At 39.0% G+C, this 127,815-nt stretch overlaps 1 protein-coding gene across 1 annotated transcript; it reads left to right on the top strand.

Moving 5' to 3' along the window:
- Positions 1 to 20,369: 20,369 nt before the first annotated feature.
- On the top strand, positions 20,370 to 123,226 carry LOC129548372 (glycerophosphodiester phosphodiesterase 6-like). Its single transcript, XM_055414899.2, has 16 exons — positions 20,370 to 20,555; positions 26,216 to 26,319; positions 33,567 to 33,660; positions 36,843 to 36,902; positions 44,991 to 45,089; positions 45,161 to 45,254; positions 46,080 to 46,157; positions 48,683 to 48,828; positions 49,208 to 49,290; positions 64,431 to 64,587; positions 81,513 to 81,734; positions 82,750 to 82,904; positions 102,159 to 102,306; positions 110,639 to 110,721; positions 111,480 to 111,532; positions 122,916 to 123,226. Exons 1-16 carry the CDS (start codon positions 20,370 to 20,372, stop codon positions 123,224 to 123,226), a joined length of 2,073 nt encoding a protein of 690 aa, XP_055270874.2.
- The last annotated feature ends 4,589 nt before the right edge of the window (positions 123,227 to 127,815 follow it).

Below are 127,815 nucleotides of genomic sequence, written 5' to 3'. Positions count from 1 at the left end.
TTTCCCTAAGTATCTCCAGAAAGAGGAAGGTACGTTAACACTCTTAGGTTGGCGGGCTTACTTGAGTGAGGCACTGTATCCTGTCAGCTCACCACGGGAGAAGTCGGAGCTGCCGTTATAGCCCTGCTGCCGGGAGGTCGCTTGAGAACCGAGGGCTTCCACCTAAGTGGGTCCCAGAAACCCCACGAAGCCCCACAACCCCTGGGCGGGTTTCGTGCCTCGGCTTCCCTGGAAGTCCCTGCAGATGTGAAGGGTGCTCTAGATATTCTGTCTCGTTTTCTAGTTTTATTTTTATGGCAGGACGTGTTTCCGTTTCTCAATCCTGAGCGGCATGCCCTGGATTTTACCTCAGGCAACTCTGTGAACAGTGGTGCCCTGTACTAAGTTGGGGCTGAACACAAGAGCAGTAGCTTTAGGCGGAAAGCTCAGGAGTTCAGTTTAATAAGATTGAGATGCCTGTAAGAAGTCCAGGTGGACATTTCAGTACAGTTTGGATTGTATGGGTTTGGAAACCAGAGAAAAGTTGTTGGAGCGAAATCATGTTGATTAGCCTTTCCCTGTGCTCAGTCAGTCATGTCGGACTCCTTGCGACCCCGTAACTGTAGCCTGCAGGATCTTCTGTCGGTGGGATTTTCCAGGCAAGAATACTGGAGTGGGTTACCATTTCCTTCTCCAGGGAAACAGAATCTTAGTCTTTTCCTAAATACTACTTAATTTTCATGTGAATTTGGCTACTCTGACTGTTGGAAGTAAATGTAAAGGATCTGTAGATATGTGGGAGATGGTTATGGTAATGGTAATGATTCTGGTTAAAATGCTGACTTTTATTTAGTATTCATGCAGTTTACATTCCTCCCAGTCACAAAACTTTTGTTCACAACACCTTTTTTTGACAGGCCAACATTTGCAACACCAGTTAGCGAAATTTCATTACCAGCCAGTTAAAAAATTTTTTTTGATTTTAATTGTGTTTATTTTCCTTTGACCCATAATACTTTTTTTTATAAATACAGTGTTTTTTTCCTGAAATATGGAGTTTTCTGATTATCATATTATGATTGATTTCTTTTTTATTTATTTATTTATTTTAATTGGAGGCTAATTGCTTTACATTATTGTATTGATTTTGCCATACACTGACGTGAATCTGCCCCGGGTGTACATGTGTTCCCCATCTTGAACCCCCCTCCCACCTCCCTCCCCATTCCATCCCTCTGGTTCATCCCAATACACCAGTCCTGAGCATCCTGTATCATGCATTGAACCTGGACTGGCAATTCGTTTCACATATGGTAATATACATGTTTCAATGCCATTCTCCCAAATCATCCCACCCTCATCCTCTCCCACAGAGTCCAAAAGACTGTTCTATACATCTGTGTCTCTTTTGCTGTCTTGTATTAACTTGACTGCACTGCAGTCAGAAAATATACCGTTAAATTTCTGTTACTTAACTAGGTTTGTTTTTTCAAGGGGCTTTATGGTTCTATAAGCCCACTTTATTTCCTTAAAGCTGTTGGATCATATTTGATTATGTATTCTTCAAATAGGACATTTCAGTCAAAACCATGGTAATATCAGCAATATTTTCAACTGTATCCTGTTGTAAGGAGAACAAATTCTTATTTAACTCATTCAAATAACTGTATTTCCATGAAAATAAAAATAGTAAAAGAGTTTCCCAATTCTGGAGGGATGGGATAGAAAAGAGAAAGGCTTCAACTTTACTTAAAAAGGTATAATTTACCAGATTACCTCAAATGATAATTAGCTTAAGGGTAAAGTTTCCCCTACATCTGGAAAGCATAGATTAAAAGCCAGTAATATTTCAGATAAAAACGATAAAAGTTATAACCATATTCATCAGATCACTCCACCCTATATGTCTAATCATTGATCTTAATATTTTGTTAACATTTTTATGAAACCATCAGGGTTTCCATTAGAATTTTTAAATTTCTTCTGTTCAGTGGTGTGATCTGAAAATTATCTAAAACCTGTATTAGTCCTTTCTTTGAGTCTTCTTGAAGATGAAGCATTTTTGAAAAAGCATAAGATGTACTCTGCAAATAAAATAAGCAGGGTGACAATATACAACCTTGTTGTACTCCTTCCCAATTTTGAACCCTTCAGTTGTTCCATGTCTAGTTCTAACTGCAGCTTCTTGACCTGCATACAGGTTTCTCAGGAGACAGGTAAGGTGGTCTGGTATTTCCATTTTTAAAAAGAATTTTCCACAGTTTGCTATGATCCACACAAAGCCTTTAGCATAGTCAATGAATGAGAAATAGATGTTTTTCTGGAATTTTCTTGCTTTTTCTGTGTTCCATCGAAATGTTGGCAGTTTGATTTCTCTGCCTTTTCAAAACCCAGCTTGTACATCTGAAAGTTCTTAGATCACGTACTGCTGAAGCCTAGCTTAAAGGATTTGGAGCATTGCTTTTCTAGTATGTGAAATGACCACAATTGTACGGTAGTTTGAGCATTCTTTGGTACTGCCCTTCTTTGGGCTTAGAATGAAAAGTGACCTTTCCCAGTCCTGTGGCCACTGCTGAATTTTCCAAATATGCTGGTATATTGAGTTCAGAACTTTAATAGCATCATATTTTGGGATTTTAAATTGCTAAGCTGGAATTTCATCAACTTTCAGTAGCTTTTTCCTGTAATGCTTCCTAAAGCCCACTTGACTTCACACTCCAGAATGTCTGGCTCTAGGTGAGTGACCACAACATTGTGGTTATCCAGGTCATTAAGACTTTTTTTTTGTATAGTTCTTCTGTGTTCTTGCCACCCCTTCCTAATACCTTCGTCTTCTGTTAGGTCCTTACCATTTCTGTCTTTTATCATGCCCGTTTAATTAAATATCTCTTAAAAATATTAGTCTTTAGTGAAATCAAAGTATCAAGCAGTTGTGAACATAGCATTTCCTGATTGGCTAACTTATGAACATATGCTACACCTCTAGCAACATATATTTTCTCATAGCATAGTTTCTTTCCTCAATGTGGTACAAGACATACATCTGATGAACCCAAGTATCTTTAATTTTTCTCTCATAAGATGATAAAAGTAGGTAGACTTGTTTAGCAATTAAATTTGCCGTATTTTATCTTATTTAGAAGTGATCTGGATATTTAATGCCTTCCTATCCCTGAACATAATTTAGCAAAACTCTAAACTTTCAAATTATCAGATATCTTGAGAGAGTATTTTTAAATAGATAGGCCTAAAATGTAATTAGGCTGCCCAAATGGTGCACTAGAAAAGAACCATCTTGCCAATGCAGGGGACGTAAGAGATGCAGGTTTGATCCCTGGGCTGGAAAGATCCGTGAAGTGGAAAATGGAGACCCACTCCTGTATTCTTGCCCGGAAAATTCCATGGACAGAGGAGACTGACTGGGATTCATGGGGTCACCAGGAGTCAGATATGACTGAGCACTTGAGCAGCAGAGCAGCAAACTGTCATTATTCACAAAGATTTTACCAAGAAGTTTCTTATGTCATTTACATTTAATTAAAACAACTTATCAGAGTTGATTTACTATGATGTGTTAATTTCAGATGTACAGCAATGTCAATCATTCATACATATATATACACACATATACATACACACACACACACATATAACATTCTTTTTCAGATTCTTTTCCCATATAAGTTATTGAAGAATATTGAATAGAATTCTTTGTGCTATACAGTCCTTATTAGTTATCTACTTTATATACAGTAGTGTGTATATGTTAATGCTAATTTCCTAATTTATCACTGCCCTCCATGTTCCCTTTTGGTAACCATCAGTTTGATTTTGAGGTCTGTGAGTCATTTACATTTAATTTTCTTAAAAGTTTTATCATATCAACGTTTTCTTGCAGAAACATTTTGCAACAGAAAGAATTTAACTTTAACTTTAGATACAATAAAGTATTAGACTTAATGTGATGATATTAAAGATTGCCTATATTAATTAAATCAATCTTAAACTAATATTAATACCAGATATGAATTGGATACTGAATATTTACCAGCTGTCATGAACCTTCAGGTTAGGTTTTTTCCCCCCATATTTCTGAGAATTTATATAAGCAATTGATTTCCTTTAAGCTAGTTAAGTGGAGCTCACTTATAAATTCATTTTGGTCAAGGCATTCAGAGGTAAAGATATGTCACACTTATAAAGTACACACATACATACCTAGATATCTCAAACCTTCATTTAAAAACTTAGTCATGAATTAGGTATTACAGTGTAAAGCAGTTTGTAAAACAATGACAGGAACAAAAAAGTTGGAATAAGTTCTCTTTCCTCCGTTGAGTTTAAAAGACCTCTTCATTCCCCCACCCCTCTTTCTTTATCCAGATTTCAGTTCAGTTCAGTTCAGTCGCTCAGTCGTGTCCGACTCTCCGCGACCCCATGAATCACAGAACGCCAGGCCTCCCTGTCCATCACCAACTCCTGGAGCTCACTGAAACTCATGTCCACAGAGTCGGTGATGCAATCCAGCCATCTCATTCTCGGTCGTCCCCTTCTCCTCCCGCCCCCAACCTTTCCCAGCATCAGAGTCTTTTCCAGTGAGTCAACTCGTTGCATGAGGTGGCCAAAGTATTGCAGTTTCAGCTTCAGCATCAGTCCCTCCAATGAACACCCAGGATCGATCTCCCTTAGAATGGACTGGTTGGATCTCCTTGCGGTACAAGGGACTCTCAAGAGCCTTAGCTTTTACTAATTAATCTAATGCCAAAGAATGCTCAAACTACTGCACAATTGCACTCATCTCACACGCTAGTAAAGTCATGCTCAAAATTCTCCAAGCCAGGCTTCAGCAATACATGAACCATAAAATTCCAGATGTTCAAGCTGGTTTTGGAAAAGGCAGAGGAACCAGAGATCAAATTGCCAACATCTGCTGGATCATCGAAAAAGCAAGAGAGTTCCAGGAAAACATCTATTTCTGCTTCATTGACTATGCCAAAGCCTTTGACTGTGTGGATCACCACAAACTGTGGAAAATTCTGAAAGAGATGGGTATACCAGACCACCTGAGCTGCCTCTTGAGAAACCTATATGCAGGTCAGGAAGCAACAGTTAGGACTGGACATGGAACAACAGACTGGTTCCAAATAGGAAAAGGAGTACGTCAAGGTTGTATATTGTCACCTTGCTTATTTAACTTATATGCAGAGTACATCATGAGGAACCCTGGGCTGGAAGAAGCACAAGCTGGAATCGAGATTGCCGGGAGAAATATCAATAACCTCAGATATGCAGATGACACCACCCTTATGGCAGAAAGTGAAGAGGAACTCAAAAGCCTCTTGATGAAAGTGAAAGAGGAGAGTGAAAAGGTTGGCTTGAAGCTCAACATTCAGAAAATGAAGATCATGGCATCTGGTCCTATCACTTCATGGGAAATAGATGGGGAAACAGTGGAAACAGTGTCAGACTTTATTTTTTTGGTCTCCAAAATCACTGCAGATGGTGATTGCAGACATGAAATTAAAAGACACTTACTCCTTGGAAGGAAAGTTATGACCAACCTTGATAGCATATTAAAAAGCATAGACATTACTTTACCAACAAAGGTCCGTCTAATCAAGGCTATGGTTTTTCCTGTGTTCGTGTATGGATGTGAGAATTGGACTGATCGCTGAAGAATTGATGCTTTTGAACTGTGGTGTTGAAAAGACTCTTGAGAGTCCCTTGGACTGCGAGGAGATTAAACCAGTCCATTCTAAAGGAGATCAGATCTGGGTGTTCATTGGAAGGACTGATGTTGAAGCTGAAACTGCAATACTTTGGCCACCTATGTGAAGAGTTGACTCAGGAAAAGACTCTGATGCTGGGAGGGATTGAGGAGAAGGGGATGACAGAGAATGAGAATGAGATGGCTGGATGGCATCGCTGACTCGATGGACATGAGTTTGAGTGACCTCCGGGAGTTGGTGATGGACAGGGAGGCCTGGTGTGCTGTGATTCATGGGGTCGCTAAGAGTCGGACATAACTGAGCGACTGAACTGAACTGAAAGGTTGTAATCTCTGGCTTTCTTATCTCTCCTTGCTATTCTTTGGAACTCAGCATTCAAATGGGTATAACTTTCCTTTTCTCCTTTGCCTTTCACTTCTCTTCTTTTCACAGCTATTTGTAAGGCCTCCTCAGACAACCATTTTGCCTTTTTGCATTTCATTTTCTTGGTAATGGTCTTGATCACTCTATCCTGTATAATGTCATGCACCTCTGTCCATATATCTTCAGGCACTCTGTTTATCAGGTCTAATCCCTTGAATCTATTTATGCTTTCACTGTATAATCATAAGTGATTTGATTTAGGTCATATCTGAATGGTCTACTGGTCTTCCCTACTTTCTTCAGTTTAAGTCTGAATTTGGCAATAGGGCGTTCATGATCTGAGGCACAGTCAGCTCCCAGTCTTGTTTTTGCTGACCGTATAGAGCTTCTGCGTCTCTGGCTGCAAAGAATATAATGAATATGATTTTGGTATTGACCATCTGGTGATGTTCATGTGTAGACTTTTCTTTTGTGTTGTTAGAAGAGGGTGTTTGCTATGACAGTGTGTTCTCTTGGTGAAACTTTATTAACCTTTGCCCTGCTTCATTCTGTACTCCAAGGCCAAATTTGCCTGTCACTCTAGTATTTCTTTATTCCTACTTTTGCATTCCAGTCCCTTATAATGAAAGTGACATCTTTTTTGGGTGTTAGTTTTAGAGGGTCTTGTAGATATTCATAGAACCATTCAACTTCAACTTCTTAAGCATTACTGGTCAGGTCATAGACTTGGATTACTGTGATATTGAATGGTTTGTCTTGGAAATGAACAGAGATCATTTTGTTGTTTTTGAGATTGCATCCAAATACTGCATTTCGGACTCTTTTGTTGACTATGATGGCTACTCCATTTCTTCTAAGAAATTCTTGCCCACAGTGTGGATACAATGGTCATCTGAGTTAAATTCACCCATTCCAGTCCATTTTAGTTTGCCGATTCCTAAAATGTCAATGTTCACTCTTGTCATCTCTTATTTGACCACTTCCAATTTGCCTTGATTCATGGACCTAACATTCCAGGTTCCCATGCAGTATTACTCTTTACAGCATCAGACTTTACTTCCATCACCCATCACATCCACAACTGGGTGTTGTTTTTTCTTTGGTTCTGTCTTTTCATCCTTTCTGGAGTTATTTCTCTACTCTTCTCCAGTAGCATATGGGGGCACCTACTGACCTGGGGAGTTTATCTTTCAGTGTCATACCTTTTTTCCTTTTCATACTGTTCATGGGGGGTTCTCAAGGCAAGAATACTGAAGTGGTTTGCCATTCCCTCTCCAGTGGACCACATTTTGTCAGAACTCTCAGCCATGACTCATCTGTCTTTGTTGGCCCTACAAGGCATAGCTCATAGTTTCATTGAGCTAGACAAGGCTGTGGTCCATGTGATCAGATTGGTTAGTTTTCTGTGACTGTGGTTTTCATTCTGTCTATCCTCTGATGGATAAGGACAGATGAGTTTAAAGCTGAGTTCCTTTTTTTTTTTTTTCAAGCTGAAATACAGTTGACATCGAATATTATGTTAGTTTTAGGTATGCTGAATAGTTATTTGACATTTTCATACATTATGAAATTATCACCATAATAAGTCTAGTAACCATCTTTCCTCATACAGTATTATTGACCATATTCCTTATCCCCCTGGCTTGTACACTTTATAAATGGACCTCTTATTCCCCTTTACCTATTTCTTCCACCAAGTACCAAAGCATCCAAATACTGCTTTTCAGATTCTTTTGTTGACTATGATGGCTACTCCATTTCTTCTAAGCGATTCTTGCCCACAATAGTAGATATAATGGTCATCTGAGTTAAATCCATGTATTCCAGTTCAAGAAAATTAGAGATACCAAGGGAACATTCATGCAAAGATGGGCACAATAAAGACGAGAAATGGTATGGAGCAAACAGAAGCAGAAGATGTTAAGAAGAGGTGGCAAGAATACAAAAAAGATCTTTAGGACCCAGATAATCAGGATGGTGTGATCACTCATCTAGAGCCAGATATCCTGGAATGTGAAGTCAAGTTGACCTTAGAAAGCATCACTATGAACAAAGCTAGGGAGGTGATGGAATTCCAGTTGAGCTTTTCCAAATCCTAAAAGATGATGCTGTGAAAGTGCTGCACTCAATATGCCAGCAAATTTGGAAAACTCAGCAGTAGCCATAGGACTAGAAAAGGTCAGATTTCAATCCGATCCCAAAGAAAGGCAATGCCAAAGAATGCTCAAACTACCACACAATTGCACTCATCTCACACGCTAGTAAAGTCATGCTCAAAATTCTCCAAGCCAGTCTTCAACAGTATGTGAATCGTGAACTTGCAGACGTTCAAGCTGGATTTAGAAAAGGCAGAGGAACCAGAGATCAAATTGCTAACATCTGTTGGATCATCGAAAAGCAAGAGAGTTCCAGAAGAACATCTCAGTTCAGTTCAGTCGCTCAGTCGTGTCTGACTCTGCAACCCCATGAACTGCAGCACACCAGGCTTCCCTGTCCATCACCAACTTCCAGAGTTTACTCAAACTCATGTCCATTGAGTTGGTGATGCCATCCAACCATCTCATCCTCTGTCGTCCCCTTCTCCTCCTGCCTTCAATCTTTTCAGCATCAGCGTCTTTTCAGATGAATGGAAAGTGGCCAAAGTATTGGAGTTTCAGCTTCAACATCAGTGGCCAAAGTATTGGAGCTTCAGCTTCAACATCAGTCCTTCCAGTGAATATTCAGGACTGATTTCCTTTAGGATGGACTGGTTGGATCTCCTTGCAGTCCAAGGGACTCTCAAGAGTCTTCTCCAACACCACAGTTCAAAATCATCAATTCTTCGGCACTCAGCTTTCTTTATAGTCCAACACTCACATCCATACATGACTACTGGAAAAACCATAGCCTTGACTAGATGGACCTTTGTTGGCAGAGTAATGTCTCTGCCTTTTAATATGCTATCTAGGTTGGTCATAACTTTTCTTCCAAGGAGCAAGCATCTTTTAATTTCAAGGTTGCAGTCACCATCTGCAGTGATTTTGGAGCCCCCCAAAATCAAATCTGTCACTGTTTCCATTGTTTCCCCATCTATTTGCCTTGAAGTGATGGGACTGGATGACTTGATCTTAGTTTTCTGAATGTTGAACTTTAAACCAACTTTTTCACTCTTCTCTTTCACTTTCATCAAGAGGCTCTTTAGAAGAAAATCATCTACTTCTGCTTTATTGACTATGCCAAAGCCTTTGACTGTGTGGGTCACAACAAACTGTGGAGAATTCTTCAAGTGATGGGAATACCAGACCACCTGACTGGCCTCCTGAGAAATCTGTGTGCAGGTCAAGAAGCAACAGTTAGACCTGGACATGGAAACAACAGACTGGTTGCATATTGGGAAAGGAGTATATCAAAGTGTGTATTGTCACTCTGCTTATTTAACTTGTATGAGTGTACATCATGAGAAATGCTGTACTGGATGAAGCGCAAGTTGGAATCAAGATTTCTGGGAGGAATATCAGTAACTTCAGATATGCAGATGACACCACCCTTATGGCAGAAAGTGAAGAACTGAAGAGAATCTTGTTGAAAGTGAAAGAGGAGAGTGAAAAAATTGGCTTAAAACTCAACATTCAGAAAACTAAAATCATAGCATCTGGTCCCATCACTTCATGAGAATAGATGGGGAAACAGTGGAAACCGTGAAAGACTTTATTTTTGGGGGCTCCAAAATCACTGCAGATGGTGACTGCAGCCTTGAAATTAAAAGATGCTTGCTCCTTGGAAGAAAAGTTATGACCAACCTAGATAGCATATTAAAAAGCAGAGACATTACTCTGCCAACAAAGGTCCGTCTAGTCAAGGCTATGGTTTTTCCAGTAGTCATGTATGGATGTGAGTGTTGGGCTATAAAGAAACCTGAGCGCTGAAGAATGATGATTTTGAACTGTGGTGTTGGAGAAGACTCTTGAGAGTCCCTTGGAAAGCAAAGAGATCCAACCAGTTCATCCTAAAGGAAATCAGTCCTGCATATTCATTGGAAGGACTGAGGCTGAAGATTTGGCCATCTGATGGGAAGAACTGTCTCATTAGAAAAGACCCTGATTCTGGGGAAGAAAGAAGGCAAGTGGAGAAGGGAACAACAGAGGATGAGATGTTTGGGTGGCATTACAGACTCAATGGACCTGAATTTGAGTAAACTCCAGGAATTGATGATGGACATGGAGGCCTGGTGTGCTGCAGACCATGGAGTTGCAAAGAGTCAGACAAGACTGAGCAACTGAACTAAATGAATCTCTGGCTTTGTGGACTGTGTTTACATTTCAAGAACATGATAGGGTGATAACTTTAAGCCTTTTCCTAGGAATGTTTATGTTCTTTCAGGATCAGAATTTTGAAAAGATATTTTATCAAGGCAGCTTCTTTAATATTATATGCAAAAAATCCAAGTATTTAAATGTCAAAAGATCCCCTCCCATCTTGGCCATTTTAGGGTAAGATTTCCTTCAGTTCTCAATTAAATAAGTACTTGCAAATATTGGCTCCATACCAATTGGCCCCATGTTCATGAATCAACTGGAATTCCAGTAGGTCACTGCCTATCTGAGAAATGGTCGGCTATAGAAGCTGAATTTCCCATTTTCTTTTGGCTTTATTTTAGCATACAATGCAAATCTTTCCAATTTCTTAGCCCCTATATAACCAATTATTAACAAATAAGGTGATCAGACATAGACAGGACAAATAGGGCCAAAAATAAAATTAGAAGCCAGAACCCCAGGATATTAACCAAGGTTTAGATTATCTCAGTACCTAAAACATTTTGTATCGTATCTATTAGTGTGGGCCTCTATACCGTGATTCTACTGAATTCCCACCAGCAGGACCTCTAACCTGTGATTTAGACAATTTCAGTTCAGTTCATTTCAGTCGCTCAGTCATGTCCGACTCTCCGCGACCCCATGAATCACAGCACGCCAGGCCTCCCTGTCCATTACCAACTCCCGGAGTTCACTCAAACTCATGTCCACAGAGTCGGTGATGCCAATTTAGGCATAGGTAATTTTTAATGGGGCTTCCCTAGTAATTTTTAGTGAGCTTACTCATCCAAAATATCTTCCAGACTCAGAAACTACTTCTTAGCTGCAAAGCAAAATTATGTGCCTCCATGTCCTGGCTATTATAAACAGTGCTGCAATGAACATTGGAGTACATGTGTCTCTTTCAATTCTGGTTTTCTCGGTGTGTATGCCCAGGAGTGCGATTGCTGGATCATATGGCAGTTCTATTTCCAATTTTTTGAGGAATCTCCACACTGTTCTCCGTAGTGGCTGTACTAGTTTGCATTCCCACCAAAAGTGTGAGAGGGTTCCCTTCTCCCCACACCCTCTCCAGCATTTATTGCATGTAGACTTTTGGATAGCAGCCATTCTGACTGGTGTGAAATGGTATCTAATTGTGGTTTTGATTTGCATTTCTCTGATTATGAGTGATGTTGAGCATTTTTTCATGTGTTTGTTAGCCATCTTTATGTCTTCTTTGGAGAAATGTCTGTTTAGTTCTTTGGCCCATTTTTTGATTGGGTGACTTATTTTTCTGGAATTGAGCTGCAGGAGCTGCTTGTATATTTTGGAGATTAATCCTTTATCAGTTGCTTCATTTGTTATTATTTTCTCCCATTCTGAAGGCTGTCTTTTCACCTTGCTTATAGTTTCCTTTGCTGTGCAGAAGCTTTTGATTTTAATTAGGTCCCATTTGTTTATTTTTGCTTTTATTTCCAATATTCTGGGAGGTGGGTCATGGAGGATCCTGCTGTGATTTATGTCAGAGAGTGTTTTGCCTACGTTCTCCTCTAGGAGTTTTATAGACTCTGATCTTACATTTAGCTCTATAATCCATTTTGAGTTTATTTTGGAAGCAACCTAGATGTCCATCTGCAGATGAATGGATAAGAAAGCTTTGGTACATATACACAATGGAGTATTTTTCAGCCATCAAAAAGAATGCATTTGAATCAGTTTTAAGGAGGTGGATGAAATTGGAGCCTATTATACAGAGTGAAGTAAGCCAGAAAGAAAAACATCAATACAGTATACTAACTCATATATATGGAATTTAGAAAGATGGTAACCTTAACCCTGTATACGAGACTGCAAAAGAGACATAGGTATATAGAACAGTCTTTGGGACTCTGTGGGAGAGGGTGAAGGTGGGATGATTGGGGAGAACGGCATTGTAGCATGTATATTATCATATGTGACCAGTCCAGGTTCGACGCATGATACAGGATGCTTGGGGCTGGTGCACGGGGATGACCTGTAGGGAGGATATGGGGAAGAGGGAGGTGGGAGGGGGGTTCAAGAAAGGGAACACATGTACACCCGGGGCGGATTTGTGTCAATGTATGGCAAAACCAACCAATATATTAATGTAAGGTAATTTGCCTCCAATAAAATAAATTAAAAAAAAATTATGTGCCAAAGGTCAATGGCCCCATTCCTGGGAAAATCCAGGGAGTGGTCCCTAGACTCAATGGACCAGGCAGCTGCTTGGGCTTATCCAGCTGTTGGGCTCATTGAGCTTGCTTGCTCAATACCAGAAAGCCACTAATAAACCATGGGAAAAAAAGTTCATCTGTCCTTACTTCTTGACTAACTACCAAATTTGTTACAGAATTAGATTCTTTTGCCTGATAAATAGGAAACCAAACAGATGCTGAGGTTTGCAACAGAGACTAAATCCTCAGAGCTGTGAAAATAAATCTCAAATCCAGCTTCCTGAAAGTGTGGGGCTTCAGATGTTTATGGGATAAAGAAGTAGGGTGGACTTGTATGGGAAAAGGTGATCAGAGGTATGGAAAAGGTGAGGTAACTTGTATTCTGTGTAGATGTATCTGAGTTACATTCTTCTTCATGGATTACATGTTCATATACGGAGGCAGTTTAGCATGATGATATGGTTAAGTTTGTGGCCTTTTGAAGTCAAAAGGACACTTTTGAAGTCACCCACTGGACACTTGTACATGCACAGTTTTAGGGTTGGTGGACCTAAATAGTCAAGCTGGCTCAAGTTGGACAAAAGCTGACTCTTAAGTTCCTAAGCTATGTGAAGCTTGAAGAGTATTCATTCTGCAAGAAATAATTAAGGAAACTTTCTCATTGAAGGCAGGCTATAAGCAGAGAATTTTTAAAAACAAAATGTTCCCTTATCTGCTGATCTGTAAGAAAAGCTTAAGAATTTCTGTTACTCACCAGTTTCTGATAATCTTATGGTGCACAGTTTCAGGGTGGCTTTTTTTTTTTTTTTAACCCTATGGGACATGGTTTCAATTTCAATTCTTAGATGTTTAACACAATCAGTTGTGTGGCTCAATATGTGATCCCTGTTGATAAATGCTCCCTGTTGATAAATGCTCCATTTTCATTGGAAAAGAATATACATACTGCAAATATTGAGTACAGTTCAGTTCAGTTCAGTCGCTCAGTCATGTCCGACTCTTTGAGACCCCATGAATCACAGCACGCCAGGCCTCCCTGTCCATCACCAACTCCCGGAGTTCACTCAAACTCATGTCCATCGAGTCGGTGATGCCATCCAGCCATCTCATTCTCTATCATCCCCTTCTCCTCCCACCCCCAATCCCTCCCAGCATCAGACTCTTTTCCAGTGAGTCAACTCGTCGCATGAGGTGGCCAAAGTATTGGAGTTTCAGCTTTAGCATCAGTACAGTATTCTATAAATGGTAAAACACGTTTATTTGTAGAGTTGCTAAATCTTCAGAATTCTTACAGATTTTTTGTCTGCTTATTATTGAGAGAAGTGTGCTAAATCTCCCAGTATTATTGTGAACTTGTGTATATTTCCTCTAGAGGCTGGGTGATTGGATGCATATATATGAAAAATTATTTTTTAAGAAATCATTTTTCATCATTATGTCCGTATTTGTCTCTACTATTGTTTCTTTCCCTCAAGGTTTTTTGATATGCTGGTAAACCAGTGAGATACATGATGTCATTTGTCCCCAATTCTCACCCTTCCTTTAGTTACAGCCTTTTCTTCATACCCTTTGCCATTCAAGTTTACATTTGCTTTCTACCACAAGTTGATATGCTTTGCTTTTGACTTTGACATGAAGTTATCCCTTAGAGCAAAAGATTCAATTTGGCTTGTACCTTGGGACTTGTTCTCTTGGACACGTTCCATCACTATTAGAATATACTCAGGCCACCTGGAGCAGAGTTGTCTGGTTATATTAGCTGAGGCCAGTCTAGACAAGCAGGATTAATAGTCAGTCAACTCAAATGTATGAGCAATAAGTTCTTACGGTTGTATATGACTAGGGTTTTTTCCTTGATTGGTACATGACATTATCCTGGTGATGAAGCACTGATACATACACAAGTTTTATGTTGTTATTTTAACCTCCTATCTCAACAAACCAAGATCTTCTAAAGTGTATATGATTATTGTTCTTTTAATCCAGTTAGACAGTTGTTGTTATTTGGAGCTTTTAATTCATTACATTAAATGGCATTACTGATAACATTTAGGTTTAAATCTGGCATTTATTATTTTTAGGTTTAAATTTGGCATTTGTTTTGTTTATGACTTAATTTTATCTCCTTTGCTGGATTATTATATTATGTCAGTTCAGTTCAGTCATTCAGTCATGTCTGACTCTCTGCGACCTTAAGGACTGCAGCACGCCAGGCTTCCCTGTCCACCACCATCTCTCAAAGCTTGCTTGGACTCATGTCCATTGAGTCGGTATGCCATCCAACCATCTCATCTTCCATCGTCCCCTTCTCCTCCTGCCTTCAGTCTCTCCCAGCGTAAGGGTCTTTTCCAGTGAGTCAGTTCTTCGCATCAGGTGGCCGGATTTTTTTGACATTTATAGTGTACATCTTTAATTTATCCAAGTCTACCTTCAAGTAACATTATATCACTTCATATGTGGTAGAGAACTGTACAACAAACAGTGCACTTTCATTTCCTTATTTCTGGCCTTTGAAGTATTACTGTCATACATTTTACTTCTACAGTTGTTTTAAGCTGCTGGATTCATTGTTTATACTTTTTCCTTCAAACATTGTTATCTTCTAAATAGATTTTATAAATAAGAAAATCATTTTTGTCTACTACTTATATATTTAATATTTCTAGTGCACCCCCATTCCTTTCTTTAAATGTGCATTTCCATCTGGTATCTTTTTCATTCTTACTGAAAGGCTTTCTTTAACTCCTGGAAGTCTTTTTAAGACTTTCTATTTCTTTTAATAGAAGTTACCTGTTTTTCTACTTTTGAATAGCTGATAAGATCTTTATTTCACTTTCTTTTTTAGAACTCTTTTTGCAGAGTGCTATATTCTGTTTTAGCATTTTATAAAATAATTTCTTCAGTTCCTTAAAGACATTACTCTACTGTTTTCTGGCTTCACTATTTTTTAAAAGATAACTCATTTTTTTGGAAAGAATGTACAAGAGTCATTCTTTGAGATTTTCTTTTTATCAGTATTTTTAAGTATCTTGATTAGGATGTGTTTTATTTTTTGTATGTGCCTTTTCTATGGGGTTTGTGGTGCTTCTTGGTCTGTGGGTTTATAATTTTCTTCAACTTTGGAAGATAGTAATTTGTTCTTCAAATTTTTTTGTCCCTTACTTTGTCCCTCCTCTCTTTCAGCAACTCCAGTCATGTTCATCTTAGAATGCTTAAAGTTATTCTGCAAGTCACAGTTTCTCTTCTTTTTTTAAAATTCTCAAGTTTTTAATCTTTTTTTCTAGTCTTCTCTTAATCTTAGCAGTGTATTTTTTATCTTACATGTTATATCTTTCATTTCTAGAAGTTCAGTCTACATCTTTTTAAAGAATTATTTTTCAAAGAATAAGTATTATAAATATCAGTGAAATAAATAACACTTGATGTTTGCAAAAAAAAAAAATCATGTATTTCCTTCAAATATACACCTTCTTCTGCTGTCTTGAACGTGGGATACATTGTAATGACATTTTAATGTCCTTGCCTACTAAGTCTGTCATTTGAGATGTTTCTGAGTTGTTGTTGATTGATTTTTTTCTTATTTATGGATTGTGAATTTGCTTTTTTATTTTTTAAATTATTTACTTATTTTTGGCTCTACTGGGTCGTTGTTGCTGCCTTGGATTTTCTATAGTTGTAGCAAGCAGGGGCTACTCTCTAGCTGCAGTGTGCAGGTTTCTCATTGTGGTGGTTTCTCTCTCTGTCTCTTTTTTTTTTTTTTGTGGTGGCCTCTCTTGTTGCAAAAAATGGACTGTAGATAGCGTGGGCTTCAGTGCTGTGGCTTCTGGGTTCTAGAGTACTGGTTCAATAGTTGTGGCACACAGGCTTAGTTGCTGAATAGCAAGTGGGATCTTCCTGGTTTAGGGATCAAACGCATATCTTCTGCAATAGCAGGTGGATTCTTAACACTGAGCCAGAGTGGAGGCCTCTATCAGGAAAAATCCTGATAAGTTTTCATTGGGTGCTAGGCATTGGAGAAGGAAATGGTAACCCACTCCAGTGTTCTAACTGGAGAATCCCAGGGACGGGGGAGTCTGATGGGCTGCTGTCTATGGGGTCTCACAGAGTCAGACACGACTGAAGTGACTTAGCAGCAGCAGGCATTGTGAATTTTGCTTTGCTGTCTGCATTTTATATTAAAAAAGTATTCTTGATCTTGTTCCATAACTTATGTAACCTGGAAATATTTTCATTATTTTGAAACTTACCTTTAAGTTTGTCTGGTTAGACCATAGCAGCCTTTAATGTAGGCTTAATTTTTTTTCCCACCACCCATTCAATACCCATCTGAGTATGCTACATGGTGCTGTAGGTATTACAAGGTTTTGCTTCTTTGGTGGAATTATCAACTCTTCTCAGAGTTTGTACTGTGACCCTTTGGAGATTGTCTCATCACCTCCTTTTATGCAGTTCTCTCCCTGTCCTTAGGTAATTTCTTTGCAAGTGTGTATTGATTAGTATACAGTCAGAGACTCTGGAGAGACCCAGGAGGTACCCTTATTTCCCCCAGTTCCCATTTCTTTCTGCTCATTTCTGGAATATTGCCAGGTTTCACTATATTCTCACACCCTGTGCTTGAGATTATAAATGGAGCATTAAAACACTCACTCCCTGTTTCCCCTTTCAAGGATTGCTGTCCTTCACTATCTACTATAGGTCCGTCTAGTCAAGGCAATGGTTTTTCCCGTGGTCATGTATGGATGTGAGAGTTGGACTGTGAAGAAGGCTGATCACCGAAGAATCGATGCTTTTGAACTGTGGTGTTGGAGAAGACTCTTGAGAGTCCCTTATACTGCAAGGAGATCCAACCAGTCCATTCTAAAGGAGATCAGTCCTGGATGTTCATTGGAGGGACTGATGCTAAAGCTGAAACTGCAATACTTTGGCCACCTCATGCGACGAGTTGACTCACTGGAAAAGACTCTGATGCTGGGAAAGGTTGGGGGCGGGAGGAGAAGGGGACGACGGAGAATGAGAAGGCTGGATGGCATCACCGACTCTGTGGACATGAGTTTGAGTGAACTCCGGGAGTTGGTGATGGACAGGGAGGCCTGGCGTGCTGTGATTCATGGGGTCGCGGAGAGTCGAATATGACTGAGTGACTGATCTGATCTGATCTGATATACTATGTGAAACCTTTTGTTACATATTTTGCCTAGTTTTTAAATCACTTAATGTGAGAGTATTATCCTAGGCCCTCTTACGTCATTTTAACCTGAAGTGGACATTCAGATTATTTGCTTTTTGCTACAACACTGGAGTGCCTTTCCAAAAAAACAAAATGGAACACAGCAGAAAGATTCCAGGGGCAGAGATAATTGCCTGGGATAAGATCTCTAAGACTATTTTTGTTTCATTAAAAGAAAGTGAAAGTGAAGTTGCTCAGTTGTGCCCAGCTCTTTGCAACCACATAGACTGTAACCTAACCAGGCTCCTCTGTCCCTGGAATTATCCAGGCAAGAGTATTGGAGTGGGTTGCCATTTTCTTCTCCAGGCGGTCTTCCCGACCCAGGGATCAAACCCGGATCTCCCACATTGCAGGCAGACACTTTATCATATGAGCTACCAGGGAAGCCACTTTTCATTAAAATTTTTCCCCAAATCCATACATTCTATGAAAGTTCGTATGTCTGAGAGCCTTATCTGAGCACAGAAGGATGAAAAAATGCAGTACTGATGTCTCAGTTCAGTTCAGTCGCTCAGTCGTGACCGACTCTTTGCGACCCCATGAATCACAGCACACCAGGCCTCCCTGTCCATCGCCAACTGATGTCTAGATGTCCTTAATATCTGGTTATTGTTGTTTTGCTGGTAAGAAAGCCCTTGTTAGTGAAATGTGATCTCCAACTTCTTGAAACATCCTTAAAATAAGGGGAAGCACCCTTCTTTGTTCTTTTCTTCTTCTTGTTAGTTGGAATTTGGTAGATACACCTTTAGCAGCCATTTTGTACCCCGAGGAGCCATGTGTTGTAGTGGAAGAGCAAACTGAAAGATGTCTGGGTTCTAATGACATTGTAAAGCAACATACCACGTAATTTCTTCTTTAAACCTTTGCAATTTTTTTGTTGGCAAAAGCGAAAATAAGCTTATTTCAGCCATTGCTGTTCTGAATATTCCATAATTCTTAATTGAAGCTCACTCTAGAAAAGCCACATGTGGGAGGAAAAAGAAGGAGCAGACACTTGTGTCTGAGTAACTCATTAGTCAAGGATGGTATTTTTTCATATACTTCAACCATGTCTCTAAAATCTCAGGTTATATCAAGATCATTGCTGTTGTTTTTCAGGTGCTAGGTCGTGTCCAACTCTTTGTGACCCCATGAACTGCAGGATGCCAGGCTTCTCTGTCCTTCACTAATTCCTGGAGTTGGCTCAACTCATGTCCTTTGAGTCGGTGATGCCATCCAACCATCTTGTCCTCTGTTGCCCAGTTCTCCTCCTGCCCTCAATCTTTACCAACATCAGGGTCTATTCCAATGACTCGGCTTTTTGCATCAGGTGGCCAAAATATTGGAGCTCCAGCTTTAGGATCAGTCCTTCCAATGAATAGTCAGGGTTGGTTTCATTTAGGATTGGCTGGTTTGATCTCCTTTCAATCAAGGGACTCTCAAGAGTCTTCTCCAGCACCACGGTTTGAAAGCATTGATTCTTCTTTGCTCAGCCTTCTTTATGGTCCAGCTGTCACATCCAAACGTGACTACTGGAAAAACCATAGCTTGGACTGTATGGACCTTTGTCAGCAATGTGATGTCTATGCTTTTTAATAGACTGTCTAAGTTGGTCATAGTTTTCTTTCCAAGGTGGAAGTGTGTTAATTTTCATGGCTGCAGTTACTGTCCACAGTGATTTTGAAGCCCAAGAAAATAAAATCTGTCACTGTTTCCACTTTTCCCCCTTCTATTTGCCATGAAGTGATGGGACTGGGTGCCATGATTTTAGTTTTCTGACTGTTGAGTTTTAAGCCAGCGTTTTCACTCTCTTCTTTCACCCTCATCAAGAGGCTTTTTAGTTCCTCTTAACTTTCTGTCATTAGAGTATCATCTGCATATCTGAGGTTGTTGATATTTCTTCTGGCAATCTTGATTCCAGCTTGTATTTCATCCAGCCTGGCATTTCTCATGGTGCAATGGCGAGCCACTCCAGTATTCTTGCCTAGAAAATCCCATGGATGGAGGAGCCTGGTAGGCTGCAGTCCGTGGGGTCACTAAGGGTCGGACATGACTGAGCAACTTCACTTTCACTTTTCACTTTCACACATTGGAGAAGGAAATGGCAACCCACTCCAGTGTTCTTGCCTGGAGAATCCCGGGGACGGGGGACCCTGGTGGGCTTCTGTCTATGGGGTCACGCAGGGTCGGACACGACTGAAGTGATGCAGCAGCAGCAGCACTCTGCACATAAACTAAACAGGGTGACAATATGTAGCCTTATTGTATTCCTTTCAAGAGCATACTACTGTTTTAATAACACATTCATATATATTATCTAGTATGAATTTTTTCAGCATCTATTAGTTAGCTAAGGTAGAGAACATGGTACCATTTTAGCAGTGAAAAAGCTAAACTTTGAATGGTGCAATATCTGCAATAAAAACTCACCTAGTTAATAGGAAAGATAGGATGAAGCTCTGCTCTTCTACATCATATTAATTCATCTTCCTAGATTATGATCTTTTGAAAGATCTGTCCATTATCGACAGAATTTTCTGTAGAATAGTGGGGGTAGGAAACATGAAGAAGCTACTGGATTCTGATTGTTTTATTTACCATTTCAGCAAAAGGGTGAACCATGGATGATGTTAACAGGACTGAGACTGGAAATGAAGAGACAGGAAGATGGGAAAACTTTAATTCTTGGATTAAATACTACTTCAACTATGAATGCTATATGACTTACCTTAATGGCTGCTACAGTTGCGAATGGGAAGCCCAACAGAAGAAAAAAGCTAGACGTCCACTCTGCTGCTGCTCTTTGGTATATGAGTTGGGAGGGAGATGGACCACACTTCCTTAGATATGGGAAAGTGTGTATTCTCTCCTTGAGAGAAGTGCTATATAGTATGCATGTCTGGGTGTGTATGTCTACATACACAGTCATGCATCATTTTTAATGGGTCAAAAATAACTTTATTTAGAAGGTGTAAAGTGATCAGAATTAGATAGGGAAAGAATGGAGGATGGCAAAAGAAATTATATTGGAGGAGTCAAAGGGCTTAGTATATTTTAGGTGGAGTGGAGGATATGAATGGAGAAGTGATGGGAAGTGAATATAGAGAGAGAATGGGACAGATGTTGTGTGGTTTTAAGAATTTGACGTCTGCCATGTAGGAAATAGTCCCTAAATTAAGATCGGGGTAAAAAAGAATCCCTAAAGATTTTAAGCCACGGTGTGTTTTGGAATGGTTTCATATGGAAGATGCAATAAAAGGTACAAGAGTAATGCAGGGAGATGTCTTTGCCTTCAAAGAGAAAGCAACAGCAATATTCAAGGTAAAGCTGATGGTGTCCTGGATTAGCGTAGTAATGGCAAAAGTGGAGAAGAGCAAATTGATTCAACAGATATTTATTACTTAAGGTTGGAGAAGACTCTTGAGAGTCCCTTGTACTACAAGGAGATCCAACCAGTCCATTCTAAAGGAGATCAATCCTGGGTGTTCATTGGAAGGATTGATGCTAAAGCTGAAACTGCAATACTTTGGCCACCTCATGAGACGAGTTGACTCACTGGAAAAGACTCTGATGCTGGGCAAAGTTGGGGGCGGGAGGAGAAGGGGACGACCGAGAATGAGATGGCTGGATGGCATCACCGACTCTGTGGACATGAGTTTGAGTGAACTCCGGGATTTGGTGATGGACAGGGAGGCCTGGCGTGCTGTCATTCATGGGGTCGCGGAGAGTCGGACATGACTGAGCGACTGAACTGAACTGAACTGAACTAAGTCATAAGAGAGTTATACAGAAGGACATAGAGTGAAAGAAGGGAGGCTTCCTGGGAAAGATGCCATTGGAAGAGGCAGTGTGGTATAATGGAAAAAATCCCTGAACCAGCTCCTGAGACAATGTTTTAGTCCTTGTTCCATCTCTGCTCTTGGGCTGGTTTTGTGCTATCTCTGAGCCCCTCTACAGATAGGGAATTATACTACATAATTCTCAAAGTCCTTAGATAATTCTCAAAGCTCTATTTCTTCTCAGGAGAAGGAGTCTAGCATATAACAAAAGAGTAAATTCCTTGTGTTCTAGGGAAAGACTGCCTGGATTAAATTTATGGCTTCATCACTGACTATCTCCAAACTAGAGCTTAACTACTGTGGGACCTTGGGCCAGTTGCCTAACATTCCAGTGACTGGTTCTTCATTAGAATAATAGAGATGGTAGCAACAGTAACCACCAATTGGGTTTGTTGTGAGGAGAGAAGCGTTATGTGGAAACTTAAAACTGGGCTCAGCACACAATTAGCACTTAAATGTTAGCTATCGTTTTGCTGTTCCTGTGAAGTCATCTTCCACTTATAGGAATGATGGTGTAGGGGATTCTGGGTGGAGGAATTCAGATGGTCAGAAGTCCAGAGATAGAAAAGTATAGTGGTGTTTAGGGAAAAATGAATTACCAGTGTTGAATTTATGAGCAGGTATGGTTTTTCCAGTGGTCATGTATGGATGTGAGAGTTGGACTGTGAAGAAAGCTGATCACCAAAGAATTGATGCTTTTTTTTAATTTTTTTAATTTTTTTTATTTTACAATATTATATTGGTTGGTTTTGCCATACATTGACATGAATTCGCCCCGGGTTTACGTAAGTTCCCCCTCCTGAACCCCCCTCCCCCCTCCCTCTTCCCTTTATCCTCCCTCTGGGTCATCCCCGCATGCCAGCCTCGAGCATCCTATAATATGCACTGACCCTGAACTAGTGATTCATTTCACATATGACAACATACATGTTTCAATGCCATTCTCCCAAATCATCCCACCCTCACCCTCTCCCTCAGAGTCCCAAAGACTGATCTATACATCTGTGTCTCTTTTGCTGTCTCGTATACAGGGTTATCATTTGCATCTTTCTAAATTCCATATACATGCATTAGTATGCTGTATTGGTGTTTTTCTTTCTGGCTTACTTCACTCTGTATAATAGGCTCCAGTTTCATCCACCTCATTAGAACTGATTCAAATGTATTCTTTTTAATGGCTGAATAATACTCCATTGTGTATATGTACCAAAGATTTCTTATCCATTCGTCTGCAGATGGACATCTAGGTTGCTTCCATGTCCTGGCTATTATAAACAGTGCTGCAGTGAATTACATTTAGCTCTCTAATCCATTTTGAGTTTATTTTGGTGTATGGTGTTAGGAAGTGTTCTAGTTTCATTCTTTTACAAGTGGCTGACCAGTTTTCCCAGCACCACTTGTTAAAGAGACTGTCTTTTCTCCATTTTATATTCTTGCCTCCTTTGTCAAAGATGAGGTGTCCATAGGTGCATGGATTTATCTCTGGGCTTTCTATTTTGTTCCATTGATCTATATTTCTGTCTTTATGCCAGTACCATACTGTCTTGATGACTGTGGCTTTGTAGTAGAGCCTGAAGTCTGGCAGGTTAATTCCCCCAGTTCCATTTTTCTTTCTCAAGATTGCTTTGGCTATTCGAGGTTTTTTGTATTTCCATACAAATTGTGAGATTATTTGTTCTAGTTCTGTGAAAAATATCCTTGGTAGCTTGATAGGGATTGCATTGAATGTATAAATTACTTTGGGTAGTATACTCATTTTTACAATATTTATTCTTCCAATCCATGGAATTGATGCTTTTGAACTGTCGTGTTGGAGAAGACTCTTGAGAGTCCCTTGTACTGCAAGGAGATCCAACCAGTCCATTCTAACAGAGATCAATCCTGGGTGTTCATTGGAAGGACTGATGCTAAAGCTGAAACTGCAATACTTTGGCCACCTCATGCGACGAGTTGACTCACTGGAAAAGACTCTGATGCTGGGAAAGGTTGGGGGTGGGAGGAGAAGGGGATGGCAGAGAATGAGATGGCTGGATGGCATCACCGACTCTGTGGACATGAGTTTGAGTGAGCTCCGGGAGTTGGTGATGGACAGGGAGGCCTGGCCTGCTGTGATTCATGGGGTCGTGGAGAGTTGGACATGACTCAGCGACTGAACTGAACTGAACTGAAGATGATAAATGGTAAGTGATCAGGTCAGAAAGGGATGTTTTAATCAAATTTTGAGGCATCTTTATGTCAAGTTAAAATGTTTGAACTTTGTTCTGTAAACAGTGGGGAGCCTTTGAACATTTTTGAGCAAGTATGGCAGCAGTGAGAATCAAAATAAGGAAATTTGTTTATGCAACAAGTTCATTGAATGTGCTCCACAGTGAGTAAGACCACTAAGGCTTCTGGCCTTCCTGTGGCTTGTATTGTAGTGGGATGAGTTAGGTAATAAACAGTAATGAAGAAAGATGGTTTCATATAGTGATAAGAGCTTTGAAGATAATAGTAAAATGGGAGCATGGTTAGAGATGACTGGTTTGAAGCAATGTCATGTGAACAATCTCTTAAATGTAAAAATCAAATCAGCCTGTATACACGTGGGGTCAGAAATATTCCAGGCAGGAGAACCAGGAAGTGTGAAACTCTTAGGAATTAAAGAGCCTCCTGATGAGGGTGAAAGAAGAGAGTGAAAAAGCTGGCTTAAAACTCAACATTCAAAAAACGAAGATTATGGCATGTGGTCCCATCACTTCATGGCAAATAGATGAGGGAAAAATGGAAACAGTGACAGACTTTATTTTCTTGGGCTCCAAAATCACTGCAGACAGTGACTGTAACCTTGAAATTAAAAGGCACCTGCTCCTTGGAAAGAAAGCTATGACAAACCTACACAGTGTATTAAAAAAGCAGAGATATCTCTTTGCCGACAAAGGTCTATATAGTCAAAACTGTTTTTCCAGTAGTCATGTATGGATGTGAGAGTTGGACCATAAAGATGGATGGGCACCGAAGAATTGATACTTTTGAACTGTGGTACTGGAGAAGACTCTTGAGAGTCCCTTGGACAGCAGGGAAATCAAACCAGTCAATCCTGAAGGAAATCAACCCTGACTATTCATTAGAAGGATTTATGCTGATGCTCCAATACTTGGTCACCTGATGCAAAAACCCGAGTCGATGCAAAAACCCGAGTCAATGCAAAAGACCCTGGTGGTGGGAAAGATTGAGGGCAGGAAGAGAAGGGAACAACAGAGGATGAGATGGTTGGATGGTATCATCAACTTGATGGACCTGAGTTTGAGCAAACTCCAGGAGATAGTGAAGGACAGGGAAGCCTGGTGTACTGCAGTCCAAGGAGTCACAAAGGGTAGGACATGACTGAGCAACTGAACAACAAAGGAACGATCTGATCATGTTCTAGAAGCATAAAGAAGAGTGGAGTTAGTATGTATGTAGAATGGGATGAGGTCAGGGATGGGCAAGACTTGATCATGTAGGACCTTTGGGCCATGGCAGGCAGTTGGGATGATATTCTTGTACAGCGGGCTGCTCTGGGAGGGTTGTAAGTAGGGGAGTGACTATGTGATACATATTTTTAAAAGTCCACACATGATTTGTGTAAAGAGTGAGTATAAATCTAAGTCAAAACCTGTTATCTTCATATTCCTACTCCAGAAGTGGTGGTTTAGTGCCTTGTTACCTATAATGTCTCTCACCATTTTGGAGTACTCTGTTTTCCATTTTGTTTCCTTATTCTTAGAGCTCACAATAATTTGTTCAGGGCAGGGATTATTCTATGCATTTTTAATAGTTTGGATGCAGTGTCCCAACGAGGCAAAATTTCTCATTCTTGTGATACAGTCATAGTCCTGGGAAGAGTTTGACAGTGTATTGTTTGGCTAGTTTGTGATACAATTTTCAGTGCAGGGGTTGTCTTCAAGGTTCAGTTTGTACACGTTTCCAGAAAGATCATTTCCATCTTGGTTTTGAGCTCACAGATCCAGGCTGTTTCCCTGCTTGGTTGTGTGATCTTGAGTCATTTAACCTAATCTCTCTGAGTTTTAACTCTTTCTTCTACAGAATGAGATTAACAATACCTAACTCGTATAACTCGTACATGAGAATTAAAGTAAATGTAAGTAATTTATGAGGTCCCTAGCATTATAGCTACTGGTATAAAATGGCTACTGGAAAAAAAAAAGATTTATTCCTTAATCTAATGCTCTTCTCCCCCAAATATGGGTAGATAAGTGACTATGCATTAGTGAACTGGTGAATAATGATAGAATGAATGACTCAGTGAATGAACATACATTTGGTACATGGAGAGGTAGATGAATTCGACAGATGATTGTTGAGAGACCATGATTGGCAATACATAGAAGTGTAACAAAAGTTCCTTTTCCTCAAAGAAGAAACTGTGACATCAGATATAAATATATAAACACACAACTCTAGTTCAGGGTAATGTTATAAATAAAGTTTTGCAGAATTCCATAGGGTTAAAAGAATACAGTGGTCTCTCCAGTCAGAGGGTAATGCTGCACTGTAACTATGTAGACCTTTGGGGAATATAAACAGATGTTGCAGAAGTACCATAAATAAATGGAGTTAAATGAGATTTCCTTCTGTCTCTTCCCAGAGAGAGCGATTATTTTACCCATGGCTGATTATGTCATTTTGCTTGTCTGTGCTTTTACTTTTCACTTGGATAGAAACTTCAAATGAATTCAATGGCTTTGACTGGTAAGTTTCACTTTTTGTATTTTCATTTGTGTAAGGGCTCTTTGGTATAATTACCACATGGATCTTACTCCAGGCTGAAAAGATCTGGTTACATAAGAGGGAGGGTGGACAAAGTTGGATTTTCTGCATCTGGTGGATGGGAGGCCTGACTCTGGGGAAGCGTAAGCATGCTCAGCACCCTCGGCTACTATATTTCCCTTCCACCTGTGCTCACTGTCACTCTTTGACCAAATCTGGCTCAGGGGGAAGCTTTCTCTGTGCTTCCAGTGCCCCCAGGCCTTCTGTTCAGATGACTCCCTGATACCTTGTTCCTCAACTTCTTGATCTGGGTTACTGTTGCCTACACCTGTTGCTGTTCATGATCTCTGTCCATGAACCCTGATATCTGTCTCACCTCCAACCTCTTACTCTTTCTCTGTCCTTATGGGGCTTCCTGAAACTCTAAAGACAGGTATGATGTGTGATCTGAGCACCCTTCTGGCCAACCTCTTACTCCAAGACAACTCGCAGTTCTTCCAGCTTCTCTAGCCTTGATTGTTATATGTCTTACCCATTATTTGGTGTTTGATGGGGAAAGGGGTCTGTTTAAGTATGAGGCTTTTTAAAAATGTAATTTATTTTTGCTTTTATTTCCAATATTCTGGGAGGTGGATCATGGAGGTTCCTGCTGTGATTTATGTCGGAGAGTGTTTTGCCTATGTTCTCCTCTAGGAGTTTTATAGTTTCTGGTCTTACATTTAGATCTTTAATCCATTTTGAGTTTATTTTTGTGTGTGGTGTTAGAAAGTGTTCTAGTTTCATTCTTTTACAAGTGGTTGACCAGTTTTCCCAGCACCACTTGTTAAAGAGATTATCTTTTCTCCATTGAATATTCTTGCCTCCTTTGTCAAAGATAAGGTGTCCATAGGTGCGTGGATTTATCTCTGGGCTTTCTATTTTGTTCCATTGATCTTTATTTCTGTCTTTATGCCAGTACCATACTGTCTTGATGACTGTGGCTTTGTAGTAGAGCCTGAAGTCTGGCAGGTTGATTCCCCCAGTTCCATTATTCTTTCTCAAGATTGCTTTGGCTATTCGAGGTTTTTTGTATTTCCATACAAATTTTGAAATTATTTGTTCTAGTTCTGTGAAAAATACCGATAACCCTGTATACGAGACAGCAAAAGAGACACAGATGTATAGAATAGTCTTTTGGACTCTGTGGGAGAGGGTGAGGGTGGGATGACTTGGGAGAATGGCATTGAAATATGTGTATTATCATATGTGAAATGAATCGCCAGTCCAGGTTTGATGCATGATACAGGATGCTCGGGGCTGGTGCACTGGGATGAACCAGAGGGATGGGATGGGGAGGGAGGTGGGTTCAAGATGGGGAACACATGTACACCTGGGGCAGATTCATGTCAATGTGTGGCAAAACCAATAGAATAATGTAAAATAATTAGCCTCCAAAAATAAATAGGGGGACAGCAATAAAATAAAATAAAAATGTAATTTATTGCTTTTGTTCAGTCGCTAAGTCATGTCTGATTCTTTGTGACCCCATGGACTGCAGCATTCCAGGATTCCTTGTCCTTCACTATGTCTCAGAATTTGCTCAAACTCATGTCCATTGAGTCAGTGATACCATCCAACCATCTCATCCCCTGTCACCCAGTACTCCTCCTACCCTCAACCTTTCCCAGTATCAGAGTCTTTTCCAATAAGTTGGTTCTTCGCATCAGGTCGCCAAAGTATTGGAGCTTCAGCATAAATCCTTCCAATGAATATTCAGGGTTGATTTCCTTTAGGATATCTGGTTTGAACTCCTTGTTTTCCAGGGGGCTCTCAAGATTCTTCTCCAACACCACAGTTCAAAAGCATCAGTTCTTCGGTGCTCAGCCTTCTTTATTGTCCAACTCTCATATCCATACATGACTGCTGGAAAAACCCTAGCTTTGACTATATGATCCTTTGTCAGTGAAGTGATGTCTCTGCTTTTTAATATACTGTCTAGGTTTGTCATGGCAATTTTTCTAAGAAGCTAGCGTCTTTTAATTTCATGGCTGCATTCACCATCCACATTGATTTTAGAACCCAAGAAAATGAAATCTGACACTAATTTCCACATTTTCCCCATCTGTTTGCCAAGAAGTGATAAGACCAGATGCTATGATCTTCATTTTTTGAATGTTGAGTTTTAAGCCAGTTTTTTCACTCTCCTCTTTTGCCTTCATTAAGAGACTCTTTAGTTCCTTTTTGCTTTTTGCCATTAAAGTGGTGTCATTTGCATATCTGAGGTTGTTGATATTTTTCCCAGCAATCTTGATTCTTGGGTCTGTTTAGGGCTGTTTTGTTGCTGTTGTTGTTGTTTTGGGCGTTTCTTGGTTAATCTTGTTAAAGGTTTGTCATTTTGCTTATCTTTTTGAAAAACTAAATTTTAATTTTGTTGATTTTGTCATTGTTTTCCTGTTCTTTATTTCACTTATTTACCAAGTAAATTGGCCCTTGACTGGAGCAAAGGCATTGACAAGATGAAAGACATTGCTACGCAGCCAGAACTGTATGCTATCAATCTTACTCCTAGTTTTCTCCTAGAAGAACTTTTAATAATTTACCAGATTTCTTGTCATTGGGAAGAAGAAATACTTTTATGGGATTCCTGGACACTGACTGTGAACTTTCTGAAATGTATAACTGGAGATATAAAATGCTGCTATGATTCCTTAGTAAGTGTAGGAACTTCTGAGTATTAGGTAGTCAATGGAATTCTGGTTCAGACCCATATCTTCATTGGGAAAGTGGGTCCCTAGACCACCCTGTGGTTATTTCTCTAGTTCTGGAATGCATACTCCAATAAACATACTCAAAATCATTCAGAATCCCCACAGCAATACTCCATCATCAAATAGAAGGTGTAAATATAAGAGTGAGCGCCCCCTGATCCTAAAGCCACAGTAGGTTTCGTAGGCAGTTCCATGGCTGCCATGGCAAATTACCACAAATTGAGTGACACCAAAGAATACCATTTCTTATCTCACAATTTTGTTGGTCAGAAGTGAGGTATGACCTGGGTACTCAAGGTGCTTAGCTGGCCTGTGCTTTTAACTGGGGCTCTGAGTGAGACTCACTTCCAGGTTTATTTTGGCAGAATCCAGTTCCTTCTAGTTGTTGAAATGAAGTGCTCATTCATTAGTGATTGTCAGATGGGAGTTGTTCTCAGCTTCTAGCTTGTGACCTCTATCTTCAAATCTAACAGTGGTGTGTCAACTCCTTCTCATGCTTCACATTTCTCTGATTTCTCTTTTCTCATGTCTCTGACTTCCTTTTCTGCCTTCTTTACTTATTTTAAGAGTTCATGTGACTACATTGGATTCAATCTGATAATCCAGAATAATCTCCCTACTTTAAAGGCAGCTGAATAGTAACCTTAACTGAAAATTTTCCTCTTATAGTCTAACATAACATAATCACTAGTGACACTAGAGGACAAAGGTATGTATTATGTATGATATATATACATATATAGATAGATAGAAGGATAGATATATTTCCCAGACCCTGATGCAGGGAAAGATTGAAGGCAGAAGAAGAGGGCGACAAGAGGATGAGATGGTTGGATGGCATCACCAACTCAATGGACATGAACTTGGACAAACTCCAGGAGACAGTGAAGGAAAGAGAGGCCTGGTATGTTGAAGTCTGCGGGGTCGCAAAGAGTTGGACATGACTTAGAGACTGAACAACAACATACAGACATATGTGTGTATATAAACACACATATTTATGTGTTTAAATGATATATATATATGAATAAAATGTATATTTATAATATATATGATATGTTAGGATATATATATATATGAATTTTTGCTTACCCCATTTCTCTGTCATTGAAAATAAGATGTGTGACTAGTAGTTAACCTTATGTACTAGTACTTAAATTAGAGGCATAAACATCATCCAGTGATCAACTGTCAGAGCAGATGTAACAGCCTTCTCTAGCATTTTCTGTGATAGCATAAGGTCTAATCCCAACAGTGAATACTTCTCTGAATCATCCCAGACAAATCCAATATTTTTAATAATTTTGAAAATTCTTAGACTTTATCTTTCATTTTTCTTTTTAAACTATTTTTAAAGTATCTGCTTATTTATTTTTGGCTTTGTTGAGTCTTTGTTGCTGCATGTGTGCTTTTTTCTAGTTGCGATGAGCAGGGGCTACTCTCTAGTTTCAGTGCACGGACTTCTCATTGCGGTGGCTTCTCTTATTGTGGAACATAGACTCTAGGATGTGTTGCAGCATGTGGGCTTAGTAGTGTGACTCACAGGCTTAGCTGCTCCATAGCCTGTGAGATCTTCCCGGATAAAGGGTTGAACCAGTGTCTTCTGCACTGGCAAGTGGATCTTTACCACTGAGCTACCAGCAAAGCCTTCATTCCATTTTCTACTGCCTCTCCTTTTGAAACTTTAGTTTCATGCATGTTAGGCTTTTCTCTTCTTTCCATAAGTGTCATATCCTTTCTTCTGTAGTTTTCATGTTTTTTGTGTGTCTGTTTCCTTCTTGATATTTGTCTCCTGACTTGTTTTTTTTGCTAAACAGATTATTTTGGCTGTGTTTTCAGTTCAGTTCAGTTCAGTCGCTCAGTCGTGTCCGACTCTCCGCGACCCCATGAATCACAGCACACCAGGCCTCCCTGTCCATCACCAACTCCCAGAGTTCACTCAAACTCATGTCCACAGAGTCGGTGATGCCATCCAGCCATCTCATTCTCAGTCGTCCCCTTCTCCTCCCCCCCCCCATCCAACCTTTCCCAGCATCAGAGTCTTTTCCAGTGAGTCAACTCGTCGCATGAGGTGGCCAAAGTATTGCAGTTTCAGCTTTAGCATCAGTCCTTTCAATGAACACCCAGGATCAATCTCCCTTAGAATGGACTGGTTGGATCTCCTTGCAGTACAAGGGACTCTTGAGAGTCTTCTCCAACACCACAGTTCAAAAGCATCAATTCTTCGGCGATCAGCTTTCTTCACAGTCCAACTCTCACATCCATACATGACCACGGGAAAAACCATAGCCTTGACTAGATGGACCTTTGTTGGCAAAGTAATGTCTCTGCTTTTTAATATACTATCAAGGTTGGTCATAACTTTCCTTCCAAGGAGTAAGCGTCTTTTAATTTCATGGCTGCAATCAGCATCCGCAGTGATTTTGGAGCCCAAAAAAAATAAAGTCTGACACTGTTTCCACTGTTTTTCCATCTATTTCCCATGAAGTGATGGGACCAGATGCCATGATCTTTGTTTTCTGAATGTTGAGCTTCAAGCCAACCTTTTCACTCTCCTCTTTCACATTCATCAAGAGGCTTTTGAGTTCCTCTTCACTTTCTTCCATAAGGGTAGTGTCATCAGCATATCTGAGATTGTTGATATTTCTCCCAGCAATCTTGATTCCAGCTTGTGCTTCTTCCAGCCCAGCGTTCCTCATGATGTACTCTGCATATAAGTTAAATAAGCAAGGTGACAATATACAACCTTGACGTACTCCTTTTCCTATTTGGAACCAGTCTGTTGTTCCATGTACAGTTCTGACTGTTGCCTCCTGACCTGTATACAGGTTTCTCAAGAGGCAGGTCAGGTGGTCTGGTATTCCCATCTCTTTCAGAGTTTTCCACAGTTTATTGTGTTTTACCTGCTATTAAATTTGTTCACTGCATTCTTAATTTTTGTTGCAGTATTTTCCTTTGTAGAATTCTTAATTGGTTCTCTTTTTAATAGGTCTCTGTTCTTTGTCGCTCAGTCCAACTCTTTGTGACCCCATGGACTCTAGCCCACCAGGCTCCTCTGTCCATGGGATCCTGCAGGCAAGACTGTTGGAGTGGGTTGCCATGCTCTCCTCCAGGGGATCTTCTCAACCCAGGGATCAAACCCAGGTCTCCCACATTGCAGGTCTCCCACAATTTTTCCTTTGCCAGCAGTACTCAGCAGGTAGATGAGACCTTCACCTGTTTGGTGGGAGAATTTGGAAATGACCTAATATTAAATATTTACATGTGAGTGAAAATAGGCAAGAAGGCCAGTATGTTGATGAGGGGAAAAAATAATGTAGCTAGAGAAATTATTAGAAAAATAGAGGTACCATTAAAGGCAAAACCAAACTTTTCTTTCTCATTTGGAATATAAAGTCAATATTGCTGCTGGATAAGTCATGTAATTAATTCTTTGGCTGTCTTTAGACTGCTTTATGTCTATCCTATGTGTTTTTTTGCCCAGTATTTCATTTTTTGATCATTACTCTGCTTGCATATAAACATTCTATTCTTGTTATACGGATATGAGTCCTTTATCTCTCTGAAGATCTTGAATATATTTTTTATTGTTCTTTTCTTATTGTTATCTTAATTATATTTTTGTGCAAGTTATTGTATTAGTTGGCATTATTAGGTTAATCTGTTAACATCACTTACACATTTTCTGATTCCTGGCTGTGAGATCATGTTTTACAGGATATTCTTCCCAGTGTTTTGATCTGGGATCAGCCTTGCTAGGTTGACTGCTTGTCTAACTTTTTCTCTTGGCATGTCTTCTCACCCCTGACCAAAGAGAATTTTTTTTTATATTTCATGTAGAAGTATTTTCAATAATCTTTATTTTGTATCATTAAAACATAATTTCTCTAGGTCTCATAAGGAGAGGAAATAATTTCTGTTATCTTGAAGAGTCTAAATTCTATTACATATAATATTTAGAGTATTTATAACATTGTTTAACTTAAATCAGTTTATTAGCAGTTTTAACTTATCAACTACTTTAGGAACAGGGAGGACTACAAATCTCTTACACAGGATATAGATGTTAATATAGTGGCTTGCTATTATGTAAGAGAACATATTCATAAGGACAAGGAATCTGCCAAATTGGCATGTATTAGCTATATGAAGACAGTGAACTTATGGATGACTTTTTCTCTTTTAACATTCCATAATTTATGCATTTTATTGTTTTTTAAAGAGTATATTTTTTTTGAGTCTTTATTCTAAATAACTTTAAAAAGCATACAAGTTGTACAGAATCCTGTTAATGTACCTGATTGTCTGTAGAGCAAAATTAAAACTTTTCAGCTAAATACCTGCAAAGGGTAACTGTTCCCAAATTGCTCCTCTTCTTATTCCTCTGTTTTGTTATGCCTCATCTAGTCCAGTCTTATACCCTATCCTTGACAGAGATACTACTAACTTCTTTATTTTAGAAATTGAAACACATTTTTGCAGGGTTATTTTCCTAGGTACAGGAATCTGGTTCTTTTGGTCCATTGTCTTGCTGAGTTTCCTTGGGATCCTGGCTGCCTACACAACATTGCTACTGGTGAGTAATGTTTCCCATTTCTCCCACTCCCTTCCTGAGTAGTCTGTGGTATGGTTCCCAATTGGTGCTGGGAGCCCTCAGATCACTCTTAGCAGAGTCTGGGTTTTCATCAGCCACTTAAATATTAGGCAGGAGGGATAGAAGGGTAAAAAGGCTTGTGCTGTTAGAGGGAGAGTCTTTTCACTTTGATCCTTTGAAAGGGTGGCAGAACATCCTTTTTCTCTTCCTGTGTTTCATGGCTTATTTTCTGATTCATTCAGTGTTGTCATTTCAGACACCTGCATCTTCACATGGCAATACACTTACTCATTGAACTACATATTTCATAGACCATCTCTTGAGGATCAGTCTTTCTGGGCTTTACAAATTATCTAGTGAGTTAAACCTGTTCTGCTGTGCAAATGCTAATCCCCTAATCCAGGTGCAAATTACATTTTAGCAAATGTATTTAGGTAATAGAGACCCTGCCTGTTTCCTGACATAGTAGTGTTGTGTAGTGTGGAAAATTCACACCAGACAGAGTAGTGTCATGTGGTGTGAGAAATGTAGGCCAGGCAGCAGAGGAGTCTTCAGAACTGGAAAGCTTATAGGAGACTAACTTCTAGGTAACTAGAGTTTTTCAGTGCCCACTTACACATTGGACATGTATATCTTTCTCTGGTTTCATAATTTCTTGTCTCCACTGATTTCCTCTCTGATACTAAAGAACCCAACTCCCACGTCAGTTGACATTTGCATTAATTTTTCTTTCAGCAAAATATATGAGTGATAAGTACTTAGGTTACAGAGATCAAAGACGTTTGGTTTCTGTTTTCATACAGGGCACTTCAGAGATAAGTATGAGAAATAAAGTTACAGTTGTCCTTAATTCAGTGAGTGTAGAATCTAGTAGGAAACTAGGACACAGACAAAAGTAAAGAACACAGAGAATTATAATTGTCATTAGAGGGTCCTAAATAAAGTTCTACCTGGGTACTGAGAAGGAAGAGTTAACTTCCAGCCAGGAAGATTAAGTGAGGCTTCTTGGAAGAGGTGGCACAGGAGGGGGATCTTGAAGGGATGTTACATTTAGATGTGCTTATGGGGATGGAGGAAAAAAGTTCCAGAAAATGGGAGTATCATGACAAAGTCAGCAAGACAGACATACATAGCGTTTGACTAGATAAGATGGAAGAATCAGTGATGGTGGTGGTTTAGTCGATAAGTTGTATTTAACTCTTGCAACCCCATGGACTGTAGCCTGCCAGACTCCTTTGTCCATGGGATTCTCCAGGCAAGAATACTGGAGTGGGTTGCCATTTCCTTCTCCAGAAGAATCAGTACTGTTAACATAGAAGGTATAATGAAGAATAATGTGGAATATGGATAAAGCAATAGGATTTTCAAAGATTTTGGAAAGCCTGAAAAATAGGCCAAGACATTTAGTATAAATCAGATTTCTAGTTAGGATAATCATTCTGGAAGTCACTGCATGTAGAGTGTATGTAGACAGAGATTAGTTAGAAACTTTTTAATAAGGAAGATGCAGTTGAATGATGTGCTTGGGGCAAGAATGTGTCCACCAAACCGTACTTCACTCATACACAATAAACAAAATGGTGTAGATAACTTCTAAGATGGACTTGCAGTGTCTAATACGCCATGTATTTTAACAAGCTTCTAAAGCTGAAACTGCAATACTTTGGCCACCTCATGCGACGAGTTGACTCACTGGAAAGGACTCTGATGCTGGGAAAGGTTGGGGGCGGGAGGAGAAGGGGACGACCGAGAATGAGATGGCTGGATGGTATCACCGACTCTGTGGACATGAGTTTGAGTGAACTCAGGGAGTTGGTGATGGATAGGGAGGCCTGGCGTGCTGTGATTCATGGGGTCGCTCAGAGTCGGACACGACTGAGCGACTGAGCTGAACTGAACTGAACTGAACTCTGTCCTACCTCTTTTTAGATATAATGGCAGCAACAGAGGAGACCAGGTTTCTATTTCTTTATCTTTCAGTTATTTGTAACCTTAACCAAGTCACATAACTCTTATAATTCTGTTTCTTTTCTTTCGATTGAAAGTGATAATGATATTTAATAAAGTGGTATTTTATAGGGCCTAAAAGTGGAAGTGTTAGTTGTTTAGTCACGTCTAACTTTTTGCAACCCCATGGACTGTAGCCCTCCAGGCACCTCTGTCCAATGGGATTCTCCAGGCAAGAATACTGGAGTGTATTGCCTCGCTTCTCCAGGGCCTCTTCTCAACCCAGGGATTGAACCCAGGTCTCCCACATTGCAGGCAGGTTCTTTACTGTCTGAGCCACTAGGGAAGCCCAAGGTCTTGTCTGGGACCTGAATTCAGGACCTCTCATGCCGGAGGCAAGAACCATACTCCATAGACCAACCAGCTTGCCTGTATTGTACATTGGTAAAGTGCAAATAAAATCATATCCATAAAATTATTTTGATAAAAAGGTGAGGGCCTTATGCACTCAAACTCTCTTTAATATCCTTAGCATCTAAAGACTCCAGTTTTCAGTCTCCATCTCCACACTGACTTGATGATTGCGTAGACTTGAATTCAAATCTAATTAAGATTTATTGACTAATACCAGTGTTAACAACAGTGGTTAACAATTGTAACAATGGCACTGGTTCCTCAAAGAAGAACTTTTTTTTTTTTTTTTTTTTTACCATTTCAGTATTATTATTATTTTATTGTTGGCATGTTTATAGGAGAAACTTGATTAGATGAGAAGAGGAAGCAAAATTTAAGGAAATTCAGTGAGACTCTCAAAGAGCTGGCCTGTCACTCCTGATCTTTTATTGCTAGCTCTGCATGATACTAGGAATAAGCTCTATCACAGGGAAAAGAAGTTGGTAGGAACTCTGGAAGAATATCAGTGTGGTGACTGTTACAAATTTGCAGAGAAGATAATAAACTCTCCTTGGGTTGCTGGTGAAAGTTACAAGTAGGAGGTGACGTGGAGCACTGTTTGAAGGGTTGGTGGCATGGAAAGGGAGAGCTTTTTAGGCAGAGGAATAGTGTGACAAACCCTTGATGCTGAAAAGGGCAGGTGTAGCAAGAAGTGAATGTAATGCTGGACTGAAAGGAATGTTGAGTTGACAACAGTGTTTTGGGTAGCATTGTGGTGATTTCATTTCAAATTATTCTCCTCTTTTTTTTTTTTTTTGTTTCAGGTACTTGGATTTTTGTTGTGTTGGGAAAAACAGCAACTATACTTGCACTGGTATCATAAGGTAGGATATCTGAATCTTCAAATAGGAGACCTGAGACCAGGACTGAATGTGCCTCTTTGGCACTAAGTATTAAATACAGAGCTTCCCTTTCTTTGTCTCCCTTAGAAAAAAGAAATCTGCTTACACTATTTCAACTGAAATGATTCAGTTTCTAACAGGTGGAACTGGCTTACTGACCATGCTGAACCCAAAGTTTATTTTTTCTCACTACACTGTGTTAAACTTACTATGTGCGTCTGTTATTCCTATCCCCATAAAATCTTGAGCTGCTGCTGATGCTAAGTCACTTCAGTCGTATCCGACTCTGTGTGACCCCATAGACGGAAGCCCACCAGGCTCCCCCGTCCCTGGGATTCTCCAGGCAAGAACACTGGAATGGGTTGCCATTTCCTTCTCCAATGTGTGAAAGTGAAAAGCGAAGTGAAGTCGCTCAGTCGTGTCCGACCCATAGCGACCCCACGGACTGCAGCCTACCAGGCTCCTCCATCCATGGGATTTTCTAGGCAAGAGTACTGGAGTGACTTGCCATTGCCTTCTCCGAAAATCTTGAGCAAGCTCCATTAATTTCCCAGTCCTTCATACTTACAAGGGCATTCCATTTCAATTATTAAATATTTCAGTTTATTGTAATGAATTCCAACTTTATGAGGCATTTCCTTTACCCTATTTCACATGACCCAGGCCTGGAAATCAACAGTGGTGAAGAGAACATGATTGTCCTTTTACCTTTCTCCCAGAGTAAGGCTCAGGGGAAGGAGAGATAAAGTAGTGTAAGGAACACAGTCCCACAGGGAGGGTTTGGTTCCATTAGAACCAAGAAATTGCAATTTTTGGCTCTTTACTGCATGGATTTTCCCATGTGTGTTTTCAGAGACCCTTCTGCTGAGATCTTGCCTGCAACTCTTGGTGGATTCAATGCCTGTCTTCCTGTACCCTCTAAAATTTCTCTTCTGATGTCCTTTTTATTCTCCCTGAGTTTGGAGCCCTTTAAAAATACACAAGAGGATCTGTTTTTGTTCTGAGGAGACAGGCATTACTGACCCAGCATCTGAAGACATGCAGCTCATTTCCATCATTGCCTCCCTTGTCTTGTTTTGCTATGGGCTTGAGCATCTCCAGCACAGTCTCTTGGTATTTATAGACTTTTTCAGGCATGGTTTTCCTTGTATTTCCTCAAATCCAGAAACATGTCAAACTCCCTGAGTGGTCCCCTTAAATTTCCTCTTACTCCGAAGGGAAGTATGAATTGAAAGTATACATTTAAAAGTTAGAAAGAATGGAAATTGAAGTAATAAGATCATGTAGGTAAAGAAGAAATTGAAGCATGAACACATAGGTGTTACTGAGATATCCATAGGTTTTGAAGTTTGGATACAGTGAGCAATTTGTCACTACCAAGAGTCCCTGTGGGTTAAACCATTCTGATTACCATTCCAGGCTTGTGTCTATAACAGAAACCATCCTTAACTTGCCTCTGGCAGTGAGCGCTGCTACTTGGCCTTTGCTGAGCAGAATCTCATCATGACCTTTGAACTCAGGAAGCCAGTTTCTGTGGCAGCACCTCTCACCTTTATCCAGGCATAAAGCATGACCACTACAGTGCTTTTCAAGGATGCTGACACTCTCCTCACAAATGTGTTTCTCAGTGTCCTCTGAGACTGCCTGTAGGGCACAATATAGAGTGGGTTAGCTGACGATAGGTGATAGCATTCCAACAACATTTTCTCTTTAAGAATTATTCTCAGTTTGTTGTAATCCACACAGTCAAAGGCTGTGGCATAGTCGATGAAGTGGAAGAGATGGGAATACTAGACTATCTTATCTGCCCCCTGAGAAACCTGAATGCAGGTTAAGAAGCAACAGTTATAACTGGAGGTGGAACAACAGACTGGTTCAAAATTGGGAAAGGAGTACATCAAGACTGTATATTGTCACCTTGCTTATTTAACTTGTATGCAGAGTACCTCATGCAAAATGCTGGGCTGGATGAATCAAGCTGAAATCAAGATTGCTGGGAGAAATATCAACAACCTCAGATATGCAGATGATAACACTTCAAAGATAAAAAGTGAAGAGAAACTAAAGAGCCTCTTGATAAAAGCGAAAGAGGAGAGTGAAAAACCTGGCTTAAAACTCAACATTCAAAAAATGAAGAACATGGCTTCTGGTTCCATCACTTCATGGCAAATAGATGGGGAAACAGTGGAGGCAGGCAGATTTTATTTTCCTGGGCTCCAAAATCACTGTGGATGGTGACTGCAGCCACAAAATTAAAAGACGCTTGCTCCTTGGAAGGAAAGCTGTGACAAACCAAGACAGCATGTTAAAAAGCAGTGGCATCACTTTGCTGACTAAGGTCCATGTAGTCAAAGCTGTGGTTTTTCCAGTAGTCATATATGGATGTGAGAGTTGGACCATAAACAAGGCTGAACTCTGAAGAATTGATGCCTTTGAATTGTGGTATTGGAGAAGACGGGAGTCTCTTGGACATCACGGAGATCAAACCAGTCAATCCCAAGGAAATCAACCCTGAATATTCTTTGGAAGGACTGATAGTTAACCTGAAGTTCCATACTTTGGCCACCTGATGTGAACAGCTGACTCTTTGGAAATGACCTTTATACTGGGAACTATTGAAGGCTGACAGAGAGGGTGGCAGCAGAGGATGAGATGGTTGGATGGCATCACCGACTCAATGGACATGAGTTTGAGCAAACTCTTCGAGATAGAGAAGGATAGAGAAATCTGGTGTGCTGCATTCCATGGGGTTGCAAAGTTTTGGTCACACGACTTAGTGACTGAATAACATCAATAGCAATAACCTTTTGTCAATAAATTATTGGATTTTTTCTTCCATACTTTTTTAAAAGGGAACAATGTTTAAATTTTTTAAAAAAATTTATACCACATTAACAACTTGAAAGATAAAAACCATATGATTACCTCAATAGATGCAGAGAAAGCCTTTGACAAAATTCAACATCCATTTATGATAAAAACCCTCCACAAAGCAGGAATAGAAGGAACATTCCTCAACATAATAAAAGCTATATATGACAAACCCACAGCAAACATTGTCCTCAGTGGTGAAAAACTGAAAGCATTTCCCCTAAAGTCAGGAACAAGACAAGGATGCCCACTCTCACCACTACTATTCAACATAGTTTTGGAAGTTTTGGCCACAGCAATCAGAGCAGAAAAAGACATAAAAGGAATCTAATTTGGAAAAGAAGAAGTAAAACTCTCACTGTTTGCTGATGACATGATCCTCTACATAGAAAACCCTGAAGACTCCACCAGAAAATTACTAGAGCTAATCAATGAATATAGTAAAGTTGCAGGATATAAAATCAATACACAGAAATCCTTTGCATTCTTATACATTAACAATGAGAAAACAGAGAAATTAAGGAAACAATTCCATTCACCATTGCAAAGGAAAGAATAAAATACTTAGGAATATATCTACCTAAAGAAACAAAAGACTTATATATAGAAAACTATAAAACACTGGTGAAAGAAATCAAAGAGGACACAAATAGAGAAATATACCATGTTCATGGATTGGAAGAATCAATATAGTGAAAATGAGTATAGCAATCTATAGATTTAATACAATCCCTATCAAGCTACCAAGGGGATTTTTCAGAGAACTAGAACAAATAATTTCACAATTTGTATGGAAATAAAAAAAACCTTGAATAGCCAAAGCAATCTTGAGAAAGAAGAATGGAACTGGAGGAATCAAACTGCCTGACTTCAGGCTCTACTACAAAGCCACAGTCATCAAGACAGTATGGTACTGGCACAAAGACAGAAATAAATTTAATTTTCTTTATTTGTTATTTTTGGCTCCACTGAGTCTTCTTTGCTGTACACTGGCTTTATCTAGTTGTGGCAAGCAGGAGCTACTCTTCATTGTTGTACACAGACTTCTCATTGCAGGTGGCTTCTGTTTTTGTGGAGCACAGACTGTAGGCACGTAGGCTTAAGTAGTTGCACCACATAGACTCAGAACTTGTGGCTTATGGGCTATAGAGCATTGGTTAGTAGTTGTGGCTCACTGGCTCTAGAGCACTGACTCATTAGTTGTGGCACATGAACTTAGTTGCTCTGAGGCATGTGGAATCTTTCTGGATGAGGGGTTGAGCCTGTGTCCCCTATATTGGTAGGCAGATTCTCATCTACTGTGCTGCATGAAGTCTTCTTTCTTTCATACAATACAAAGAAATTGCTGGCAGTTTTCAAATAAACAATTAGAGATGAATAATACCTGGATACTTATATATTGAACTTATATATAACTATATATATATATATATACACTTTATATATTGAACTTAGAATTGCTGGTTAGTGCACAGTGAGTCGGAGAAGGCAATGGCAAGCCACTCCAGTAGTATTGCCTAGAAAATCCCATGGATGGAGGAGCCTGGTAGGCTGCAGTCCGTGGGGTGGGCTAAGGGTCGGACACGACTGAGCAACTTCACTTTCACTTTTCACTTTCACACATTGGAGAAGGAAATGGCAACCCACTCCAGTGTTCTTGCCTGGAGAACCCCAGGGACGGGGGAGCCTGGTGGGCTTCCGTCTATGGGTTCACACAGAGTCGGACACGACTGAAGTGACTTAGCAGCAGCACCAGCAGCAGCAGCACAGTGAGTGATTTTCACTCAGTCATGTCCAACTCTTTGCGACCCCATGGACTGTATATGTATAGCCCATGGAATTTTCTAGGCCAGAATACTGGAGTGGGTAGCCTTTCCCTTCTCCAGGGGATCTTCCCAACCCAGGGATCAAACCCAGGTCTCCTGAATAGCAGGTTGATTCTATACCAGCTGAGCCACAAGGGAAGCCCATATCAATAAGTTCAGTCTGATTTAATATTATGTTCCTTTCTCCTTGTATAGTGAGCACACAGAGTTTTTTTGGTCAATATATTTAATGAAGCCTTCATTTCTCAAGGTATTCTGTGATCTAATTCCAGTTATGAATCCATAGCCAATGAGAAGTGGTGGAGCTGGGTATTAGAAGAGTTGGAATACCCTTGGAAGATGACTAACTTGGTTGGGCCTCTAAACCCTTGGCTTTCAAATCTCCCTGGCAAGGGAATTTCTTTAGGGCTTGGAGTTTCAATGTGCAAAGAACAAACCTAGATGGAAAGAACACCAGGCCTATAGTGCATTCTCTTCCACCTAGGCATGCTCAGAGAGCAATGAATGACCTCAATCAAAACTTTTTAAATAGCTAATAACCCAATCTTCTTATAAATGTACTAAAGATTTTAATTAGCCAAATGATAATGGTGAGTCCTTATCTATGAAAATTTCTAGCAGCTTCTAACATGTATATCTAAGTTGCTTATAATAAATAAACCTTGAAGTTATAGATTTATAGGGTGGGAGACATGGCTGGCTGGAGTTGTATAGTTAATGGAATATATAAGAAAAGGATGCACCATAAATGCAAAAGACTTCTGTAGAAAAATGTTTTCTCATACTTTGCTCAAAACACACCTCACACTTTAAGTCCCAGACCAGAGCATGTATCCTAATACAGGAAAGGAAAGACCTTTTTATGAATAGCTGCATTTGACAGTCAGATTTATCCAAAGGAAACTGTTTGTACCTTGTAATTGTCAGTTGCCTTAAATCATTAGTAAATCTTGGTGTTGAGTAAGATCACTGAATCACATGAGATTCATGTGAGTCTAATTTGTCTATTAAATACTTGTGTTATGAGGCATTTGGTCTGCTAACAGTTTTTTTTTTTTCAGATTTTCACATCTATTTGTGTCTATGTATAGAAGAGATTGGACTGTAGGTTTTGTTTGTTGTAATTGTCTTGTTCAGTTTGAGTATCAATGTTTTTGTTGGCTTCAAAAAACAAGTTAGAGAGAATTCCCTCTTTATTCTCAGGAAGAGTTGGTTAAAATTGAAATATTTCTTCCTTTGTTGTTGTTCAGTTGCAACCCTATGGACTGCCACACACCAGGCTTCCCTGTCTTTTACTATCTCCTAGAGTTTGGTCAAACTCATCTTGATTGAGTCAGTTATGCCATCCAACAATCTCATCCTCCTTGGCCAAATTCTCCTTCTGTCCTCAGTCTTTCCCAGCATCAGAGTCTTTTCCAGTGAGTTGACTCTTTGCATCAGGTAACCAAAGTATCGGAGCTTCAGCTTCAGCATCAGTCCTTCCAAAGAATATTCAGGGTTGATTTCCTTGAGGATTGACTGGTTTGATTTCCTTGTTCTTCAAGGGACTCTCAGGAGTCCTTTCCAGCACCATAGTTGAAAAACATCAATACTTGGTGCTCAGCCTTGTTTATGGTCCAACTCTCACATCCGTATATGACTACTGGAAAAACCATAGCTTTAGCTAGACGGACCTTTGTCAACAAAGTGATGCCTCTGCTTTTTAAAGGTTTGTCATAGCTTTCCTTCCAAGGAGCAAGTGTCTTTTAATTTTGTGGCTGCAGTCACCATCTACAGTAATTTTGGAGCCCAAGAAAATAAAGTCTGTCACTGTTTCCTTTTTGTCCCCATCTATTTGACATGAAACGATGGGATCAGATGCCAAAGGTTAGTTTTTTGAATGCTGAGTTTTAAGCCTACTTTTTCAGTCTCATCTTTCACTCTCGTCAAGAGGCTCTATAGTTTGTCTTGGCTTTCTTCTATTAGAGTTGTGTCATCTGTGTATCTGAGGTTGTTGATATTTCTCCCTGCAACCTTGACTCCAGCTTGAGCTTCATCAAGCCTGGCATTTTGCACTATGTACTCTGCATATAAGTTAAATAAGCAGGGTGACAATATACAGTGTTTATGTACTCCTTTCCCAGTTTGGAACCAGTCTGTTGTTCCATGTAAGGTTATAACTGTTGCTGTTTGACCTGTATACAGGTTTCTCAGGAGACAGGTAAGGTGGTCTGGTATTCCCATTTCTTTAAAAATTTTCCACAGTTTGTTGTGATCCACACAGTCAAAGGCTTTAGCATAGTCAATAAAGCAGAAGTAGATGTTTTTCTGGAACTCACTTGCTTTTTCTGTGATCCAACAGATGTTGGCAGTTTGATCTCTGGTTCCTCTGCCTTTTCTCAATCCAGCTTGTATATCTGGAAGTTCTCGGGTCACATACTGTTGAAGCCTAGCTAAAAGGATTTTGAGCTTTACCTTGCTAGCATGTGAAATGAGTGCAGTTGTGCGGTAGTTTGAATATTTGTTTGCATTGCCCTTTTTTGAGATTGAAATGAAAACTTGACTTTTTCCAGTCCTGTGCCACTACTGCATTTTCCAAATTTGCTGGCATATTGAGTGTAGCACTTTAACAATATCATCTTTTAGGAGCTGAAATAGCTCAGCTGGAATTTCAAAAATTAACCATTGAAGGCAGCAAGGCCTGGAATTCTTTTGTGAGGTTTGATCATGGATTCAGTTGCTTTCATTGATACAGAAGTCTCTAGAGGGCACCACAGATGTAGGAAAACTACATTTGAAGGGGAACAAGATAAAATTGTGTCTTCTTGGTTTCAGTGTTCTTTCGATATAAAATGAATAGTAGATTTAAAAAATCTGTCCAACAGATATTTGCTGAATGATTACTATGTGTCAGGCAGTGAGACACTGCCTCTTAAAGGCAGTGAGAATATGATCTTACCCAAATATTGTCCCTGACCTCATAAACTTATAGTCTATTTGGGAAAAAACATATGTTGAAAATTCAATTACAAATACTGTTGACTTATGATTATACTGAGTCACATAAAGTGGTATTGAACATTTAAAATGGCCATTGTTGAAACTTGGTGAGATATGCCAAGCAGTATTGAAGATGCAGCCGAGGTGGAAATAATTAATTAGTAAAGACATCAGACCATATAGCTGTATAATTTTTCTTCCAGCCATGCTACATAACTTAGACTTGGCAGCAATAAGATGAAATCCAAGTAGTACTGGGAGTCTGAGGGGTGGTTAGATTAAGGAGATGAGGAATAAGATCACTGAAACTGTGAGAACAAATATACATTTCTCAAGGACAGTTATGATCAAAGCCTATTGCATGGAAGTCAGAACATTCTTTTTGTTTCCCCAGATCCTGGTTCTGGTGATGATTCCATTTTTCTCACTTTTGTTATGGATTTTATTAACTTACTGGAAAGACAGGTGGCTTACCATTGGGCTGTCACTTCAGGTAGGCACCATACTTAGTTGTAGCCCTGTCTGTCCAGATATGTTCAGGCTGACTTTTCAATTTCCTCACAGGTCTTTGCTCCCTACATACACCTGAGCAGCATATCTATGATGGTTTTGCTTTCGTGGCCTGTGGCCTTCTACTTGATCCATTTGGAAGGAGAAGGTATATACTGTGGGTGGAACCTTCCCTGATTCTTCCAGTTCTGGCTTTAACTTCTGTACTTTACTCAGCAGAACAAGCAAAGCACCACTGTATCTTTTTGAAACTCATTTATCTTGTTACTCAAGCATGCTCCTTGTGATCAAACTTACAACCCTACATGACCTATCTTAACATCCTGTCATAGCATTTCCCAGGCTAAGCAGTCCATCTTCTAAAGAGACATTCTCCTTCTAGAAAAATAAGTATTTTCTCTCATTAACTTTCGGGGAATAGATTGGAGTAGTTTTAGGGAGGGTAGAGGGCATTTTATTTTTATTTGGCCAGTGATGGTACACGTCATGGTTCTTTTAGTTTGTATTCAAATATTACTATCTCAACTCAAGAACCAGGTGCAGATATCCCCTGGATACATCTTAGTCCTTCAGAGCAGTCCCTGATGAGTCTCTGTCACGTCTGAGGACTTCCACAGAAGCAGAAATATCTGCCCCTGACACTGCTTTCCTCTTCATTCTTTGTCCTAATATCATGGAAGCAAATAAGAATCAGAGCTGTACATGAAGCTGTTTTGAGATGGAGTTAACTCTCAGCACCCTTACTGAGAAACCAGGAGAACCTTCTTCTGTCTATGTCTCTTTTTATTATTACTAGTTAAACAAGGAGTGCTTGCTTCCTGACTTGTCCAAGGGTTCAGGAAGGAGAAAACAGGATTGGTAGTGTTGTCATTATGTGTGTATGTGGCTGGTGAATTTTAGGAAATGTTTCTGAGGGCAGGAACTTAAAGGGGACAATAATGAACTCTTTTCTTTTTTATTTCCTGAATTTTAGCTAGAATGAGACGTTACCAGATTACAAGTAATGAAAGAAGAAGAAATACGTGCTGTAGTATGCTCACGAAATTGAGAGGTTAGAGCTGGAGAGCTAGGTTTGAAAGTGACATGGATGGTAATTTTAAAATATACAAATAGGTTAAATCCTCTAAAGTATAAAATAGTAAATATTGGGGTATTGCCAGTGATAACAGGTATTGTGATTAGTCTGTGTGTTTGTGTATGTGTGTGTGTTTAAGAGAGGAGTAGGGGAGAGAGAGAAATACAACTATTTATTGAGGGTCTATGTGGACATGAGTTTGAGTGAACTCCGGGAGTTGGTGATGGACAGGGAGGCGTGGCGTGCTATGATTCATGGGGTCGCGGAGAGTCGGACACAACTGAGTGACTGAACTGAACTGATGATGAGTCAATAAGGTCATATCAATTACATGAGGTAATAATACTAGCAGAATAGCTCCATTTTTCAGAATGAAGAAAATGAATACCCAGAGAGGTTAAACAATAAGTCTGAGTCACAAAATTAGAAAATAGTAAAGTCTGCTTTGTATTTGGATTTCTTTCAACTAGTATCCCTTCCATTATTCCTCTCTGCCATCAATACCCGGGCATTCTAGGCTGACCTTTAAGGGCTTGAGAGCTTTCTCAAACCAATCAAACTCCTCCTCCTTCTGAGAAGCTACTCCTTAACATTCCCTCTCCTTCCTGCCTCCTGTACAGTTTATTCCCTTGTTAATTTGTATTTATAATTTTTGTTGTTGTTCAGTTGCCAAGTCATGTCTGACTTTTTGTGGCCTCATGGACTGTAGCACGCCAGGCCTCCCTGTCCCTCACCATCTCCTGGTGTTTACCCAAGTTCATGTCCATTGAATTGGTGATGCCATCCAACCATCTCATCCTTGGTCACCCCATCTCTTCCTGTCCTCATTCTTTCCCAATAACAAGGTCTTTTCCAGTGAGTTGGCTCTTTGCATCAGGTGGCCAAAGTATTGGAGCTTCAGCCTAAGTCCTTCCAATGAATATTCAGGGTTGATTTCCTTTAGGATTGATTGTTTTGATATCCTTACTGTCCAAAGGACTCTCAGGAGTCTTCTTTAGCACCACAATTTGAAAACAAATTCTTCAGTGTTCAGCCTTCTTTATTGTCCAACTCTCACATCTTTACTCGACTACTGGAAAGACCATATTTTTGACTATACGGACCTTTGTCAGCAAAGTGATGTCTTTGCTTTTTAATACATTGTCTAGGTTTGTTATAGCATTCCTTCCAAGAAGAAAGTGTCTTCTAATTTCATGGCTGTAGTCAATGGCAACCCACTCCAGTGTTCTTGCCTGGAGAATCCCAGGGACGGCAGAGCCTGGTGGGCTGCCGTCTACGGGGTTGCACAGAGTCGGACACGACTGAAGCAACTTAGCAGCAGCCGCAGGCAGCATCGCAGTGATTTTGGAGCTCAAGAAGAGAAAATATGTCACAACTTTCACTTTTCCTCATAAAGTGATGTGACTGGATGCCATGATCTTAGTTTTTTTAATGTTGAGTTTTAAGCCAGCTTTTTCGCTCTTCTCTTTCACCCTTATCAAGAAGCTGTTTAGTTTGTCTTCACATTTTCCCATTAGAGTGGTATCATCTAAATATTTGAGATTGTTAATATTACTCCCAACAGTCTTGATTCCAGTTTGTAACTCATCCAGCTTGGCATTTTGCATGATATACTCCGCATATAAGTTAAATAAACAAGGTGACAGTATATAACTTTGTTGTACTCCTTTCCCAATTTGGAACCAGTCCATTGTTCAATGTAAGATTCTAACTGTTGCTTCTTGACTTGCATACAGATTTCATAGGAGATAAGAAAGATGGTCTGGTATTCCTATCTTTTTAAGAATTTTCAAGAGTTGTTTCTATCCACACAGTCAAAGGCTTTCTTGTAGTCAATGAGGCAGCAGTGGATGTTTTTCTGGAATTCCCTTGATATCTCTATGATTCAACGGACATTGGCAATTTGATCTCTGGTTCCACTGCTTTTTTGAAACCCTGCTTGTTCATCTGGATGTTCTTGATTCAGGTACTACTGAAACCTAGCTTGAAGGATTTTGAACATAACCTTACTAGCATGGAAAGAGAGCATAATTGTCCAGTAGTTTGAACATCCTTTAGCACGATCCTTCTTTGGAATTTGGATGAAAACTTACCTTTTCTAGTCCTGTGGCCATTGCTGGGTTTTCTAAATTTGCTGACATATTGAGTGCAACACTTTAACACCATCATCTTTCAGTATTTTAATTAGCTCAGCTGGAAGTCCATCACTTCAACTAGCTTTATTGGTAGTAATGCTTCCTGAGGCCCACTTGACTTCACACTCCAAGATGCATTTGCAATAATTTTAACTTAATAATCATGCTTGTATTTGGGTAGCCTTTTGCTTTCAAATAATTGAGATGTGGAGGACCTGAGAGAAATAGTAAATCTGTGAGTTCACAGAGTCAATGATCCCATGGATTAGATATTTACTATAACTATTTTGGGGGGATCTTATTTGCTTGGGATGGTTCTCCATTCCTCTTTTCTTTTTCATCACTTTTTCATTCCAATTTTTTCAGCTCTACAAGTGGCTATTGGATTGCCCTTTTTTCTTATCCTTTTATGTCTCTATGTGGTGCCATTTGGGACTTACTCTGCCTGCCTTCAGGAGAAGGAGAAATTGGCACCCAAGCCAAACTTCTTTGGACATAGAGGTGCACCCATGGTAAGTCTGAGCTTGATGGATGTGGGTGTTCATGGGTGTGGATGAGACAAGGGCACATCGGATCCTCAGAAACCCCTGGAGAAATAAAGAGGTTGGCTTGAGATGACAAGATAAGTAATTAATTGTAGAGGTTGGACTTAATTCTCCTAATTCTCAGTCCATTTCTCTTTATTATGTCCAGTGACATTGTCTCAGATGAGCAGAATTCCCAAACCCAGATTCAGGAGAGGAGAATGTAGGCAGGTTCTTAGAACAGAGAGCCAAGAGAACCAAACTCTGCTTCCTAAAGTCCTTCCTAAAGTGCCCCCTTCCTATGCTAAAATGGATGTTGGCAGAAAAGACTGTGAGATTAAAGGCCTGATGTCCTTTTCTTCCACAGCTGGGGCCTGAGAATACCATAATGTCCTTTGAGAAAGCTGTTGAATATGGGGCCCATGGACTGGAGAGTGATGTACAAATAAGGTAGGAAAGAAGGGACCAGGGTGGGAGGAGAAAAGACCAGTGGATGACTCCAGACTGGCCCAAGCTGTAGAGAGGGCAAGCCCTGGGAGTTTCTCCCTTATTTACCTGGCACATCTGCACATAACACAATACATGAATCACTTCTCCTTTACAAACCACATATCTGCATCTCTACATTCTCAATCACAGGCTTATAAATCACACACTCTATATAGTCTCCACACATAGCTCAAATTTGTCCTCCCTGCAAACATGCTTGCACCTTACCTCTGTGTCCTACTGTAGCAATCTATTTAGCTAACATTTCCTAGGCATCGCCTGTATTCCTACTATATCCTTCTTCTGAGTGCTAGTGAGAGGCAGAGGAGTGAGACAGAATTGTGCCTAAGAGCTGTTTGCAGCCAGTGAAGGAGACATGGCATGTTTACAAATAAACACAGTATAGGACCATTTGTGGTGAGTGCCTTCCAGAGAAGAGTAAGGCAGATGCAGTGGAACCTCAGTGGAGGAGCAAGAGGCCACCTCTTTTGTGCCAAATGATCTGTTTTCTCAGAACAGTGTTTGGGTTGAAACTTGAAGGAAAAATAGTATTTTCCCAAGCAGAGATGGAGAACGAGAATATTCTGGGCAGAGGCAACAGCTTAGTCAAAGGCATCCAAAGGAGAATTAGCAAGTTTGTAGATCCGTGAGCTGGTCTGTATGGATGCCAAGAGTAGTCCACTTTGGGGACATGAGGGGCCTATGTGAGGGGGAAGGTATGGCTGCAAGGCTTACTGAGACTGGATCCCAGAGATCCCTAAATGTGTACTGAGCAGCCATGGTAGGTTTTAGGGAACAGGTTAGCTTATTGTTATAGAAGGACTTATCTGAGAATCTGATAAGATATAGAGAGAATCATCATGGATTTGGGCAGTAGGCTCTAGCAATGTCCAAGGGACAACAAAGGAAGACTTGGATCCTAGCAGGGACGAGGACAATCCCATGCTTTTCTGTAGAATGTGTGTACTTGGGCAGCCGAACATAGAGACGAATTGTCGGATGGTTATATTAGAGAATGTGGCATATACTACTCCCTTCCCAGCCTTCTGTGAGGCAAACAGAAAAGAAATGAACATCCTATTTCACAGTGAAGAACAGTGGTTTGAACCTGAATTCAAAGAAGAAAAATGTATTGCTGAGGATGTAAGGCTAGAATATACATGATAAAGCCAGAATTAGAACTAGATTTCCTGACCCCAGACTAGGGTTCTTGTCAATGGTGACAACTATTCCATGCAGAATATTTGAATCAGGATTGAAACTGGATGCTCTTTCAGAGCTTTCATTTCATTGTGCAAGTTCCTCATGGTAATGGCCTAATGTGGTCATGGTGCTGAGACAGTGAGCTCCTGGCACATTGTCCTTTTCTCTTCTGTGACTTCAACTTCATTGTAGATGATCTTCCCAACTGCTCAGTTTCTCTGTTGACATCTTCATTTCCCATGACCACCTCCTCTAAATATCCCCACCATCCACATTGATGGCTATAGTCTGTACTCATCATTAATAAATATCAGTCATGGTCTTGTCAGGATATGAATACCACAAAAGTAAATAGAGCAGGAAAAATCATATTATAATTACTAAGTAGTAAAAATGGCTAACTACTGAAAGTGGGACATAGGACTCTGGGGAACGTGCAAATTGCAACTACTACTGTGTATTCCACTGTATTCTCTCCATTAATTACCAAAAAAGTTTAAAAAATAAGATACTGGGCAAAATTCACCAAGCAACTAACAGAAGACTGAATGGTGAAGAATAGAATGTGGACTGGCTTGGTTCATAAGACCAAAGGAACTTCATAATAGGGAGTGAGTTTCCACTTGCTAATTTCTGTTTCTCCTCATGTATCCTGACATAAGCTCTGAAGAGAGCTGACCTGGAAACACTTCTAGCGGCAGACAGAAAAAAGCTCCACAGAAATCTGTTATTTCTAGCCCAATAACTGGTAGAAGCGTCATCCAATATAATATAAATGTTTGGATCATACCAGTCCTACTCAGGGGAACACCACACAGAAACCACTCCCCACCCTGTCACAGCTTGCGGCTGTGGCTCTGGAGACTATGAGCAGATCCCTGTAATGATTTCTGTCCTGATGTAAGTGGTGGTACCCATTTCTTTTCTTCTTCAGTTAGAGAGTGAGCAGAGAATTACTGAGAAAAGTTTTCCAGAAAAAAAGATTTTTTTATTGTAAAATATTCTTAACATAAAATTTACCATTTAAACCATTTTTTAGGGTACAGTTTAATGGCATTAAGCACCTCCACCTTCTTTTAAGCATCACCACATAGATCTCTAGCACTTTTCATCTTCTCAGACTAAAACTATTTATTAGATGTTAATAATAACTCCACCCAAGCCTTTGCAACCATCATTCTTTTTTCTCTGTCTGTGTATTTGACTGTTCTGTGAAATCATACAATATTTGTTATTTTGTGTTAAGCTCATTTCACATCAGCATGATGTCAGTATAGCTCATTTCACTTTAGCATGTCAAGACTCATCTATACTGAAGGATCTGTCAGAATTTCCTTCCTTTTAAAAGTTCTTTTAAAAAGCACATAACAAAATTTGCCATCATAACTATCTTCTAAGTGTACAATTTAGTAGTATCAGATATATTCACATTGTTTTGAAACAAATCTATAGAACTTGTTCATCTTGCAAATCTGAAAACTTGATACCTATTAAATAGCAATTCCACCTTTCCTTCTGCCCTCAGCCCCTGCTTACTACCATTCTACTTTTTGCTCCTATGAATCTGACTACTTAAATAACACCCATAAGTGGAATCATACGGTATTTGTATGTATTTGTATTTGTCTTTTTGTGAGTATCTTCTTTGATTTAGCATAATGTCCTCAGATTTCATCCACGTTGTGGCCTGTGACAGGATTTACTTCCCTTTTTAGGTTGAATGATATTCCACTGTGTATATATATCACATTTTGCTTCTTCATTTATCCTCTGATGGACATTTGGCTGGTTTCTGCCTCTTGGCTGTTTTGTAAAATGCTGCTATGAACATTAGATAGAGTACAAGTATATTTTCGCGAACTTGTTTTCAGTGCTTTTAAGTGTGTACTGCAAAGTGGAATTACTGGACCACGTGGTAAATCTATGTTTAGTTTTCTGAGGAATTGCCATGCTAGAGAAAGGGAATTTAAAAACCTGTTCATAGAATCCTCGGCAGACCTTTATATAACCTATGCATGAAACCACACAGACACCACACAGCAGAAGGTTTGAGAATTGATTGGAACACTATCTGTGTTGTAGATTGACTTCTGCAGAGCCTTTGAAAATTAAGTTGGCATTAAAACCGTATCTTACAAATGTGGTCCAGGACATGTTTTCTGAACCTAGACATGTTGAATCTCTGTTAAAATAGATTTTAATGAGATTTCAAATCTCCAAATACTCAAAATTTTCAGGATACAATCCAGAGTTTTCTACATCAAGATCTAGAAAAAACTCAGCTTCAGTTAGAAAAGGTAATCAATAGATGTCAACAGCAGGAGAAACAGATGTTGGAATTATTTCTAAGAATTTTAAAGCATCTATCATAAAATGTCTCCAACAAACAATTATGAACACTTGTTAATTGAAAAAGTAGAAGGTGTTAGCAGAGAAAGAGAAGTAAAGAAGACTCAAATGGAAATGAAAAATTCTTTAGACAAAAGATAATGATGTTAAATTCACTCCTATGCATATATAAAATCATTATGTAACCTAAAAACAATACAATGCTATATGTCAGTTATATCTCAATAAAACAAGGGAAAGGAAAACAACTTGGAACACGAGGAATAAAAAAGCAAAGGAAAGGGTAAAAATTACAGAGGTGGGGACTACTCTGGTGGTCCAGTGGTTAAGGAGCCACTTGCCACTTCAGGGGACACAGTTCGGACTATGGTCAGGGAAGATCACAGAAGCTGTGGAAAATTAAGCCTGTGCACCACAACTGTTGAGGCCGCATGCTGCAACTAATGAACTATACATGCCTAGAGCTTGTGCTCTGGAACATCAGAATCCACCACAGTAAGAAGCATGCCCACCACAAAGAAAGTAAGCCCACTCCTGAAACTAGAGAAAGCCCATGTGAAGGAGCTGAGACCCAGCCCAGACAAAAATAATAAATGTCTTTTTAAAAAGATAAATATTAATAGGTGATTCTTCATTCCAGAGTTTAAAAATTTTGTTCAGTGATTAAAGACAAAAGTGATAATATTGTTTGATATATGGGTCTCAATATATTTTGAGATATTTAAGACTTGTATATCATAACGGAAGGAGGTTGGGTAAAGGAACCTAAAACGTATTCAGTTTTCTACATGATATTTGAAGTGGTAGATGGTTGAAACTAGTAGAATGTGATCTATTGGGATGTATTTGGAATCTCTGGGGCAAAAGCAAAATTTTACAAAGAGATACAAAGTTGACCCTTGAACAATAGGAAATTGAAGAGCCCTTCAGTTAATTTCATTCACTCAGTCATGTCCGACTCTTTGGAACCCATGGACTGCAGCACACCAGGCTTCCCTGTCCATCACCAAATCCAGGAGCTTGCTCAAACTCATTTCCATCAAATCCAACTTATCCTCTGTTGTCCCCTTCTCCTCCTGCCTTCAATCTTTCTCAGCATCAGGGTTTTTTCCAGTGAGTCAGTTCTTCCCATCAGGTGACTAAAGTATTGGAGTTTCAGCTTCAGCATCAGTCCTTCCAATGAATATTCAGGACTGATTTCATTTAGGATTGACTAGCTTGATCTCCTTGCAGTCCAAGGGACTCTCAAGAGTCTTCTACACTACCGTTCAAACATAGGTTCCTTGGTGGTCAACTTTCTTTATGGTCCAACTCTCACATCCGTAGATGACTACTGGAAAAACCATAGCTTTGACTGGATGGACCTTTATTGGCAAAGTGATGTCTCTGCTTTTTAATATGCTGTCTAGGTTTGTCACAGCTTCTTTTCCAATGAGCAAGCATCTTTTAATATCCTGGATTCAGTCACATTCCACAGTGATTTTGAGCCCAAGAAAATAAAGTCTCTCACTGTTTCCATTGTTTCCCCATCTGTTTGCCATGGAGTGATGGGACCAGATGCCATGACCTTCGTTTTTTGAATGTTGAGTTTTAAGCCAACTTTTTCACTCTCCTCTTCCACTTTCATCAAGAGGCTCTTTAGTTCTTCTTCACTTTCTTCCACAAGGTTGGTGTCATCTGCATATCTGAGATTATTGATATTTCTCCCGGCAATCGTGATTCCAGCTTGTGATTCATCCAGCTTGGCATTTTGCATGATGTCCTCTGTGTATAAGTTAACTAATCAGGGTGATAATATATAGCCTTCATGTAGCACTTCCTCAACTCTAACCAGTTTGTTGTTCCATGTCTGTTTCTAACTTGCTTCTTGACCTGCTTACAGATTTCTCAGGCAGGTAAGGTGGTACAAAATGAAGCAGGGCAAAGGCTAACAGAGCTTTGTCAAGAGAATGCACTGGTCATAGCAAACACCCTCTTCCAACAACACAAGAGAAGATTCTACACATGGAAATCACCAGATGGTCAATACTGAAGTCAGATTGATTATCTTTGCAGCCAAAGATGGAGAAGCTCTATACAGTCAGCAAAAACAAGACTGGGAGCTGACTGTGGCTCAGATAATGAACTCTTTATTGCCAAATTCAGACTTGAATTGAAGAAAGTAGGGAGAACCACTAGACCATTCAGATATGACCTAAATCAAATCACTTATGATTATACAGTGGAATTGAGAAAAAGATTCAAGGGATTAGATCTGATAGACAGAGTGCCTGAAGAACTATGGATGGAGGATTGTGACATTGCACAGGAGGCACTGATCAAGATCACCACCAAGAAAAAGAAATGCAAAAAGGCAAAATGGTTGTCTGAGGAAGCCTTACAAATAGTTGAGAAAAGAAGAGAAGCTAAAAGCAAAGAAAAGGAAAGATATACCCATTTGAATGCAGACTTCCAAAGAATAGCAAGGAGAGAGATAAGAAAGCCTTCCTCAGTGATCAATGCAAAGAAATAGAGGAAAACAACAGAATAGGAAAGACGAGAGACCTCTTCAAGAAGTTTGGAGATACCATGGGAACATTTCATGCAAAGATGGGCACAATAAAGGGCAGAAATGGTATGGACCTAACAGAAGCATAAGATATTAAGAAAATGTGGCAAGAATACACAGAAGAACTATACAGAAAACATCTTCATGACCCAGATAACCACGGTAATATGGTCACTCACCTAGAGCCAAACATCCTGGAATGTGAAGTCAAGTGGGCCTTAGGAAACATCATTATGAACAAAGCTAGTGGAGGTGATGGAATTCCAGTTGAGCTATTTCAAATCCTAAAAGATGATGCTGTTGGGAGAGGAACAAGATGGCGGAGGAATAGGACGGCGAGACCACTCTCTCCTCCACAAATTCATCAAAAGAACTTTTGAACGCGAGTAAAGTCCACAAAACAACTTCTGAATGCTGGCAGAGGACGTCAGGCACCCAGAAAAGCAGCCCATTGTCTTCGAAAGGAGGTAGGAAAAAACATAAAAGATAAAAAGAGAAACAAAAGAAGTAAGGACGGAGCTCCGTCCCGGGAAGGGAGGCTTTAAAAAGAGAGAAGTTTCCAAACACCAGGAAACATTCTCACTGGCGATTCTGTGGCGAGCCTTGGAAGCTCAGAGGGCCACATAACCCTCTTTTTTTTTTTAAGATTTTTTTAAAACCCACAGATTACCCGCCAAACGGTAACTCCCAGCGGAGAAGCAGCGCAAACGCCTGCATACGCCATTAGCAAGCGGGGGCTGGGCAGGGAGGAGCTGGCTGAACTGCTTAGAGAGAGGACTGGGCTTGAATGCCGCGAGAACAATTTGAGAGAACTGGGGGGAGCAAAGCAGACTGTGGGATAGCTTCCCCACGAAAAGACGGAAAGCTCTAACCTATGACTCGGCCAACCCCGCTCACAGAATAAAGGACTGAGCAGAGCGAGCCGGCTGCGGTCGGCCCATCCCCCATTCCCCGCCGAGACAGGCAGGGAGCTCAGCCAGAGCCGGAGCAGGCAACCGCAGCCCCAGAAAGGCATCCGATACAAACTGCAGGCAGGCTTGTTGCTATTCAGGACTTCTTGGGCTCGGGCCGGTCGATATCCCCCTGAGAAGGTGCGCCGGTTGTACACCCAGAAAACTGAGTGGCGGGGACTGGGGAGGCGATAAGTCGCAGAGACCGCGCTCGCCAAACACCTGGTCCCCTGAGCTGCTCGGACTGGGGAAGGCACAAAACTCAGGCCCAACCAAGTCTGCGCCTTTGTGGAGTACCTGAGAACCTGAACTTGAGCCGCTCAGACCTGGGAAGTGCATACAACCTGGTGCCGGCCTCGGACAGTTCCCGGCAGAGCAACCTAGAGCCTGTGCAGTGTAGACTGAGACAGCATACGTGCTGTGAGCGGGGACAAACCCAGTGTGGCCGAGACGCTGCGAGCACTCCCCACAGACGCCAGAGATAATCGACTGCAGCGTTCCTCCCTTCCCAGAACAAGACTGAACAACTGAGCCTTAAAAAGTGTCCACCCACCCCCTAGTATCAGGGCGGAAATTAGACACTGAAGAGACCAGCAGACAGAAGCTAAAACAGAGGGAACCACCTTGGAAATGACAGATAGAGACATCTAGAGACTACTCCAAGAATAAGACCAAAAACCAGAGGCAAGAGGCTTAAGCCCGAATCCTGAGAACACCAGAGAAGTCCTGACTCCAGGGAACATTAATCAATAGGAGCTGATCAAACGTCTCCATACCTACGCTAAACCCAAGGGTCAACAAGTTCCAGAGCAAGACATACCACGCAAAATTTCCAGTAACACAGGAAACTAGCCCTGAGCTTCAATATACAGGCTGCCCAAAGTCACTCCAAACCCACTGACATCTCATAACTCATTACTGGACACTTCATTGCACTCCAGAGAGAAGAAATCCAGCTCCACCCACCAGAACACCGACACAGGCTTCCATAACCAGGGAACCTTGACAAGTCACCTGTCCAACCCCACACACAGCAAGGAAACTACATAATAAAGAGAACTCCACAAACGGCCAGCAGAGGGAAAGGCCACCCCAAGCAAAGCATTATAAGCAAGATGAAGAAGCAGAGAAATACCCAGCAAGTAAAGGAACAAGATAAATGCCCACCAACACAAGCAAAAGAGGAAGATATAGGGAATCTACATGAAAAAGAATTTCGAATTTGGTGGTGAAAATGATTCAAAATCTTGAAAGCAAAATGGAGTTACAGATAAATAACCTGGAGAAAAGGATTGAGAAGATGGAAGAAAGGTTTAATAAGGACTTAGAGGAAATAAAAAAGAGTCAATATACAATGAATAATACAATAGATGAGATCAGAAACACTCTGGAGGGAACAAACAGTAGAATAACAGAGGCAGAAGACAGGATAAGCGAGTTAGAAGATAGAATTGTAGAAATAAATGAAACAGAGAGGAAAAAAGAAAAACAAATTAAAAGAAATGAGAACAATATTAGAGACCTCTGGGACAATGTTAAACGCTCCAACATTCGAATCATAGGAATCCCAGAAAAAGAAGACAAAAAGAAAGACCATGAAAGAATACTTGAGGAGATAATAGTTGAAAACTTCCCTAAAATAGGGAAAGAAATAATCACCCAAGTCCAAGAAACCCAGAGAGTCCCCAACAGGATAAACCCAAGGCGAAATACTCCTAGACACATATTAATCAAATTAACAAAGATCAAACACAAAGAACAAATATTAAAAGCAGCAAGGGAAAAACAGCAAATAACACACAAGGGGATTCCCATAAGGATAACAGCTGATCTTTCAACAGAAACTCTTCAGGCCAGGAGGGAATGGCAAGACATACTTAAAGTGATGAAAGAAAATAACCTACAGCCCAGACTACTGTACCCAGCAAGGATCTCATTCAAATATGAAGGAGAAATCAAAAGCTTTACAGACAAGCAAAAGCTGAGAGAATTCAACATTACCAAACCAGCTCTCCAACAAATGCTAAAGGATCTTTTCTAGACAGGAAACACAGAAAGGGTGTATAAACTCGCACACAAAGCAATAAAGAAAATGGCTACGGGATCGTACTTATCAATAATCACCTTAAACGTAAGTGGGTTGAATGCCCCAACCAAAAGACACAGGCTGGCTGAATGGATACAAAAACAAAACCCCCATATACGTTGTCTACAAGAGACCCACCTCGAAACGAGGGACACATACAGACTGAAAGTGAAGGGCTGGAAAAAGATATTCCATGCAAATAGAGACCAAAAGAAAGCAGGAGTAGCAATACTCATATCAGATAAAATAGACTTTAAAACAAAGGCTGTGAAAAGAGACAAAGAAGGAAACTACATAATGATCAAAGGATCAATCCAAGATGAAGATATAACAATTATAAATATTTATGCACCCAACACAGGAGCACCGCAATATGTAAGACAATTACTAACAAGTATGAAAGGGGAAATTAACAATAATGCAATAATAGTGGGAGATTTTAATACCCCACTTACATCTATGGATAGATCAACTAAACAGAAAATTAACAAGGAAACACAATCTTTAAATGATACAATAGACCGGTTAGACCTAATTGATATCTATAGGACATTTCACCCCAAAACAATGAATTTCACCTTTTTCTCAAGTGCACATGGAACCTTTTACAGGATAGATCACATCCTGGGCCATAAATCTAGCCTTGGTAAATTCAAAAAAGTTGAAATCATTCCATGCATCTTTTCTGACCACAATGCAGTAAAATTAGATCTCAATTATGGGAGAAAAACTATTAAACATGCCAACATATGGAGGCTGAACAACACGCTGCTGAACAACGAACAAATCATAGAAGAAATCAAAAGAGAAATCAAAATATGCATAGAAATGAATGAAAATGAAAACACAACAACCCAAAACCTCTGGGACACTGTAAAAACAGTGCTAAAGGGGGAAGTTCATAGCAATACAGGCACACCTCAAGAAACAAGAAAAAAGTCAACTAAATAACCTAACTCTACATCTAAAGCAACTAGAAAAGGAAGAAATGAAGAACCCCAGGGTCAGTAGAAGGAAAGAAATTGTAAAAATTAGGGCAGAGATAAATGCAAAAGAAACAAAAGAGACTATAGCAAAAATCAACAAAGCCAAAAGCTGGTTCTTTGAGAAGGTAAATAAAATTGACAAACCACTAGCCAGACTTATCAAGAAACAAAGGGAGAAGAACCAAATCAATAAAATTAGAAATGAAAATGGAGAGATCACAACTGACAACACAGAAATACAAAGGATTATTAGAGAATACTATCAGCAATTATACGGCAATAAAATGAATAACCTGGAAGAAATGGACAAATTCCTAGAAAAATACAACTTTCCAAAACTGAACCAGGAAGAAATAGAAAATCTGAACAGACCCATCACAAGCACGGAAATTGAAACTGTAATCAAAAATCTCCCAGCAAACAAAAGCCCAGGTCCAGATGGCTTCACAGCTGAATTCTACCAAAAATTTAGAGAAGAGCTAACACCTATTCTACTCAAACTCTTCCAGAAAGTTGCTGAGGAAGGGAAACTTCCAAACTCATTCTATGAGGCCACCATCACCCTAATCCCAAAACCTGGTAAAGACCCCACAAAAAAGAAAACTACAGGCCAATATCACTGATGAACATAGATGCAAAAATCCTTAACAAAATTCTAGCAATCAAAATCCAACAGCATATTAAGAAGATCATACATCATGACCAAGTGGGCTTTATCCCAGGAATGCAAGGATTCTTCAATATCCGCAAATCAGTCAACGTAATACACCACATTAACAAACTGAAAAATAAAAATCATATGATTATCTCAATAGATGCAGAGAAAGCCTTCGACAAAATTCAACATCCATTTATGATAAAAACCCTCCAGAAACTGGGAATAGAAGGGACATAGCTCAACATAATAAAAGCTATATATGACAAACCCACAGCAAACATTATCCTCAATGGTGAAAAACTGAAAGCATTTCCCCTAAAGTCAGGAACAAGACAAGGGTGCCCACTCTCACCACTACTATTCAACATAGTTCTGGAAGTTTTGGCTACAGCAATCAGAGCAGAAAAAGACATAAAAGGAATACAAATTGGAAAAGAAGAAGTAAAACTTTCACTGTTCACTGATGACATGATCCTCTACACAGAAAACCCTAGAGACTCTACCAGAAAACTACTAGAGCTAATCAATGATTACAGTAACGTTGCAGGATATAAAATCAACACACAGAAATCCCTTGCATTCCTGTACACTAATAATGAGAAAATAGAAAGAGAAATTAAGGAAACTATTCCATTCACTGTTGCAAGGAAAAGAATTAAATACTTAGGAATATATCTACCTAAGGAAACAAAAGACTTGTACATAGAAAACTATAAAACACTACTGAAAGCAATCAAAGAGGACACTAATAGATGGAGAAATATACCATATTCATGGATTGGAAGAATAAATATTGTAAAAATGAGTATACTACCCAAAATAATTTATACATTCAATGCAATCCCTATCAAGCTACCATCGATATTTTTCACAGAACTAGAACAAGTAATCTCACAATTTGTATGGAAATACAAAAAACCTCGAATAGCCAAAGCAATCTTGAGGAAGAAAAATGGAACTGGGGGAATTAACCTGCCGGACTTCAGGCTCTACTACAAAGCCACAGTCATCAAGACAGTATGGTACTGGCATAAAGACAGAAATATAGATCAATGGAACAAAATAGAAAGCCCAGAGATAAATCCACGCATCTATGGACACCTCATCTTTGACAAAGGAGGCAAGAATATAAAATGGAGAAAAGACAGTCTTTTTAACAAGTGGTGCTGGGAAAACTGGTCAGCCACTTGTAAAAGAATGAAACTAGAACACTTCCTAACACCATACACCAAAATAAACTCAAAATGGATTAGAGAGCTAAATGTAAGACCAGAAACTATAAAACTCCTAGAGGAGAACGTAGGCAAAACACTCTCCGACATAAATCACAGCAGGATCCTCCATGACCCACCTCCCAGAATATTGGAAATAAAAGCAAAAATAAACAAATGGGACCTAATTAAAATCAAAAGCTTCTGCACAGCAAAGGAAACTATAAGTAAGGTGAAAAGACAGCCTTCAGAATGGGAGAAAATAATAGCAAATGAAGCAACTGATAAAGGATTAATCTCCAAACTATACAAACAGCTCCTGCAGCTCAATTCCAGAAAAATAAATGATCCAATCAAAAAATGGGCCAAAGAACTAAACAGAAATTTCTCCAAAGAAGACATAAAGATGGCTAACAAACACATGAAAAAATGCTCAACATCCCTCATAATCAGAGAGATGCAAATCAAAACCACAATGAGATACCATTTCACATCAGTCAGAATGGCTGCTATCCAAAAGTCTACATGCAATAAATGCTGGAGAGGATGTGGAGAGAAAGGAACCCTCTTACACTGTTGGTGGGAATGCAAACTAGTACAGCCACTATGGAGAACAGTGTGGAGATTCCTCAAAAAATTGGAAATAGAACTGCCATATGATCCAGCAATCGCACTCCTGGGCATATACACTGAGGAAACCAGAATTGAAAGAGACACGTGTACTCCAATGTTCATTGCAGCACTGTTTATAATAGCCAGGACATGGAAGCAACCTAGATGTCCATCTGCAGACGAATGGATAAGAAAGCTTTGGTACATATACACAGTGGAGTATTATTCAGCCATTAAAAAAATACATTTGAATCAGTTCTAATGAGGTGGATGAAACTGGAGCCTATTATACAGAGTGAAGTAAGCCAGAAAGAAAAACACCAATACAGTATACTAACACATATATATGGAATTTAGAAAGATGCAAATGATAACCCTGTATACGAGACAGCAAAAGAGACACAGATGTATAGAACAGTCTTTGGGAATCTATGGGAGAGGGTGAGGGTGGGATGATTTGGGAGAATGACATTGAAACACCTATGTTGTCATATGTGAAACAAATCATTAGTTCAGGGTCAATGCATGTTATAGGATGCTCGGGGCTGGCATGCGGGGATGACCCAGAGGGAGGATAAAGGGAGGAGGGAGGTGGGAGGGGGGTTCAGGAGGGGGAACTTATGTAAACCCGGGGCAAATTCACATCAATGTATGGCAAAACCAACCAATATAATATTGTAAAATAATTTGCCTCCAATAAAAAATAAATTAACTACAATAAAAAAAAATAAAAACACTAAAGAGAAAAAAAAAAGATGATGCTGTTGAAGTGCTGTACTCAATATGCTAGCAAATTTGGAAAACTCAGCAGTGGCCACAGGACTGATAAGGGTCAGTTTTCATTTCAATCCCAAAGAAAGGCTATGCCAAAGAATGTTCAAACTACTGCACAGTTGCACTCATCTCATGCTAGCTGGGTAATGCTCAAAATTCTCCAAGCGAGGCTTCAACAGTACCTGAACCGAGAACTTCCAGATGTTCAAGCTGGATTTAGAAAAGTCAGAGGAACCAGAGATCAAATTGCCAACATCCATTGGTTCACTGAAAAAGCAAGAGAGTTCCAGAAAAACATCTACTTCTGCTTTATTGATTATGCCAAAGCCTTTGTATGGATCACAACAAACTGTTGAAAATTCTTCAAGACATAGGAATACCAGGCCACCTTACTTGCCTCCTGAGAAATCTATATGCAAGCCAAGAAGCAGCAGTTAGAACTGGACATGGAACAACAGATTGGTTCCAAATAGGGAAAGGAGTAAATCAAGGCTGTATATTGTCACCCTGCTCATTTAACGTATATGCAGAGTACATCATGCAAAATGCTGAGCTGGATGAGGCACAAGCTGGAATCAAGATTGCCAGGAAAAATATCAATAACCTCAGATACACAGATGACACCACCCTTATGGCAGAAAGCAAAGAACTACAGAGCCTTTTGATGAAAGTGAAAGAGGACAGTGAAAAAGTTGGCTTTAAACTCAACATTCAGAAGAATAAGGTCATGGCATCCGGTCCCATCACTTCATTGCAAATAGATGGGGAAACAATGGAAACTGTGACAGACTTTATTTTGGGGGGCTCCAAAATTGCTGCAGATGGTGACTGCAGCTATGAAATTAAAAGATGCTTGCTCCTTGGAAGAAAAGCTATGACCATCCTAGAGAGCATATTAAAAAGCAGAGACGTTACTTTGCCAACAAAGGTCCATCTAGTCAAAGCTATGGTGTTTCCAGTAGTTGTGTATGGATGTGAGAGTTGAACTATAAAGAAAGCGAGTGCCGAAGAATTGATGCTTTTGAACTGTGGTGTTGGAGAAGACTCTTGAGAGTCCCTTGGACTGCAAGGAGAGCCAACCAATCCATCCTACAGGAAATCAGTCCTGAATATTCATTGGAAGGACTTATGCTGAAGCTGAAACTCTAATACTTTGGCCACCTGATGTGAAGAAGTGACTCACTGAAAAAGACCCTGATGCTGGGAAAGATTGAAGGCGGGAGGAGAAGGGGGCGATGGAGGATGAGATTGTTGGATGACATCACTGACTGGATGGATGTGAGTTTGAGTTAACACAGGGAGTTTGTCATGGACAGGGAGGCCTGGCATGCTGCAGTCCACGGGGTTGCAAAGAGTTCGACAGGACTGAACGACTGAACTGAACTGGTTCATGTGGCTCTGGGGAGCACTGGGCCTTACCTCATGTCTACCCTACTTACCTTACTCTCAGGTCATTACCTTTTTTTTCATTCTAAAACATCCCTGGATTGGGAAGCTATACTTTCACCATAAATAATATGATATTTAGAAACCCCAAAAAGAGATCCCTAGGGTGGAAAAATACTGATATCATGTAAATTTTGACACTTAGTCCTTTTTTGTGATATGGGAGGGAATAAGGAACCTTAGACTTCTGAACTTGATGGGCTTTCTGAGAACCCTGTCTGCCAAGTTGACTGTATTCTGCCATTTCTCCCATTTTCCTTTTCTTCCCATGCCTACAGTTTTGATGGGGTGCCTTTTCTCATGCATGACTATGACTTGAGGAGAACAACCAATATAAGGGAGGTCCTGCCAAATGCCTCCAGTAGACACCCTTCCTTGTTTAACTGGAGATTCCTGTCGACTCTGAATGCAGGCAAATGGTTTTCAGATGCATGGGTAAGATGCATTTCCCAGGTCAAAAAACGGAATCCTTTTGTTATACATGGTCACACACTCTCCTAGAAAAAAATACACTGTATACAGTATAATTTTGATGCCCTCGTGAGGTGGTACTACCTGAGAGAATTGGAGAACTTCATGCAAAGCTATCATTTAATCTGAAAGAAGATTATTGCTGAGGGGAACCATGGACAATAATGGTGGTTTGTTTCATATATTATAGTAGACTGGCGCAAGAAGATATGTAGTGTATGTGTGTGTATGTATGTGTGTGTTTATGAAAGAAAGAGGACAGGAAGGGTGAAGGGAAGGAGAGAGAGAAAAGGAGAGGTACAGAGGAGATGGGATATACACTGAGAAAAGAATCAGAAAAACGTTATGAGGAGAAGATAGCAGTGTGTAAATAAGACGGTTTGGAATTATTCTGAATATTGTAAAGTGGGTAAAAAAGTCAAGCCTGTCTTCAAGATAGTTTAAGAAAAAACAACTGACATTTTCCAGGTTATCATATGTGTACAGGGACTCCATGCAACCTAGGTTTTATCAATCAGATGTACTCATTTTGAGTCTTTGATTTTGACAACAAATATCTGAGCAGGCCAAACAGCAGACATTCATATTGCTAGCACCTATGGCAGCAGAGCTACAATACTTGGGGGTCAGCTGTGGTAATAGCTCTTTTATTAGATACTTGTGTAATTAGGAAAATAAATCTTCAGGTAATTTTGTATATGTTATAGGTGGAATGGAATTTTATTTATATTACATGTTAATCTTGAAGACTGACTTGATCCTTTTTCATGTTAAAAAGGTGACAAGTTAAGACTTAGGTAAAGAGAGAATTATATACCTCAAATTCATTCTGTTAACAAGTATTACTATAAGGGACAGCTAAATGTTGGTTTATAGTGACTGTATCACCTCAGAATACTTATTCTCATATGAGTATATAGCCCACAAATGCTGTTTCCATGTATGAAATAGTGGTATCCATCTGATATTCCAGGTTTCTGTGTGTGTGTGTAGGCTCTGTATATAAATCTCATCATACATGAATAAATAGAAACATAAAGACTCGAGAGGCTTCTTTAGTATGTATAATGTATATAGGCTTAGTTTGCCATATCAAAGTCTTCTCTTGTAACTCAGCTGGTAAAGAATCCACCCACAATGTGGGAGACCTGAGTTCAATCCCTGGGTTAGGAAGATTCCCTGGAGAAGGGAAAGGCTACCCCTGGAGAATTCCATGGACTGTATAGACCATGGTTCTCAAAGAGTCGGACATGACTGAGCAACTTTCACTTTCACTAGTTTACCATAGGTAATGTTTTAAGAAACATGTATTCCAAATGAAAAGGCTGCTATTAATCTGATGTGTAATGTGTGGTTTGTGAAAGTCTTATTGTAAGTGATGGAATTGGATTTGTTGTTATAACGGTTTGTTTATTTTATAGGATTAATAGTTTCATTTTAGCTTGTTTAGGTGGTAAGTTTACAGTGTTTAGTTTTTTGATTATTCTGGTTACTGAAGGGTATCTGAAAGCTTGACTTCAAATATGATTATCTAGGAGGCTTTTTTTCTGGAACTCTCTTGCTTTCTCCATGATCCAGCGGATGTTGGCAATTTGATCTCTGGTGCCTCCGCCTTTTCTAAAACCTACTTGAACATCCAGGAGTTCACGGTTCACATATTGCTGAAGCCTGGCTTGGAGAATTTGGAGCATGACTTTACCAGCGTGCGAGTCGGACACGACTGAGCGACTGAACTGAACTGAACTGAACTGAAGGAGGCTTTATTTTTAGGTTTAATAGTAGAGCTTTCTTTGATTCCATGTTGTGCAGGCAGGAAGTCAAGGTGGTATTGGCACAGGATTTAAAAGATTTGGATGTTTGGATAATTTTTTGTAGTAAAGAAATTGGTTTTGTTTGTGAAGGTTTTTCTGGGTGCTCTTTATTGGTTGGGTATAGTTATGGATTGATGGTGGTGATGAGTTGATTATTATTTGTCAGTATAATTACTGTTCTTGAGATTACTTGTGAAAATTAAATACCTAATCTGATCTATAATGAAATAAAAATAGATACTAAAGTTCTGGGAGTTGTCCCTGGAAGCTCAGCTGAGTTCCTATTTTTTAGTAAAACCAACCTTTGTGTGGAACATTTTTATATACTTTTGTGAGAGAATAAATCTCAAGATTACAGAAGAATTACTTGAGAAATTTATCTCATGCATAAAGATAATGAACTAGGTACAAGTTTTATTTAGCACATTAATATGGGAACAAACAGGATGATGAAACCCAGTCAAGAGAAAAGTGAGAAACCAACATGCAATTTCTCAGTGCAACAAAGAAATACTAAGAATTGCATTGCTAAGTTGGATACAGTTATTTCAGTTAATACACTCTGTGATAATAAAACTTAATTTTAGAGTTGTCTTCTCTATGAAAACTCATTTGTATCTCTACTAGGAGTTTTCTAGAAGTCAACATCTAACTTTACATTGTAAATCAGTTCAGTTCAGTCACTCAGTCCTGTCCGACTCTTTGCAACTCCATGAACTGCAGCACGCCAGGCCTGCCTCTCCATCACCAACTCCCAGAGCTTACTCAAAGTCATGTCCATTGAGTCAATGATGCCATCCAACCATCTCATCCTCTGTTGTCCCCTTCTCCTCCCGCCGTCAATCTTTCCTAGCATCAGGGTCTTTTCCAATGAGTCAGTTCTTTGCATCAGGTGGCCAAAGTATTGGACACAGCAATTCAAAGAAAGGTACATTCCCATCAGAGTCAGATGATCTTTAGGTGTGCTTGTTAAACAGTGTGCTACAATGATACTGGAGGATTCAATGATGAACTTATGCTTCATTTCTGAGTTTTAAATAATTTAGGTTCCCTCTTGTGGCAACCCACTCCAGTGTTCTTGCCTGGAGAATCCCAGGGACGGGGGAGCCTGGTGGGCTGCCGTCTATGGGGTCGCAGAGAGTCGGACATGACTGAAGCGACTTAGCAGCAGCAGCAGCTTGTGCTCTAAATAACCTCTGTAGATTATTTAGAGGAAGGTCTTATTGTGATTTTGTGTTATTTAACCTTATTAATTTGCATCCAGTGCAGTTTAAAGGGTTAGTTAATGCACATAAGGTTTGTTGTTGTATAATCAGCAAATCTTGATTCATATTGTGTTAAATAACTATTTAAGCTTAATAAACGAGGTTCTGTCTAGAGCATGTATAGGGAATCTAGAATTTCATTTTAAATAGTGGCTACTGTTCCAGACTCTTATTCTTCCTACGACTTGAGAAGTTCACTTGAATCAGGTTTCACAGATATACCTACAAATGTGGGCAAATTTCTCTCTCCTGTTCCTGGTAATCAGTGATCTTTCTTGCTACTGTAATACTGGGATAGAGTACAACAAGGGACACCAAATGTTTGCCTAGGAAAGCTGTAGGCTTTGATTCCAAATACCAATGATGCATGTGTCCTTTGTGGGGACTGGTGGCTTGTTCTTTCGGATTGAATGACATGTATTCTAAAATATGATCCTTCAGTTATGACCTTGATGACACAATCAATTTTTCCAATTATATCCCAGTGTAAAGGAGTACATATTTTCAGCTTTTGCAAAAGGCTGCATTGCCATGAAACATAGTGGCTCAGTAAAAAGCATTTTACCTGAATTCAGAGGGGTGTTGAGAACAAGTTACTAAATAAAAGAATGTTTTGCACAAGTGTAACAGAAAAAAAATCAAAAGAGAATGGGTTTTCTCATACACCCATGAGGAAGTAGAATGTTTAAAAGAGTAGTAACAGGGAATCCCACCTGGTGGTACAGTGGTTAGGACTCAGCACTTTCACTGCTGAGGGCCTGGGTTCAATCCCTAGTCAGGGAACGAAGATCCCACAAGTCACATGATGTGGCCAAATAAGAAGAAAGGAGTACCAACAATTTCCAAAAAGAAAAGATGAATATGCATGATTAGATTGCCCTCATCAGTTTGTTCAATCTGGTGTAGGTAATGTCCTACTATATCTAGGGTTATCAATGTACTTCTTGGGAGTTATCTGTTCCTGTCTAAAATTTAGTCTTGAAAATTCTGACTCAGTCCCCTGATCAGTTGGATTGGTTTCTAATTGAGATGGCAGTGTCAGCTTACACTAGGAAAGCTATTTCCATGAGTTTCTTCCTTGCATATCAGTAGACAGATTATCTGTAAGGGCCTCTCAAACATGATTTTGAGGTTAACTTTTCCTATTTCTGTTCTGTATCATGTAGGAAAAATCTTCAGATGAACATGGGAATAAAGCAGAAATCACATGATAATTAAAATGAATTTGATTATTATATGATAGTAAATAACAGTGTCAGAAAGGAGAATACAATAATCTACTAATAGGCTATAATGCATAACTATTTTCAAAAGATTTGGTCTGTTTCTCTTTCCCTTAAGAGTAAGAACATGTTGTGACTCCTATCTTGGTTCAGTGGTTAAGACTTCATGCTTCCAATACAGGGGACACAGGTTCAGTTCCTGGTCAAGTAACTAAGATCCTGCATTCCACTCAGCACCCACACCCACCTGAGAAGGAAGATGATATGATGGGCATTGAGAACATTAACAGCTCTCCTGGTACTTCCAATCCATTCTTTATTACGTTAAAAATCTTTTTCCATCTCTGAAATGTATTTCTATTATCATTTTACCTGCACAGTATTAACTAGGAATTTAAAAATTTCCCATTTTAACAACTCCTTCCATATTGAGGGCTTAATGCACAATGTTGAGCTATATATGAAGCATGGACATTTCTACTTCTAGCCATGACTATTTGCAGGTGCTGGTTGTGTTCTCCTGCCTTAAACAACTAGAAAACTAAAGCAAAGAGCTTAAATAGTCATTCTCAGATACTGGACAACAATCAGTGCAGGACTGTGATCCATGAGAGAAGGGAATACTTCTCGCCTTATAATTGCCCTCGTGTTTTGCTTGAATGTACTTTCCAGGTCTTACAGCATGAGGACCCTAAGCAAAGCATAGCTGTCTTGTGGATTTGAGGAGAAAGAGATTGGATTTTTGGGAGATCAGAGTGTCTGGAATTTGGAGGGATGAAGTTCAAAAGTGAGAAAGCTTTCCCGAGAAGGGCCTCTAGAAATCTGCATGGGATTGGCTTGAGTATGTTTTTAATATCTATGAAACACAGAAATAGGATGAAGTTCTACAAGGCTGGGCAAAGTACTAATAGGGACCTTTTATTTGAACCATTCTAAGAACATATGGTTATGAGAGCTAGACCGTAAAGAAGGCAGAACACCAAAGAATTGATGCCTTTGAACTATGGTGCTGGAGAAGACTCCAGCAAGGAGATCAAACCAGTCGATCTTAAGGGAGATCAACCCTGAATATTCACTGGAATGACTGATGCGGAAGCTGAAGCTCCAGTATACTGGTCATCTGATGTGAGTAGATGACTCATTGGAAAAGTCCCTGATGCTCAGAAAGATCAAGGGAAGAAGGAGAAGAGGGCGTCAGAGGATGAGATGGCTGGATGGCATTACCAGTGCAATGAACATGAACTTGGGCAAACTTGGGGAGACAGTGAGGGATAGGGAGTCTGATTGTGCTGCAGTCCATGAGGTTGCAAAGAGACACAACTAGGCAATTGAATGACAACAACATCATTAAGAGCTCACATCCATTGCCAACATTCATCGGATTATAGAAGAAGCTAGAGAATTCCAGAAAGCATCTAATTCTGCTTCATTAACTATGCTAAAGCCTTTGTGTGGAATAAAACAAACTGTGGAAAATTCTTAAAGAGATGGGAATGTCAGACCACTTTACCTGCCTCCTGAGAAACCCGTATGCAGGTCAAGAAGCAGCAGTTAGAACCGGCCATGGAACAACGGGCTGGTTCCAAATTGGGAAGAGAGAATATCAAGGCTGTATATTGTCACCCTGCTTATTTAACTTACATGCAGAATCATGTGAAATGCCGGGCTGGGTGAGCATGAGCTGGAATCAAGGTTGCAGGGAGAAGTATCAATAACCTCAGATAGCAGATGATACCACCCTTATGGCAGAAAGTGAAGAGGAACTGAAGAGCCTCTTGATGAAAGTGGAAGAGGAGAGTGAAAAAGCTGGCTTAAAACCCAGCATTCAAAAAACGAAGATGGTGGTATCTCTTCCATCACTTCATGGCAAACAGCTGGGGAAACAATGGAAAGAGTGCAAGTATCTTTTAATTTCATGGTTGCAGTCACCGTCCACAGTGATTTTGGAGTCCAAGAAAATAAAGCCAGGCATGATGCAGTCTATGGGGTCACAAAGAGTTGGACACGACTGAGTGACTGAACAATAAGAGCTCACATGTGCCTGGAAGATACTAAAGTTCTAACTAGCCATATTAGAAGATAGACTTTTTTGGACAAATGGGAACTTCAGTAAAAACCCCAGAAAGGTCACACCATAATAACAAGCCTAAACCAGCTCTAAATTAAAGGCTATTTTAGACCCACTTAAAAAAAATCCAGTTGATTTATTCATAATATACCCCCCCCCCCCCCCAAAAAGAGGCACTTCCCTTGTAGCTCAGTTGGTAAAGAATCTGCCTGCATTGCAGGAGACCCACTTTCAATCTCTGGGTTGGGAAGATCCCCAGTAGAAGGAAATAGCAACCCACTCCAGTATTCTTGCCTGGAGAATCCCATGGACAAGGGAATCTGGCAGGATACAGTTCATGGGGTCCCAAGAATCAGATACAACTTAGCGACTAAATCACCACCACCACCAAAAAAAAAAAAAAAAAAAACTAGGAGAGACACCAATACTCAGACACCTAATAGTGTAACAGTTACAGTGTATAAGATCCAGTAATAAAATTACTGTGCATACAAAGAAGGTTGAAAATGTGACTTAAAGCCAGGGAAAAGCTACACATAAAGATCTAGAAAAAAAAAAGAGCTGATAGAATTAAGAGAAAGGGAGTTTTCAAAAGCTATTCCAAGTGTATCAAGGATTTAGAGAAAAATAACATTGTGTATATATACCAAAGCTTTCTTATCCAACGCATATATATGGAATTTAGAAAGATGGAAATGATAACCCTGTATATGAGACAGCAAAAGAGACACAGATGTATAGAACAGTCTTTGGGACTCTGTGGGAGAGGGTGAGGGTGGGATGATTTGGGAGAATGGCATTGAAACATGTATATTATCATATGTGAAACGAATCGCCAGTTCAGGGTCGAGGCATGTTACAGGATGCTCGGGGCTGGTGTGCGGGGATGACCTAGAGGGAGGATAAGGGGAGGAGGGAGGTGGGAGTGGGGATCAGGAAGGGGAACTCATGTACACCCAGGGCGGATTCATGTCAATGTATGGCAAAACCAACCAATATAATATTGTAAAATAATTAACCTCCAATAAAAAGAAAAAAAAAGAAAATAACATAATGAGAGAGATGTAAGATATAAAAATAACTGAATAGAATTTCTAGAACTGAAAGCCTATGCCATCTGAAAATCTTCAGTATTTGTTGATAGTTTGTGTATTTTGAGTAATGGCTCTATATCATCAAGGTGGTTGAATGAGTGGATATAGAGTTGTTCATAAGATTTTTTATTATCCTTGTAATGACTTTGGGATCAGTGGTTATATTCCATTTTTTCATTCCTGATTTTCATAATTTGTAATTGTCTCTCCTCCCCTGCCCTAGAGATCTATGCATTTTATTGATCTTATTAGAGATACAGTATGTGGTTTTGTTGATTTCTGCTCAGATCTTTATGTTTTCTTTCTTTTGTTTGCTTTGGGTTTGATTTTAGGTTTTATGTAGTTTGCAAAAGGGTCAATTTTAGGTTACTTTAGTTATTTTTTCTTTCCATTATAAGCATTTAATACTATACATTTACCTCTAATACCACCTTAACTGTATCATAGATTTTGATGTGCTGTATTTTAATTTTTATTTATTTTGAAATATTTAAAAACTTCCCTTAAGTTTTCTTTCTTGTTATTGTTTAGTTGCTAAGTCCTGTCTGACTCTTTGGGACCCATGGACAGTAGCCTGCCAGGCTCCTCTCTCCATGGAATTTCCCAGGCAAGAATACTGAAGTGAATTGCCATTTCCTTCTCTAGGAGTCTTCCCAACCCAGGGATTGAATTTACATCTCCTGCATTGGCAGGTGAATCCTTTACTGCTGAACCACCAGGGAAGTCTGACCCATGGTTTATTTAGAAATTTTCTTTTTGAATTTCCAGGTGCTTTCAGATTTTCTAGTTATCTCACTATTGATTTCTAGTTTAATGCTGTTCCGGTCTGATTACATACTTTGTATATTTTCATATTTATTGAAGTTCATTTATGGTTCAGAATATGACCTGTTATATTGTTACAAATGCACATGAAAGGACTATGTATTCTTCCATTAAATGAGTTGTAAAATAGCAAATAAAATGTGTCCATCCATCTTCCAGTTTATTCATTCCAGCCCATAACCATAAGTTTATTTTCCACATATGTAACTCCAGTTTTATAGATAAGTTCATTTGTAGGCTTTTTTTTAAAAACACATATAAGAAAATCCAACCAGTCCATCCTAAAGGAGATCAGTCTTGGGTATTCATTGGTAGGACTGGTTTTGAAGCTGAAACTCCAATACTTTGGCCACCTGATGCGAAGAGCTGTCTCATTTGAAAAGACCATGATGCTGGAAAAGATTGAGGGCAGGAGAAGGGGATGACAGAGGATGAGATGGTTGGGTGGTGTCATCGACTCAATGGACATGGGTTTGGGTGGACTCCGGAGTTGGTAATGGACAGGGAGGCCTGGCGTGCTGCAGTTCATGGGGTCACAAAGAATCGGACATGACTGAGCAACTGAACTGAGCTGAAGCAATACCATATATTTATCTTTCTCTCTCTGACTTTCTTCCCTCAGTATGACAGTCTCTGGGTCTGTCTATGTTGCTGTGCCTGGCATTATTTTGTTCTATTTTGTAACTGAGTAGTATTCCATTATATATAGGTACCACGTCTTCTTTATCGGTTCCTGTTTGAAGACATTTAGGTTGCTTCTGTGTGCTGAATATTGTACACAGTGCTGCAATGAACTCAGGGGTGAATGTGTCCTTTCAGGCCACATTTTTCCCTATATATATGCCCAGGAGTGGGATTGCTGGATCATATGGTAGCTCTATTTTCATTTTTTAAGGAACTTCCATACTGTTGTCCATAGTGCCTGTACCAGTTTATGTTCCCACCAACAGTCTAGGAGGGTGCCCTTTTCCCCACATGCTCTCCAGCATATTTTGTTTTGTCCATTTTTTTGGATGATGGCCATTCTGACCAGTGTGAAGTGATACCTCATTCAAGTTTTGGTTTGCATTTCTCCATTAATTAGTGATGTTGAGCATCTTTTCATGTGCTTTTTAACAATCCATATGTCTTTGGAGAGATGTCTGTTTAGATCTGCCACCCGTTTTCTGATTGGGTTGTTTGTTCTTTTGATATGGAACTGCATGAGCTGTTTTTATATTTTGGAGATAAATGCCATGTTGGTTGCTTCATTTGTAAATATTTTCTTTTTCTGAGGGTTTTCTTTTCATTTTGTTTGTGCGTTTGTTTTCTGTGCAAAACACTTAAGTTTAATTAGGTCCCTTTTGTTTATTTTTGTGTTTACTTTCATTATTCTAGGTGGTGGATCAGAAAAGATCTTGCTGGGACTTCTCTGGCAGTCCAGTTGTTAAGACTGTGCAAGCCATTTACTTGCCCTTGTGGCTCAGCTGGTAAAGAATCTGCCTGCAATGTGGGAGACCTGGGTTTGATCCCTGGGTTGGGAAGATCCCCTGGAGAAGGGAAAAGCTACCCACTCCAGTATTCTGGCCTGGAGAGTCCCATGGACTGTGTAGTCCGTGGGGTCACAAAGAGTTGAACACGACTGAGTGACTTTCACTTCACTTCTTCACTTCATGTTTAATAATACATGTAAATTTCTTTTTAGTGATATCTTTAGAGCTGGCATAAATCATCTTGCTTTTTAAAGGTGCACTTTTGGGAGCCTTTCACATCATTAAAAACTTTGGTGACTTCATCATTCACTGTTACTCAGAAGCCATAGTGCCTGTGGCTGAGGTTGTGGTGGAGGCTCCTAGAAATCATCTGAATTTTCTTTAGTTGGTTGGTTTTTGATAACTTTTCATGATTCATAATCTCTCATTACTTTATGTCCCTTCCTTAGCCAATATCGACCCAAAAGTTGGTTTGGGTTCTTCCATACAGTGTTGCACAAAACCTGGCCTAGATCAGGAGCTGACAGACTGCAGCCTACTGTCTAAATTCAGCCCAGCGGCTGTGGTTTGTGGCCTGAGAGCTGTGTATGGTTTTTGAATTTTTAAATCACTGGAGAAAATCAGAAGAATAATGTTTCATGATGCGTACAGCTCACATAAAACTCAAGTTTTTAGTGTCAGTAAATAAATTTTTATTGAAACACAGCCATGCTTATTCACTTATGAATTGTCTATGGTTGTTTCTGCACTATAATAGTTCAGTAGTTGAGACAGAGCTCTGTCTCACACAAAGGAAAAAAATATTTGACACTTGTCTCTTGACACATAAGTTTGCTGAACCCTGGATAAGGAACTGTTTGTGTTTTATAGAGCTAAATTTCTCCTTAGAAGATTTGTGAACAGAATTATAAATTCAGTCTTAGTATTTCAGTGTGGATTACTGCATAGGCTTAACATCTTGGTTTAAGACTTAAGAAATGGTAGGATGCATCGAACCTGGACTGGTGATGAACCAGAGGGATGGGATGGGGAGGGAGGTGGGAGTGTGGTTCAAGATGGGGAACACCTGTACACCTGGGGCAGATTCATGTCAATGTATGGCAAAACCAATACAATAATGTAATTAGCCTCCAATTAAAATAAATAAATTAAAAACAAAAGAAACGGTAAGATGACCCTTTAGTAAAACCTGAAGCATAACTTTCCAGGCCAATTGTTGATTTTTGTCTGATCAGGGCAGTCAGTGTTGATCTTCATAAGCTAGGATAAAGACACAAAGAAAGTAAATATAGAACCAGAGAGAGTACCTTTGGATATAACTGGTTAATAACTCACAGACACTGAATGAATTTATATCCTCCTACTGCCTGAGTTTGGGAATTTTTTTGAAAAATAAATGAAATAAGATATATTGAGTGGACTAATATGAGATATAATTAATCCTTGTTATATTAAGTCTGACATTATAGTTGGGTTAGATCTTCCTTAAATTCAGCACTAGGAAGATTTTAGGCAAAAGTTATCAATAGAGATAATGTGAACTCTTACAGGTTTGACTAATTATTCCTGCTCTTTTTCCCTCAGGAATTCTGCTGCCATGACCATTTATTTACTTTTTGAATCAATATACTAGTGTCCATACTGATAGTCAAATAATATTCAGTAGAGTTTTCTGCAACTCCTGATACTGATTTTTCTATGGTGCTTTTATTCTGGCTATTCTTTTTGCAAAGAAGATTCCTAGCATAAAAATTTTAGGAAAGGGCTGCTGGAGTATTGTTGTTGGGAATTTTAGGTTATCAGTTTCGTTACAAGTAATTGTTTTGTTCATGCTTTCTATTTCTTCCATATTCAGTCTTAAGAGATTGTACCTTGCTAAGAATTTATCTATATCTTATAGGTTGTCCATTTTATTGGCGTATTTTTATTTGCAGTTATTTCTTACAATCCTTTGTATTTCTGTGGTGTCAGTAGCTCCTCTTTCATTTCTTATTTTATTTATTTGGGCCCTTCATCACTTTTCTGGCTAAAGTTTTATGAATTTTGTTTATCTTTTCAAAGAACTAGCCCTTAGGATCATCGATCTATTCTCCATTTTGTGTATTTCTGCTTTGATCTTCATTATATCTTTAGTTGACTAACACTGGATTTTGTTTTTTCACTTTGTACTTTCCTTTAGGTGCATATTTTCAGATTTCCTTTTTTACCTGAGGTAGACTTGTATGACTATAGACATCCCTCTTAGAATTGCCTTTTCTGCATCCAATAGACTTTTGGATCTTGGGATTTCCATTTGCCTCCAGCTATTTTTAAAATTTTGTATTTCTAACTTGTTGGTCACTCATTGACTGTTCAATAGCATATTGTTTAGCCTCCATGTGTTTGTGTTTTTAAAATTAATTTTTATCAGAATATAATTGCTTTACCCTGCTGTGTTTCTACTGTATAGCAAAATGAATCAGCTATACGTATACATATATCCATTTTTGTTTGGATTTCCTTCCCATTTGTCACCATAGAGAACTGAATGGGGTTCCCTTAGCTATACAGTAGATGCTCCTTAGTTGTATATTTTATGCATAGTACCAATAGTGTGTATATGTCAATCGCAACTTCCCAATTCATCCCACACATCCCCTTTTCCCCCTTGGTGTTCAAACATTTGTTCTCCACATCTGTATCTCTATTTATGTTTTCTTAATAAAATAATTATACCATTTTTATATTCCACATATATGCTAATGTTCATATATGATATTTGTTTTTCTCTTTCTGACTGACTTTACTTTCTGTGACCATCTAGATACATCCACATCTCTACAAATGACCCAGTTTTTTTCCTTTTTACAGCTGAGAAATATTCCATTGTATATATGTATCCTATCTTCCCTATCCATTCTTCTGTTGAGCGACAGTAGAGGACCTTTGGACTGGAGAGTCTTATTGTGGGACCCAGACCCCATGATTCTGGGGAGAATATTCTGCAGTTGTGAGTATCCTTCCTTTTGTGGATTGCCTCCCTGACATATGGGTCTTAACTATATAACATCTCTAGAGTCCTTTTTTGTATCTGTAGTTGTGGAAATGTTCTCTACTAGTTTTTTTTTTTTTAATTTATTTATTTTTTGGCTGTGCTGGATCTTCATTGCTGTGTTCTGGCTTTCTCTAGTTGCAGTGAATGAGAGCTACTTTGCATTGTGGTATACACGCTTCCCCTTTCTGTGGTTTCTTTTGTTGCTGAGCACAGGCTCTAGGTGCACAAGCTTCTGTAGTTGCGGCACTCAGGCGTCAGTGGTTGTGGCACAGGGGTTCCTTAGTTGTGGCTTGAGGGCCCTAGGGCATGGGCTCCAGTAGTTGTGACACACAGTCTTAGTTGCTCCACGGCATGTGGAATCTTTCTGGACTAGGGACTGAACCCGTATCTCCTGCACTGGTAGGTGGATTTCTATCCACTGTACCACCACAAGTCTTTAGGTTCTTCTCAAAGATACTTGTTCTGCCCGTGGTTGTAGTTCTGGTGTGTCCGTGGCAGAAGGAGAGTGGAGGCTTTTTCTACTGTGCCATGCTGGCCACAACTCTGATTATCCTGTTTTTTTAACAAATTGATAAGTTAGATCATCCAGCAGCCCTTCTACTTGTAATTTCTCTAAGCACAGACATAGAGAACTGAGAACCATTTAAAAATGTTTTTTACTAGAGAAACAAGGTGTTTTGTGGAGAATTTGTCTCTATTTCTAGCTTGTTACTTACTTGAGCCTTTTTAAAATGTTCACTCACAGGCTAGAGAGAGTCTAAATTGACTTTGTCCCATTCCAGTATATTTTTCTGAGTATTTTAAGGTGAGGCCTGATTTACCTAAGCTATTAGATTACCCATATTACTACTTAAAGCTACTGGAATCTAGTTTTAAACCCTCCTGTTAATCTTGATAGTTTTTGCTATTTCAATTTTTTTTTGTTCAAGTTGTCCTTAAGGGAAAGGCTTCATGAATATCCTTGTATAATGGATTTCCTATTCCCTTTGCCATTTGGGGGCATTTTAGAAATTAAGCACAAATGAGTTGTTTAAATCTGTTTTTGATCTTTCCCGTCCAGTTTTTTCCACTGTTTTCCCCACATGAAGGTCTAGCAGTTAAATGGATCATTTAGTCTAGAACTGGTAGAGTCTAAGGAAATCTTGAGTCATGAAGCAAATGCCTATGTTTTTGAGGATTAAGAAAAGACATATATTTTTGAGATTAATCCTTTGTCAGTTACTTCATTTGCTATTATTTTCTCCCATTCTGAAGGCTGTCTTTTTACCTTGCTTATAATTTTCTTTGCTGTGCAGAAGCTTTTAATTTTAATTAGGTCCCATTTGTTTATTTTTGCTTTTATTTCCAATATTCTGGGAGGTGGGTCTTGGAGGATCCTGCTGTGATTTATGTCAGAGAGTGTTTTGCCTATGTTCTCCTCTAGGAGTTTTATAGTTTCTGGTCTTACATTTAGATCTTTAATCCATTTTGAGTTTATTTTTGTGTATGGTGTAAGGGAGTGTTCTAGTTTCATTCTTTTACAAGTGGTTGACCAGTTTTCCCAGCACCACTTGTTGAAGAGACTGTCTTTTCTCCATTGAATATTCTTGCCTCGCTTGTCAAAGATAAGGTGTCCATAGGTGCGTGGGTTTATCTCTGGGCTTTCTATTTTGTTCCATTGATCTATATTTCTGTTTTTATGCCAATACCATACTGTCTTGATGACTGTGGCTTTGTCGTAGAGCCTGAAGTCCGGCAGGTTGATTCCCCCAGTTCCATTCTTCTTTCTCAAGATTGTTTTGGCTATTCGAGGTACAAGCAACTCCTGCAGCTCAATTCCAGAAAAATAAACGACCCAATAAAAAAAATGGGCCAAAGAACTAAACAGACATTTCTCCAAAGAAGACATACGATGGCTAACAAACACATGAAAAGATGCTTAACATCACTCATAATCAGAGAAATGCAAATCAAAACCACAATGAGGTACCATTTCACGCTAGTCAGAATGGCTGCTATCCAAACGTCTACAAGCAATAAATGCTGGAGAGGGTATGGAGAAAAGGGAACCCTCTTACACTGTTGGTGGGAATGCAAACTAGTACAGCCACTATGGAGAACAGTGTGGAGAGTCCTTAGAAAACTGGAAACAGAACTGCCATATGACCCAGCAATACCACTCCTGGGCATACACACCAAGGAAACCAGAATTGAAAGAGACACATGCATTGCAGCACTGTTTATAATAGCCAGGTCATGGAAGCAACCTAGATGTCCATCTGCAAATGAATGGATAAGAAAGCTGTGGTACATTTACACAATGGAGTATTACTCAGCCATCAAAAAGAATGCATTTGAATCATTTCTAATGAGGTGGGTGAAACTGGAGCCTATTATACAGAGTGAAGTAAACCAGAAAGAAAAACACCAATACAGTATACTAACACATATATATGGAATTTAGAAAGATGATAACGATAACCCTGTATACGAGACAGCAAAAGAGACACAGATGTATAGAACAGTCTTTTGGACTCTGTGGGAGAGGGCGAGGGTGGGATGATTTGGGAGAATGGCATTGAAACATGTATATTATCATATGTGAAACGAATCGCCAGTGCAAGTTTGATGCATGATACAAGATGCTCGGGGCTGGTGTACTGGGATGAACAAGAGGGATGGGATGGGGAGGGAGGTGGGAGGGGGGTTCAAGATGGGGAACATATGTACACCCAGGGAAGATTCATGTCAATGTATGGCAAAACCAATACAATAATGTAAAGTAATTAGCCTCCAATTAATAAATAAACTAAAAAAAAAGAAAAGACTTAGTTATTGACTCAGCTCAGATCTCGACCACGGTTTAATTCAATACTGATGATCTGCCTTGTTGGTATTATGAAATATGATTCTTTCTTTCTTGAGAAAAAAGTGAGAAAAATCAGCTTTCTTAGGGTGTTATGGGAATGAGACGAAATAGCAGAGGGTAGAATAAGAATGAAGATTAAGTTGTGTTGAGACAAAGGAAGAAAAGTAGTCTTGAGAAAATGTGAGGTAGCTACTGCTTCCTTCTGAAAGATAGCCATCTATCACCAACTTTACCAACAAGTGATCTAAAGTTGGCAAATAATGGTAAAAGTAGCCATCTACTAAGCTTAATATAGACTATATATATATATGGACTGAGGTGTAAGATAAAATGCTGTGTCTTAAAAATGTTGACAGTTCCTGCTGTGAGAAAGTTACGTTGAGTAGAGGTATAAAATTGAGGGGACTGTTGTGAATTGTGCTGTATTCTGTGTACCAGACATTCTCCTAGACCCAGAAAATATTTTACTATATTTAATCATCAAAATAATCATGAGAAATACATAGATTATTCCTCCCCTTTCCCATTTTATAATTTGAACAATAAAGACTTTGAGAATATAAATGGTTTTACCAAGGTTACAAAGCAAGAAGCATATGAAGCCAAGATTTGAATTTGGTTTAAGATATATACAAATAAGTAAGTATAGAGAACAGAATTAAAGAGGCATAAAATTAGTCATTGGAGTTTAATGCCATCAAAGTCTCTTCTGTTCAGAAATATTTCAGGATGTCTTCATGAGGAGGTAGCATTTGAACTAAGCTGTGCAAGTAGAGGAAAGTTTTGTAACAGGTGAATGTGGCAAGGGAGGCAGATGTATGATAGAGGTGGGTTTGAATCCAATTCAGTCTGAAGCTAAAGCGTATTTTTTTTTTCATTTCCCATAACGAGGACAGTGAGAGAGAATGTGGGAAACCATTGAAACTAAAAATGAATTGTATTACCTTGAGTTTTAAAAAAGTTTAAAAAGGGAGTTCTAGAGAATAGAAAGAACCTTTAGTACAAATACAACAGGTTCTATGATATAGAATAAATCATTGCAAATACCATTACTTCCAATGGAAATTACATTTAATTTCTCTTCTTGGCAACTTCTTGGCAACTCTCAGGACCAGTATTTCAGAAATCCTGGTGGGTTGAATGGTAATGGATCAACATGGAGGTAGGGCTGGGTGTGGGGCTAAACACAGGAGAATTGGAAAATGCTTTTGATAGGAGCTAATGTTTTCTCTGATGTACTTATTTTTAGATCAAACCATTTTTTCGTATGAAACCCTTATCAGAGGCTGATAAGAAAAGAGCAAGAAATCAGAGGATTGCTAAACTAACTGATTTATTGGCAATTGCACAGAAGGAAAAAAAATTGGTGATATTTGATCTTAATGCTCCTCCTCCAAGACATCCTTCCAGATCATCGTATATCCACCTTGTAGTAAGCGTGATCCTTGACTCTAAGATTGAACAACATCTGGTATGTCTGTCTCAGTATTTATGATAGAGGTTGGGAGGTGGATTGTTTGTCCCAAGAGCATAGCATTTGAACCTGACCTACCTTGTAGGTCTTTCCTGGGATCCTTAAATAATTTTGCTCTCTATAGAAATGGAGTTGGTAGCTTATACAGCTACATGTGGCAATGTAAGAATGACTCAGTTAAATTTACATCATTGGGGAAAACATTGAGGCTATTTGCTGTTCCAAAGCAAATGAAATGTCACCAGTGTGTTAAAAGGGAATGTGTGTGATTGCTATACAATGTGACCTTCACCATCACCAACATACATCTATTAGAAAGGGCCTGGGCATGGAACACTAAGGCTTTGAGGACTTGGTTTTCATTAATAATATAGAAAGGACATCTGGTTCTTATTTGAGCAGAGATATGTTCATTTTGTTTCTCAGAACTTTCTGCATTTTTGGCAGCTAATCATTCCAAATGTTTAAAAGTTCAAAATATGGAAGAATGCTATGAGTGAAACAAGTACGTATCTTTGCAAATAGAACTATTTCCACAGATGAGTCAAAATAGCATCCCCTGTTAGCAGGATATGACTCTGCTCAAAGATGATTTTTAGCATCATCAGCCAGAGGAGATGTTTATAATTCTGACTTTTCATCCACACCTACCAACTCCTTACCCACTTTGGCTAGTATGATATCACTGTGGACCCTTGGTCCCATTATGTTAACTGGGAAAACTCAGTTCCAGAACAACCTTGGTGAAAGCCTCATTATAGGAGTTCGTTACATGTTGTATGGCAGAAACCACCACAACAATCTAAAGCAATTATCTTCCAATTTAAAGTAAATTGTAAAAAAGTTCATTAGACAATATTAAGTCAGGTTGACTCGTTCACCAAAGGCTGGAATCTTTCTGCTCCCTGTAAAATGTACCCATGCTGGAATGGGTCTCCTCCCATTCTACATGGGGCTATTTGTGTCTAGACTGCTGATTATCCACTGAAAGACATCCTATTTCTCCTTGTAGATTGCTTGGTTACCAGGTTCTGAGAGAAAGTACATCAAGAGCAAAGCTCCTGGTTTTCAGCACGTGGGCACATTTTATACCCTTCAGGAACTTGCGGATGAAAATATCACTAGAATAAATGTTGACTATAAGAGGTTGTACTACAATGGATTGAGGTAACTGATCACACCACTTTTGGCATGTATTGCCTTACTTGCACAAAATCTGCATCCCAGCCACGGTGCTTAGGTTCCTGCTCAGGATATCTGTGTGTGGTTATCTGTTTGGAATCCCCTATTTTCCTCCTCTTGCCCCTCCGTTCCTCTGCCAACAAACATTTATCAATGATAGGCTCTCTTCCTGGAATAGTCTTCAGCCCCTTATCCTTGTGTTCCAATGTCTTATCATTGTTGCTCTTTTTCTTTTTATATAATGTTATCAGTGAAAGTCAGAGCTCAAAAAGTTGATGATTTCCTCTGCATTTACCATGTGATCCAGATATCTAGATCTCTTATAGGAATAACCCAGGGCATAATTAAATCATTATTTCAAAAAACTTAAAAATGGCAGATGAATGGATAAGAAAGCCATGTTACATATACACAGTGGAATATTACTCAGCTATTAAAAAGTGCATTTGAATCAATTCTAATGTGGTGGATGAAACTGGAGCCTATTATACAGAGTGAAGTAATTCAGAAAGAAAAACACCAATACAGTATATTAACACATCAGTTCAGTTCAGTTCAGTCACTCAGTCGTGTCTGACTCTTTGCGACTCTTTGCAACCAACTCCCGGAGTTCACTCAAACTCATGTCCATTGAGTCGGTGATGCCATCCAGCCATCTCATTCTCTGTCGTCCCCTTGTCCTCCTGCCCCCAATCCTTCGCAGCATCAGACTCTTTTCCAGTGAGTCAACTCATCGCATGAGGTGGCCAAAGTATTGGAGTTTCAGCTTTAGCATCAGTCCTTCCAGTGAACACCCTGGACTGATCTCCTTTAGAATGGACTGGTTGGATCTCCTTGCAGTCCAAGGGACTCTCAAGAGTCTTCTCCAGCACCACAGTTCAAAAGCATCAATTCTTCGGCGATCAGCTTTCTTCACAGTCCAACTCTCACATCCATACATGACCACGGGAAAAACCATAGCCTTGACTAGACGGACCTTTGTTGGCAAAGTAATGTCTCTGCTTTTTAATATACTATCAAGGTTGGTCATAACTTTCCTTCCAAGGAGTAAGCGTCTTTTAATTTCATGGCTGCAATCAGCATCTTCAGTGATTTTGGAGCCCCCAAAAATAAAGTCTGACACTGTTTCCACTGTTTCCCCATCTATTTCCCATGAAGTGATGGGACCAGATGCCATGATCTTTGTTTTCTGAATGTTGAGCTTCAAGCCAACCTTTTCACTCTCCTCTTTCACTTTCATCAAGAGGCTTTTGAGTTCCTCTTCACTTTCTGCCATAAGGGTGGTGTCATCTGCATATCTGAGGTTATTGATATTTCTCCCGGCAATCTTGATTCCAGCTTGTGCTTCTTCCAGCCCAGCGTTCCTCATGATGTACTCTGCATATAAGTTCAATAAGCAGGGTGACAATATACAACCTTGATGTACTCCTTTTCCTATTTGGAACCAGTCTGTTGTTCCATGTCCAGTTCTAACTGTTTTTCCTGACCTGCATACAGGTTTCTCAAGAGGCAGGTCAGGTGGTCTGGTATTCCCATCTCTTTCAGAATTTTCCACAGTTTATTGTGATCCACACAGTCAAAGTCTTTGGCATAGTCAAGAAAATTATATATGTATATGTATTTCTGTCTCCTTTTACTTATTTTCATATAGGAAATGTTTCTAAATTTTTTCATAATTATTATTCAAATTACTAGTAGTTGAAATTAATTATAATAGCTTCCATTTATTGAACTTTCATTATGTGTCAAGTGGTTGGTAGACCACAGACTCATTTTCAAATCCTGTCCTACCCATCAGACAAGTGAAGACCACACTTATGACTTAGACAAGTTCTGCAAAGTGTTATCCCCATAACAAAATTTTTATAATCAAACAGGGTATTTTCTGGAGTTTCTCTCTGAAGGATCTCACCCCTTATTCTTGTCTTGACTAATTAGTTCATTTCTGTGGATGGTTCTGAGAAGCAGCGTGTGCTTGGAGAAGTTTCTCTTTTTGTTTAGTTGTGGTTGAAGGTGGGTTGAACCAATAGGAGACACTATTAACTATGGAGAGTGTTCAGTTCTGTGTTGATCAGGACTCTTCCTCCACATTGTAGGATATTTAGCATCCAGTGATGTCACTGCATCATTGTGACAATCTCAAATGCCCTAGATATTTCCACATGTCATCTGAGAAAATGACTATTGCTCCCATTGAGAACCATAGGCTAGATGAATGTGTCCAGGTGCATGTTCAGCTTCAGCCCAGGATTTTGTGATTATTTAAGAAGATGCAAATGCTGTCCCAACACTCAGGCATATCTTCACTCTTAGGAACTGGTAAACAGGAGCTGTCCATGTGGCATGCCAGTCATGCAGTCAGAAATGGTGTACCCTCAGCACAAAGACATATCACAAAAATGGCACCAAAAAAACTCAAGTTTCCATATGTGACTTCTTACATAGCCAGCAAAATGATAGAGTATTAGTCCAATTTGAGAACCCACTTAAATTGAAAATAAAAGCCATATCTCATTTGAACTAACCTTTATCTAACTACTGAAAGATTTTGAGACCTGCAACTTGTTTGTTGCTGCTGTAGGGCAAGCTTGCCAGCCTCAAGGCTAGGTACTTGAAATCAGCGGCCATAAGCAGTAGAAATATTGAAACTGAATAGTGCTATTTCTGATGACTCAGTGACTTATTTCACTATCTAAACTTTACATGGTTTACTATGACACTTTGGAAGTTACTTGTTTTGAAAAATTGTCTATAATAAATCTTTTGTTTTTGAACATCAAAAAAGAAAAGTGGTTTAATTTAGCTCAGCAAATATTTCCCAAATAGTAATATGTATATAGACCAACTAGTTTTAGTGAAAAGTCAACACAAGCAAGATATGATTCTTTTTGTAAGGAAACTCATATATTCTAGTAGAGGAGTATAAGAGTTTTTAAAATATACCTACACTACAGAGTGGATCACGATTATTCATGAACCAGACTTTATTCCAAGCACTTCTCAAGAAACACTGAATTTTAAGAAATTCAGCAGTTGTACCTTGTTAGTCATATACTGTTTATGATCAAAATATTTATTCCAATCACATTTCCAATGCAGTATCTATGTTCATTTTGATCAGACCACTAGTGCATTAGAACACCAGTATTCATTTTGATCAGACCACTAGTGCAAGACATTGTGAGCTCACCATTTTGACTGAGAATGCTTTAAATACATTGTTTTAGCCAAAACTATATGAATACAAAGATGTCCTCTGATTTATTTCTGATGTGGAAATTTTAAGTGTTTTTAAAATTTTTAATTTAGGAAACTAATTTGTTGAGGTGAAATTCCCATAAAATTAACCAATTTAAAATAACAATTCAGTAGAATTTAGTACATTCAGAATGTTTTTCCGCTGTCACCTCTAGGTCCAGTACATTTTGGTACTGGACATTTTTATTTTCCCTTTTTTGGTCAGTCTTGCTAGAGGTTTATGAATTGTACTAACCATTTCAAAAAACCAAATTTTAGCTTCATTAACTATATTCTGTTGCAAATTTTCTTTCCTATTTCATTGACTGCTGTTATCTTTATTTTCTTTTTTATATTTCCTTTAGGTTTACTTTACTCTTATTAGTTTCTTTAGGTATAAAATTAGGTGTTTGATTCTAAATTTTCTCTTCTACCATAAATGTTTAAAGCTATAAATTACCATACAAACATTACTTGCATTCCATAACATCCAATTTAAAATATTTAAAAAGTGTTTTATTTCCCACTTGACTCATAGATTACTTAGAAATGAATTGCTAACCTTTTAAAAATGTATTAATGCATCTATCCTTTGTGTTATTTGCTTTTGACTTAAATTCATTGTGTGTGTGTGTGTGTGTGTGTGTTAGTCATACAGTCGTGTCCAACTCTTTGTGACCCATGAACTGTAGCCCGCCAGGCTCCTCTGTTCATGGGATTTTCCAGGCAAGAATACTGGAGTGGGTTGCCATTTCCTTCTCCAAATTCATCGTGACCAAAGAACAAGTCTCTATGACTTCAATATTTTAAATGTATTTAAACTGGTCTTGCCTACTAGATCATTTGTTTTGATGAATTTCCCATGTCCACCTAAAATTGATGAGCTCTCTTCATTTCTTGGATGTGATATTCTGTAAATATTGGTCAGTTTAAATTGGTTGACAGTCTTTTTAAACATTTTATACTGTATTTTCCCCTTCTTTTCTAATGCTTTGTTTGTTGCAGATCAAACTCCCACACAGCATAGAACTTACCTACTATGAAGCTTTATTATTAATTTCAAAGGTACAGCAGTCAATCAAGAGGTTTAGAGAAAGCAAGGAAAGGTCAGTCATTGATTTCAGCTTTGCAGGATTTTTCTTTTATTGGATTCATACTCTATGGCCTACAGTAATAGATAAGAGCTCCAAGTGAGTTTTTGCAGAGCTGTTTCACTTAGACGGGAGCATTTGCATTATAGAACATCTGCATTTGATATTCCCAAAGAGATGTGTAATTTATGTGACCTTCTCCAGGGAACCATGCCTCATAAATCCACATTCTATAATTACTTACAAAATATATAATAAACATTCAACCAGGAAATCCTTTTTAAAAATTATTCTATGCATAAGGCCTCTCTTCATAGTAAATATTATTCTATTTAGAAAAGAAGTAGCTACCATATCGACAAGATTAGACCACTGTTACCTGCCTTCTTACTTCTGTGAGCAGTCTGCCACACCAGAGAAATTAAGGGCTCCAGATACCTCTTCTGTCAATTATGGAGAGAGGGGTATTTATAGCTCCCATTCTGGTTACTGATTTGCGTTATTTGTCACTTCAGCTCTGTTTATTGTTATTGTTATCATGGTGGTTGTTTGGCTTCTTATATTTTAAACACTGTTAAAAAATTACATTTAAATTTAGAATTGTTAGATCTTCTTGGTGAATTCACCCTTTCATTATGAAATATCCATAGTCTCTGGTTATAATTCTTCTCTGAAGATTGCTTTTATTAATATTGCTGCATTTTCTTATAGTTGGTGTTTGTGTGTTTTTTTTTTTTGTCCTTTGTCTTTCAACTGCTTTGCATATTTATGTTTAAAGTGCGTCTTTTATAAACAGAATACTGGTTCTTGCTTTTATATTTATGAGGATAATGTCTGTTTTTTAATGAGAATCGTTGGTCCATTAATATATAGTTTACCTGGTATACTTGGGTTTACATTATAATTAAGACCATTTTTTCCTATGTATCCTCTCTGTTCTTGGTGAGTTGTTTTGGTTGTTCTTTCCTATGTTTTAATTTTTTAGTTAATTTCTGATTCTTTAGTATTCTTTTCTGTCTCCTCTGTAGGCTTTTACATTTTTGAATTATTTTTTAGTGGTTGCCCTAGGGATTATAATCATTATTATAATCTACTGTAAATTAATATTATTCCAAAATATAAAATACAAAATATTAAAGCCTTCAGTTCAGTTCAGTTCAGTCGCTCAGTCGTGTCTGACTCTTTGTGGCCCCATGAATCACAGCACGCCAGGCCTCCCTGTCCATCACCAACTCCCGGAGTTCACTCAAACTCATGTCCATCGAGTTGGTAATGCCATCCAGCCATCTCATTCTCTGTCATCCCCTTCTCCTCCCGCCCACCAATCCCTCCCAGCATCAGAGTCTTTTCCAGTGAGTCAACTTGTCACATGAGGTGGCCAAAGTATTGGAGCTTCAGCCTCAGGATCAGTCCTTCCAATGAACACCCAGGATTGATCTGCTTTAGAATGGACTGGTTGGATCTCCTTGCAGTCCAAGGGACTCTTAAGAGTCTTCTCCAGCACCACAGTTCAAAAGCATCATTTCTAGGTGAATGAAGAGATACATGAGTTTGGATTACAATGAGCCATTGTTCTGCATTCACCTAGAGAGAGTCATTGAGGTAAAGAAATTGAAGATTGGTAAGGGGAAAATCAGCTAGGCCAGATGGATAATGCCTAGGTTGATCATGACAGAAACAAAAAAGAAAGATTAATGCACTGGCTACACATGAACACAGGTACAGGCTGAATCCAAAGGACAGGATATGTTATTTGTCACAGCAAGGCTACTAGGTCAGGAATGTCCCTTCCACAAAGTTCTCCCTCACTTCTTCATTTTTTTCATAATCCTAAAAACAATTTGCTTTCATCATAGCAAACTGTTCAGAATAGATGCATGTCTAAAGAATGGTATGATCATCTTTAAATGAAGAGGTATATAGCAGTATAAATCAGGGACTTCCTAAATACAGAAGTTAACTTTGACCAAAGTATGAGACAAATAAATGTTGACTGGTAAGCACAAATCAACCTACTTATAAACTTAAATACACATGGTTCCTCATACTATCTTGAACTCAATGAAAACAAAACAAAACTGAATATTGGGTGGCTTAGACAAGAAAAAATATTTCCTGACAATTCTGGAGGTCAGAAGTCCAAAGTCAAGTGTAGTCAAGGATGGTTTTTTCTGAAGCCTCTCTCCTTGGCTTATAGATGGCTGTCTTTTCCCTGGATTTTCAAATGGTTTTCACTCTGGATGTGTCTGTGTCCTAATCTCTTACAAAGACAAAAGTCCTATTGGTCTAGGACCACTCTAATGATCTCATTTTAATTATCTCTTTAAAGATCTATCTCTAAATATAGGCTGGAATACTGGAGCTTAGAACTTCAACATGTGAATTTTGAGAGGACACAATTCAGTCCATAACAGTTACTATTCCAAAATATTCTACCTTAGATGTTTTAAGAAAAATGCACATTTTTATGATTGATAATGGGAATATCTCATAGTGTCATTTGTGTTTTCTATTGTAAGTGCTAATGACTTGAGAATATATTCTTTTCCTATTAAAAACATTTCCTAATTGCATCAGCTTAGGAAAATAAGATACTTCCTCCTATCAATTATAATTATTGCAAAAGCTAGTTCAAAAAAAATCCACAGCAACTGTTTTATTGTGAATTCCAATGTACTATTATTTTCTCTATATTTGCACTACTTAAAAATGCAGCTATACTTATTTATTTCAAAACTTAAAAAAAAAAAACAAAAGCATCAATTCTTTAGCGATCAGCTTTCTTCACAGTCCAACTCTCACATCCATACGTGACTACTGGAAAAACCATAGCCTTGACTAGACGGACCTTTGTTGGCAAAGGAATGTCTCTGCTTTTTAATATGCTATCTAGGTTGGTCATAACTTTCCTTCCAAGGAGTAAGTGTTTTTTAATTTCATGGCTGCAATCACCATCTGCAGTGATTTTGGAGCCCAAAAAAATAAAGTCTGACACTGTTTCCACTGTTTCCCCATCTATTTCCCATGAAGTGATGGGACCAGATGCCATGGTCTTAGTTTTCTGTATGTTGAGCTTTAAGCCAACCTTTTCACTATCCTCTTTCACTTTCATCAAGAGGCTTTTTAGCCTTAGGACAACACAAGTCTATTTACCACCTTCTGCCCTTTGTGCTCTTATTGTTATAATACTTTTGATATAAAACCCAGAGTTGTTGTTATTGTTTAGTCACTCAGTCATGTCCGACTCTTTGTGACCCCAAGGACTGTAGCATGCCAGGCTTCCCTGTCCTTCACCATTTCCTGGTGCTTGCTCAAACTCATGTTCATTGAGTTGGTGATGCCATCCAACCATCTTGTCCTCTGTTTTCCCCTTCTCCTGCCTTCAATCTTTCCCAGCATCAAGGTCTTTTATAATGAATCAGCTCTTCATATCAGGTGGCCAAAGCGCTGGAATATCAGCTTCAGCATCAATCCTTCCAGTGAATATTCAGGGTTGATTTCCTTTAGGACTGACTAATTTGATCTCCTTGCAGTCCAAGGGACCCTCAATAGTCTTCTCCAACACTACCAGTTTGAAAGTGTCAATTCTTCGGCGCTCCAACCTTCTGTATTGTCCAACTCTCACATCCATACGTGACTGCTGGAAAAGCCAAACCCAGAGTACATTTGTATTGTATTTTAAAAAATAGTCTATAGTATTTTTTAAACTTTTTATTTTGAAATGATTGCATGTTAACATGTAGGAAATAATACAAAATGATGATGTGTGCCTTTTACCCAGTTTACTCCATTGGTAAAACTTGTAATAGTATGATATCGAAACCAAGGTATCGATATTGATAAAACCCACCAACCTTACTCAGATTTCCCAAGTTTTACTTACATTCATTTTATGTGTGTTTCATATATATAGTTCTGTGCAGTTTTATCATATATATGTTTGTGGTTCTTAACAGCACAACCAAGATAGACTGGTTTAATCACCAGAAGTATTACTTTTTTTTTCTAGCACAACCAATTAGCATAACTCATTATGAGAAATGATAAAGTATCAGTCATTATAATTGCAAGTGTTGACAATTATTCAAAGTCATTAACATCTCAAGACCTAAGATAATACAGACTTATTGAATTTTAAAGATGTGGGGGTAAGGTAGGGAGAAGTTGCTCGGAATACCTTCAGTTTTGCATAGGCTCAGTAAACATACCCCATGAATGATCATTTCCAGTTTTTTGGAGAGGTGAAGAGAGATTCTTAAGATACCACTAGCCTGGATTCCTTCCTTATTAGCCACAGTGCTACTGGAAGTTGCTTCTCAACATGTAAATGTCAGTGTTTCACTCAAACACCCTGAGGATTCCCCCACTGCCTGTAGGAAAGAGTTCAGTCTCCTTAGCCCTGGATTCAAAGCTCTTAATTTCCAGCTCCAGTTTTTCTTTTCTTTTTTTTTTTTTTTTACAAGTGTGTGTGTGTTTTAATTTATTTATTTTAATTGGAGGCTAATTACTTTACAATATTGTAGTGGTTTTTGCCATACATTGACATGAATCAGCCATGGGTGAATATGTGTTCCCCATCCTGAACCCCCCTCCCCACTACCTCCCCATCCCATCCCTCTGGGTCATCCCAGTGCACCAGCGCTGAGCACTCTCTCTTATGCATAGAACCTCGACTGGAATCACCAGAAATACTACTTTTGTTGCCCTTTGATAACCACACTCTGTTTCCTTCCATCTGCATCTACTGACCTCAGACCCTAACCCCTCTCAATGACTAATCTCTTCTGCACTTCTAAAATCCTGTCATTTTAAGAAAGTTATATAGAAGAATCACAGAGTATGTAACCTGTTGTGACTGGCCTTTCTTCCATTCAGTATAATTCCCTTTGACATTCATCCAGATGGTTGCATGCATCTACAGTTTTTTCAGTTTCATTGACAGTATCCCATTGTATGAATGTACTAATATTTATATAATTATTCATCAGTTGAATGATATCTGATTGTTTACATTTATTATAGATAAATGTTATGAACATTTTAGTATAAGTTTTCATGAGAACATGATTTTTTAACTAAGAGTCTATAACTTACTCAGATTCCCCATTCTTTAAAAAGTGTCTTCATTGTGTTAAAATATATATAAAACTTACTTTTGCGATGATTTTTAATATAAAACACCGTGGTTTTAATGTACATTCACTGTCACCACCATCTACCTACCTAACACTTTTCATCTTGTAAACTCAAATTCTCATTAAACAATGAACCCTCATCAATCCCTCATCAGAGTGTTTCTGTTTATGATTTTGATTCAGGTAAGTGTAATCCCACTCCAGTGTTTTTGCCTGGAGAATTCCAGGGATGGGGGAGCCTGGTGGGCTTCCGTCTATGTGGTCACACAGAGTCGGACATGACTGAAGTGACTTAGCAGCAGCAGCAGCAGCAGCAGCAAGTGTAATCACATATTTGTCTAAGACTAACTAATTTCACTTAGGATGAAGTTCTCAAGTTTCATCCTTGTTGAATTCATTCAGTACAGAATTTCATTCCTTTTCAAGGCTGAATAATAGTCTATTGTATAGAGCATTGTATGTATGTACCACAGTTTTCTTATCCATTCATTAGCTGATGGACATTTGGGTTGCTTCTTAGCTCTTGTGAATGAGGCAGCTTGGAACATGGATATATGAATAGTCCTTCAAGACCCTGCTTTCAATTCTTTTGGGTATTTACCAGAAAGTAGAATTGCTGGATTGTATGCATTCTTTTTTTATTTTTTTGAGTAAACACCATATTGTTTTCCACAGTGGTTGTAAAAACAGGACAGAAATGTTCTGAGTTTTCCATGTTAACACATCCTTATTGATTTCTGGTTTTTTGATGTAGCCATCCTAATGGTTTGGTATTTGTTATTCTTGGAATGTTTGATGAAATTCACCAGTGTAGTCATTGGGTCCAGGAATTTTCTTTGTTTGAAGAGTTTTGGTTAATGATTCAATTTCTTTACCCATTGTAGGCCTATTTGCATTTTCTTATTCTTTACTGATTTCTGATTCAGTCTTGGTAGATTTTATATTTCTAGGAATTTGTCCATTTCATTGAGTTTATCTAGTTTGTTTGGATATGATTCCGTATAATACTCTCTTATAACCCTCATATTTCTGTTAAATTGGTGGTAATTTTCCCACTTTAATTTCTGACTTCAGTAATTTGAGTCTTTTCTCTTTTTCATGTTTGTATATCATGTTAAAAGCTTATCAATTTTGTTGATATATTCAGAGAATCACCTTGGGTTTCATTGATTTTTCTCTGTTGGTTTTCTGTTCTTCGTTTTGTTTATTTCTGTTTTTATCTTTATTATTTTCTTCCTTTTGCTTTTTCCATTTTCTTAAGTTTTAAAGTTAGATTGTTGATTTGAGATCTTTCTTTCTTTTTTTTAAATGTTCACATTTAGATATACATTTCCCCCCATGCACTACTTTTGCTACACCCCATGGATTTTGTTTGTATTTTCATCATATATCCAAATATTTTATAGTTTGCCTAGTGATTACTTTTTTGATCCACTGGTTGCTTGAAAGTATATTAAGTTCTACAAATATGTAAATTTTCATTTTTGTTTTGTTATTGACTTCTAACTTTGTCCTGTTACCTATCTTTTTAAGTCTATCGAGATTTTGTGGCCAAACATCTAGTCTGTCCTGAAAATGTCCCATGTGTACTTGAGAAGTTTGTGCATCCTATTGTTGGGTGGAGCATTTTGCATATGTCTGTTAGATACAGTTAGTTTCTTATATTGATTGAGTCCTCTTTTTCCCTTTTTCTCTTCTGTCTGGCTGTTCTGTCTATTAATAAGAGTGGGGTATTAAAATCTCCAACTATTATAATACAGTTTCAGTTCTGTCAGTGTTTATAAATTTTGCTTGTCTGTATTATGTACATAAATGTTTATAGTGATTATATTTTCTTACTGTATTGGAACTTTTATTAATGTTCAAAAAATACAAATAAAAAGAAAAAATGGTAAATCTATACAATGTAATATTACTCAGCCATAAAAAGGTACAAAATTGGGTTGTTTGTAGAAATGTGTATGGTCCTAGAGTCTGTCATACAGAGTGAAATAAGTCAGAAGGAGAAAAACAAATATTACATATTAATACATATATATGGAATCCAGAAAAAGGACAGAGATGTACCTATTTGCAAGGCAGGAATAGAGACGCAGACATGTGGACACTAAAGGGGGGGAAAGGTGGGATGAACTGGAAGGTTAGGATTGACATATATATACTACCATGTAAAAAATACCTAGTGGGATACCTGCTGCATAGAACAGGGAGCTCAGGTATATGCTCAGCGATGACCTAGATGGCTGGGTGTGTGGGGTAAGAGGAAGGTCTAAGAGAGAGGAAATAGATGTATGCAATAGTTGATTCACTTTGTTGTACAGAAGATCTAAAATTGAGTCTCTTGTAAACACCATGAAATGTGGTTTTATGCATTCTGCCAATCTCTGTTTGATTGGAGAGTTTAATCCATTTCCATTTAGAGTAATTATTCATAAGGGAGGCTGTTGTCATGTTACTTCTGTCATGTCTGCAAATATTTGTTATTCTGTTTCTGTCATCTGTTTTAATTTGTTATTTCTATATACTTTATAATCTTTTACCCCTGATTTCCTGCCTTACTGTTTTCTTTTGTTTAGTTGTTTTTTGTAGTGAAACATTTAAATCCTTTTCTCATTTCCTTTTTAATATATTATATACCTAATTTCCCTATGGTTACCATGGGAATTGCACTTACCATGTAACATTATGACACTGTGATTGAATTTATAACAGCTTAAATTCAATGATATGCAATAGCTCTTCTCCTTCACAGGTCCAGTTCTACCCCTTTTGCTTGTTGATGTCAGAAAACTTCATCTTTTTCCACTGTGTGCCCCTAAATATAAAATAATAATACTTCTAAGTGTAGTAGTTTCTCAAATGATATTGAAAGCAACATGTGGAGTGATAACCAGGGTTACAAAAATACTAGCTTTTAGACTAATGATTGTGTGTTTTTTCTGTTTAAGTGTTTCAGTCTTAAATTATGTGAAAAATAAAGACATATTTAAGTTGTTGTATTTACAGACCATTTTTACAGTAATGCTAGATTTTAAATTTGCCCACATATTTACTTTTACTGAAATCCTTATATTACCATACAGCATTGATTTACTATCTCATGACTTTATTTTACCTTGGTGGAATCCCTTAAATTTTTCTTACAGGGTCAGTCTAGTGGCCATGAATTCCCTCAGCTTTCATTTGGGAATGTCTTAATTTCCACCTCTTATTGAGTCCAAGCTCATACTTCTCACTCCACCTCAAGTCAGTAAATTGAGACGGTTTGTTGGGGCAAGTATTAACAACTTTGTTAAGAAAACTGGCAGACTGGAAGATGTCTAGTATCTCACAGAAACATCTCACCAACTTAGAACTTAGTCTTCATTTATACTACAAGTGGAGGGGTTGTGGTTGGTTGGTGCAAACTTCTTGGTGTATGAATCCTCTGTTCTTGCAGGTGTCCATGTAGTTCAGATCATGATTTCCTTGGGGCTGGGGGTAAAGAGCTCTGTCTCTTTTTTGGAGGGGGCATTTCATGAATGCCATCTATAGTCTTAAAGCATGTTCTGGTAGGATTCTGATGTCAAGCTGTTCTGGCAAAAATTTTATTTGAGCATTTCATATACAAAGGAAATCTCAACTCAAAAGGATTGGTTACTCTGGCATATATATAAGAAGCTGTATTTCAGGATGAGGTCCCTTAGCTGGCATTCTGGAGTTTGTAAGAAGGAATGATTCTGTACTTCTTTAGAGACCTTTGTGACTGAGATGGATGGAAATGTTTTCTGTGCCACCCCGGTTTTTACCATAGAGGCACCCTTTATGGGTACCATAGGCACCCTTGTCTATCAGAAAGTCAATCAGATCATTCCCCACTGTCAGTTTTACCTTGGGCTCCTGTGGGTGCCTCAAGTCCAAGAGAGAATCTGAGCCTTTTCATTCATCACCATCTCTTTCTGCCGTGTGAAACGTTCCTATATTTCTTTGTTTTGTTTTTTAGTGTTTTAGCCCAGGGCAATCACTTTTTCCACTGTCCTTCCTCCTTACAGTAAGTGTATTGTTCCTTCCTCAGTTGTGGCTTACCTCTATTCAGGTTACTTGTCTTCTGGGAATCAAATGCTGCTGCCAGAAAGGTGGCATTCTTTTTGCATCTTCTTATTTCTGTTATGTTTCCTGTTGTTGAATACTTTAAAAGCAGCATCAACCAGCTGAGAAGGGTTCATTCCAAATGCTTCATCTAATGTCTGCAGTTTTCTCATATTTACATTTCTAGCACTTTTAGAGACCCCAGGATCTGCTGTGGGCTTGATAAATTCATTGAAAAAATTCAGAGGAGTCTTTGTTTTTTACTGAATTAAAAATAATTTATTAGAACCAGCCTGCTGCTGGCTGTTTGCATTTAGGCCCTCACAGGATAATGGCATAGGGGAAATTGGCTTGAGCAGGGAGTGGCTCCTGGTCCAAACTTGGTGTCCTAACAGGTCTAAGATGGCAATACCAGACTAGGTCTCTGTGCTCTGGGACCTAATACAGGATTTTCTAATTGATTCCTATAAGATGTGGGAGCCAGTTTGAACATTTCCTGAGCCCCAGCATTGGGAACTGGCTCTGGCGTTATAGGAAAGTAATGAAATAATAAGACATAGATATTTTCACATAGCAGCCAGAGTGGCTGGCACAGGTGGCTCAGGCAGAGGGGTGAAGGTTTTAAACAACATATCCTCACTCTAGTTCCCTTTCTTCTTTAATTTTCCCTGATGTAATAGCACAAATATTTGCACATAAGGCATTTCATCATTCTTCCCCATAGTCTTTACAGAATAGCTCTAATCGCAAAGTTGTATAGTCTTCTTGAGTGTTTTACTATAAAATCAAAAATAGCAATTGATCTTCTCTTAACCATTTTGCCTTGGCATAAACCTATCAGCCGAATTCTGGGCTGAGGCTTTCAATTTTAAGAACAAAGTGGGAATTTTCTCTTCTCTTTAGGAATGTCCCACTCTCAGACACAAGCAGATAAGTTTTTGTGTGTGTTCCTTTCTTCCATTTGACATCAGTGAAAGTTTTAAATATCACAGATTGATTTGACTGTAAATGAAGAAATGGTTCCAAAACAAAGTGAAACAAAAGCTCAAAGACAAACAGAGAATTCTAAATAAACCGTTAAGTTTGGTCTTGGGGTTTTAGGAACTTCTTGGTATCCTTTGTTGTTGCACCTGTCCACATAGGTCACATCACAATGTTCCTGAAGACCTCCGACAAGATAAGTGCTATTCTGTGTTCCACAATCTCCGTGTAAATGGAAAAGTGTTATACTTTAATAAGTCATAGCCTTGAGAATGAACTGTGCTATATATATCAGGCCATAGGCAACATTCTTGCCTTGTCACCAGAGCAATAGAGTATGCAATTTAACTTGCATATTAGAATAAACAGATCTAATATGGAGTCAGATTTGTTTTTTCCTCTAACACCCCTTATTTTAAAAGACAGGCTTTGCTGGATATGTGTCTTGGTTGACAGACTTTTAACACTTAGACTATGTGGATCCACTACCTTCTGTCTTCCAAAATTTCTGATGAGAAATCTGCTCAGGATGTTATTGAGGATCCTTGTATGTAACAAGGTACTTTCAAGAGTCTTTTCTTTGCCTTTGGCTTTTGAAAGTTTGATTATAATATGTCATAGAGTGGATCTCTTTGAGTTCATCTTGGTGTACCCTAGATACACCTAGGTTCAAATGTTTCATCAGAGCACAGTGAGGAGGATACTGACCTTTTGGCCCATCTTGGCTTCCATAAACTGTGTGCAAGCTGCTCCAGGAACATGGGCACAGCTGCCTGTGATAGGGCTGAGAATGCAGAGTGGACAGTTGGTACTGTGCTAAATACTGAAATTGACCAAAGTTAACCTTAACTTATAAAACTTCCCTGGAAGTTGCAAGACTTCAATAGACCCCATAGAGCCAAAGCAGTTACATTTGGTAGATTTTGCCAGTGCAATTATTGTTTAGATGGGGGCAGGTTCCTGGTGCTTCTTTTTCTGCCATCTTCCCCAAACTGCCTGCTGTGAATATAAGTTGTTACCTCTGTGGGATAAATGCCCAAGAATGCAATTACTGGGGTATGATAGTTTGACAAGTTTTATAAGGAAGTTTTATATAGTTTATGAGAAACTGCCAAACATTTTCAGAGGGACTATACAATTTTATGTTCCTACCAGCAATGTATGATGATTCAGAGGTTCTCCATCCTTGCTAGTTTAGGGCATTGTGATTTATTTTTAAATGTAGTCATTCTGTTATGTGTGTAGTGATATCTCATTGTGGTTTTAATTTTCATTTCCTGGTGAGTAATGATATTGAACATCTTCTCATGTGCTAAGTTGCCATAGTCTATCCTCTTCAGCAAAATGTCTTATCATACCATTCCTAACTGAACTGCTTGATTTTTTGCTGTTAAATTTTGAGAGTTCTTTGTGTGAGTTAGTTCTTTGTTGGATATTTGGTTGGCAAATATTTTGTCTCGGTCTGTTTCAGGAGTGTACCATCCCCTTAACAGAGTCTTCCACAAAGCAAAAGTCTAAACATTTTGATTAGGTTTACCTTTTCAATTTTCTCTTTTATGAGTCATGCTTTTATTGTCAAGTCTAAGAGCTCTTTGTCTAACCCTAGATCTCAGAGATTTCTGTTTTTTTCCCAAAAGTTTTATGGTTTTACATCATGTGCTTAACTCTGTGATCCCTCTTTAGTCAGTTTTTATATGAATTATGTGGTGTGGGTCAAAGTTTTCTGTTGTTTTTTTGCCTTTGACTATAAAATTGCTCTTGCACCATTTGTTGAAAAAATCTTTTTATATCATTGATTTAATTTTGCACCTTTAACAATTATCATTTGACGTGTTTGTGTGGGTCTGTTTATGACTTTTAAATTGTTCAGTTCCTCAGTGTGTCCAACTCTTTGTGATTTTAAATTATGTTCCACTAATCTCTGTTTCTTCTCTAAGACCACATTATTTTGATTACTGTAGCTATATAGTATACTTTGGCCACCTCATGTGAAGAGTTGACTCACTGGAAAAGAGTCTGATGCTGGGAGGGACTGGGGGCAGGAGGAGACGGGGACGACAGAGAATGAGATGGCTGGATGGCATCACCGACTCAATGGACATGAGTTTCAGTGAACTCCGGGAGTTGGTGATGGACAGGGAGGCCTGGCAGGCTGTGATTCATGGGGTCGCAAAGAGTCGGACACGACTGAGCGACTGAACTGAACTGAATATTGGGTAGACTGATTCTTTGTCACTTTATTCTTTTTTAGTATCATTTTAGTTAATTTTGGGCTGTGCCTTACTATATACATTTCAGAATCAGCTGGGCTAATTGTCCAAAAATCCTTTCTGGTATTTTCATAGGAATTGCATTAAGCTTGCAGATCACTGTGAGAATTGACATCTTTACAATGTTGAGTCTTCCGATTCATAAACACATATGTCTCTTCACTTTTTAAATCATCTTTGATGACTTTCATCAGTTCTTTGTAGTTTATGGCTTAGAGGTTTTGTTAAGTTAGTACCTAAGTATTTACTTTTCTTTGGAGTAATTGTTTATGGTATTGTTTCAATTTCTATATAGAAATGGAATGGTTTTGTGTATTGGTTTCAAAAAGTTTTAAAAAGTAGGTTTTTATTAGTATTTCCTTATTTCTATTAAAAAATCTTTTAGGTGATCTGTAGAATTGTCTTAGAGATAATCCCAACATACTTGGTAACTAATTGCAAGCACTCCTGCAAATGTAGTAGTATGATTTTTTTAATCTTACAATTTATACACTGAACTTAAGAACCTGCCAAGCTAGTATATGACAAAACTGCATTTACACCCAGGCTTGTACAGAGCTGTTTCCAATATACTGTGCCATGTCAGGGTTAAAACAAAAATTTTTGAAGGGATTTATATAGTATATTTTGTGAGAAATTTTCTCTGAAGATGATAACTTGATTAGAATTACTAGATGTTCTTCTACTTATTTTCTTTCCATATCTATAGATACTGTGTGCATATCTACTGACATTTAGTGCACATGGAAATTTGGGTTCCATTTCTCCTACTCAGTGCTTTTGAAAAAATTTGAAATGTGAATATTTACCAGATAGGTATTCATTTATTTATTCCTTCAGTTAACTATTTATGAAGCAGGTACTGACTATATGGAAATGAATAAGACAGAATCTCTGCTTTAATATGCTTACAGTCAAGTAAAGAAGACTGATAGGAAAGCAGGTAGAGAGTTGTACGTTCTCTGAGGGAAGTAAATATATTTGCTTCACAGTAGTATGTGGAGCTCACTCATACCAGCTCATTGGAGCCAAAGAGGTTTGCAAACCTGTTTTAACAGTGGTGGTTGAAATTGGGCTAAGGCTTCCCAGGTGGTACTAGTGGTAAAAATCCAGCCTACCAATGCAGAAGATGTAAGAGGTGTGGGTTCAATCCCTGGGTTGAGAAGATCCCCTGGAGGAGGGCATGGAAACTCCATTATTCTTGCCTGGAGAATCCCATGGTCAGAGGAGCCTGGTGGGTTCCAGTCCGTAGGGTCACAAAGAGTAGGACACAACTGAAGTGACTTAGCATGCACTCATACATAGGAATGTTTTGCTGAGTAATACTCCACTGTGTATATGTACCACAGCTTTCTTATCCATTCGTCTGCAGATGGACACCTAGGTGGCTTCCATGTCCTGGCTATTATAAACAGTGCTGTGATGAACACTGGAGTACTGCTCAGCAATTAAAAAGAATACATTTGAATCAGTTCTAATGAGGTGGATGAAACTGGAGCCTGTTATACAGAGTGAAATAAGCCAGAAAGAAAAACACCAATACAGTATACTAATGCATATATATTGAGTTTAGAAAGATGGTAATGATAACCCTGTATACGAGACAACTAATCTTTGAATGTATAGGCATAAAGTTGTTTCTATTATTTATATTCTTAAGACTTCAATGAGTAATTCCCATTTTGAGTATTGTTTATTTGCAAGATTTTTCTTGTTGATTATTGTTACCTGATGTTTCCCTTTTTAGAGAAGCTTTTTAAGGCAGCTTTGACTCTGTTGAGCCTCTCAATTTTATCTTTATTTTTATTGCATTAATACCTGTTATGTATTAGTTGCTTTCTTTTCTTTATGATTATTCTGTTTATTTTGCTAACTTCTTAAACTGGCTGTATACTGGTATACTCATTGCTTTTCCTTTTTATGTAAAGTCTACTACGTTTAAGGCCTCAGTGGATAATGTTTTCCATTCCTTTAGGTTTTAAGACTTTGTATTTTTGTTATCTTTCTGTAATGATGTTGTTTATAAATGTCACGTACTCAGTGAGTGATATAAACACATTGTAAATTTCAGTTTTCTAATAAAAAATTTTTGAAAAAAGGAATGTTTATACCATGAAAATTGGCTAATTCTAGTAGGGCTTTCCTTCCTCCCATTTTCCCTCCATCTTTTACTCACTCTGTACCCCACTTCCTTCCTTCCTTCCTCTTTTCTTCCTTTCTTTCTTTTCCCCTTAGGACACGCATACTATTGTTGATTGAGGAGGAAAGGTATTAAATGCAGTTCTATGTCTCACTGTAACATGAGCTCATTCTACGTGTCATGTCATAAGTCGTCCCATGGCCAACTAATTCTGGTGATTTAAGCTACAGTCTTTCACAAATATTGTGGCTGTTTACCTTTTAGATGATAAAAATAAGATTAAATCTAAATCTCCTGTGGGTTCCTTTTCTTCCCAGAGAGTATAAAGCAGCTAACATCAGCATCAACTTATACCTCGTCAATGAACCTTGGCTCTTCTCATTGGTCTGGTGCCACAGTATTCACTCTGTGACCACAGACAACATTGAAGTCCTGAATGAGATGGATCACCCTTACTACTTCATGGTGAGCTGGTTGTTCAGATTATTCTTCCTAGACTGATACAATTGGAGTCTCTGTCCCCCATCTACTCCTACATTGCCCACTGTGTAGTCCCCAGGGTAGCTACTTAAGAGCAGAAACAATATGTGACATTGGAGATATGGCATTGTTCCTCACCCAGATCCTTCTGATATTCTCAGGGAGAAATTACTTTTGGTATAAATAGTTGGCTGTTTATTGAATCCCCACAATGTGGCTTTCTTGGATACTGTAATTCAACCCTCTGAGCTAGCCACTAGGAGTAATGCACAGGGAATCTGAAGTTCGAAGCTTCACATGATGCAGGATTCACAATGTCTGACTCCAGTGTGTTGATACTGCATCCCCACCTGTAAGCAGAGCAACAGTGACAGTGACTTGAGGAGTGGGAATTCAAGTGTACTTGAATTCCAAAGTGAGAACTGTGGGTCCTGACCAAAATGCTTTTGAGAAGGAGTGTGAGTGTCCATCACCTAGCTTGATTTCCCCTTCTGTTCTGCTTCTGCTTATGATCAGAGGCATGGGCAGCTGAACACCTGAGTTACACTTCCAACTGAATCCCATCACTTATTATCTATGAAGGGAACCCCAGTTTACAAATTAACTGCTACAGAGCCCATTTTTATTACCAGTGTGTAAATAGGATGACTGCACCAGACACAATAGGCAACCACAGAAAACAGCTTAATTTCTCTTTTCTGACTTTTTAAACTGCTCTGTGAGCTAGGCTTTTCCTTACCCTGAATGAGATTTCTCTCAGATCCCATAGTTTTTCTAGTCATTCTTAGATAGTCTTTCAATGTACTGTTTAGTCACCAAAAAGCCTCAATTCAGGATCAAAATGTGTAGTTCAGAATATTTAACTCAAACTCTAAACTGCCTTGAAAATGAAAGCTTTGGGCAGAGAAACCTAAATGAGAAGACTGAATATTTTTTGTTGCCTTCTCCATACTTCAAGCCTTACTGGCCCCCTTTTTTTTATTCTGACTTGTTCAGGGTCAGGAGCAGGTACAAGGTAGTTAGGGCAAAGGACACAGTCTTGTAGGGCTGGTATTTCATTGAGGCCCTCTGGTGGCAGTGTAAAATTGCCTACCTCTTCTTTCTTGATGGCTTGGGGAGGTTTCTACAGATGATCCTCAAGGAAACCTAGGATGGCAGGTCCCTTGCCTCTTCACTTGTCTTTCCCCATATTGTCCCTCTTCTTGTATGTACTATATACTTTTCTAATGTTTTGATTTTTAAAATTGCAGTGTAAACTTGTTCATTATATAAAATTCAGTTATTACAAAAATGTAAATTAGAAAGCAGTGCACCCTTCCTAGTCTTATCCCCTAAATCAGTAATGGCTCAAAATTTTCCCTTCAGATATATTAAATAAAACTTTTTACTTCAATACTTGGATTGATAATATTTAAATTTATAATAAATTCATGTGTTTCAAAATCAAAGAGTGTAAAAGGATGTAAGTAAATAACTTCTATCTAAAAGAAGAACATTTAAAAGACTGAAGGTAACTTTGGTTAAGGAGGAGGGACCAGCATCCCAAAGGCTTTCCTAAGCAGCCCATATTCTGTGTCAGAATATGCAGACTCAGATCTTGGCTCTACCACTTATTGTGTTAACTCTCGGAAATGTTATCTAACCTGCTGGGCCTCAGATTGTTTATTTGTAAATTGGAGATAAAACTAGTACAATAGAAGCAGTTTTATCCAACACACATGGGTCTGCTTAGTGGTCTGTTTGTTGAAAAAGTTAGAACAGGACATAGGGAAATAAGTTATATATAGTCTATTACCATTTTATTATGTTTAAAAAGCATACCTAATATTTAGTGGCTTAAAATTAACAAATATTTGTCACATTCCATATGATGGCTGAGTTGTTTCTCCAGCCTGAGACAGCTTGACTGGACTAGGCAGTCTAGGATGGCCTCATCCACATGTCTAGGGTTTTACTTGGGATGACTGTGGTTTCTTCATTTGGTCACTCATCCTCAAGGAGGCCAACTTGTGCATGTTCACCTGCTGGCACTGGATTTCTAGCAGCAACAGAGGTCAAGCACCAGTGCACATGCTTTCTTAAGGATCTCCCAGTGTGATGTTTGTAAATGTACCACTGGCCAAAGAAAATCACACGGTTAAGTTCAGATTCAAGGTGGGTCGGGGGAAAAATAGACTTTACCTCTTAATGGAAAGTGACAGTGCAGTCACATTTCATTTAGGCCTGCATTTTGAGTCAAATAATGTGGCCATTTTTATAAACAATCTACCACAAAAACAAACTCAGAATGGATTAAAGATGTAAGACCAGATACTTTAAAACTCTTAGAGGGAAGCATACAACACTCTACCCTGTAGGACTCTCATTCAGATTCATTGGAGAAATCAAAAGCTTTATAGAAAAGCAAAAACTAAGAGAATTCAGCACCAGCAGACCAACACTGCAACAAATACTAAAGGAACTTCTCTAAGCAGAAATGAAAAAGCCACTCACCGGTAAAGGCAAACATACAGTAAAGATAGGAAATCATCTGTGCACCAAAATATGACATGAAAACCATCGACTTAACTGTGAGGAGAGCACAAATGGAGGATATTGGAAATGCGTGTGAAATTAAAAGACCTTAAAACAATCTTGTTTGTATATAGACTGCTATGTCAAAACCCCATGGTTACTACAAGCCAAAAATCTACAGTACACACACACACACAAAAGAGAAAAAGAATCCAAACACAACACTAAAGTTAGTCATTAAATCACAGGAGAAAAAAAAAGAAGTAAAAAGATCTGTAAAAACAAACCCCAAACAATTAAGAAAATTGTAATAGGAAAATACATATCCATAATTACCTTAAATGTAAATGGATTAAATACTCTTATCAAAAGACACACACTGGCTGAATGGATACTAAAATAAGGCCCATATGTATGATGTTTATACGAAACCCACTTCAGACCCAGGGCTGTATATAAACTGAAAGTGAAGGGATGAAAAAGATATTCCATCTAAATGGAAATCAAAAGAAAATTGGAGTAGCAATACTCAGACAAAATAGACTTTATAAAATAGAGACCGTTATAAGGGACAAAGAAGGATACTACATAACAATCAAAGGAACAATCCAAGAAGAAGGTAAAACAATTGTAAATATATATGCACCCAAATATAAGCACTGTAATACATAAGGCAAACAATAGCAACCATAAAGTGAGAAATTGACAGGAATGCAATAATAGTGCGGGACTTTAATATTTCACTTACACCAATGGACTGATCTTCCTGACAGAAAAATTGATAAGGAAACACAAGCCTTAAATTACACATTAGACCAGATATTAACTAATATTTATAGAGCATTCCATCCCAATATAACACAATATACATTGTCCTTAAGTGCACATGGAACATTCTCCAGGACTGACCATATGCTGGGCCACAAAGTGAGTCTTAGTAAATTTAAGGATATTGAAGTTATATCAAGTATCTTTTCTGATCACAATACTATGATACTAGAAATCAGCTACAAGGGAAAAAATGTAAAAAGCCAAAAACACATGGAGGCTAAACAATATGTTACTAAACAACCAATAGATCACTAAAGAAGTGAAAGAAGTAAAAAGATACCTAGAGGAAAATGAAAATGAAAATACAATGATCCAAAACCTATGTGACATAGCAAAAGCAGTTCTAAGAGGCAAGTTCATAGCAATACAATCTTACCTCAGGAAATAAGAAAAATGACAAATAAATTAGCATTACATCTAAAGCAAGTAGAGAAAGAGGAACAAAGAAAACCCAGAGTTAGCAGAAGGAAAGAAATCATAAGATCAGAGCAGAAATAAATGATAAAGAGATGAAGAAAATGATATGAGCAATCAATGAAAAATAAAAGCTGTTTTTCTCTTTAAAAGATAAAATTTATAAACCTTTACCCAGATTCATCAAGCAAGAGGGGAGGGGGCACAATCAATAAAATTAGAAATGAAAAAGTAGAAGTTACAACTAACACCAAAGAAATACAAAGGATCATGAGAGACTAACACAGGCAACTGCATGCCAATAAATTGGACAACCTGAAAGAAATGGACAGATTCTTAGCAAGGTATGATCTCTCAAGACTGAACCAGGAAGAAATAGAAAATATGAACATACCAATCACAAGCACTGAAACTGTGATTAAATGTTCCTAACAGGCAAATTCTACTAAACATTTAGAGAAGATTTACCACATGTTCTGAAACTTCCAAAAAAATTGCAGAGGAAGGAAAACTCCCTAACTCATTCTATGAGGCTACCATCACCCTGATACTAAAACCAAAGATATCACAAAAAAAGAAAATTACAGGCCAGTATCACTGATGAACATAGACACAAAAGTCCTCAACAAAATACTAGCAAACTGAATCCAACAACACATTAAAAGGATCATACACCATTATCCAGTGGGATTTATCCCAGGGATGCAGGAATTTATCAATATATACAAATCAATCAGTGTAATACACCACATCAACAAACTGAAAAATAAAAACCATATGATAATCTCAACAGATGCAGAAAAACTTTTGACAAAATTCAGCACCTGTTTATGATAAAAACTTTCCAGAAAATGGGCATAGAGAGAACATACTTCAACAAAATAAAGGCAATATTTGAAAAACCTACAAATATCAGAAATCAACACTGAAAAACTGAAAACATTTCCTTTAAAGTTAGGAATAAGACAAGGATGTCCATTCTCACCACTTTTATTCAGCATAGTTTTTGGAAGTCCTACCTATGGCAATCAGAGAAGAAAAAGAAATAAAGGGAATCCAGACTTGAAGAACTTAAACTATCACTGTTTGTAAATGACATGATATTATACATAGAAAATCCTAAAGATACTCCCAGAAAACCACTAGAGCTCATCAATGAATTTGGTAAAGTTGCAGGTTACAAAGTTAATATACAGAAGTCTCTTGCATTCCTATACACTAACAGCAAAAGGTCCAAAAGAGAAATTCAAGAAACAATTCCCTTTACCATTGCATCAAAATAATAGAATACCTAAGAATAAACCTTCCAAAGGAGACAAATGAATCAAGATTGCTGGGAGAAATATAAATAACCTCAGATATGCAGATGACACCACCCTTATGGCAGAAAGTGAAGAGGAAATAAAGAGTCTCTTGATGAAAGTGAAAGAGGAGAGTGAAAAAGTTGGCTTAAAGCTCAACATTCAGAAAACTAAGATCATGGCATCTGGTCGCATCACTTCATGGGAAATAGATGGGGAAACAGTGGAAACAGTGTCAGACTTTATTTTTTGGGGCTCCAAAATCACTGCGGATGCTGATTGCAGCTATGAAATTAAAAGACGCTTACTCCTTGGAAGGAAAGTTATAACCAACCTAGATAGCATATTAAAAAGCAGAGACATTACTTTGCCAACAAAGGTTCATCTAGTCAAGGCTGTGGTTTTTCCCGTGGTCATGTATGGATGTGAGAGTTGGACTGTGAAGAGAGATGAGTGCCAAAGAATTGATGCTTTTGAACTGTGGTGTTGGATAAGACTCTTGAGAGTCCCTTGGACTGCAAGGAGATCCAACCAGTCCATTCTAAAGGAGATCAATCCTGGATGGTCATTGGAAGGACTGATGCTAAAGCTGAAACTGCAATACTTTGGCCACCTCATGGGACGAGTGGACTCACTGGAAAAGACTCTGATGCTGGGAGGGATTGAGGGCAGGAGGAGAAGGGGACGACAGAGAATGAGACGGCTGGATGGCATCACTGACTTGATGGAGGTGAGTTTGAGTGAACTCTGGGAGTTGGTGATGGACAGGTAGGCCTGGCGTGCTGTGATTCATGGGGTTGCAAAGAGTCGGACATGACTGAGCGAATGAACTGAACTGAAGTGAAGGAGACAAAAAAACCTGTACTCCAAAAACTGTACAATATGGATGAGAAAATCAAAGAAGACACAAATGGATAGAAAGATACGCCATATTCATGGATTGAAAGAATCGGTATCATTGGAACAGCTATACTAACTAAGGCAATCTACAGATTCAGTGCAATCCCTATCAAATTATCATTGACATTTTTCACAGAACTAGAACAGAAAATCTTAAAAATTTTATGGATACAAAAAGTATCTTGAATAGCCAAGAAATATTGAGAAAGAAAAATGGAACTGGAAGGATCAGGATCCCTGACTTTGGTCTATATTAAAAAGGTACAGTCATCAAAACAGTATGATAGTGGCACAAGGATAGAATTATAGTTAAATGGGACAGGATTAGTTCAGTTCAGTTGCTCAGTTGTGTCCGACTCTTTGCAACCCCATGAATCACAGCATGCCAGGCCTCCCTGTCCATCACCAACTCCCGGAGTTCACTCAAACTCATGTCCATAGAGTCGGTGATGCCATCCAGCCATCTCATTCTCTGTCATCCCCTTCTCCTCCCACCCCCAATCCCTCCTAGCATCAGAGTCTTTTCCAGTGAGTCAACTCGTCGCATGAGGTGGCCAAAGTATTGGAGTTTCAGCTTTAGCATCAGTCCGGCCCCAAAATAAATCCATGCACCTGTGGCCAATCAATAGATGACAAAGGAGGTAAGACTATACAATGGAGAAAAGACAATTTCTTCAATAAATGAGGCTTGGAAAACTGGACACCATCATGTTAAGAAAAAAATGAAACTAGATGATTCACCTTTTGACATAGCCTCAAAGTCTTTCTTTTGACAGCATTCAGCAGACTGACTCTTGTATTCTCTCACTTATATGTGCTTCCCAGTGCACCAGCTGTGACTTCTAAGTTTAGTTTCCTTGATGTACAAGAACTTCAGTTCATTTGGAGAAAGCAGAATCTGCAGATTTTTATAATCCTCCCACCCCTAAGTTGCAGTTTATTTTTTAAAAACCTCTTCTGTCATCATCGAGTTTTTCAAAGCATTGACTTTCTTTTTTTTTGGAAAATGTACTTTTTAAACTGATTATATAGATTTAATATAACATTAATTAAACTCCTTCCCAGGTGGTTCAGTGGTAAAGAATCTGCCTGCCAGTTCAGAAGACACAAGTTGGATCTCTGGATTGGGAAGATCTCTTGGAGAAGGAAATGGCAACCAACTCCAGTATTGTTGCCTGGGAAATCCCAAGGATGGAGGAGCCTGGGGGGCTGCAGTGCATGGGGTTACAAAAAAGTCAGACATGACGTAGTGACTAAAACAATGACAATAATTACACTGTACACTTATAAAAAGTATAGGTGTTCTAAGTCATATGGACCATAAGAACAACTGATTCTTAGTGACTATACAGCTGATCTGGTGGGCAGCCTGTAGCAGGCCAAGGCATCAGTCAGTCAGTTGCCTATTGGGGATTAGGAGCCTTGGATCAGTAGAAGTTGGTTAAGAGATTTTATTATTCCTGCCTTATAGGTCTATTGTGAGAATTAGCTGTGAAAATATACCTCACATGCATAGAATACTACCTTAGCTCCTATAAATGCTCATTAATGTTAATTGTTGTTCTCATCATTAACTTGATCATTCATATTATTCAAGCAAGGACATTGAATTAGGATGGAAATGACATAAGAAAGATAAAAATGCCAGACCTAGTACCATCAAGTAATATTGGAGATGGAAAAATGAAGGTAGAAAGGGAGGATCAAGCCAGGGAATTAAAAAATTTATTTAGTAGAACCTAAATAATGGAGCTGTGAAATGGGTGATGTAGGCAAGAAGCCTAGAGAAGTGGGCGTGTTAGTTAAGAATGATAATTTCAACATTTTTATTTGAAGCATGATGATTTAGAAGAATGATTCATAAATGCTGGTTCACAGATTGTTTGTTTCTGGGGAGCTTGTTAAAGATGAGAAATTCTGATTCCTGAGTCGCTAATGAGGCCCAGGAAGCTGTATTACGAAAGGCTGCAGCTCAGGTAGATTTGGATGCACGGCCAGGTTTGGGAACCTGTGCCATGAGCACATAGAGCACTGGAGGTCAAGGAACTTGGGCTGCAGTCCTGGGTCCAGAGAAGACTTGCTCTGTGACATCTCTGCGACTCCCTCTGACCTCTGTTGAGGGTCCAGGGAAATGATGTGTGTGAAGTGTTTTAGTCTTTGTAGAGCCCTTGGCCCATGTAAGGGGGGATTGTTATGTTAGCAGCAGGTATTCTCTGTGTTTGACTTCAATCCCGGCAATCAAGGTTCCTCCTCCTGCTCTGCCCCTCTCCATTCCCACTCAAGCAAGGGACTTGAGCTACATGATCTACAATCTTCTCTAACTGTAAATGCCTATAACTGTGTTTTCTATTTTGCAGACACCAAATTTCTATCTGTTCTTGTGGATTTTCATGGATATTCTTTCTGCAGTTTTCATTGTTTCCATATTTCATTTTCATTTGTAAGTATGCATCTGTAATTTTGTATAATTTTTTCCCAAAATCAGGTATAAATGGTTTTGTACTTTGTGAAATTTGTGAAAAAAGTTACACTCTGTAAAGTGACAAATCCTCAGGGAGACAGGGTTTTATCTTCCAAACCTCCTGTTTCTTCTCATGCTGCCTGCAGCTCCACATACCCTTTTTACCTCCTCAATGTGAGACCATATTCTAAGGATAAGGACTCTCACTAAAGCCTAATTAAAGTTTTTTACTACATATCCCTTGTGGATCAGTTGGGAAAGGACAAGAGTTGAAGGTTGTTCAGAACAAGTGTCCTACCTTCCACAGCATGGGACACAGCAGGGTGCTGTGTAAAGAGAAAGCTCACCTCCAGGAAGCCAGGGTTTTAGTCCTGGTTTTTCCTGTAGTTGCTGGGTGACCCTGGGAAAATCACTGCCACTTTCCAGACCATAGTCTTTTTTATCTTCCCAATCAAATGACATTTGAGAATTTTTGAGGGGAAAAATGCATCAAGATTGTAAGGTTCAGGATGGGAGAGGGAACGTCTGGTTGAAGAATTTTAGCTAGAAGAAACCATGGTCTTTAGATCTCATCATGCCCATCATTTCCTCATTTGAGTTATCCTTTAAAGGAGGAAATTTCATACCCTCTGCCCAAGGTTCCATTTGACTGGTAATGTTCTTTTCTGGCCACTGCTTGTGTTATTATTGCTTTGGAAGAGGTCTGTGAGGCTCATGGACATGCTGCTTCCTTCTAGGTGGAGAGAGAGCGAGAGTGAAAAAATTCGCCAGGGTATCACCAGTTACACAGGTAAAGTCAGAGGCCTACCCCACTCTCATCTCTTCATCCCTCCCCATTACCTCCATGAGGCAGGGCTTGCCTTTAATATTTCTGACAAGAGTTGAAGGAGTCTAAACTTACAAGTGGGAACCACTGAGAAGCTGGGCAAAAACAGGCTGTGCACAGACTCTGTGAGGCCCTTGACATCAGAATACATTGTGGACTTTATCCTCTAAACAGTGAGACTCCTTGGAAGATTTTGAACAGGGTTGTATATTGGCTTGCTTTGTCATATATTCATTCATCACACAGTTATAGAATACCGACTTTGTGCCAGGCAGTGTGAGACTGAAGTACCTGAAAGCTTTGTATATGGAGGGTGTCTCGAGAACAGAGGCTCTGGTCCACAGAGAGCGGTGAGGAAGCAGGAAAAGGTATAGCAGAAGTTGACATCTTTGGTTCAGCCATCTAGTTCCGGGACAGAGAAGCTGACATGCTCCTCAGGGCTGAATGTGCTTTATGTGGCTTCAGTTGTGATGTATGTTGGAAGATGGAAGGAGAAAATTGCCAAGATTCTGGAATGCTGGACTAGAGTCTAGACTCTGCATATAAACATCAGGAAATGGCAAGTAAGTTTCAGACAAGGGAGCAGCATGCTTAGACACTTGTGTAAAGGGATAGAATAGCAGAATAACTTTTTAATCAGCAGAATGACTCAGGGCTGAGTAAGTGGGATAGGTCCAGTAAGGAAAGGGAAGTTAGAGTTTATTATTCAGGAGGTCGTGGGGATAATCACACAGTGAGTTACTGCCTTCGGAAGCCAGTGCAATGTTAAAGGGAAAACCAGTTAGGAGGCAGAAGACTGTACAGTACATGATGAAGTTTCCTCCCATTGCTCTTGGAGTCTTTAAGTAAAGTTGATACAGTCAAAAATGATTAATTAATTTCTTGTGAACAGTTGTGAAGATGTTGAGATACTTTGTATCAGCTATCAGTCTTCAACACATACATTACTTAGACTTTCAGGAATGTATCCGCAGTTCAGTTCAGTTCAGTTCAGTTGCTCAGTAATGTCCGACTCTTTCATGTCCGACTCTTTGCAACCCCATGAACCTCAACATGCCAGGCCTCCCTGTCTATCACCAACTCCTGGAGTCCACCCAAACCCATGTCCATCGAGTCGGTGATGCCATCCAACCCTCTCATCCTCTGTCGTCCCCTTCTCCTCCTGCCCTCAATCTTTCCCAGCATCAAGGACAATGAAAAAGTAAGAAATTTGAAGGGTAATGGTCTTTTGTATTGTAAAACTGAAGGTTTAAATCAAGTCACTCAAATTTATTAAGATATAGAGTAATCGCCAGTGACTCTGAATTTTATGGATTTTAAAATGGTCACTCTGCAGGCTGTTAAGGAGACTGAAGTCTGTGTTCCAGCTGCCTTATGATATTCAGAAGTTATATCAGTAAACTAGGGCTTCCAAAATAAAATACCATAGACTGGGTGCCTTAAACAACAAAAGTTGATTTTTCTTACATTTCTGGAGGCTGGAGGTGCAGGATCAATGTGTCAGCAGGTTTGGTTTCTTCTGAGGCCTCTCTAATTGACTTGCTGGTAGACTCCTTGTTGCTGTGTCATCACATAGCCCTTCGTCTGTGCACACACAAACCCCTGATGTCCTCTGTGTCTCCAAGTTTTCTCTTTGATCAGACTGGATCAGGACTCACCATAATGGCTTCATTTTAATCATGTCTTTAAAGGCTCAAGATCTCCTAAATTAGTCCTATATTGAAGTGCTGTGGTTAGGGCTTCAACATATGAGTTTGTGTGGCACACAGTTCAGCTCATAATAGTAATCTAATCAAGAAATAAAAAGAATATGGAATTGGTGTGGAAAGCATGGATGGGATAGAAGTTCTGAAGGAAGGTTCAAAGAACCATTTAAATTTGAATGAAAAAAGGTGGGTATCATGCCTTAGAAAATAACTTGACAACAGCTTCCCATCATATTTAAATGAGAATAAGAAAATAAGGTGAGTAGATAATAAACTAATAATCTTTCATGTTTTTAATTTTTAGTTGCTTGTTTACAGAAACCAATTTTGCCTGATCTAAACAAATATATAGAAAGACCATTTGAGTACCTAAAAGAGACAACCAGAAGGCAAGGGATGAAGTTTAGTATCAGGGAATGAACAAGGATGACTGGAAAGAAGCCATCACTACAGCCTAGAGCCGTCAGTTCAGTTCAGTGGGTCAGTTGTGTCCGACACTTTGCAACCCCATGGGCTGCAGCACGCCAGGCCTCCTGGTCCATCACCAACTCCCAAAGCTTGCTCAAACTCAGGTCCATTGAGTTGGTGATGCCATCCAGCCATCTCATCCTCTGTAGTCCCCTTCTCCTGCCTTCAATCTTTCCCAGCATCAAGGTCTTTTCCAATGAGTCAGTTCTTCACATCAGGTGGCCAACATATTGAAGTTTCAGCTTCAGCATCAGTCCTTCCCATGACAGCCTGAAGCCATGCAGGGTGGGAAGAGCAGGCCTTGCATACTAAGCCTATTGTCACATCTTGCACCATGACTGCCTTTTAGATTGATGTGTACTCCTGCACCTGCTGCTGCTACCTTTAGGATACACACACACACACACACACACACAGACATCTTTAGGATATATTTTTCAGCCCTTCAAAGAAGTTGATCCTTTATCTTTTGTCTTGTATAGTTTCTTATGAAAATTCATCCAAAAAAGAAATCTTCCTTTATTTTAATCATTGTTCCTCTACTTGTAATATGCCCTTTTTAAGGTTGTTTCTTTTATTACTTTTTTCAGTAATTTGATTATGATTTAATTTAGTGTATAGAGATCAAATTGCCAACATCTGCTGGATCATGGAGAAAGCAAGAGAATTCCAGAAAACCATCTATTTCTGCTTCATTGACTATGCCAAAGCCTTTGACTGTGTGGATCACAGTAAACTGTGGAACATTCTGAAAGAGATGGGAATTCCAGACCACCTGACCTGCCTCTTGAGAAACCTGTATGCAGGTCAGGAAGAAACAGTTAGAACTGGACATGGAACAACAGACTGGTTCCAAATAGGAAAAGGAGTATGTCAAGGTTGTATATTGTCACCCTGCTTATTTAACTTATATGCAGAGTACATCATGAGGAACGCTGGGCTGGAAGAAGCACAAGCTGGAATCAAGATTGCTGGGAGAAATAATAATAACCTCAGATATGCAGATTACACCACCCTTATGGCAGAAAGTGAAGAGGAACTAAAAAGCCTCTTGATGAAAGTGAAAGAGGAGAGTGAAAAGGTTGACTTGAAGCTCAACATTCAGAAAACAAAGATCATGGCATCTGGTCGCATCACTTCATGGGAAATAGATGGGGAAACAGTGTCAGACTTTATTTTTTGGGGCTCCCAAAATCACTGCAGATGCTGATTGCAGTCATGAAATTAAAAGAAGCTTACTCCTTGGAAGGAAAGTTATGACCAACCTAGATAGCATATTTAAAAACAGAGACATTACTTTGCCAAAAAAAATCAGTCTAGTCAAGGCTATGGTTTTTCCATTGTCATGTATGGATGTGAGAGTTGGACTGTGAAGAAAGCTGATCACTGAAGAATTGATGCTTTTGAACTGTGGTGCTGGAGAAGACTCTTGAGAGTCCCTTGGACTGCAAGGAAATCCAACCAGTCCATTCTAAAGGAGATCAATCCTGGGTGTTCATTGGAAGGACTGATGCTAAAGCTGAAACTCCAATATTTTGGCCACCTCATGCGACGAGTTGACTCACTGGAAAAGAGTCTGATGCTAGGAGGAATTGGGGGTGGGAGGAGACGGGGACGACAGAGAATGAGATGGCTGGATGGCATCACCGACTCGATGGACATGAGTTTGAGTGAACTCCGGGAGTTGGTGATGGACAGGGAGGCCTGGCATGCTGTGATTCATGGGGTCACAAAGAGTCGGACATGGCTGAGCGAATGAACTGAACTGAACTGATGCTTAGTGTTTGCTGAACTTCTTAGATCAGTAAGAGTATAAATTTTCAGCCTGTATTTTTCAAATATCTTTCTGCCATTACCTTCTTTTTGGGTTTCCAATTACATAGATATTAGATGGTTTCATATTATCTCATAAGTTACCAAGACTGTTTATTTTTATTTTTAGCCTATTTCTATGCTTCTTTTTGGATATATTCTATTAAAGTTTGGGTTGTTTTTGATCACTGTGTAACAAATCACCACAAATCTATCAGTGTAAAGCAACACAAATTTATCATCTCCCGTTTGTGGGCCAGGGGTCCAGGCATGGGTTTTTTAGGTCTACTGCATATCTCACCAGGCTCTCATGAAGGTCTTGGCTTGGGCTGCAGTCTCATCCGAGACTTAAGAGTCCTCTTCCAAGATCATTGATTGTTGGCAGATTTTAGTTCCTTACAGTTGCAAGAACTGAAGTCAGTCTTGTTTTCTTAATCACTCTTGACTGAGGTTTTCTCTGAGATTTAGATATTCCATTCAGGCCTTAGTCATAAGGGTTTCTTACATCATGGCATCTTATTTCTTAACACCCAGTATGAGAATATCTCTTGTAGCAGATGGATTCAGAGAAAGAGAACAAAGGGAAAAAAATAATACACAAAATAAATAGAAAACAAATTGAAATATGATAGTCATAAATTCAACCGTTTTATTAAGGTCAGTTAACATAAATGTACCAAATACTCAAAGCAGTAGTAGAGATTGTAATATTGGATAGAATTAAGCAAGACCCAACCATATGCAGTTCACAAAAGAAATGCTTGAAATATAAAAACACGGATTAATAGTGAAAGGACAGAAAATTAAAACAAAATCAGAATGGAGAAAAATGAAAAAAGATAGGATGTAAAATAATATGCCATACAAACAGAAAGCACGAAAATAATATCTGAAAGATGAACTTCAAAACACGGAGGCTTACTTGAAGCAAAAATTTCTTAAGAAAGAAAATGTCAGTATATCAAGAAGGCCCTATAATTATATAGTTAGTAACAGAGTTTCAAAACACATTAAACAAAAATGGAAAGAAATAGAAAAATCATAGTTAAAGATTTTGACGTTCCTCTCTTAGTACCTGAAAGTACAACTAAATTCATCAAAAAGTAAAATCAGAAAGGATATAGAAGTCTGAACACTTCCAGCAAACCTGACCTAGTTGACAGAAAATATATTCAGCAACTGCAGAATGTACAATATTTTGAAATGTAAATGGTGTGGTTGCAAATTAGACCATATGGCAAGCCATAAAGCAGATCTGGAAGATAGAGCTGATTTGTCCGACAGACGCAAACACACTGACTTATGTAAAATAAGGAGACAGAGGAATATGTTCTAATCAAAAGAACAAGACAAAACCCCAGAAGAGGAACTGAATGAAACAGAGATGAGCAATCTACCTGATAGAGTTAAAAATATGGTCATAAACATAGGCTTATTGAACTTTGGAGAAAAATAGATGGACATAGTGCAAACTTCAACATAAAGTGCAAGAAAGTGCCAAAGAGAAGTAATAACTGAACCAAAAAATACATTAGAAGGGCTCAGCAGCAGAACAGATGAGGTAGTAGAATGAATCAGTGAGCTGGAAGACAAAACAATGGAACTCACCCAAACAGAGTGGCAGAATGAAAAAAGAACTTTAAAAAGGAAAGATAAATTATGGGACTGTTGGGACATCATCCAGCGTAGTAACATTCACATTATAGTGCTCTCAAAGGAAAAGAGAAGGAGAAAATGCCCCCAAAATTAACTGAAGAAACAGTGGCTGAAAATGTCCCTAATCTGGGAAAGGAAAGAGACATTCAGATCCAGAAAGCCCATGGAGTTCCTAATGAGATGATCTCAAAAAGACACAAACCAAGACACATTAAAGTTAAAATGGGAAATTTAAGGATAAAGAGAGAATCCTAAAAGGAGAACACAAAAACCAACTTGTAATCAAGGGAAACAGCATAAGGTCATCAGCAGATTTTTTAGCAGAAACTTTCCAAGCCAGATAGGAAAGGTGTGATATATTAAAAGTGTTGAAAGGAAAAAACTTCCAACCAAGAACTCTCTACCCAGCAAAATTACCATTCAGAATTGAAGCAGATATCAAGGGTTTCCCAGATAAACAAAAGCTAGAAGAGTTCACTACTAGACTAGTTCTACAAGAAATACTAAAGGGAGTTGTTGGAAGCATCAGTTCAGTTCAGTACAGTTCAGTCGCTCAGTCGTGTCTGACTCTCCGCGACTCCATGAATCACAGCACGCCAGGCCTCCCTGTCCATCACCAACTCCCGGAGTTCACTCAAACTCATGTCCACAGAGTCGGTGATGCCATCCAGCCATCTCATTCTCTGTCGTCCCCTTCTCCTCCCGCCCCCAACCCTTCCCAGCATCAGAGTCTTTTCCAGTGAGTCAACTCTTCACATGAGGTGGCCAAAGTATTGCAGTTTCAGCTTTAGCATCAGTCCTTCCAAAGAACACCCAGGATCGATCTCCGTTAGAATGGACTGGTTGGATCTCCTTGCAGTCCAAGGGACTCTCAAGAGTCTTCTCCAACACCACAGTTCAAAAGTATCAATTCTTCAGCGATCAGCTTTCTTCACAGTCCAACTCTCACATCCATACATGACCACAGGAAAAACCATAGCCTTGACTAGACAGACCTTGGTTGGCAAAGTAATGTCTCTGCTTTTTAATATATTATCAAGGTTGATCATAACTTTCCTTCCAAGGAGTAAGCGTCTTTTAATTTCATGGCTGCAATCAGCATCTGCAGTGATTTTGGAGCCCAAAAAGACAAAGTCTGACACTGTTTCCACTGTTTTTCCATCTATTTCCCATGAAGTGATGGGACCAGATGCCATGATCTTTGTTTTCTGAATGTTGAGCTTCAAGCCAACCTTTTCACTCTCCTCTTTCACTTTCATCAAGAGGCTTTTGAGTTCCTCTTCACTTCATGCCATAAGGGTAGTGTCATCTGCATATCTGAGGTTACTGATATTTCTCCTGGCAATCTTGATTCCAGCTTGTGCTTCTTCCAGCCCAGCGTTCCTCATGATGTACTCTGCATATAAGTTAAATAAGCAAGGTGACAATTTACAGCCTTGACGCACTCCTTTTCCTATTTGGAACCAGCCTGTTGTTCCATGTCCAGTTCTAACTGTTGCTTCCTGACCTGCATACAGGTTTCTCAAGAGGCAGGTCAGGTGGTCTGGTATTCCCATCTCTTTCAGAATTTTCCACAATTTACTATGATCCACACAGTCAAAGGCTTTGGCATAGTCAATGAAAGCAGAAATAGATGTTTTTCTGGAACTCTCTTGCTTTCTCCATGATCCAGCAGATGTTGGCAATTTGATCTCTGGTGCCTCTGCCTTTTCTAAAACCTGCTTGAACATCTGGGAGTTCACGGTTCACATATAGCTGAAGCCTGGCTTGGAGAATTTTGAGCATGACTTTACTAGCGTGTGAGATGAGTGCAATTGTGCGGTAGTTTGAGCATTCTTTGGCATTCCTATCACAGAAATGTGTTTATGAGTAATAAAGGTAGTAGATGAATCACATATAGCAAATATAAAGATTAAAAAAGTATTATAAATTACTAAAATTGCAATAATTAGTAAAGGATGCCTAAAATAAGAAGATATAAAATGTGTCATCAATCAGAATATTTCAAAAGACTGAAATCATATAGTATTTGAGCACTAAAGTAGTTAAATTAGAAACAATCATTAAAATATCTAGATAATTTCATAATTATTAGAAATTGATGTATTTCTAAACTTTTTATTGTTCAAGAGATTAATCACAAGGGAAATTGGAAACTATTTTAAAGTTTAAAGCATATACAACAGCAAAACTTGTGTGGTATAACTTAAACTATAACTTAGAGGGAAATTTGTAACTTTAACTTTTAGAAGGGAGCCTGGCTTAATAGTGATTAAGAGTCTACTGTAGCAATCTAGAAAATGGAGTTTGGTTTTTTTGCCAAGTAAAAGAAATGAAATGATAAAGATAGCAGAAGCAGTAAAACAGAAATGATACAAACTATAGAGAAAATTTTAAAAGTGAAAAGTTAGTTCTTAGAAAAGATTAATACAATTGATAAGCACTTAGTAAGGGGAAAGAGGAAGAGACAGACTGATTGCCCGTATAATGAATGATTAATGAGAGATTATCTCTCCAGATCCTGGACATAAAAAGTAAAATCATGGAACATTTTTAAGCCATTAAATTTAAATGAGGTAAACAAATTCCTTCAAATGATTCAATTTTCCAGAACTGAAAAAAGAAATAGAAATTTTAATAACCTATCAGAATCTTTCAGAATCAAATCCATGTATCAAAAACCTCACAATAAAGGAAAGTCTAGGCCCGATAAGCTTCTCTGTTAAGTGAATATTTAAGAAATAATACCAATTTTATACTGACTCACTGAAAAAACAAGTGCATTTCCTAGCTGATTTTTTGTGGTCAGCAATAATCTCATATAAAAAATATCTGACAAAGACAGTGTGACATCTAAATGTATATAGATCAGTATCATTCACAAACTTAGCCATAAAACAATATATTAGCAGATTGAATCCACCAATATAAAAAAAGGATAAAACATCTGGATCAAGTGAGATTTATTGCAGCAGTACAAGTTGAATATATAATTTGCAGGTTAATCAATCTACCATCTAATCAAAATAGACTAGAAATATTTGACAAAAATCCGTATCTATTTATGATCAAGATCTGAGTAGCCTAGTTATCAAATGAAACTTCCTCAGTCTGTTGAAAGATAGTTAAAAATAAAACCTCAGCCAGTATGATTGTTAGTGGTGAAACAGGATTTTCTATCTAAGATCAGTAATAAGGCGAGGCTGTCTGCTCTCACTGCTTTTACTTGGCATTGTACTGAAGATCCTAGCCAGTTTCAGTTAGTTCATTCAGTCAGTGGTGTCTGACTACTCGTGACCCCATTGACTGTAGCACGCCAGGCTTCCCTGTCCATTACCAACTCCTGGAGCTTGCTCAAGCTCACGTCCATTTAATAAGATAGCCAGTTTAGTATATATAAATATATGTATAAATAACAGGCATACATGAAGAAATAAAACTCCTAATTTGCAGATATGGTTATATACAATAAAAAATCCTGAGGAATCAAACAACAAACCTACTAGAACTGGTGACTTAAGCAATAGCTCAGGAATGTTGTTGTTCAGGCTCTAAGTCATGTCTGACTCTTTGCAACCCTGTGGATTGCAGCATGCCAGGTTTCCCTGTCCTTCACTATCTCCCAAAGTTTACTCAAACTCATGTCCATTGAGTCAGTGATGCCATTCAGCCATTTCATCCTCTGCTGTCCCCTTTTCCTCCTGCCCTCAGTCTTTCCCAGCATCAGGGTCTTTTCCAATGTGTTGGCTGTTCGCATCAGGTAACCACAATTTTGGAGCTTCAGCTTCAACATCAGTCCTTCCAATGAATCAGTTCAGTTCAACCACTCAGTCATATCTGACTCTTTGCAACCCCATGGACTGCAGAATGCCAGGCTTCCCTGTCCATCACCAACTCCCGGAGCTTGCTCAAACTCATGTCCATTGAGTCAGTGATGCCATCCAACCATCTCATCCTCTGTCATCCCTTTCTCCCCCTGCCTTGAATCTTTCCCAGCATCAGGGTCTTTTCCACTGAGTCAGTTCTTTGCATCAAGTAGTCAAAGTATTGGAGCTTCAGCTTCATCATCAGTCCTTCCAATGTATATTCAGGACTGATTTATTTTAGTATTGACTAGTTTGATCTCCTTGCAATCCAAGGGACTCTCAGGAGTCTTCTCCAATATCATAGTTCCAAAGCATCAGTTCTTCAGTGCTCAGCTTTCTTTACAGTCCAACTCGCACATCCATACATGACTACTGGAAAAACCATGAATATTCAGAATTAATTTTCATTAGGATTGACTTTGGTTTGATCTTGCTGCCCAAGGGACTCTCTATAGAACCTTCTCTAGCACCAGAACTTGAAAGCATCAAATCTTTGGCACTCAGCCTTCTTTATGGTCCCACTCTCATATCCATACATGACTACTGGAAAAACCAAGCTTTGACTATATGGATCTTTGTTGACAAAGTGATACCCTGCTTTTTAATATGCTGTCTATGTTTTTTCCCAAGGTAGCAAGCATCTTTTAATTTCATGGCTGCAGTCACTGTCTGCAGTGATTTTGGAGCCCAAGAAAATAAAATCTGTCACTGTATCCAGTTTATCCCCATGTGTTTGCCTTGAAATTATGGGACCAGATGCCATTAGTTTTTTGAATGTTGATACAAGGTCAATATAGAAAAACCAACTGTATGCTAACATTCACTGAATGTTATGAAAACCATTCACTGTATGTTATCAGTGAATACTTTAAAAATTGAAATGGCATCATCTACAACAGTATAAAACCATAAATAGGAATTTTAGGAAAATATTGTAAGCCCTTGCAAAGAAGATAGATGATTGGTCACTGAAAACTACAAAAGTTTAGTGAGGAAAAGAAAACCCAGATAAATGGAGCAACATAACACATTCATGAATTTGAAAACCTAGTATCATAGATATGGGATATCATGTAATTGAAGTACAAATTCAATTCAGGTGCATTAAAAATCCCCTTCAGCCTGTGAAGCTAAAATTAAGCTCATGTGTGCAACTGTTTCTTCAAGAGTGAAATTACACACAGGGGGAAAATAACTGGATTCTCTTCAGATTCTCACTCTCTTCTAGATTTTGTGTCCACAGATCCTCCTTATATTGTAAACTCTTAGATAATTTTAAGATATTTTCTTCATTTTATACATGATCCAGTTTTTGTCTTTGATGAGAGTCCATTTCCTAGTTGCATTATGAGAAAAAGTCTTCATCATCTATTTTTTCTATCATTCAGTTAGAAAAAAAACAGACTATTTTCTGAGCAATTACTGTGTGATATACAGTCCTGAGCACTATATATGGGGTAGCAAGCAAGGCAAAGTCTCTATTCTTAAAAAGCTCCCATTCTAATGGAGGATGTATTCAGTTTTCTATTTACACTGCTTCAGAGTCAGTGGTTGGGAAATACATGAACCTTAAACAAATGTTGATTTCACCCTTCTGAGTGCTCCTGTGGTGAGGTAGAACCTCACCCAATAGACTCTTAAACTTAAGCACATTGTTGTACAGATGACCATAGCGAAGGCTGCCCAAAGGCTGGGTAGGGAGAAAACTAGGGGAAAGAATCTAAAATGGTAAGTGAGGTGCTGACATTTTAAAGATGACTAGGATTTTACCACATTACTAGCAAAGATTGGAGAACCGACTTTGGAGGAATCTATGTTGTTTTCTTTTCTATCCCACAGAAACTTCAAGAACAAGTCTCCAAGATGAAGTAGGGGAAATTATTGGTATCCAGGCATTTTTCCCAGAGAGGGAAAGGGAGCCTCCAAGTTCTAAAGTTGTTATACCAGAGGTTGTCAAGGAAACCACTGCACCAACCATGCATCCCACAGATGACGTTGGACAACCAGTGCCCACTGAGCCAGCCTTTGAACCCATCCAAGCACCCACTTTGGAAGCCAACAGAGAGGCTACCCTCCAAACCGTATTGCCTACCTTGGAGGCAAAGGAACCAACAGTTCCCTCTGTGGAGAGGCCTCCTCTTGAAACGTAATCTGAAGAGCCCCCCACCATTGACTGCCCCCAATAATCCTCTTTTATGATGGTTTCCACCACACCCAGCATGTCCTTCTCCCCGTTTTGGGCTGTCTTCAAAGAATAATTAGCCACAACTTGCCTCCTTCTCCTTTTTCTCCCTCTCTGTGCCCAGGGTGACCTGATGGTAGAGAAAGGTCAGGAAAAGGGTGCGGAAGAGCAAGGGAGGCTCTCAGGAAAACCACTCTGGTCTCGCCTTTCCTCTCCAGGGGATGAGCAGAGGGGAAGGAGTGTGGTCCTGGAGTTGGAGCTGGTTGTTCTCCAGGTGTCAGAGGATCTGTCTCATCCTAACCCTTCATAATATTCCCTGCTAAAGGAGTGGCTGTGGTGAACATCAGCCTATAAATAAAGGCAGCCTCTCAGGAACTGAGAAGGTAATTGATACAATCTTTGGGGCCCTCTGTAGTCACTCAGGCTGACAAAGACAAGGGAGGAGTGCCAGAGAGATGCCGTCCAGAGTCAGAGCAGGAGAGGTGGCATGGGCATGAGCGGGGGCAAAGATCTCACCCCACTCACACATCCTGTCGTACAGTGTGCGTGGGGTGCGTCCTCATAGCTTGTCGCTGGCTGATTCTCCAGTGGGGTGATGGGCATATTCCCATGCCCACCCAGTGGCTTTTGACCTTGAAGCTGACTTTTGACTCGAGCTGAGAAACCTGTGTTAGAAGCAGGAAGTTGTGTTCCACTGTGTGACCATCACCTACTCACCCTCCTTGTCCAGGGCTCATGTTCCCGTGTATATGGTGATGGGCAGGGGCAGACACCACAGCACCTTCCCTGTGTCTCAGGTTTATCCTGGGCTGACTGTGGAGTCCTGTAAACATTGGTGGGGCAGGGCTGCCTCAGATGGCCACACTGTCATCCCAGAAAGCAGGGCTGTGTGGTTTGGGGACTTTGTTTCAGCAACAGCCCCTCTGCCTCCCACACAGGCATATGGAGACCAGGAATAGCACTCCCTGTGGAGTGGTTTGTCACCTACATGCAGGTGACCCCAGATGCTTGTGCATTTGAGGACAAGTGAGCTGGGCTGGCTGTGCTGAAGTATCAGGGGCCTTGAGGACAGATCCTTAACATGCCAGAGGCAAGAGGATTCTCCCCTGTCACATCTCCAGGCTTTCAGCCTAGCCACAGCCCAGAGGGATGCCCTACCCCCATATCACATGTTCCTGCCTGAAGACCCCACCCCAGAACTGCCCAGAAATGAAGTTGCTCAGTCATGTGCGACTCTTTGCAATCCCATGGACTGTAGCTTACCAGATTCCTCTGTCCATGGAATGTTCTAGGCAAGAGTACTGGAGTGGCTTGCCATTTTCTTCTCCAGTTCAGCTCACTTGCTTAGTCATGTCCGACTCTTTGCGACCCCATGAACCACAGCATGCCAGGCCTCCCTGTCCATCACCAACTCCCGGAGTCCACCCAAACTCATGTCCATCGAGTCGGTGATGCCATCCCACCATCTCATCCTCTTTTGTCCCCTTCTCCTCCTCCTCCAATCTTTCCCAGCATCAGGGTCTTTTCAAATGAGTCAGCTCTTCGCATCAGGCAGCCAAAATATTGGAGTTTCAGCTTCAACATCTGTCCTTCCAATGAACACCCAGGACTGATCTTTAAGATGGACTGTTTGGATCTCCTTGCTGTCCAAGGGACTCTCAAGAGTCTTCTCCAACACCACAGTTCAAAAGCATCAATCCTTCGGCGCTCAGCTTTCTTTATAGTCCAACTCTCACATCCATACATGTGAAAAGGTGGTGACCTAACCGGGAAGGAAATCCAAAAATGAGGAGATAGGGACTTCCCTTGTGGTCCAGTGGCTAGGACTCTGTGCTCCCAATGAAGGGGGTCTGGGAACTAGATACCAAATGTTGCAAGGGAGGATTGGCATGCTGCAGCTAAGGATTTCACATGCCACAACTAAAAGATCTGATGCAGCCACATGCCACAACTAAAAGATGCAATGCAGCCAAATTTTGAAAACAAAACAAAAAGGAGGGGATGTATGAATTTGTGTAGCTGATTCACTTTACAGCAGACACTAGCAGAACATTGTAAAGCAACTATAATAATTTAAAGCAAACAAGAACCCAAAAATCTACTATGTATATACTGGGAAGATAAAGCCCTAAAATAGACAAATTCTAGAATAGTGCTGTGGGAACAGAGGAGAGGGTGAAAAACCGCCCAAACTAGAGATTAGGGACAACTTCACAGATGGAGGACTTTTAAGCTGAGACCTGACAAAGACAAATAAAAGGATTTGTGCTGTGAGGTGGGAATGGAAGGGAAAGGGAAAAGGCAGGATTCACAGGCAAAGGGAGCAACTTGAGACAAAGTGAAGAGGTATGAAAGAGCCCATTCATTATGTTTGGTGATTTATCACTGGTTCAGTATATTGAGTGTAGCATAAGCAATGGGAGATGAAGGTGATATGAGCAGAGCAGAGCAGAACTTCCCCAATTTATTTATTTTTAAATAGAGTTTATTTTTTAGAGTAGTTTTAGGTTCACAGTAAAATTAAGTGGAAAGTACACAGATTTCCTATGAACCTCTCACCCCAACATATGCACAACCTTCTCTACAACCAACATACTGTATTTGATGGTATGTTAGTTATAATTTATGGGCCTACATTAACAGATCATATTGAGTTTATATCCATATTTTACGTTAGGGTTAACACTTGATGTTGTACATTCTGTGGGTTTGGACATATGTATATTGACAAGTATCCAGCATTATAGTATCATACAGAATAGTTTTCACTGCCCTAAAATTTCTCTGTGCTCTACTAATTCATCCTTTCTTCCCTCCAGCCCATGAAACCCACTGATCTTTATGCTGTCTCCATAGTTTTGGCTTTTACAGAATGTCACATAGTTGAAATCATAGAGTATGTAGATCTTTCAAATTGGTTTCTTTCATCTAATAATACATAGTTTTCTCATTTTTAATAGTTCGATAATTCTTCTTTTTAGTGCTGAATAATATTTCATTTCCCAGATGTACCTGAGTTTATTCATTCATCTACTGAAGGACATCTTGGTTGATTTCAAGTTTTGGCAATTGTGAATAAGACTGCTATACTGTGTTCAATTTTCTTGTGAACATATTTTCAGCTCATTTGGGTAAATACTAAGAGCACGATTACAGCATTGCATTGTAAAAATGTTTAATTCTGTAAGAAACTTCCAATCTGTCTTCCAAAGGGACTGTATAATTTTGCATTCCCATCATCAATGAATGAAAGATCTTGTTGCTTCATCCTCGTCAGCACTGGGTGTTGTCAGTTTTGGATGTTGGCTGTTCTAATATGTGAAGTGATATTTCATTCCTGTTATAATTTGCAATTGTTTGATGGCATATGATGTTGAGCACCTTTTACAATTGTGTATCTTTTAGTTAAGGTGTCTGTTCGGGTCTTTTCTCATTTTATTAACCAGGTTGTTTTCTTTTTTCTGAGCTTTAATAGTTCTTTGTGCATGTTGGATAATAGTTCTTTCTCAGATACAGTCTTCCCTCAGTATCCATGGGGGATTGTTTCCAGGACCCCTGCAGGTACCAAAATCCATTGGCATTGAAGTCTCTTATATAAAAGGGTACAGTGTTTGCATATACCTATACACATCCTCCCATATCATCTCTAGATTATTTATCATTTGATTACTTATCATATAATACCTAATATAATGTAAATACTATATTGATAGTTGTAACTATATTGTAAATGCTATATAAATAGTTTTCTATGTGGCAAACTCAAGTTTTGGTATTTGGAACTTTCTGGAATTTTGGGGAAATATTTTTGATCTGCAGTTGGTTGAGTCCACCAGTGAGGAACTCATGGATACTGAGGGACAACAGTCAGCAAATATTTTCTCCTTATCTTTGGTTTCTCTTCACATTCTCTTGAGTCTCAAATTTTACATGCACATGTTAAAGTAACATGGATCATTTGGGATCTAACTAAAATTCATATTCATATGCAGTAGGTCTAGGGTGGAGCTTGGGATTCCACATTTGCAGCAGTCTCTCAAGTGATGGTGATGCTGGCCTGAAAAGCAAGGCTACACATCACTCTGGCCACTGTTGGAAGGGATGAAAATGCAGGTGACAAGTTCCTGTTAGAATGATTCTGGCCACAGAGAACAACACCTGAAATAGGGTAGTGGCAGTGGCGATGGAGAAAAGTGGATAAATTTGATCACTCTCTAGAAGGTAAAAATCATTAATAACTTGGGGACTGCATTGGGAGAGGTGAGAAAACACCATCATGGGTGGCAGCTGTCCAGAGGAGGCAGAGCGACAGAGTACAAAGGCCTTGGGGCTGGGAGTCTGAAGACCTCAATCCTGGCCCCAGATCTGCTGCTCACTTGCTCTGTAACCTTGGGCAGGCTACTTAACTTCTTGGGACCCTTTTCTCTGTCAAATGGGCACCATCATCACTGCTGTGATGTCACCCAAGAGTTTTGAGGCTCTAATGAACTAACTCATGTGAGAGTGCTTTGCCAACACTAGGGTAGGACACAAATGGAAGTGATTATTGTAATTATT

Source organism: Moschus berezovskii, chromosome 25, assembly GCF_049115385.1.
Source record: "Moschus berezovskii isolate FMDL1 chromosome 25, NW_MosBer_1.0, whole genome shotgun sequence".
In the NCBI taxonomy this organism is placed as follows: domain Eukaryota; kingdom Metazoa; phylum Chordata; class Mammalia; order Artiodactyla; family Moschidae; genus Moschus; species Moschus berezovskii.
Note: the sequence above shows the minus strand (reverse complement) of the source record. Positions and strands in the feature narration are given on the sequence as shown.

Excerpts from the sequence above, each read along its gene's own strand:
- LOC129548372 (XM_055414899.2), top strand. The coding sequence starts at position 20,370 with ATGGATGATGTTAACAGGACTGAGACTGGAAATGAAGAGACAGGAAGA. Across the intron at positions 45,090-45,160 it reads CCATTGGGCTGTCACTTCAG|GTCTTTGCTCCCTACATACA; the intron begins GTAGGCACCATA and ends ATTTCCTCACAG. Across the intron at positions 110,722-111,479 it reads TCCATATTTCATTTTCATTT|GTGGAGAGAGAGCGAGAGTG; the intron begins GTAAGTATGCAT and ends GCTTCCTTCTAG.